This window comes from Neoarius graeffei, chromosome 9 (genome assembly GCF_027579695.1).
Source record: "Neoarius graeffei isolate fNeoGra1 chromosome 9, fNeoGra1.pri, whole genome shotgun sequence".
Taxonomy (NCBI): Eukaryota; Metazoa; Chordata; class Actinopteri; order Siluriformes; family Ariidae; genus Neoarius; species Neoarius graeffei.
Window position 1 is genome coordinate 61,531,511 of NC_083577.1, and position 114,212 is coordinate 61,645,722.

At 40.4% G+C, this 114,212-nt stretch overlaps 1 protein-coding gene across 1 annotated transcript; it reads right to left on the bottom strand.

The window, feature by feature from the left end:
• Positions 1-8,667: 8,667 nt before the first annotated feature.
• On the bottom strand, positions 8,668-100,012 carry chn1 (chimerin 1). Its single transcript, XM_060930036.1, has 13 exons — positions 99,582-100,012; positions 73,693-73,731; positions 72,613-72,668; positions 64,697-64,728; positions 64,390-64,503; positions 53,156-53,444; positions 18,369-18,446; positions 16,627-16,711; positions 12,719-12,892; positions 12,179-12,256; positions 11,187-11,324; positions 10,138-10,243; positions 8,668-10,023 (listed from the first exon to the last, which is right to left on the bottom strand). Exons 1-13 carry the CDS (start codon positions 99,598-99,600, stop codon positions 9,852-9,854), a joined length of 1,380 nt encoding a protein of 459 aa, XP_060786019.1. The 5' UTR covers positions 99,601-100,012; the 3' UTR covers positions 8,668-9,851.
• Between the last annotated feature and the right edge of the window lie 14,200 nt (positions 100,013-114,212).

Below are 114,212 nucleotides of genomic sequence, written 5' to 3' on the forward strand. Positions count from 1 at the left end.
TTTTTTTACAACCCCGATTCCAAAAAAGTTGGGACAAAGTACAAATTGTAAATAAAAACGGAATGCAATGATGTGGAAGTTTCAAAATTCCATATTTTATTCAGAATAGAACATAGATGACATATCAAATGTTTAAACTGAGAAAATGTATCATTTAAAGAGAAAAATTAGGTGATTTTAAATTTCATGACAACAACACATCTCAAAAAAGTTGGGACAAGGCCATGTTTCCCACAGTGAGACATCCCCTTTTCTCTTTACAACAGTCTGTAAACGTCTGGGGACTGAGGAGACAAGTTGCTCAAGTTTAGGGAGAGGAATGTTAACCCATTCTTGTCTAATGTAGGATTCTAGTTGCTCAACTGTCTTAGGTCTTTTTTGTCGTATCTTCCGTTTTATGATGCGCCAAATGTTTTCTATGGGTGAAAGATCTGGACTGCAGGCTGGCCAGTTCAGTACCCGGACCCTTCTTCTACACAGCCATGATGCTGTAATTGATGCAGTATGTGGTTTGGCATTGTCATGTTGGAAAATGCAAGGTCTTCCCTGAAAGAGACGTTGTCTGGATGGGAGCATATGTTGCTCTAGAACCTGGATATACCTTTCAGCATCGATGGTGTCTTTCCAGATGTGTAAGCTGCCCATGCCACACGCACTAATGCAACCCCATACCATCAGAGATGCAGGCTTCTGAACTGAGCGCTGATAACAACTTGGGTTGTGATTCTCCTCTTTAGTCCGAATGACACGGCGTCCCTGATTTCCATAAAGAACTTCAAATTTTGATTCGTCTGACCACAGAACAGTTTTCCACTTTGCCACAGTCCATTTTAAATGAGCCTTGGCCCAGAGAAGACGTCTGCGCTTCTGGATCATGTTTAGATACGGCTTCTTCTTTGAACTATAGAGTTTTAGCTGGCAACGGTGGATGGCACGGTGAATTGTGTTCACAGATAATGTTCTCTGGAAATATTCCTGAGCCCATTTTGTGATTTCCAATACAGAAGCATGCCTGTATGTGATGCAGTGCCGTCTAAGGGCCCGAAGATCACGGGCACCCAGTATGGTTTTCCGGCCTTGACCCTTACGCACAGAGATTCTTCCAGATTCTCTGAATCTTTTGATGATATTATGCACTGTAGATGATGATATGTTCAAACTCTTTGCAATTTTACACTGTCGAACTCCTTTCTGATATTGCTCCACTATTTGTCGGCGCAGAATTAGGGGGATTGGTGATCCTCTTCCCATCTTTACTTCTGAGAGCCGCTGCCACTCCAAGATGCTCTTTTTATACCCAGTCATGTTAATGACCTATTGCCAGTTGACCTAATGAGTTGCAATTTGGTCCTCCAGCTGTTCCTTTTTTGTACCTTTAACTTTTCCAGCCTCTTATTGACCCTGTCCCAACTTTTTTGAGATGTGTTGCTGTCATGAAATTTCAAATGAGCCAATATTTGGCATGAAATTTCAAGATGTCTCACTTTTGACATTTGATATGTTGTCTATGTTCTATTGTGAATACAATATCAGTTTTTGAGATTTGTAAATTATTGCAGTCCGTTTTTTATTTACAATTTGTACTTTGTCCCAACTTTTTTGGAATCGGGGTTGTAAAACATATGCTCATTTTCGGGGTGGCACGGTGGTGTAGTGGTTAGCGCTGTCGCGTCACAGCAAGAAGGTCTGGGTTCAAGCCCCGTGGCCAGCGAGGGCCTTTCTGTGCGGAGTTTGCATGTTCTCCCCGTGTCCGCGTGGGTTTCCTCCGGGTGTTCCAGTTTCCCCCACAGTCCAAAGACATGCAGGTTAGGTTAACTGGTGACTCTAAATTGACCGTAGGTGTGAATGGTTGTCTGTGTCTATGTGTCAGCCCTGTGATGACCTGGCAACTTGTCCAGGGTGTACCCTGCCTTTCGCCCGTAGTCAGCTGGGATAGGCTCCAGCTTGCCTGCGACCCTGTAGAACAGGATAAAGCGGCTAGAGATAATGAGATGAGATGAGATGCTCATTTTCAATTTGATGTCAGCAACATGTTTCAAAAAAGTTGAGATGGGGCAACAAAAGACTGAAAAACTTGTGTAATGCTAAAAAAAAATAATAATAATTTGGTTAATTGGCAACAGGTCAGTAGCATGATTGGGTATAAAAAGAGCATCCCAGAGAGGTGGAGTCTCTCAGAAGTAAAGATGGAGAGGGGTTCACTGCTCTGTGAAAGACTGCATGGGCAAACAGTGCAACAATTTCAGATTAACGTTCCTCAGTGTAAAACTGCAAAGAATGTGGGGATCACATCATCTATGGTACATAATATCATTAAAAGATTCAGAGAATCTGGAGAAATCTCTGTATGCAAGAGACAAGGCTGAAAACTGACATTAGATGCCTGTGATCTTCAGGCCCTCAGGAGACACTGCATTAAAAGCAGACACGTGTCTAGAGTGGAAATCACTGTATGGGTTCAGGAACACTTCAGAAAACCATCGTCTGTGAAAACAGTTCATTACTGCATCCACAAATGCGAGTTAAACCAGATATAAACAACATTCAGAAACAACGCCATCTTCTCTGGGTCCGAGATCTTTTACGATGGACTGAGGTGAAGTGGAAAATTGTCCCAAAGTCTGACGAATCAAAAACAGAAATTCTTTTTAGAACTCATGGACACCACGTCTTCCAGGCTAAAGAGGAGAGGGACCATCCGGCTTGTTATTAGTGCATACTTCAAAAGCCAGTGCATTAGTGCACATGACATGGGTAGCTTGTACATCTGGGAAGGCATCATTAATGCTGAATGATATATACATGTTTCAGAGCAATATGCTGCCGTCCAGACAAATTCTTTTTCAGGGAAGGCCTTCCTTCTTTCAGCAAGACAATGCCAACACTGCAAAAAATAAAAATCTTTGGAAGTTTATTTGTCTATTTTCAAGTCAAAACATCTAGCCACCCTTATTATAAGACATAATTGCCCAACAAGCAAAACCTCATTTAGCTAGAAAGGCTAGTTTTTAGACAGTCCATCTTGAAAATCTTGTATAGACAAAATGTCTTGAAAAAGTCTTATTTGGAGCACCTTTGAAAATAAAACAAGTTTTTTTCAAAACAAGTAAGTACATTTTGGACATTTGTCAAATGCGGTTCATCTTGTTTCAAGAAAAAAAACCCACAAAGTATGCTTGTTTTGAGAATAAATGAACTTTACTGAAATCTTTGAATCTTTCATTACAATTCAACTCCACCTTACATATCCTAAGTTTACTGCGACTGTTTTCTCAGTCATTCAGAGTGAGGTCCTTCTAGATGCTGTACATACTCTAGACCAGACAAGTGCCTTCAAAAAGGCTATGAGTGAGTGGAGGGCGTTTTAGTGAGGTCTTTTTGGAATGTTGTGAGTTAAGTTCAGTGGGGTTTTTTTTGTTTGTTTGGTTGGTTTTTTTTGTGCCTGATCTTGTAAACCCCTCGTACACATGAATAGTCAGTGCCCCCAAAATGCACTGTCGCTTTGGCGTTGTGTAAGCACTGTAAGTAAAAATGCGTAGACTTTTTTTTTTTTGTGCCTGATCTTGTAAACCCCTCATACACTGCACTGTTGCTTTGGCGTTGTGTAAGCACTGTAAGTCAAAACGCGTAGACTTTATTATTATTATTATTATTATTATTATTATTTTTTTTTTTTTTTTTTTTTTGGTGCCTGAGGTCCTGGGGAAGTGGAATCTTAAGAGATGTTTTAATGTTTGAATGTTGAAATGGGAAAAAAATAAACTTGTTGCAATGCTACACGTGTCGTCAACTTGATTCAAGATAGCCTCTGGTCTCATATCTAGAGTATTTTACGAATTACAGGTCACAAAAGGAGAATCTTTTAAGCTAGCAATGCTTAGTTGTAGAATTTAACAATCCTAATATTAGTATATTTACCTTAAATTCAGTTTTTACTGCTAAGACTTTGTCATGAATTTAAGTGAAATACCCTTAAAATGAAATAAATAAAAATGACTTGAATGGCTAAATGTAAGAAGTACAATCTTGTTATAAGAACTATTTTGATTATTTTGAGTTAATCAGATCTCGCATAATAAGTTCCCCAATCTAATTTTGGAATTATTTCATGGAAAAACAGGTTAGATTTTTCATCTTACTTTAAGAAATCTTACCAAGTCAAATTTGACTAGTTCCATTGGCAGATTTTTTTCACCTGATTCAAGCAAATCTGCTTTGTTTTAATCTTTTATTTCTTATTTTTGAAAGGCCATTTTTTGCAGTGAAACTGCTTTCTGCATATATTAAAACTGTATGACTCTGTAATAAAAGAGTCTGGGTGCTAAACCGGCCTGCCCTGCAGTCCAGACCTGTCTCACGTTTAAAAAATTTGGGACATTATGAAGCGCAACATACGACAAAGGAGACCCCGAACTGTTGAGCAACTGAAATCGTATATCAGGCAAAAATGGGACAACATTTCTCTTTCAAAACTACAGCAATCGGTCTCCTCAGTTCCCAAACGTTTACAGAGTGTTGTTAAAAGTAGAGGTGATGCAACACAGTGGTGAACATGCCCCTGTCCCAACTTTTTTTGAAATGTGTTGCTGACATCAAATTCAAAACGAGTATGTTTTTCCAAAAAAAAAACCAACAATAAAATTTCTGAGTTTCAACAATTGATATGTTGTCTTTGTATTATTTTCAGTGAAATACAGGGTTTCCATGATTTGCAAATGATCGCATTCTGTTTTTATTTACAGTTTACACAGCATCCCAACTTTTTTGGAATTGGGGTTGTAAATAGAGAAGAAGAAAAAAACAGACTTAAAGCACTCAAGCTATGATTTAGGCTTCCTTTGGGAAAATAATTTGAAATAATTTAGATTTTTTTTAGCTTAAGTTTATGAAAAGATACAATGTTTAAAGTTGGGATAAGGGTAAGGCTCAGTGTTTGTACCATTTCTCACAACTTAATTCAGATTTTATCGAAAGTAATTCAACCACGGGCAGCACAGTGGTGTAGTGGTTAGCGCTGTCGCCTCACAGCAAGAAAGTCCGGGTTCAAGCCCTGTGGCCAGTGAGGGCCTTTCTGTGTGGAGTTTGCATGTTCTCCCCGTGTCCGCGTGGGTTTCCTCCGGGTGCTCCGGTTTCCCCCACAGTCCAAAGGCATGCAGGTTAGGTTAACTGGTGGCTCTAAATTGACCGTAGGTGTGAATGTGAATGGTTGTCTGTGTCTATGTGTCAGCCCTGTGATGACCTGGCGACTTGTCCAGGGTGTACCCCGCCTTTCGCCCGTAGTCAGCTGGGATAGGCTCCAGCTTGCCTGCGACCCTGTAGAACAGGATAAAGCGGCTAGAGATAATGAGATGAGAAGAAAAAAATTGATCAGGTGCGGTTGAAAATGTTATTTCTCTTCCAGGTCACGGTTTTGCATGACTGTATTAGCAGGATGCTTTGAGTTGTATGAATACAACTTAAAAGTGAGAATTTTGTAAATAACATTTTTAGATTCACACTAGAGCCAAAAGTCCTAGTCAGCATGAGGTTATTATATTAGATCATGACCTACTCCATCATTTTCACAAGCCGGTGCTGAGAGGCCACAGCTTTGGATTTGACTTTTCCAGATGGCTGAGCCTGACATCGCTGTGCCTTTTCTCGGTTTCACACCTGCCTCATCCACAAATTCAATGCCCATCCCTCCTAGCAGTTCTGATGTCTCCTGAAGGATCCAACACATTTTATTTATTCAGTTTGTAGACGATTTTCAAGCAGAGACACATTTTGTGTCTGGATGGAATTGCTAGCCTTTTCTGAATAGTCCCTGCCCTTGGTGATCCACAGCCTTCCCTGCTGATCCTGACACAACCTTCCATTCTACAGACAGGAATAATTTCCCCACACAGAGACCCCCTCCATGCTCCAGCAGACCCCATTTTCCCCTCCCTCCCTTCACTCCTTTACTCACAGCCCTGCATCATTCATCTTATTTAGAGACAGAATGGCAGATTTGGCAACTGCAGAATTAAGAGAGATCAGTATCCCACACACCCACTGCCCAAACCACACACACACACACACTGCCACCTGAATCTCAGTCCCACATGTGTCTCTCCTGGCAGGATTAAACCCGTTCGCCCTTGACAGAGAGAGCAGAGGTAAAGGAGAGCTCCATTCTGAAAGCCCAGCCATGCTGAGTGTGTGCAGCCGGCACAACTAAACACCCGTCCAGACACTCGGAGCCCATCCGGTGCTGCCCAAGTCTAAATCAGTTTATCAGCTTGATACAGGATAATCCCTGTAGAGCTCGGTCCAAACACTGACATTCTATCCTAATTTTTGCTCATGTCTCTGAACCTTTAACACACCCCATCCTGATGCTCTTTTCTTCCTCTCTGCTACGTAAAGCACCAGCATGGACTTCCTGCATCTCTCAGCCTATAGAAAACATCATTCACATATGGCAAAATTAATTATTACTCCCAAAAAAACCAGCAGTCATCTCAGAGATACAGAGACCAGTCACAGTGGGTCCAGGATACTGAAACCATATATTTTATTAAATTGCCTCAAATCCCTTATAGCTATGTAAAACCAATTATAGTTATATAGAATTACATCGTAGTGCTTCCAGTGCTGAGAAATGAAGGAAACCCCATTTCTTCAAAACTCAATTCCAAATGCTTTCATGGATTCTTCAGTCAAACGTTTTTGTTAATTTAGTGTTAAATCTGTATAATTTGGTCTTTCAGACTGGAATCCCATCCAGGGTGTATTCCTGCCTCTTGCCCAGTGTTTCCAGGATAGACTCTGGATCCACCATGACACCAAAGCACTTATTGATGATAATGACATTGGAAAGTTGGATACAACTACATAAGAACAGCTTCCGTAAGATTTTCTTTCATGTTTTACCCAAAATCTTTATTATTAATGTTTTATGTTCGTTTTAAAGTTGCATTTTAAAACATTTATCGACAGATTCCAACAAAGGTCCTTAGACATCGATTACAAGCGAGTTTTATAAAGTAAATAGGTTTTCGGTTCCTTTCTCAGGGCATTAAAAATATGAATGATTAAATGGGCAGAGATTAGGGAAAAAAAGGCCAGGCTATTCCATTAATAAATAATGGAAGAACGTGATGCATTTGAGGTCAAGAATGCATTATGCGAGGGTTTTTTAGCTCTTCAGCTCTTGAATCTTTCAGTCCTCATTAGTATGTCAGTGTCCTATAGGACAGCTCTCTGCACATAGATATTCCATATGTACTCGACGCAGAAAGGTCAGTTATATCAGCTGTCACACACAGCATTCCAATTTATTAGTGTGAAAAGGCACAGCAGACCTATAATTAATTTGGTATGTTATTAGGTGTGTGTGTGGATGAATGTTCAGTCACCGTGACATTAGCACAGCAGCAAGCTTCTTGAAATGGGCTTTTAGCTTTACCACCCTGTAGTATTAACACAGATGGATTACTGATGCACAATAACAATAAATCATTCTCTCAAAAATGAGACTGCTGTGACTTTTCCCCCATAAGCTTCAGCCTTCATTCAGGAGTCAATGGAGTGCAGCAGAAAGCTCCAGGGGGCATATTAACACAGAATGAGAAGGAAACTGGAAAATCAAAAATAATGTCAGTGGTTGTCAAGGTGCTGAGGATAGGGATTGTATTATGACTGATATTTAATTATTATCCTAACAATATTTGTCAAAAGCATCTTTTGAGTCCTTTCTATGGTGTTAATGAAGAAAATCTCAACTGATACACTTACCAAATCTGAATAACATCTGTATGAGGTCAGGTTTGGCGTTAGACAATCAATGAGTAAACCAGTTAATTCAGAAATGATCAGAAAGAAAATATATGTTCATATCGATCAGCCTCAGAGTGGCAGACAGAATAAATGGACATGAAGCCAGCAATAAGGGAACAGGTCAGAGCTCGTAACGCTTCATGGCTTTTAATAACCTAACCTAGATTGCTGCTTTTATTGGTAACTGGCAGAACAATATGGGGCAATTTAATGAGATTTTATAGAAAATTACCAGCTTCTAACATGGAAATGAATAAATGTTAGTCTTCTCCCTTAAACCAGAATCACAATCAGGTCAGACAGTCTGGAACCACTGATAAGGAATTTTTTTGGGAATGTCCCAACTCAGCAAAATATGCATTATAATAGCAGAGAAGCAAGATGTTTGAAAATAGACTAACACTGACTGCGTATGAGAAGTCATGACAGTATTTTGGATGCTGCAGGCAGGGCATCCCTTCAGCAGTAATTAAAAATGAAACATGTGAATCCTTCCTCATGAGGTTTGCATACAGTATGTATCCAGCAACTGCACTGATTTGGGGGATGGATGCTGCCTGAGGTGTTGCTTCTATGTTAATCAGCGGGATTGACGGCTGGCCGCAGGGCTTACTGGTTCAAGGCACAAAGATCGTCAGATATTCACTGTAAACATGCAAACATTATACATACAGTATCTACAAGACCTTTCATCAAGGTCACTGCTTGCAAAGGCTAATTATGGCCTTGGCATCGATTAAAAAAAAAAAGTACCCCAATACAACATTACTCTGTTTTCTATAGAAAGCTTGTAGAATTTACGCAGCATATTACATGCAACAAAAAAAAAAATCCAAGCTCCATATTTCTAAAAGTGACATTTAATAAATTAATCCATGAGCAAAACAAATACAAAAACATTACAACCAAAAACACACGCCACTTCTGTTCAGAGTGCAAGAGATTTCTGTAAAGGCCAGACTACTATGATAGACACCGAGTAGTAAACAGATTGGAATGTCCTTCATCAGTAGAGCTGAAGAGCCTCTGGAGAGTCATCTGAAGAGGTACTGCAGGAAAAAGGCAGATTACAGGCAGAGACAAATGATTAAAAAAAAAAAAAAAAAAAAAAAAAAAGGTCAGGTTTTTTAAGGGGAAAAAAAAACCCCCAACCCAACAGTGACACTTTACTTGAAGAGCTATTTGTAACGGCTGGTAAAATGACATTCATGAAATATTCAGTACAAATTTAAAACTGGAAAAAATTGAGCTAATAGTAAAACACTGGGCATACAAAAATGACATAAGCAACTCAGCAAGTACAAAATCTAATCTGTCAAAGAAAAACCTAAAGACAGAGATAAGCAGGATTTCATCACATTAATACAGACTGTTACTGGTACTATATCTGTTAGCTATAAAGCCCACTAGGAGTTTATGGAAGTTTCTTGCTTAAACGTCTTCCGAAGCAGCTTTTACTTTGAGCTTTTCAGGTAAAGTGTCACTTTAAAAAACAAACAAACAAACAAACAAACAAACAAACAAACAAACAAACAAAACACTGGAATATCTCACATTTACAGTTTTCACAAAACACAAAACCCGTTTGGCAAATAGGAACTAGTGTACATACATGGGACAAATAAAAGTACAGTCACGACGCATCAGATTTCACGAGCTTTATCTCATGCTGCAGGAGGAGGCCGAGGCTAGCTTTTATTCCTCAGTAACCCCTACACTGCCACAAAATAAACACTACTGGCTCTGCAGAGTCCCACCGCTCAGTTACCGTAAGCCCCGACAAAAATGGGGAGGAAGACATGCAAATTTAAGGTACGTAATCCACGCCCATTAAACAAGAAAAACAAACAAAAAAATTAACCAATTAGAACTTGTCCACCAGGTGTGGGAAGAACGGACCATTATACAATGGTCCTTCATATCCAGTTTCAAGTCTTTGCACAAAAAGAAAAACACAGCATAAGCTGCAGTCCATGATTTAAAAACAAACAAACAAACAAACAAAAAAAAACTTGTTCCTTCATATTAGAGGTGGAATGATGGGCAGGTTAGAAGAGGATGTCTTCGTTCTTTATCAGAGACTCTACCACCTGCCTCTGGTAGCGGATGTCGTTCAGTGCTGTCATGGCGTCGAGGTCCGGTGCACGCATCAGAGTAGGCCCAAACACGATCCCCAAATTCTCTGCGTTCATCAGGTTATCCTTCTCATTCTGGGTCACCCTATAAACACACACACAAACATATGATGTGTCAGAATTACTGGCTGGCGCAATATGATTTCACAATGGGAAAGATGATGGCAGGAAAAGAAACGTAACGGATTTTGTTCCTCACCTTTTTAAGTGACCCATCAGATACCTCAGAGTTTCACAGTGAGCAGGAGGCAGTTGCTTCAGGGCTTCGTGAAGCGCCTCGAGACGCTCATCTGGGTCTGTCAGCTCTGAGACCACAAACAAACACAGGCTCTATTACACATTTATATTATAAACAAGGAAATAAGTAAATTGATGCAGACAGACAGAAACAAAACCGAACAAGCTTTCCATGACACTGATGGTTATTAATGAACGTCTTGATTCAGAGGCTGACGGAGACGTGCTGCCTCTTTATACTACACTACCGTTCAAAAGTTTGGGGTCACTTTGAAATGTCCTTATTTTTGAAAGAAAAGCACTGTTCTTTTCAATGAAGATCACTTTAAACTAATCAGAAATCCACTCTATACATTGCTAATGTGGTAAATGACTATTCTAGCTGCAAATGTCTGGTTTTTGGTGCAATATCTCCATAGGTGTATAGAGGCCCATTTCCAGCAACTCTCACTCCAGTGTTCTAATGGTACAGTGTGTTTGCTCATTGCCTCAGAAGGCTAATGGATGATTAGAAAACCCTTGTACAATCATGTTAGCACAGCTGAAAACAGTTGAGCTCTTTAGAGAAGCTATAAAACTGACCTTCCTTTGAGCAGATTGAGTTTCTGGAGCATCACATTTGTGGGGTCGATTAAATGCTCAAAACGGCCAGAAAAATGTCTTGACTATATTTTCTATTCATTTTACAACTTATGGTGGTAAATAGAAGTGTGACTTTTCATGGAAAACACAAAATTGTCTGGGTGACCCCAAACTTTTGAACGGTAGTGTACATATAATGTTTTCAAGACTCCATTTTTCTGTATTCTGTCCAATAGATAAGATACAATCAAATATGAATTGCCAGCTGAATATAAAGTGCTGAGAAAATCGTGGCGATGCTCATTCAGTTATACAGAATTGCAACTCAGCATATCTGCTTTCATCCACAGCACACAAACACATCAATGAGCAAACACTGAGTTATCACTGCTATCTGTAAATGTGTATGTGTGTCTGAGAAAGACTTACTGGCAGCCTCGATGAAGCGTGGATATGCGTCGTAAGTGATAACAGGAATGGGCAATTCCCTGAAGTAGAGCTTAAGAGCACCCGTGATGATGTTAATATCTTCATACGTATTCACTGAGATGTCTGCCTTCTCCCCATCTACACACAAAACAGGAAAGAGACTGACTGGTGACGCATGCTTCATCAAGGGTTCACTGTAGAAAAAAAAAAAAGTGCTTTTCCACAAATATGGCTGGGGAGATAAGAGGATGCCAAACACCATGGAGGATGGAGGGATATTTGTCATGCATAGCTTTGTGTGAAGTCACATGACCCTGGCAGCGACTAGACAGCACTAGTGTGGGGTAGCTGGAATTCAAGGCTTTCTGTCCCTCTCATCACGATGTTAGAAGCCAAGCCGACACTGCTATGCGTTAGAACCTGCTTGCTTTCACATCTCACTAACCCAATTCTCTCTCTTACTGGTCTTCTTTTGTCTGTATCTCGGTCCATCCTTTCTCACTGCTTCTTCTTCTACCTCTGACAGTTAGATCACAACCCTACGCTCTTCCTCACTTGGAGATGATCATAAAAGCTGTATTTTTCTCCCTCTCATTCAAATCTCACCTCTCAGCTAAACATTCTCTGACATTGTCCGTTTGTCCTGGGTGTACTGGAGGTATCTATTGCCAGAACTGAGGCCTCCTGAGGACACGCCGCTTCTGTGCAGATGGAGCATAATCCTCACACAAATGTGCAGCTTTCACATTAAGGCAGCACCAAAACACACAGCATTCCCACTGTTAGACAAAGAGTGACCTAAAAAAGCTGCACTGGGAACACACGTGGGTGTTTAACACTTAGCAGGATTATTCACGGGGGGGCTGTGTACAGGCATGCCGCAGATTTCATATGTAATTACTGCATTTCACCAGAAGTAAGTGCAGCGAACTGAGGACACAAGAAAGAGACGTCGTTTCGAACATGTTCCATGTGCACAAAGGGAAGCATACCTCTGTCGAAGGACAACTTGACATCTTCAATTAAATCACTGAAGCCAGACACTCTGTAGAGACCTTCTGACTTCAGACCTAAAACAGAGTTGAGTTTCAATGTCAAGTCTTTATTCAGAAATTCATTCGTGATCTCAAATCACATCAGACAAAATTGTACATTACTTAACATATGCTGTGTCTAATGGAGCAGTTGTTTTGAAGTGTAAACCAAAGCCATTCAAACAATTAACCATTTGGTTAATGACATTCATTAATACAGCATGCTGCTAAACTGCCACTGGCAAGGAATAAACGGCATTATTGAATCTTGAAAGCAATACAAAATGAGAAACGGCCACTTTATCACAATTACAGACACGCAGACAAATAAATAAATATTCTGTTACATGGACATAGATGTTCTGAGTAATATTAGTGTGTCATGATTCTGATATATGAATAAGAATTAAACGGTTTTATTTCGAACTCTAGAATGTATTGAGCACTGATCCACTGTTAATCCGAAGCGTGGCTGACTTTAAAAGGTGGAGCGCTCACCTCGTGATTCGATCTCCCGTATACACATATCCACCACCATGGGTCGTTTGGAATTATGGGCTTTTACCAGAGTGGTTAGATCACAGCTGTACACTTTCTTCACATGTTTCAGGTCTGGCTTACAGTCATTAGGAACCATCTTGGAACACTGCTTATGAACATTCAAGCCACAGTCTGCAACAAACATAAGAAAGAAAGTGTCCCTGTAGTCCATGGAAGAACCAAAATAAACATTACTTCACAATAGTCTGGAAAATGAACACAGGTCTCGATGCTCATCATTTTCAGGAAGCCTGCAAAAACATAAGTATGCCTAATATATGCAAATGAAAATTTCAGCACCGCATGCTGAGTGAAAAGAACTGCACTGCCTGTGGAACACAGCAATTTGAGACTAATACCTTTATTGATTGCCCATATCCTTTACCTAGAGCAGACGGAGTTAATTTTTCAACCATGTGTGCTGAGGTTTCATTCCCCTAAATCAATATCTGTCCAAACTGTCAATAAGCCCCAATCTCTGTCATCATTTTCCGATTGGTTCCAAGGCATGCTGCTGTTGTCACCTTGGATGAACCTGATAGGGTTACAAACAGCATCTCAATAAAGGGGGCGGGAAGAAACAAAAAAGAAAAAAAAAAAACAAACAAACCCACCCCACAAGCTACTTCACCCATTTATGGGCTTTAACCCCTTCACACATGTGTACAATTGTACACGAAGTTCCACAGCATTTTCCCTTGTGTCCGAAGAGGATAATACCAGAAAATATGATTATGGGTTGTGGATAAGTGTGCAATAGTCAACAGAGAAGCACACCTGGATTAAAGCTCATTAGTTTCAAAAGAACATAGTGAAATAAAAACAAAATCAAAATTTAAGACCTTACCAGGACATCTTAAATATCAAACAATTCATCAACTGGGTCATTTTAAACTCATTGTCCACATATCCTCTTAAATAAGTGTTAAAAAAGGTCAATGCTGCAGACAAGAAGCTTCCTTACACCCTAAAATGCAGACAGTACCAGGACTTATGCAAATATAGGTAAATGACTTCATTAATATATAATGCATGGCTCCCAAAACAGGCCAGCTGCTTTAGAGCAGGTACCATGTGGGCAGAAGAAGGGAGGAGAGAAAAAAAAAAAAAGATAAAAGAAGAGCTGAGTGAAGTGAAAGCCAGAACAGTGGCGTGTTTGGTGCTGGGGGCAGACACATAACCGCTGCTGCTTTGTGTGAGCAAAGCTCTCTGGGAGAATTTGGGAATTAGAGCTATGTTGAAAACAATGTAGCTTGAAGGATTGGGAGGGAGAGAGAGAGAGAGAGAGAGAGAGAGAGCACGCTGCATACACCAATCGCCTCCAACCCTGCGCGCGCACACAATAATCAAGCAGGCAGATACGCTGCAGGCTACACTAGACCTCATTTCCAGCTCAAAATGAGGCAGAATCTCAAAGCGCTCTTCTGCACTCCATCTGTCTGACTCGCATTTTAAGGGCCAGCTTTTAGGTTCGCGCACAAACCCCCGCACATTTTCTTTAATCAACATTATTTATATGATGATACTGGCATGATAAATAGCAGCCACCACATGTTCCTTTCATTCTGGACTGAACAACAGAAAAACTGAAAGCCACATTAGTGTGAGGCTTCTGAAAACCTGCTCGCTCTAGCCACAGCACATTCATCTACTAGACACCAATAACACGATTACTCCGACCACTTTCATTTACTGACTGAACGCAACAATCATTAAATTCAATCTCCTGCTGGATGCCGTCTTCTTAAACTGACTCAAAACAATTTCTCCCATTACCTCCTGTAATTACATTTAGCATTATGGTACACCTTTATTCAAAATAAAAGTACCGAATATGGCAATAGTGATACCAATTCAACACTCAACATTAAAGATTGAAAATGGCCCCATGAGCATTGCAGCCTTCATTTAAATTCACTGATGGAGAAATGTAATTACTGTATGAAAGAGAGTGAAGGATCTCTTAAGAGAGGGAGACAGGCACAGTAATAGAGGGCACTGGTTAATAGATTCACTTTATCCTCTAAGGTCTGCTGATCCCGTGTTCAGAATACTAGTGCTAGATGACCCCCAAGCCCTCAGGTGTGGGGGGGCAACGACACAGATAGGCTCTTAACCTGCACGCGTGCACATACTTAAAAACTGAATTCAAGCATGTGTGTTTATTTATCAGTGAATGAGACCTGAGCTCCAAGCTCTGGGACACTGTGCGCACACACAGATACTCTCTTAATACACCATGAGAATTTATTTATGAAGGCAATTCTTTGTCTGAAATATTAGCTTTATCACCTGTCTACTGGGCTCATGATGGCAGGTGTCCTCTGCTGGATCAGTAATATCTGGCAAAATCCCTGCTCTACTTATTACTCGCACACAGTCAATACACTTGGAATTTCCCTTCTCGCAAAGAAGACTGGGAGCATATCACAGAGTTCCCCATATCGGGTTATGGGGAATGAATTTCAATGTGTGTCCCCGGACTCTCAGCCCCACGCTTCGTTATGAAGACATGCCAGCTTTGTTTTGAGCTCTGCCATGATGAAGTGGGTTTCAGAAGGAGGGAGGCTATACCCTGATGAAGCAATGTGGCACAACATGCACAGACACAGGGGTTGGCATACTGGCACCTGACCAAACACACACACGAGGCATTGGGGAATGCAAATTTCCACATCAAATGCGATTTTGCTGTCCTAGTTCTTAGTAGCATCACTTATAAAAAGAGAACAGGAATGATGTGTGTGTGTGTGGGGGGGGTTATACACACACACACACACACACACACACACACACACACACAGAGAGAGAGAGAGAGAGAGAGAGAGAGAGAGAGAGAGAGAGAGAGAAATCAAGAATGGGATCTCAAAATAATGGCTTTGAACTCGAGCTGCTTTCAAAACTGATTCATGTATTATTCATAACACCAGTCCCTGAAAACATGTATGTAGCTCACTTTGTTCTATAAATAAAACACACACCAGCCTATTTCCACTAACTGACAGACACCTGAAACACAGAAATCACTGTTTTAATCAGGAAAATGGAAAGCGACTATCTATACTGATTATACGTAGATTTATTATTTTTTTTAATTAAAAAAAAAAAAATTCATTGCAGCTTCATGAAGCAAATAAATGTGTAGCATGTTCCACATTAATATTTGGATAATTAAGTCAAAAGAGCTACTTTATTTGTTTAAATAACAGACAAATCTATAACATCAACTACTCCATATGAAAAGGAAAGAAAACCCACTCACTACAATTCATACACACACTCATCCCTGACACACAGGTCTACACACTGTGACCTACGAGTATGAATTACAACTACATCTACTGGTGAATGCACACTACATCCATGAAGTGAGAGGGAAATCTTCAATTACGTATTCTACATTAAAGCATTCATTAATATCACACATCAGCTGTGATGTACAGGTATATACAAATCCTAACTCACTGGCTAATTGCATTACATACTATTAAACTGCCATATTGGGCATAAAATTAGATTAATCTACAATAAAATACATCTTTAATGAAACTCAAATGATGATAAACACAGCGAGTATAGTGCTTTTAAGTGTGATTTCTGCATAATACAATATTTCTGAGATTCAGTGCAATTAGTACGAGTTTTAGTACCAATATTAACACAAAAGAAGTGTTGTAATGGCGCTGTTTAATCACATAACTGTTTAAAATTATGATTAAAAGACCAAATCATGTACCTGCAGTTGAAAATGCATAACATGAAAATGTCAATATAAATATGAAAACCAGATTAAACTTGTTTTTAAATGGCTTTAGAACTGGACTGTGTGTGCGCGCACGTGTGTGTGTGTGTGTGTGTGTGTTCACCTGCGCATTTGACCCCCTGAGCAATGAGCCCCCACATAAAGTTGGCACAGTATTCGCACCAGTGCGGCCCTCTGAATGTGTGTACCTACAGGATAGAGAGAGACAAAGCAGGGATGTTAACACACCATAAACAGTGCACACACCACACATGCACACAGCTCCCTTGCTCTTTCAGATGGCACACTCATCTACAACAGCAGAATTATCTGTGATCTGGATACGAGGGCTGCTACAGCCATGTCAAATCCGATGGCCTTTCCAATCCCCTCGGACAGTTAATCAGCAGATCAGAACACAGAGGGACAGAGGATGTGTACACGAGAAAGAGGAAAGAACAAAAGGGAAGCAGGCAGAATAAGAGAAAAAGGGGCCGTGAGCGAGAGTGTCATTGGACCATGGAGGAACGGCTCTCTGAGGCAGAAAGCAGAGCCATCACAGCTCTCGTCCCCCTCTGCACCAGGTAACAGCTCATCCAATCAGGAGGCCTCATGCTCGCTCTCTAGGGAGCATGAGTGGGGGACTGGCCGCTGGAAATGAAGCCTGGCCTCGATCAATGCTGAGCAGGGTCCTACAACCGAACTGCTTCTTTCATACACACACCAGCGGAGGTGAAGTGATTGATTAATAAAAAAAAAAAAAAGTTCAAGTGCGAACAGTGAAGTAAATATTTTATGTAGCTCCTGAACATATTTGACAAACACTCTTCATTACTAACAATTTGTTTCATTCATTTAACAATGACATGTTGGTCTGTATAATTTCAACCTAATGTGTTTGGCAAGCTTTTGCTGTTCTAGGACCAGTAGTGCAGCAGGAGTGTATGAATGATGTTCCGAGACTAAGGAGATAAGGACCAGACACACAGAGGGGAAAAAAAGAAAAAAAAAATCAGCAGTTTCACAGCCTGTGAGATATCACAGCCTCTAGAGTCACATTACACACACACTGGGAAAAAATAAAGAGGAATAAACAAGAGACAGAGAGGGGAAAGGAAGCACGAGCAATGGAAAGTGGGAGGGGGGGGAGGGAGAGATGGCGAAAGGGATGGAGAGAGAGAGAGAGAGAGAGAGAGAGAGAGAAAGGTAAAGGAGAGAATGCGAGAGATGGAGAGTGAGAAAGAGGGATAGTGGGAGAGAACTAGAGAAAGAGGGAAACAGGGACAGATAAAGAAAGAGAGACACTACAGACAAAGTACACACAAAGAGAGAAAGTAAGAAAGGACAGGAACTGGAAGAAAAGAAAGAAAATAAATAGAATCTATAGAAAATAGGAAATAAACAAGGTGGACGGGGAGGGAGGCCACTTGTGCTGACAGAAGCCAAATGGGAAAACACCGCTTTGCTCATGATGTCTATCAATCCTTAATCTTTCCATCTGTCACCCTGAAGCAATGGAGTCTCTCTCTCTCTCTCTCTCTCCCCCTCACACACACAAAAACATTTCAAACTGAAAAGCACTCAGTGAACATCTTAAACTGTCCTGCTCTTCTTTATTCCCTTTCTGTTCTACTGCATAAAACTGAACATCAGACCAAAACGCAAAATCACAAAAACGCACATCTTTCAGAAACCTTTGCACAACTGGTTCATGCTTTCTATACATTACAATACTAGTATCATTATTCGTATTACATTACTAGTCATGTTCTGGACCAAAACAAAAAATAACAATAAAGGAACGAACATCTTCAGCACATGCACTAGCAGTAGGTTAATATAGCAGAGAAACCAGAAGGGTCTTACCTTAAAGTTGTGGACTTTCTCATACTTGGGGACGCGGTCGTTGTCCTTCAGTGTGGCCCGGCGCACCAGCGAGCTGAGCTGTGAATAGGCAAACAGTTTGAGAGGCTGCCAGAGGGTAGCTGGAGGCTTCTGAGGACGCATCCTCATGGCCAGTGCTGCTGCGAGCAGTTCCTGCTCCTTCCCTTCCTGCTTGCTCTTATGCACTAGGGACTTCTCAGCCTTACTGAGAGTGTAGGACTCCCGAGATGGCATATTCGCACAAGCGCGCGCGGTAAACAGTTTTATACAGCGAGAATGACTGCCTCTCTAACACAGAGATATAAAAATAAAGCCCCTGACAAACTCAGAGGTTTCTAGCTACGCTGAGAAAGTCCTGCATTGCTGTACTGAGAGTTCTGAGAGCCGAACGTAAACAAAACAAGCCACTTCCCTAAGAGCTCAACTCCAATGGGGGGAAAGTGTTCTTAAAACAAGAGTATCAAGTCGTGAACAGGGGGAATGGAACAGACAGTGTGATGGTGTGTGTTTGTAGCCCTTCTGTCTGTCTGAGCATCTATATGCAGATGAGATGAGTGGTTGAGTTAATCCTCTCTTCTCTGCGAGCAGTAGATATCCTCTCTGGAACACTGCCTCAGAGAGAGGAGGTGGGAGTGGAGGAGAGAAGTGGGGGAGGGATTCAGCGACAGTGGCACTGATTACACAGCTCAAATCCACCAATCAGTGTCGAGCAGGCCAGGGTTTTATCATCGTGATCACTCTGCTCCCTCCCGCTTGCCCGTTCACCGGAGCTGTGCGTAAGCGAGTGTGTGGGAGGAGAGAGCAACAGTAGCAGGCACAGACGCGTGGAGGAAACGGAGAACAAGCGTGGGCCCGTAACGGCCTGTGAGTGAGTCATCCATCACCTCTGAGCTAAGCGTTAACACTTTGCTAATAGCAGCACATGGTCATTTCCAAACACATTAACAGTCAGTAAACCAATAGCTTATACACCAAAAAAAAAAAAAAAAAAAAACACCCCGAAGTGTCTCCCCCCCCAAAAAAAAGTAATACTTATGGCAAAGTTTATCAATCTAAAATGACAGCATTTTCAGCACATGATGCTGCGACAGCAGATCATCTTAAGCGAATCTTCTGAATCGAAACAGCCTGAAAAAAATCCTCACAGATCGTACAGAGATGCTCCAGTTTGATGTGCTTATTGCGGTGTAATTAAATCTGCTTCAACACAATGCAGCACCTGTCATACAGCTTCCTGGCTTCCAACACTAAACCCAATTAAAGGGTTCAGTTAATGAGAGGCGGCGCTCTGCTCTCCAACACAGACCATTCAGACGCTGCACAACAGACTCACTGCCAATGATGATTACTGTAAACTTGAGCCAAAAAAAAAATCCAATTTGAAAATCATTAATAAACTCCAAGTAATACATCGTTACATTAACTAACAGAACTAACTAAATAAATAAAATAAAAAGGATGTGTATCAAGCCACATTAAAAAAAAAAAAAAAACAACTACATTTTGATCTGAAAACTGGTTAAATTATTGTGTGTACAAAGATCTTCAGCTTGTGATGCACCATCATATTCATCCATTTAGTGCTCCAAAGATCCCCATCTGTCTCTGAATTTAAACCTAAAGTGGAAGGGTGGTGGGTTATTTTCCCCCTCTCAAATAAACCCTACCACTATGCCCCCAGGAACAGTGGAATATTCCCAGAGGTAGAAATGTCAGCTCTGTCAGCAAGATCTCTGGGTTCTGGCTCCAACAGTTCCTCAACCTCAGCTAAGTGGAAGTGGAAGGGTGGTACACTGGAAGTTTTTTTTTTTTATTTTTAAATCCATTATTTTTGTTGCCACCTGCCAATGATACTTTCCCAAACAAATTTATTTGGTTGCATTTCTCAAAACGTAAACAAACAAAGTAGCCTAATTTAAACCACCGTAACCCTGACCAGGCAGTTACTAAGAATGAATTAATACAGGTTATAAATGCACCGCAAGGATCATTACCTTGTCGTAGGTCGGGGAGCTCGCGTGTCTCAATAACCCTGAGAGCTATGCCAGTGGGAGACCCAAACCAGATTGGTCTAAGGATAGAGGCCAGACTAAAAATGATCCAAACCCAATGACCAGACTAAGGCTACATCCACACGACAACGGCAACGAGATGTTATTAAAAAAAATATCACGTCCACATGGGCAACGGATCAGTAAAATATCAGGTACATATGGCAACGCGACGCTTGCTGAAAACGATGCAATACACATGCCACACCTCTAGGGGCGCTGTAAGACGGTCCCTTCGGAGACACCAGAACAATAGAAGTAAGGACGCATGCGCATAAACTATTATGCGCGAGACTTCATATTAGCCACAGTCAGAAAAATCTGTTCGTAAAATTACATTATAATGACCAAATACAATGAAAAGTATTTTTCCAGTCTCAGCTGTGAAAGGTAATCCCATGTGATCTCGTTTGGACGGCAAACCTGTTGGTACAGTTAAACGCAGCACATGAATGAGGCATCTTTATTCTCCGCTTTGACCTATCCAATATGGCGGCGAGGATGACGTATGATTCTACGTGGAAGGCGGCGTCTTTAATGATCCGGAATAAATTGAATGCTACATGTTGATGGATTAATTTGTTCTTCTACGCCCTTTTTGAGGAATGTATTGTAGGACTTAAACCAACATCTGAAGAGGTGAGATCGCTCCTTTTTTTCCCTATTTTTGCTGGCGGGATTGACTCTCTCTCTCCCTCACTTTGCACCATTACACAACAAATATTCACAGTGAAAATATTTTGTAAGCGCGTTTCATGAACCAAGTTATAGGATTTGTTGACAACTCGCATCGAGTTCGTTACACTTCTACCCAGCGTGAAGCACATGTGGTTGTGACGTCATCGTAAACAAATCCGTTCTACTCATCCAGATGACTTCGCAACTGCGCCATTGCCAGATCTTTCCACTCTGGAACCCGTTCTCGAAAGATCTCGTTTTGGGGCACCCAAAACGCCGGTGCCGTGTGGACGCCAGGCCGAAACGATAAACAATTTTATCGGATTCACCTGAATCCGTTGCCGTGTGGACAGGGCCTAAGACAACCATCCTACTCCTGGTCCCACACCCTCTGAGCATCAGGCTTAGAGATGCTCATCTGGAGGTGTGACACCATACGAAACTACTAATGCACCACTGCATGTTCGTGGCCTTTGTTTGTCCCACAAGCTTCATATATGACTGAAAGAAAATAAAAAAAAAACTTTCGTGAATTATGTGTTGTCATGCAGGACCCAATCCTCAAAACACACCTCTAGTACTGGCCTGTGAACTTTTCGCCAAGTGTTCAAACCATCTGAATTTTATTCAAGTTCTCTACATTTTAACCCAACTTTTGCTTGAAAGTTTGTGAACAAAAAGCACTGGCAATATCTTGAAATGGAGATCTCTTTATGAAGGCCTGGTTTCTTGCTGAGACTTTGAACACAGTGAGTGAAGATCAACACCTCACCTTGATTCTGGTGCACAAGCACAAGTTCCACCTTCTCTGTCATTTCCCATCTTTCTTTCATTGTCAAATTTTCTCTTATCCTTGTAGGATTATGGATTTTCTCCAACTTGACCTCCTCCTTGGTCTGAAGTTGAAGGCAGTGTGAGTTCTTGTGTGTTCTGCCTACACACACACACACACGTGCTCACACACTCCTCAGTGTGGTTCCCACTAATCAATACCAGAAGAGTTCACTAAAGCTAGCCTTTTCCAGTTCAGAGCCCAAATTGTGGCGGGGATAAGAGAGAACTTCCTGCCTGCTGCTTTCCAGATCAATGAGCCGAACACAGGCCGACTGGCTGTAACTGCTGGAGCCGAGATGAAAGGCTGCGAGTGCAGGACTCCAATGGAGGCGCTGCTGCTGTATGCCCAGGGACATGCTCACCCAGTGACAGAAACCTGCGCCGTGTGGCTCGGCATAGCAGCCTTGTGCGTTTCATATTCACCTCCCCTCACGCTGCTGCTGCTGTGGTAGTGTAATAGTGCGGCCCACTGTGTGTTCAGACTCTTTGGAGTTTAATAGCGCTACCTGCTGTTCAGTGCAGTGCTGGCATCTGGCTCTCAGGATGGGGCCGCTTATAGCCACTCCACTAATTGACACTGATTGATCAGCTCGTTTCTCAAAACAGCACCCAGACCCAAACTGCTCTCGTAAAATGGATGGAGGCAAAGTGCTGTTAACTCCACACCGTTTTCAGCCTTTACTAAAAGCGAGAGAACACACAAGTCCATCTGGCCGTGTAATTACTCATTTGTCTGTTGACTTTAAACACCTGATGGTTTAACAGGCGTCTGATGCTTTTAGAGGCACATAACCTGGATGCCTATTAGCTGCACCAGAAGGGTACAGATCTGCCATAATGACCATCATGATGAGGGGTGAAATGTGTTCAAATAAAAGCAATATCACTCATATGAAGTTCTGCAAACACATTTGAACTGACAATTCAAGCGATGAACAAAAGTTTTGCTTCCAAATTCTGAACTTAAAATTTGATCAAAAGAGAAACGTGGGGAGAGACAGAGAGAGAGACAACCTTCTGAGTAGGCAAGAGTGCTGTTATGTAAGATGCACTGCTGATCTGTAGAGTCTTTAAAGTACCATCACAGTGGCCTGATTCCTCTCCTCCGCTCATGATTTCATACTTACAGAAGCACAGAGAAGAAAAGCCAAATGGCTCAGAAGTAAGGATGTTATTTTGCTCAGTTTTCTTAATAAACATGTCGATGAATACGTTCTACCAGGACTATCAATGCAGAGACATTTACTATCCTTTCATAAAACAATACCGATTGGGCCAAATAACTTGGGTTACAAGTTATGTAACGTTATATAATCTGCATTCACATTTTGTAGTCATAGTACATGATCTGTCGTTATTGAAAAGGTTCTTAATGTTCTCTGAAAGCTCCATACACTCACTCTACATGCCCCTTTACTTTCATGAGCAGGTACAGCACCCAACTAAGGTACAGGCTGGACCCACATGTACATAGCTTCATCATTATCCTCCTCCTCAAATTCACAGCTGAGTCCTGAGAAGACGAGCTGAGAACAGTACAGAGGAACACAGTGTATTGGAGAAACTGTTACTATAGCAGCGCTCTATATACCAAACACAGCCTGAAGGCCTGCGATTATGTAAGACACTCACAAAGAAGTAAAGAGAACAGGAAGACCGAAAGCTATAAAAATGCCATGGGATGATGTGTTTAGATGAGAGAACAGATCGAGAGAATCTCAATTTACATGAACTCAAGCAAACTTTTAATGAATAGACTTTTATATATTGAATGAATATCAGTTGATATCTGATGAATGACATTGGATCAGATTTTATTAACTCGTTCATTTATTCATTCAGTCTAATTTTGCTTACAGACATCATCTGATCTAGTCAGTGCAACAGAGGAGCAAATGTACAATGTAAAAGAAAATCTATTTTGTTCTTAAATTAGCTATAAACTTGTAACTAGAGAACTTCAATATCAAATAAATTTCAAATAGTCAAGAGCATCATTTTAGCCAAATGTTCTTTAGGCTTACAGATCACCAAAAAAAAAAAAAAAAAAAACATTCGAAGTCCTTCCCACACCATTCAATGGCACATTTGGTGGCGCCGATCTCCTTTTCATAGCCCTCGGCCTCTCGCCTAAAAGCGGAGCTCCCATCTGTTTCTGGGTTGTAGAATTTTCTTATATCATAGCCGGTCTCTTTTGTTTTATTTCTTTACTGGCTAGCACTGGCCACTAGGCGGTGTGTATGACTGGTAATTACTAACACTGGCCACTAAGCGGTGTGTCTCATCTCATCATCTCTAGCCGCTTTATCCTGTTCTACAGGGTCGCAGGCAAGCTGGAGCCTATCCCAGCTGACTACGGGCGAAAGGCGGGGTACACCCTGGACAAGTCGCCAGGTCATCACAGGGCTGACACACAGACACAGACAACCATTCACACTCGCATTCACACCTACGGTCAATTTAGAGCCACCAGTTAACCTAACCTGCATGTCTTTGGACTGTGGGGGAAACCGGAGCACCCGGAGGAAACCCACGCGGACACGGGGAGAACATGCAAACTCCGCACAGAAAGGCCCTCGCCGGCCACGGGGCTCGAACCCGGACCTTCTTGCTGTGAGGCGACAGCGCTAACCACTACACCACCGTGCCTAGGCGGTGTGTATGACTGGTAATTACTAACAGACCACTAGGCGGTGTGTATGACTGGTAATTACTAACACTGGCCACTAGGTGGTGTGTATGACTGGTGGTACACGTACAAACCATAAAAAAAAAAAAAATCGACTAGATGGGTTTACCATTTTTTCTTAGGTATGGTGCTCCGCTGGGAGCTCCGCTATTACATAGCTAGGGTTACAGTGGGGGGCTAGTCCTCTGGTAAACATGAGAGTTTGACACCCCACTTGCATCTGTATTGCAGCGTGCCTTGCCAGATGGCAGTACATACCATTTTTATGATGTCTTTAGTATGACCCGACCGTGAGTAGAACTTGCGATCTTCTGATTGAGAGGCGGACACACTAACCACTAGGCCAAAAAAACATTACTGGCCAAAATATAAAAGATGATGTGCAAGAAAGCAATTTAAAACCACCACCACAGTATAATTATCCGTATCAGTATTATGTAGTGATGTCTTCTTTATCAATTTTTTTTTTTTAAACACTGGCTCTACAAATGCATTATCTGGGAAATGCATTTTACAGCAAAACATCTACCTGTTTTATCTTTTCCCCCCCATTTTTACTTACTTAGCAAGAAGGTAAGGGGAAAAATACCTGTGTTTTTTGGCCAGATAAATAGATTATCAAGCTCTGTCTGGGGCTTGGACAATGATAAATGAGGTGTGACTATCACATATTGAGTGCATGTGTATACACACATACACACCAAGGTCACACACATTGTACATGATACATGAGCTAATACGCACAAATAATTACTTCATATCATTGAATACACTAGAAATCCATTAGTGTGTGAGCGTGTGCGCGCGCCATCTCAACAGGTTTAGGTAAAGAATGGTTCAAGCTCTGTATACATGAATATTTCATCCTTTGAGCATGACGTATTTTCCAGCTTTTTCTGTGTTCACCACCAGGATGGAGACATTTATACCGTATATTTTGATCTATTAATATATATTTTAAACAGCATTCATTTGTAGAAAAGACAACATTACAGAAATGGCATTATTCTCTATCCACCCAACAAGCATAAGTGTCGTATATATCTTTACCTTAATCCAGACCAATCAAGGGGCGGTACGGTGGTGTAGTGGTTAGCACTGTCGCCTTACAGCAAGAAGGTTCTGGGTTCAAGCCCAGTGGCCGAAGGGGGCCTTTCTGTGTGGAGTTTGCATGCTCTCCCAGTGTCTGTGCCGGCCCCCCGCAGTCCAAAGGCATGCAGATTAGGCTAATTGTTGGCTCTAAATTGTCCATAGGTGTGAGTGTGAATGGCTGAGACGAGAAAACCTCTATAAAGCTGTGTTCACATATATACCGGTACGATAGTGGTATAACTGTATCGATACAAAGTATACCGGTACAGTTTAGTGCATCTGTCCACACTAGCAAGAAATGTTTGGTTTTCTTTCACGGTAGTTGAAATGCGCGTGCACGAAATGTTTCTGTGGTTACCGAGTAACTTCCTTCCGAGAATATGGCGCATGAAACAACGCATGTGTGCACTTTTTGTTGTCAATGTACAGTCTGTATTTTCTGTCATTTATTCAGTCGAATCGTATAAAACGCGCGAGGCAGTTGAGAAAGAAACAAAGAAAACGAATCTCTGTTCTTCACTATTTTATTCAGTGAAGACATCGATTGAGGTGTGTGACTTTGCGCATGCGCATTATATTTGTATCGATACAGAGCCGCTTCATCTGTCCACACTACAGCGAAGCGCTACAGTACCGATACTGTACCGGTACGAAACCCATACATTTGTGGGTTTCGTACCGATACAGTTATACCACTACAGTACCGGTATAGTTGCTAGTGTGGACAGGTGTTGCGGTACGAAAGTAGTATCGTATCGGTACAAAATCCCTAGTGTGGACAGGGTATAATAATCCAGTAGAAGGCAACAGGAAACCACTACTGTAATGTTCCCTAGAAACTTTGATGGCTGAAGCAGTCAGAGCAGCCACGTCACTGTAGTGATGTACCAAAATGGATGGATAGAGACCAATCAAATCAAGATAAAAGAATAATCCAGCAACTTATAGCTTTCAGGGATGAGAGTGGGTCCTGATGAAAAAAGCAGAAAATCTGTAAAATGTCCTGAGGGGGTCGAAGGCGCCCGAAGTAATAAGGGGGATCGGGGGGACACCCCCGGGGAAATTTTTTTTCAAAATGAGACCTTACACACCCTATTGAGGTATTTCATCCACGTGACCAAGTCACGTGACGCAGCCATTTTGGACGGCACGCTTAAGTCCTTCAGTGCAAGGCGGTATGAGATGGTGGAGACCTTTGCACATTTTAACAAGAAAGTAAGCTGTGATTCGTGTTAAACTGGATCTGTCTTTTATCACAAACACTGTACCCAGCCTTGGTATGGAGCCCTGTTTATTTATTTCTGTGTCCCGTTTCTTTCTAGCCTCTGTTATTGCATTTTATGTCTGATGTCTGCTACATGCAACCCTAGACAAATTAACACTGCCTTGTTTCACTGCTCAGATGGGTTAACAAACACTGACCCATTTACTTTTTGCATTAACTGATAAACTAACCTGAAATGAAATGATCACTGCAAAGTCTGGAGTACTCTGTTGGCTCCCAATCCTGTCTCTTCACAGCTGCAATCCATTTGGCCCTCTTGTCTGGGTCAGTAGGAAACCGGTAGTGATGTGTCGGTGATGTGATGTGTCGTTCACTCTTTGAAGTGAACGACGGGAGCCGGATCTTCGGTGGGAGCCGAGTTGGGGAGCCGAATTAGTTTTTTGTCCTTAGGTGCCTCAGGTGGGGTTTACATTAGACCGTATCAGCAGATCATCAGATTAACGTTTTTAAAACGATTAGTGTGCACACAGCAACGCCAATACACGATTCGCGTGCACATAGCGACGCCAAGACACGATTCGCGTGCACATAGCAACGCCAATACACGGATATGCTCGGCTCTGCAGGCATCCTGCGCTCCAAATCACTCCGCCCTGAACAGCGAGTGCCCTCTGGAGGGTGCGCACTCCGGCCCTGCGCAGCTCACAGAGCGCGCGAGTATAGCGCACAAGCAGTGATTCGGGACTGAGCCGCTGTGTGTGTGATCCCAGTGCATATCACTTACCACTTGCAAGTGGAAGGATGGCAAGCCTAAAGACAATCATAACTACACAATGGGCAGTATTTGCATCAGTATTTGCAGTATTTTCATACTTTTATACTCTTTAATGAAAGGTGATACAAGGCGGAAGTCCGCGCCGTTTTTCAGCAGTCGCGTCACATGACCAACGCCAGCGAATCAGGAAGGTGGATGTCACAGTGACGTTGTCCAATGACGACGCCAGCTAGAGCTCAGCACAGCGTATCCGCGTATTCTCAATGTTTACACAGCACCGGACCAGACACGATCTGGATTGAATACATGGACCCTGGCGAATTCCCGTTTCCTGGCGTTTTAATGTAAATGGACAGTGCATCCGCGAAAAAAACGAGACAGATACGGTCTAATGTAAACTTGGCCTCAGAGAGAGAGACTTTGACAAAAAAAAATTGCTGTCCGATTGCGTCTTTGTGTTGTCTATTACCATTCAAAGGAAAAAAAGTAGCATGGTGTACGCCTACTTTTTTTGGTTGGGGGAGTTGATGTCATTCACAGCTGCGAAAATAGGAAAATTGGTGTAATGCTTAAAGCTGTGGAGCGCAGGGGAGAGGAGTCTGTGAGGCACCTGAGGAGGGGAAAATCAGCTGTGTATTTTATATTGGTAATATAACACAGTTTTGCATTATGTTTGTGAGAAAATAATTTATTAATTGGTAAGTAAGTTTTATTTCTATAGCTAGAACATTGTTACACTGCTATACTTTACAAAGCTTTACAATGGCTACAAAAACTAAAAAATAAAATGGAAAACATCCTATTGATAAAATATAAATAATAATGTAATTAATTAACTAGTTAATTGCAGCAATTAAATCAAAAATAAAATCTCAGGAGCCGTTTGGGAGCCGAAAGAGCCGGCTCCTTATAGTAAGTAGAGCCGAAAGAGCCGGCTCCCGAAAAAGAGCCGAAATTCCCATCACTAGAAACCGGTAAAAGGAGCGTCCTGCACGCTGTCCCTGTCTGTTGTGGCAGCCCACAGCGCAACAAGCAAACACCATGGTTATTTATAGAGTGCTTACTGACAAATTAATCTATTCTAGGTGTCTGTAACACGTTTTTTTTTTCAAGCTGGTTCTCCCTCTCTGTCTGCAGCGTTAGTATGTAGCTTGACGTTCAAAATGGCGGACACCGGGGCGTCACGTGACCCTGTGACGTCAGGTGAAATACCTCAATTTCCTGCAATCTGAGCTGTAGTTAATGAAAACACCTGATGCCTATTTTCATACTTATTGAAATAAAAACACTTGTATAGAACAATATGTATCAAAATCAATATGTGTATTGCATTAATTCAAAATAATATCTACATTTTATGGGGACTGGTTATTATTCATTGTCAACATCACTTGTTTTTCTAAAAAAAAGTCCATTAAAATTCATAGTTATTTACAGTTCCATTAATAATTCAAATTTTCATATATTCAATATATTGAATTAAATAAAAACATTCATATCTTATGGAGACTGATGGTTTCCTAATGTCCACATTACTTGTATATGATTTCTTCACAATGTCTGTTTAAAACTTTAACGTTATACAGTTAAACACTGTCAGCTATAATTCAAATTATCATATATTTCAATGTATTGAATCAAATGCATACTTTATGGGGACTGTCTTTATCTTATTGTCCACATCACTTGTATGTTTTCTTCAAAAGGAAAATGTCTATTCACACTTTTTACAGTTAAGTTGTTTACAGTTCCCAGTTATTTTTGAAACAAATTTATCATTTAGAACTCTTCTTCAGCTTCTTGGCCAAAGCCAAAAGCTCATCAGTCCTCTCTTTTTTCCTTTTTCTTTCATTAGCCAGCTCCTTCTGTGTTTTTACATGCTCTAACCTAGCTCTCTTCTGCTCTCTCTCTCTTTCACACTCGTCTCTTGCTTTCCTTTTGCTTTGCTAAACTTGTTTTTTTATACCAGCATCAATTTCATGTACCTTCGCTTCATCTCGCTTGTCACTAGTATTCGGCATCTTGAGAAAAACGCCAATTAGAGGAGCGTATTTTTGATATGCAGCTCACGAACATGTGTAAGTTTTGATAAAAGAAAAACGGATGTGGGTATCTTTGTAAAAACTGTTTTGATTGGCTATTATGGTCTCGACATCAATGTTTTGACCAATAATAACGCAGATAACACGAATTTGACATCACATTCAACGAGATTAAACAATCCAGCCACTGGGGGTGCATAAGCGTACTCTTGGTGCTGGTCCCAAGCCCGGATAAATTGGAGAGGGTTGTGTCAGGAAGAGCATCCGGCGTAAAATTGTGCCAAATCTAATATGCGGAATGAAAAGAGAATACATGTGCATCAGTGAGAATGGGGATGAGAGTGTAGTGAAGATACAAGGAGTAGACGTAAAGAAAGTTGGTGAATTCAAGTACCTGGGGTCAACTGTGCAGGAAAATGGGGGCTGCGATAGTGAGGTGAGAAAGCGAGTGCAGGCAGGGTAGAGCAGTTGGAGAAGGATTTCGGGAGTCATTTGTGATAGGAAAGTCCCAGCAAAAGTGAAAGGTAAGATGTATAAGGCAGTAGTGAGACCAGCTGTGATGTCTGGATTGGAGACCGTACCCTTAACGAAGAGGCAGGAGGCAAAGTCAGAGGTGGCGGAGTTGAGGATGTTAAGGTTTGCGATGGGAGGTTGGACAGGCTAAGGAACGAGCACATCAGAGGGACAGCACATGTGGAGAGCTTGGGAATTAAGCTAAGAGAGATGAGATTGAGATGGTATGGGCACATCCTGAGAAGAGATGCAGAGCATGTGGGAAGGAGAATGTTGAGGATGGATCTGCCAGGCAAACAAAAACGAGGAAGGCCAAAGAGGAGATACATGGATGTGGTGAGAGAGGACATGAAAGTGGCAGGTGTGGTAGAGAAGGATGCGGAAGACAGGGAACAATGGAGATGAAAGATCCGCTGTGGTGACCCCAAATCAGGAGCAGCCAAAAGAAGATGATGATGATGAGACGAGATTAAACGAGACTAAAGACGGCGACTTACAAATAATGTGTAAACATCGTTGGAGTTAAGTTTGAACAGCATGAAGGAACATAACCCAACCCCCTCTTAATTAATAATTAAAAAAAAAAATTCTCAACGGATTTGGCATAATATAAAAAGGTTGTTTTTTAACTCAGAAAAAGCAGAAATCCACCGAAAAGCAGAAAACTCTCATCCCTGCTTAATCTGCATCACACAATTATCACAGCGAAGAATGTGTCTACAGGTTCCACACTTTTAACTGAAACATTTATGGATATTATACAGCCTCAGGAAAAAGTGTAAGTAACTGGAAGTCTTTTGTACTGTATCGCCCCGTGTGACAAATCACCATAAAAACTGCTCTCTCAGGACTTTCTCTCATGTGTGTCTGATCCTCATATCTTGTTAATGTGTTGAATTCATGTAATATAGTCATGTTTAAAATATTCCTTTATGTACAGTAACTCTGCATCTACCCAACAGTTTCCATTACAAATGAGTTTGAGTAAACTAGTTTGCTCTTTTTGAGTAAACTCACTCATTCTTTCCTCAGTACAGAAATATATGAAAACTCATGTCTGCGATTAAATAAACAAAAATGCTGTAGTAGTCCTTTTTCTTCATTTTCAGTTCAAAGAAATGCGGTTAGGTTAACATGGGGCGGCCTTGGGCTGAAGTGCTCTTGAGCAAGACACCTAACCGCCCAACTGCTCCCCGGGCGTTGTACCATAGCTGCCCACTGCTCTGGGTATGCGTGTGTGCGCGCCCATGTGTATGTTCACTGCTTCAGATGGGTTAAATGCAGAGGACGAATTTCACTGTGCTTGAATGTGCATGTGACAAATAAAGGCTGCTTCTTCTGTCAGTCATTTCCTTATTTGTGCAGTAATAATACATTACTGTTAGCTTTATTTATATAGCACCTAGGGATGGATAGGATATAATATTGACATCGCAATAAATGATCATCTCAAAATGCTTTGAGATGTACAGTATTTCTTTTAATAATTAAAAAAAAAAAAATACATACGGCCCAGAAGCAGCCAGTATGATTGTTTACATAATCTTTAAAATTAAGTTTTTATTGTTAAATGTTTTAATGTATTATTTCTAAATAAAACAGCCATTTTTTGAAATTTAAAAAACATATTACAAATTTATTATTATTATTATTATTATTATTATTATTAATAATTACAGCTGTTTTAAATGCAACATTACTATATTCCTGGCAGTTTGTGAGCAAACGTATTACTTCTATTGTAGAATCCTATATACATATTGTGCATTATAGAAATGCCTTCAAGAACTGACATATTTCTGTTACACTGCCCACCCTGAATAGCACCAATCTTGTACCAGTTGCCTTAGTTGAGGAAAAACATGCTTCCTTCAGATGTAATTAAAATAAAGAACTTTATGAGGCAGCTGTGCGGCCCTCTGGATGGAGCCATTTTATTTTTACGCTCAAGATTCTGCCTCTCAGCTTGAATGCAGGGATAAATGACCATATATCAAAGGCTGCATGATTATTATTATTGATTACAGGCACAATCATGTGTGCCTGAGTGTAATCGCTATAATATACGCAGTAGCCACTAGACTCTGTGGTAGGAAAATACTTTGAACAGCTGATTCATGTAGTATTTATTCTGGAAAGCTTAATGCAGCACAGTATAGAACAAACATCCTTTCCTTTTGCTCATTGCAGATTCAAGAGTCAACCATCAGCCCTGAGTTTCATGCTGTATCTCTGATCGGTGTTATGTAAACCAGCTGCATTCTTCTCTTTACCGCATGATGAGAGAAGAACAACCACAAACACCTAACGGTAAACTTTCTCACTTTCAGCTGGAACTGCAGCACTGCAGTGAAACTCCAAGCTGCACCCAGTACACAAACTTAAAATAACTGAACTGAAAAAAAAAAAAATCAACATCATTAGCTCGAAGGAGATGAAAGCTTAAGTCATTACACAGGCTATATGGGCTAATTAAGAGGCTTCTATTTAAGTAGCAGGCAAAATTAGGACACTGTACTTAATTGAGACTCACGCAGTGTCGTATTTTGGCCAGGACGGTGAATGTTTCATAACTACTGCACAGGCACAGATGGAAAAAAATCACTAGATGGTCAAAAAAGGTGCATTAGAAGAGTGGCCACTTGCATAGGCTTGACTAAAATCATTTCATTCATTTTACAACCCCGATTCCAAAAAAGTTGGGACAAAGTACAAATTGTAAATAAAAACAGAATGCAATAATTTACAAATCTCAAACTGATATTGTATTCACAATAGAACATAGACAACATATCAAATGTCAAAAGTGAGACATTTTGAAATTTCATGCCAAATATTGGCTCATTTGAAATTTCATGACAGCAACACATCTCAAAAAAGTTGGGACGGGGCAATGAGAGGCTGGAAAAGTTAAAGGTACAAAAAAGGAACAGCTGGAGGACCAAATTGTAACTCATTAGGTCAATTGGCAATAGGTCATTAACATGACTGGGTATAAAAAGAGCATCTTGGAGTGGCAACGGCTCTCAGAAGTAAAGATGGGAAGAGGATCACCAATCCCCCTAATTCTGCGCCGACAAATAGTGGAGCAATATCAGAAAGGAGTTCGACAGTGTAAAATTGCAAAGAGTTTGAACATATCATCATCTACAGTGCATAATATCATCAAAAGATTCAGAGAATCTGGAAGAATCTCTGTGTGCAAGGGTCAAGGCCGGAAAACCATACTGGGTGCCCGTGATCTTCGGGCCCTTAGATGGCACTGCATCACATACAGGCATGCTTCTGTATTGGAAATCACAAAATGGGCTCAGGAATATTTCCAGAGAACATTATCTGTGAACACAATTCACCGTGCCATCCGCCGTTGCCAGCTAAAACTCTATAGTTCAAAGAAGAAGCCGTATCTAAACATGATCCAGAAGCGCAGACGTCTTCTCTGGGCCAAGGCTCATTTAAAATGGACTGTGGCAAAGTGGAAAACTGTTCTGTGGTCAGACGAATCAAAATTTGAAGTTCTTTATGGAAATCAGGGACGCTGTGTCATTCGGACTAAAGAGGAGAAGGAAGACCCAAGTTGTTATCAGCGCTCAGTTCAGAAGCCTGCATCTCTGATGGTATGGGGTTGCATTAGTGCGTGTGGCATGGGCAGCTTACACATCTGGAAAGACACCATCAATGCTGAAAGGTATATCCAGGTTCTAGAGCAACATATGCTCCCATCCAGACGACGTCTCTTTCAGGGAAGACCTTGCATTTTCCAACATGACAATGCCAAACCACATACTGCATCAATTACAGCATCATGGCTGTGTAGAAGAAGGGTCCGGGTACTGAACTGGCCAGCCTGCAGTCCAGATCTTTCACCCATAGAAAACATTTGGCACATCATAAAACGGAAGATACGACAAAAAAGACCTACCGTAAGACAGTTGAGCAACTAGAATCCTACATTAGACAAGAATGGGTTAACATTCCTATCCCTAAACTTGAGCAACTTGTCTCCTCAGTCCCCAGACGTTTACAGACTGTTGTAAAGAGAAAAGGGGATGCCTCACAGTGGTAAACACGGCCTTGTCCCAACTTTTTTGAGATGTGGTGTTGTCATGAAATTTAAAATCACCTAATTTTTCTCTTTAAATGATACATTTTCTCAGTTTAAACATTTGATATGTCATCTATGTTCTATTCTGAATAAAATATGGAATTTTGAAACTTCCACATCATTGCATTCCGTTTTTATTTACAATTTGTACTTTGTCCCAACTTTTTTGGAATCGGGGTTGTAGATCAGATATTTTAAAATAGAGCATCTCATTCTCTCATCTCATTATCTCTAGCCGCTTTATCCTTCTACAGGGTCGCAGGCAAGCTGGAGCCTATCCCAGCTGACTACGGGCGAAAGGCGGGGTACACCCTGGACAAGTCGCCAGGTCATCACAGGGCTGACACATAGACACAGACAACCATTCACACTCACATTCACACCTACTGTCAATTTAGAGCCACCAGTTAACCTAACCTGCATGTCTTTGGACTGTGGGGGAAACCGGAGCACCCGGAGGAAACCCACGCGGACACGGGGAGAACATGCAAACTCCGCACAGAAAGGCCCTCGCCGGGCACGGGGCTCGAACCTGGACCTTCTTGCTGTGAGGCGACAGCGCTAACCACTACACCACCGTGCCGCCCAATAGAACATGTATATGGAGAGAAAAAAAAAAAAAAAAAGAGGTAAATGGAAGATTATTTGTGCATTAGGTTATTTAAGAATGAGGAAAAAAAAAAAAAGGGGAGACGACTAATGATCCAGGTCACTTTACACTGCCAATTTCCCTCTTTGGAAGAACGGAAAACATTTCAGTAAAGTGAGCAGCACCTTGTTTATTCAGCCTGCTCGGAACGTTCGCTTACTGTTGATTACTTCAGCTGGAGGTGGATACGGACCATGGAAGTCCATTCTCATCAAAACACTCTAAAATATCTAAACGCTTTAGAGTGAGTCATAGCTGATGGTTCCATATGACGATAAAAAGCATCAAAATTGTGTGCGCACTGAATGTGCGTGGGTCTAACAGTGTTTGCCTGGAAGGAACTCTGTTTCCATAGAAACGGCTCGTGTGCGCTTCCGGTGTGTAGGATCAGTGATTATCCTGTTTGCTGAAACAGGGCTCTGTGAATTCTTTAAAAGGCAACATTCTTGCACACTTAAAAAGCACCTCCAGCTTCCTCAATTATTCATCCTTCTTACACCCACATGGATTTAACACACACCCAAAAAATAAATAAATAAATAAATAAATAAATAAATAAATAAATAACACCCACTCCTACACCCCAGAATATCCTCCTACATCAGTAATATGTTTATAGTAATACATGATACAAAAACTATTGCTTAAGTTTAATTTAAAACAGAGGAGAACTACCTCAAGCATCTGTGTGTCATATATATGCAGCGTTTCATCTGTTTGATTTGAACCCTGGTGCGTTTCGCCCCTCGGTACAGTTGTTTCAGCTGGAACTGAATCCAACATGTGTATTGCAGGGGTTCTCAACCTTTTCTACTTTGAGGCCCACCTATTCATACTTGTAACGAGTTGGGGCCCATTAAAAAAGATCCCCAATTATTCTGGCTCATCTATTCTATTAGAATCTAATAATCTATTGTAAAGTGTATTAATGGAATGCAACATCACTCCCTGTCACAGATGGGAGCAATAAAACCAAACTGTTTTTATTTCTAGGTACTGTATTTAAAACTGTATGGATGTGCCAGAAGCCAACATAAAACCATGCATGCATGGCATTCTCAGTCAAAAGGGATTAAAGATCCAAAAGTGGCGTCTGGACCATTAACACAAGAACTTACTGCCGTGTTTGTGTACAGCAAACAAGCAAGTTATTAAAACCAAAAAGTACACTCAAAAGAAGTGGATATAGAAACCACTTAAATGGGATTAGATCCTTACACATTAGTAAAGAAGCATTTTTCCTAAGAGTTGGAAAATTATCCATCCATTGAGTTCCCCAACACCTCAAACTACCTGCTGCTGCAGACATCGTTCTACACGGACAAACAGACGAAAACTTGAAAGAGCATGGAGGCGTACAACTTTTTATATGTGGCTGGGTTAAAGATCTGGGGATCAGGACACTACAAGATAGATGGAGGTAGACGGATTTAAGCGCAAGAAGAGTGCTTCTTAGCAGGTGTGATATTTACAAAAACAAAACACAGACAAATGCAAAGCAGAATCATAAAGCAGGAGTATTTAAAGTGCTGATGACACAAACATGACTCTATGCAATTTCTTAAATAAACTATACAATAGGGCTGGGCGATATGAGAAAAAATTATATCACGATATATTTTTTCAAAATTTTCGATAACGATATATATCATGATATAAATCAAATCACCATTTTTGTATTTTCTTTAATTTTCTGCTCAAAATATGAACATTACAAATTAGTAGTTCCTTCCTAATTAACAAAAATAGCTTAACAAGCCTTCAAGTTTCACAGAACCAAAACAAACTGGATGCACATTCTTTTGTTCTTTTTGTTCAAATGAATAAACTGAAAAATAAAAACTATATACCATTGTTAATCATTTGTGCAAATTCTAGCAGCTTTCAAATAAACATAAAAGACATATTGACGTGTAAACCTTATGCTGCAAGGAGAAAAAAAGTGCAATCCTGTACGTCAGTGTGTTTAAGGTTTTGTGTAACACTTTGTTGTATGTCCGATTTTAAATATCCAAAATACCTCCACACAACCGAAGATCTCTGGCCCTTCTTTTCAACGATGTCCTCCAGGGCAGTGCTCTGACTTTCCTGTTCAGAACTCCGGTCAGTCGGCTTCTCGCTCATTTTTATAATCGCTTTGTAGGAGAAATGCCGCGCTCCTGCAAACTTCACCACAGCCATGCTGTGCGTTGCTGCTACACGTGTGTGTGTTTGTGTGTGCACGCAACCTAACTTGACGTGGCTCTCTTCCAACTGATTGGTTACATGCGGTACTGTTTAGTTATGATTGGCTATTCGCGTGTCTGTCAAAACTTCGGATGAAGTAATTTTATTGAAGGCGTAGGCTTATCGTAGGCATATCGTACGTGTCTAATTTCTAATCGTAGAGATTTTATATCGTGAATAACATCGTAATCGTAAAATCGCCCAGCCCTACTATACAACATGGCAAACATGTTAGATTTCTGTTATAATTACGTGAAAAGAAGCTGTTGTTACGCGAATATCCAACTTTTAATTGCACAGCGCAAGAAAACTGGGTCCGTGGCTCGCGGCCATGCTGTGACGTCAGCGGAAGAACACGCTGCGGTTCACTGGCTGTTCTACTCAGTGGAAATGGAGCATGAAAACGCCGGTGAACTTTCTAGTGCTAGCTGTTCAACAACCACATACTGGTACTTTAAGCAGAGATCATGATGGCATGATTTTATCTGATTTTAAATAAATGAGATTGATAATAATGTGAATGTTCACAACTAGTACATACAAACTCTGCAGCTTCTGATTCAGCAGCTGCGTCATACTCCGCAAAAACATCAGCAACAACCTACAATATAAATGGAAATGCAATACACTAAGCTCAAATGACTTTTGGAAAGTATAATTTCTAAATTTTTTCTACATATTCTTGAAGTCGGTCATCGGGGTACTTGCTACCGTTCCCTAACAACGCATGGCAAAGGGTAAAGTGTAGTGTTGCTACGAGTACTTGCTAAAGCCTCCGGTGGAAGATCCTCGATGTGCTGATAAGACATACAGTTCTATATAACACACAAGTGTCACGATAATCACAAAACAGATGCAAATTGTTAAAATACCTAATTTTTAAGCAATCATGTATTGATCTCTTCCGAATAGAATCTATGATAGCCTACCCTCTTTACCCTTTGCCTCTCGTTGCTAGGCGGCAGTTACATGAAAGCCGCAAGCTTTCACAAGCAAATACATGACTGATATCACGCCGACTTTATCATTACATTTATGATCATCGTGAATGTGTACTCTATGATGTGTACTCTATGAGCGCTCTGGAGCGAGTCACTTCCAAGATGGCCGCGCAGACCGCATGGTTACTATTTTTGGCATCATGTCAGAGCACTCTATAGCTCTACGTACCTTTATCTTATGTCGTTTCTCAACACATGTTCTGACAGGAGGACTGTCTTTGGAGGAGTCGCCTTGTCCCAGGCGACTGCTGGATCCGGCATAGCTACTAGTAGACCCCCTCCGGAATACTGTAGGCACTGCTGATGGCAGCAACACACGTTTGTGCTGAACTGAACACCCAAGAGATTCCTTTAAGCTGGGAAGGGTGTCAAAACAATCCAAATCGAAGTGTTCACAGCACAGGATGGATGTTGGTGAGGGCTCCCACTTGTCACGAGTGCACCTGACTTGCTTCACCCACTTCGCATGCAGCTCGGGATCTCTGGGAAACTTGAATAAACTTACCCCATCCTTGTGGGTTTTGCAGCAAAAGCCGGCAACACAACGCGAAGGCATAATAACTAATATATATATATATATATATATATATATATATATATATATATATATATATATAAATAAAATGTCTAATAAAAATACTAATAATGATAAACTGAACACCTGCCGCATCAACAACAAACTGGTAAGTTAGGAGGAAGGTTCTTTCGCTGACGTCATATAGTCTTCCTCCTCTTTCGTCTCCTGGGTGCTGCAGCCCCGTCAAATTTGCCCAAATAGCCGCGTTTATCATAACTTGTAAAATAGGCGCCTTCGTGAATTAATATATGGATAATCGGGAATTACTTTTTATGTTATAAAACATCACCAAAGATGTCAAAAACGTGTCATCAGCACTTTAAACAAAATGTTATAAACATAGCTCGAAACAAACGTGACTGTGGTAATACTTTGCAGTGCCTCTGTGAAAACAGCGTCCGTATCTGCAGATTGTGCTCAAATCAGTATCAGGCGTTTCCCAGAATGACTGGGTCCCAAGAATGTGCACCATGCGCTCTGTGAGCAAGTATGACTGCTCGAGCTGTGCCAGACTCAAGCATGCAAAGGCTTGACAGTCAAGTGTTTGCCTGCTGTGTGAACAAAACTTTTAGCCCTCATGTATATCGCCATCAAAATACCTCATTTTCATCGATAACCCATCACAAAGCATCGTGAGCTGTAGTGTGACCGTAGCTTAATGCGGGGGATGTGACGTCAGATTCAACCCAGCAATGGTACCCTACAAGAAGTAAAAAGTTGGCTTCAACTTGGGGGGGGATTCACGGCCCACTAGATGGCACTTCGCAGCCCACTAATGGGCTGTGGCCCAATGGTTGAGAAACACTGGTATATTGGGTTACAGGTAGCATTTTTATTTTTTTTGGTAGATGTGAGCTGCTAAACTGACCCTCAAAGTGCAAATTGAACCAAAGGACAGCTGTAGTGCTGAAGAAATGTGATATGCTTTGGATATTTGCACACACACACAAATACTGGATGCAATATCCTCCTGAGAACCAACCCATAGACTTGTGTCCTCTGTAGTTGACATTTGTTTTACGTGCACACCCTCTTACTCTTTCAAGCTATTCACTAGAATCCTGGCATCTTGTAAAGAGTACATCCTGGGCTTTCCAATGATATATCACATGACTAGGAGGGTTGCTGGAAAATTCCGAGTAAGGAAATCACAACAAAAGAGAAATTGAAAAAGACATTTTTTTTCTTGGTTCCCAGGAGGTTACACCAAAGGTTTTAAACTACTTATTTATATAAGGAGTCATTTATTTTCCCCTGGCTCAGCGTACTTTATACACAAAGGTTAATTATACATTCTTTGTTGTTACCGTATTTCTAAACAGTGCATGACAGGGCTTTATGAGTACATGTTTTCACTTTGCAAGCTACTGAACCAAATGGACACAAATAGTCCAAAAGTATTTATTTTGGCCTGATTTGGAGAAAAGGCCAACATAGTGATGTGTGAAAGCACCATTAAACTCCATTCTATAATTTAACACGTCCTTAAAAACACAGTCAAGGTGTAAAATAAGTTACTCAACTATGTACAGTGGTGCTTGAAAAAGTTTGTGAACCCTTTAGAATTTTCTGTATTTCGGCATAAATGAGACCTAAAACAACATATTTTCACACAGGTCCTAAAAGTAGATAAAGAGAGCCCAGTTAAACAAATGAGACAAAAATGTTATACTTGGTCATTTACTGAGGAAAATGAACCAATATTCCATATCTGTGAGTGGCAAAAGTATGTGAACCTCTAGGATTAGCAGATAATTTGAAGGTGAAATTAGAGTCAGGTGTTTTCAATCAATGGGATGACAATCAGGTGTGAGTGGGCACCCTGTTTTATTTAAAGAACAGGGATCTGTCAAAGTCTGATCTTCACAACACACGTTTGTGGAAGTGTATCATGGCACGAACAAAGGAGATTTCTGAGGACCTCAGAAAAAGCGTTGTTGATGCTCATCAGGCTGGAAAAGGTTACAAAACCATCTCTAAAGAGTTTGGACTCCACCAATCCACAGTCAGGCAGATTGTGTACAAATGGAGGAAATTCAAGACCATTGTTACCCTCCCCAGGAGTGGTCGACCAACAAAGATCACACCAAGAGCAAGGCATGTAATAGTCGACGAGGTCACAAAGGACTCCAGGGTAACTTCTAAGCAACTGAAGGCCTCTCTCACATTGGCTAATGTTAATGTTCACTGAACAACAATGGTGTGCATGGTAGGGTTGCAAGTAGAAAACCACTGCTCTCCAAAAGAACATTGATGCTCATCTGCAGTTTGCTAAAGATCACGTGGACAAGCCAGAAGGCTATTGAAAAAATTATCTGTGGACAGAGGAGACCAAAATAAATAGAACTTTTTGGTTTAAATGAGAAGCGTTATGTTTGGAGAAAGGAAAACACTGCATCCCAGCATAAGAACCTTATCCCATCTGTGAAACATGGTGGTGGTAGTATCATGGTTTGGGCCTGTTTTGCTGCATCTGGGCCAGGACGGCTTGCCATCATTGATGGAACAATGAATTCTGAATTATACCAGTGAATTCGAAAGGAAAATGTCAGGACATCTGTCCATGAACTGAATCTCAAGAGAAGGTGGGTCATGCAGCAAGACAACGACCCTAAGCACACAAGTCGTTCTACCAAACAACAGTTAAAGAAGAATAAAAGTTAATGTTTTGGAATGGCCAAGTCAAAGTCCTGACCTTAATCCAATCAAAATGTTGTGGAAGGACCTGAAGTGAGCAGTTCATGTGAGGAAACCCACCAACATCCCAGAGTTGAAGCTGTTCTGTATGGAGGAATGGGCTAAAATTCCTCCAAGCCGGTGTGCAGGACTGATCAACAGTTACCGGAAACGTTTAGCTGCAGTTATTGCTGCACAAGGGAGTCACACCAGATACTGAAAGCAAAAGTTCACATATTTTTGCCACTCACATATGTAATATTGGATCATTTTCCTCAATAAATAAATGACCAAGTATAATATTTTTGTCTCATTTGTTTAACTGGGTTCTATTTATCTACTTTTAGGACTTGTGTGAAAATCTGATGAAGTTTTAGGTCATATTTATGCAGAAATATAGAAAATTCTAAAGGGTTCACAAAAACTTTCAAGCACCACTGTAAAAGAGCACATGCGGCTGTTCCCCCCCCTTCCAGTTTTCAGACAAAAACTGTCACTGCATAGCCGCAATCGTTGTTGGTTGTTTGATGTGATCGCAGTATATTACTCCTCAATAATAACTGCTTTGTGACTCGACACTTAACTAAAAATTATTACAACATTCAAAAGTTCTTAAAGCTGCAATATCTATCTGGTGATTTTTAGATATTGCACTACATCATGCAAACCTCCATCTACATGCCACTAGTGTTAATACCCCCTGAAAGTAAATTCCACAATTATAATGATCAAATATTCCACAAGGCAAAGCAAAGCCACAAGCTCAGAGGCTCAAACACATGAATAATGTTTAGCTAGAACAATCGACCGTGAAACTCTGGAAGCAATAGTCCTATTCGTGTTTAAACAGACTATTCAGGAAGCTCTTCCACTAAAAAAAGCATTCACACTGCATCGTCAGAGTCATCGGACCCAATTTTAACTGATAAACATCTTCACTTTCTTCCCTGGAACTACTGAGCATCTGGGTACATGTAGTTTTTTTTATAACCGAGTAAGTAGACAAAAACACACGACTAAACACTGGACTCTGTCTTCTAATGAGTCTTGCGTCTATAAGCTGAAGGGAAAAAAAAAAAATTCCCAGAGATACAAAGCAATTCCAGTTGCACTGACATCAAGGTCACTTGACTATAAATAGATGAAGAAAATGGCATTTATGACACAGTGGGGGTTATTGTACAAAAGGAAAAGAAGGGGGGAAAAACAAACAAACAAACAAACAAACAAACAAACAAACAAACAAACAAACAAACAAACAAACAAACAAACAAACAAACAAACAAACAAACAAACAAACAAACAAACAAACAAACAAACAAACAAACAAACAAACAAACAAACAAACAAACAAACAAACAAACAAACAAACAAACAAACAAACAAACCCAACTTACTTTTCAAGTAAAAGCACTGATTCCACAAACTTTATTTCAGAATGCAGTTATTTCTCAATCATGCACTTTGAACCTCTTGTCTCAAGTCTTATTTGGGTTCACTTATATCCAGATTCGCACATCTATACCGATGTGTTGTAAAAGGAAACACCTTAGTGTTATTTAACCATGTTTTTAAATAAACCTTGTATTGGGGTAACCTTGGAGTAAATTTAGATGGGGTAAGTTTAGAGAACTGCTACCCCTCCTGTCATGCCGGAGCCCTGCTTTCTGTACTTGTGGTCGTATCTACAGCTCCTGTGTCAGAAGGGAAATGCTACTGGCCTCTGAGAAGAGAGGATATGAAGCGCCTGGAGAGGAACGAGAGAGCTATGCTCAAGTGGATGTGTAATGTGAAACCCAAGGCTGAGGTTAGCACCAGTAGTCTTCGCCAGAGACTAGGCCTAGGGGAGCTTGATGCTGACCTCAGGTACAAGCGCCTGCAGTGGTTCGGTCATGTCCACCGAAGCACATCGAGCATTGGGAAGGTGGTGTCCTTGCAGGTGGAGGGAGCGAGGAAAAAGGGCCACCCATACAAGACATGGAAGGAGGTGGTCACCCAGGACTTGAAGGAGTGGTGCCTCACACCCAGGGACGCACTGGACAGGGTCTACTGGAAAAGAAGCCTACGAACGCACCATGCAGCGTCCAACCCACCGGTGGTGGATGACTGATGTTAAACCGGATAGTCAGTCAGTCAGTCAGTCAGTCATTGCCTTGTATCAAGAAGGTTCTGGGTTCAAACCTCGCGGTCAACGGGGGCCTTTCTGTGTAGAGTTTGCATATTCTCCCCGTGTCTGTGTGGGTTTCGTCCAGGTGCTCTGGTTTCCCCCCCACAGTCCAAAGACATGCAGTTAGGCTAACTGGCTACTCTAAATCATCAAAGACCAAAAGCAGTGCAGCAGAGGAGTGGCTAGCTGGCTGTACTTAGCCAAGAAACCCTGCGAAAGGGACCCAACCCAGAACACACTGGACAGGCAAAGGCGGCGGCAGCCTTCTATTATTTACATTTTAAATCAACCTTAAATCTCTATAACTGTAATACTCATGACAAATTCATTATTTAACCCAAAGAGAAAGCTCTGATATGTTTGCCCAGTGTTGTGTCGCAAATGCAATTTAACCCCAAACTATGACAAGTTAATTAACTGTATTAATAATACATTCATTCATTCTCTATAGCGCTTATCCATTGTGGATTACAGGTGATCTGGAGCCAGTTCCAGCTGACATTACATTACAGGCATTTAGCAGATGCTCTTATCCAGAGCAACGTACAACATACCCAGAGCAGCCTGGGGAGCCTTGCTCAAGGGCACTTCAACATTCCTACTGGTCTGGGGAATCGAACCAGTGACCTTTTGGTCCCAAAGCTGCTTCTCTAACCATTAGGCCATGGTTTCATTGGGTAAGAGGTGGGGAACATCGCGGGGCTAACACTGAAACAGACTGCCATTCACTCTCACATTCACACCTATGGACAATTTAGAGTTGCCATTTGACCTAATCCACATTGGACTGTGGGAGGAAACCAGAGCACCCAGAGGAAACCCATGCAGGCACGAGGAGAACATGTAGAACCCAGAACCTGCTTGCTGTGAGGTGACAGTATTAACCACTACACCACCCTGTATTAATACAGAGGAATGAAAATGAGCGAGTACTCAAATTTCTCTGTGCATCCAAAATCCTCTCCTGATCATGTCTCTGATGTAGCATATCATGTTTTTACAGTCAATAAATCTTTGACTAACATTCTGCCTGAGTTATGGTGTTTTCATATTTTATATAAAACATGCTATTCGAGTCTGGCTGTATCTTTATTTTAATTTGACATGCTGTTAGTGAAGGTGAGCTTCCATTTCCATTTATTCATTTGGCAGGACATTTTTATCTAAATGTGAGGTACGATAGAGCTTAGCACTGAAAGCTTGCGTTACGGGCCTTACTCAAGGACTTAACAGTGACAGCTTCGTGCTATCGGGATTCAAACTCACAAGCTTCAAATCAGTACTCCAGAGCCCTGCTGAGCCACCACTCTATTGCCGCTTTTCCACTACAAACGCGGCTGAGTTGGGCTGAGCCGTGCCGTGCTGAGTTGGGCTGAGTCGAGCTGAGCGGGGCTGTTGGACTTGCATTTCGACTACAACCGCGCTGAACCGTGCTGGCTGGAAGTGGGTGGACACATTGGGTGGAGTTAGCGAAAGTGGGTGGACGTCACGTGACGTCGTTAAGCAGCGCAAACAGTGACATCAGTGAGCTTTTAAGCGGTAGTCTCATGACCCGGATAGTAAACAATAAACATGGAGTCGTTAGTGTTGCTGGTCTTGGTGCTGTGGCTTGTTGTCACCGACAACGCCAACAGATACTGGCAAGAGCGTATAGATGAGGCGAGGCGCATAAGGCTTCAGAAATTCTCGTAATTCGTAATTATTCTTCTTCCGGGTTTACGGTGTTTACAGATCCCAGCGTGCTCGCGGGGCGTGTGTGGGCATGTGAGGACACTCCTCCTCACCAATCCGTGCACAGGGGAGTGTCTGCTCACGCCCCCAGCCTCACTCGGCTCACTTCAGCCCTACTCCAAAACGGTGCGAGTTTTAGGGGCTAAGCAGGGCTGAAGCGAGCAGAGTCGTGCTGTTCTTTGGTAGTCGAAACGCGAGCCGTGTCGGGCTGAAGTGAGCTGAAAAAGGGTAGTGGAAAAGGGCCATATGTGGCGTGACAGTTTTGAGCTCCACTCTTCTGTATTTTGCTCAGATTAGGCACTGTTACTCATTCATAAACGCAACAAATTAAGTGTAGTTCCTACTGATGGCTGAAATCCTTGCCTGATGTGTGTAGATTAGTTCACGCTAGTAGAGTTCATGTCTTGCAAAAGTATTCATCCCCCTTGGTGTTTGTCCTGTTTTGTTGCATTACAAATTGAAATTAAAATGGATTTTTGGGGGGTTAGCACCATTTGATTTACACAACATGCCGACAACTTTAAAAGGTACAAATTGTTTTATTGTGACACAAACAATAATTAAGATGAAAAAAACAGAAATCTGGAGCGTGCACAAGTATTCACCCCCTTTCGTATGAAACCCCTAAATAAGAGCTGGTCTAACCAATTCACTTCATAAATCACATAATTAGTTGATTAAGCTCCACCTGTGTGCAATCAAAGTGTCACATGATGTCCATATAAATCAACATGTTCTGGAAGGACCCTGACTCTGCTACACTACTAAGCAAGTAACATGAAAACCAAGGTGCACTCCAAACAGGTCAGAGACAAAGTTGTGCAGAAGTATGGATCAGGGTTGGGTTATAAAAAATATCCCAAACTTTGAATATCCCAGGGAGCACCATTAAACCCATTATAGCAAAATGGAAAGAACATGGCACCACTACAAACCTGGCGAGAAGGCCGCCCACCAAAACTCACAGGCCGGGCAAGGAGGGCATTAATCAGAGATGCAACAAAGACACCAAAGATAACACTGAAGGAGCTGCAACGATCCACAGCGGAGATGGGCAGATCTGTCCATAGGACCACTTTAAGCCATACACTCCACAGAGTGAGCTTTATGGAAGAGTGGCCAGGAAAAAAAAGTCATTGTTTAAGAAAGCACGTTTGAAGTTTGACTGACGGCATGTGGCAGACTCCCCAAACACATGGAAGATTCTCTGGTCAAAGGAGACTAAAATTGAACTTTTTGGCCATCATGGGAAATGCCATGTGTGGCACAAACCCAACACCGTGAGAACACCATTTCTACAATGAAGCATGGTGGTAGCAGCATCATGCTGTGGGGATATTTTTCATCTGCAGGGACAGGAAAGCTGATCAGGACTGAAGGAAAGATGGATGGCAATAAATACAGGGTAGTTCTGTAAGAAAACCTGTTTGAGTTGGCCAGAGGTTTGAGACTGGGACGAAGGTTCACGTTCCAGCAGGACAGTGACCCTAAACATACTGCTAAAGCTACACTGGAGTGGTTGAAAGGGAAACATTTAAAATGTCTTGGAATGGCCTCAAAGCCCAGACCTCAATCCAATTGAGAATCTGTGGCATAACTTGAAGATTGCTGGACACCAACGCAACCCATCTAACTTGAAGGAGTTGGAGCAGTTTTGCTTTGAGGAATGGGCAAAAATCCCAGTGGCTAGATGTGCTAAGCTAATAGAGACATACCCCAAGAGACTTGTAGCTGTAATTGTAGCAAAGGGTGCCTCTCCAAAGTATTGACTTGGGGGTGGTGGGGAATACCTATGCACACTCCAGATTTCTGTTTTTTTTCATCTTAATTATTGTTTGTGTCACAACAATTTTCACCTTTAAAAGTTGTAGGCATGTTGTGCAAATCAAATAGTGCTAACCCCCCCAACAATCCATTTTAATTCCAGCTTGTAATGCAACAAAACAGGACAAACACCAAGAGGGATGAATACTTTTGCAAGACACTGTAGGTTTAAACATACAGATCAGGTTTAAAAAAAAAAAAATTCTTTGCAAAAGTAGACAACCACCCCCCGAGAATTGTGTTTGCCAATATCTTGCCCAATATCAGCAGTAAGTATCACACAGCTGATATTACCAAGACAAGGCTGAGACTTTCTGACTTCCTGTTCAGTGGATAACACCTCTATATTAAAACCAAACCCAAAGAGAGACAAAGCAATTTACACCACAGTAGAGGACACAGTGCACACTCAGCGCATCCTGTCATACATTTTTATTAACTTTTCTTTACACCAGACATACAAAGACATTTCTATCTGGTGCGTCGCTCCCTGTGCCTGAGTTTTTGCTGCTTCTAAGAGACAGATCTTTATATGACTTACAAATCATTAGCATCACAAAAGAAAGGTCTGCAGGAAGTGCGTTTGGCAAAATGAACAAAACAGCTCAAATTATAATGTTCCAAAAGGCAAAACAGCAATTAAACCATTGTAGCTCGAGAAAATTCCCTTCACACGATTAGAATCACATCCTCCCTCATAATTCAGGCTAAGAGTTCAAATGATGATTGTGTGTAATTAGTACATGTTGCTCTTTAGTGCGCTGCTTAATTGTGCGGTTGAGCCAATTGTGTTGTGTGCAGTGTAATGCAGCTGCGGTGTCCCTTCTCACAGCATTTCTCAGATCTTGATGTGCTCAAATCAATCAGCACCAAGTCGGGGCTGAGGTTTAATTACTTTTTTTTTGCACATTACAGTAACTCCATGTTCAAAAGAGTGTGATGATGGAACACAAGATTTCAAAAGAGCAAAATTAACCAGAGAAGATATTAGTTTCCGAGTCTCATCAATTAGTCCGTGTGACACTTACAGTAACCCTGCTGATCGCCTTCCATGTTAAAAGACTTATTGTTGTTTCTAAATATAAAGGGAAAGAATGGACACAGTCTTGAGTCATGTGGATTTTTTTTTCCCCTTTCATTAGAGGAAATATTCCAGAGTCAACAGCTGAGTCACAGACAAGTCGGGAAACGTCACCATCATCATCCGACACAAAAGACGAACTGAGGAAATAGCTTGTGGGGAAAACCACTCATGAGACAGATGTAAACACACCGTGTCATTTCTCCAAGCAGTGATAGCTCACAGTGTCCGTCATAATGAAAACACTGATACAGAAACCCAGACTAAAAACATGTAAACCACTCCAAACTCCTCTGGCTCATAAGTTACAAGCTAAACGAGTCAGCAATGCACGACTTAGAATTATTATTCTGTAAAAACACCTGAAACCGTGAAGCAAATCCACATCGATGTCTTGTAGATAAATTACATTTCCAGGCATGATCAACAAATATTTCATGTGATTTGGAGAGAAGTCTAGTGCACAAGACCATTAGCATAATGGCACAGTAATCACATCTGCACACTAAACACAAATACTGTACAACGGCTTAACTCAAGCCTTTTACTGAAGATAAAAAGGACGAAGATGGATCTGTAACGTAATACTAGCTCATGGAAAAGCTATCCCTTTCTGAACAAAAATGTTCTCTTTTTGTAGTTCATCTCAATTTTATAACAAATGGTCACCAACACGCACACCATTTGGATTTTTTTTTTTTTGCATTGTGTGAATGTTGTGATTCATCAAAACACCCACACAAGTGCTCATTAGCAACAGCTGAGACTGGACAAAATGTTCACAGTACACAACCAAACACTAGTTATTTGTTTGAGATTTGAGTTCTGCATTAACAGTATTGCAAAGGCCAATATCACGATGGACAATTACATCTACTGTGCAACCTAATCTGAATGTCAAAATCACTTCAACATTGTTTTTCCCCCCTCCCCGACAGAATGACACATCAGTTGTATTACTTTTAATACTCAGATCAGACATTTCAGATCAGACACTGGCTGATAATGAAGGTTACAAGGAAGATCTTTGCTACAGATTCATAAATCAACGAGTTGCTCTTGCGTATATCTGTTCTATTAATAAAAAGATAAACAATGGGGAACATAAAGGATGGACAAATCCAATTCTGTGTACCATCTATTAGTTGTTTTTTTTTTAATGGGTAATTGCCTGGTGGAGAAAGTAGTTTCAACAAACAGAAAAAGTAAATAAACTATACTTCTTTAAAAAAAAAAAGACTTTCATGTGATACAGTAGTGCTTGAAAGTTTGTGAACCCTTTAGAATTTTCTATATTTCTGCATAAATATGACCTAAAACAACAACATATTTTCACACAAGTCCTAAAAGTAGATAAAGAGAACCCAGTTAAACAAATGAGACAAAAATAATATACTTGGTCATTTATTTATTGGGGAAAATGATCCAATATTACATATCTGTGAGTGGCAAAAGTATGTGAACCTCTAGGATTAGCAGAAGGTGAAATTAGAGTCAGGTGTTTTCAATCAATGGGATGACAATCAGGTGTGAGTGGGCACCGTTTTATTTAAAGAACAGGGATCTATCAAAGTCTGATCTTCACAACATGTTTGTGGAAGTGTATCATGGCACGAACAAAGGAGATTTCTGAGGACCTCAGAAAAAGCGCTATTGATGCTCATCAGGCTGGAAAAGGTTACAAAGCCATCTCTAAAGAGTTTGGAATCCACCAATCCACAGTCAGACAGATTGTGTACAAATGGAGGAAATTCAAGACCATTGTTACCCTCCCCAGGAGTGGTCGACCAACAAAGATCACTCCAAGAGCAAGGCGTGTAATAGTCGGCGAGGTCACAAAGGACCCCAGGGTAACTTCTAAGCAACCGGAGGCCTCTCTCACATTGGCTAATGTTAATGTTCATGAGTCCACCATCAGGAGAACACTGAACAACAATGGTGTGCATGGCAGGGTTGCAAGGAGAAAGCCACTGCTCTCCAAAAAGAACACTGATGCTCATCTGCAGTTTGCTAAATATCACATGGACAAGCCAGAAGGCTATTGGAAAAATATTTTGTAGATGGATGAGACCAAAATAGAACTTTTTGGTTTAAATGAGAAGCATTATGTTTGGAGAAAGGAAAACACTGCATTCCAGCATAAGAACCTTATCCCATCTGTGAAACATGGTGGTGGTAGTATCATGGTTTGGGCCTGTTTTGCTGCATCTGGGCCAGGATGGCTTGCCATCATTGATGGAACAATGAATTCTGAATTATACCAGTGAATTCTAAAGGAAAAGGTCAGGACATCTGTCCATAAACTGAATCTCAAGAGAAGGTGGGTCATGTAGCAAGACAACGACCCTAAGCACACAAGTCGTTCTACCAAAGAACGGTTAAAGAAGAATAAAGTTAGGCCCTGTTTACATTATTTCGAATCAGCGGATCATCAGATTAACGTTTTTAAAACGATTCGCATACACACACAAAATTTCTGTGCCCGCAACAAAACCATTCCCCGTGCACACAGCAACGCCAATACACAGATACGCTAATCACATGACTAATTAGACGGCACGTCACATGATCCTAGTGCATATCGGGCATGCGCAAGTCACTCACCACTTGCAAGCACATAAAGTGTGTGAGAGATTGAGTGAGCGAGTGAGAGAGAGAGAGAGAGAGAGAGAGAGAGAGAGAGAGCGAGCAAGAGAGTGTGAGAGAGAGGAGAGAGAAAGAGAGAGCAAGCGAGTGAGAGAGTGTGAGAGAGCATAAGAATCAAAATTTGTAGTTCTTTATGGAAATCAGGGACGCCGTGTCATTAGGACTAAAGAGGAGAAGGTTTTTCAGCAGTTGCGTCACATGACCAACGTGGCATGACCAACGCCAGCGAATCAGGAAGGTGGATGTCACAGTGACGTTGTCCAATGATGACGTCAGCTAGAGCTCAGCACTGCGTATCCTCGGTCCTCAATGTTTACACAGCACCGGATCAGATACGTACTGGGTTGAATACGTGGGCCCTGGCGGATTCAAACTGTTCCGCCTGTGGAGTCGTTTCCCGGCGTTTTAATGTGCATGGACAGTGCATCCGCAACGACAACGATACGGATACGGTCTAATGTAAACACCACCTTAATGTTTTGGAATGGCCAAGTCAAAGTCCTGACCTTAATCCAATTGAATTGTCGTGGAAGGACCCAAAGCGAGCAGTTCATGTGAGGAAACCCACCAACATCCCAGAGTTGAAGCTGTTCTGTACGGAGGAACGGGCTAAAATTCCTCCAAGCTGGTGTGCAGGACTGATCAACAGTTACCGGAAATGTTTAGTTGCAGTTATTGCTGCACAAGGGGGTCACACCAGATACTGAAAGCAAAGGTTCACATACTTTTGCCACTCACAGATATGCAATATTGGATCATTTTCCTCAATAAATAAATGACCAAGTATAATATTTTTGTCTCATTTGTTTAACTGGGTTCTCTTGATCTACTTTTAGGACTTGTGTGAAAATCTGATGTTTTCGGTCATATTTATGCAGAAATATAGAAAATTCTAAAGGATTCACAAACTTTCAAGCACCACTGTATGTGTACTCACTAGCCAATTTACTAGGAACACATGTACACCTGCTCATTCACGCAGTTATTATGGCATGGTTGTTGGCCGCGTCCAATATTTTTGAAAGTGCAGATCTAGGACTTTTATGCACAACAGAGTTTCTAGAGTTTACAATGAATGGACTGAAAAACAAACGTACCCTGCTGATGAGAGAGTTCAGAGAACAGCCAAACTAGTCTGAGCTGACGAGAAAATATCGTAACTCAAATAACTCTGTACAACCGTGGCGCGCAGGAAAGCATCTCAGAATGAACAATACATCAAACCCTGAGGCAGATGATCTACAACAGCAGAAGACCACATTAGTTTCCACTCCTGTCAGCTAAGAACAGGAATCTGAGGCTAAAGTGAGCACATGTTCACTGAAACTGGAGAGTTTTGAAGATGATTGGACCAGGCAACGTTTTTCCAATCTTCAACTACCAAGCTGCTCTGAATAAAGTGGCTGGTGCATGCATGTTTAAATGTAACGTGCTCCACAATCTTGTAACTCATCTCAATGCAACACCTCCTGCTGCACTACACGCATCAGCCGAAGCACAATTTGACTGATGATGGAAGTATTATTTCTAGGTCGATTAAACTGGTGTGTACAGGTAACAGAATCAGACTAAATCCAGCAAAATAAAGAGTAATGCAAATCTGAAACTCCCTCGCAAGAACTCTGTGCACTATATGTCACCTTGAAGCTGAACATATGACTATATTACAAATTTATATATTAAGCGGGTTTAAGTCGAGTTTGTGTCTGTGATGCATGAAAAGAACAGCAGAGCCGACAGCTGAAATGTTCTCCAACAATCTTTTTGTCAAGGGTGCTCCAGCAAAACATTTATCAGGAGAGGATAAGGACTATGCATACACAGTCACTGCTTTCATATATTCGTACATTTCCCCTCACTCTGTATTAAATGCGCTTAACTAGCTGACTAAGGCATAACATTATGTTACATTAGCTATCGCTCTATTAGTTCAGTCAGTTAGGTTTCTGGGTGGCCAAAAAGTTGGCTAGGAAATGGATTTTAGATTTGTCCACCCCCATATTTCATTGATACCAATTTAAAAGCAAACAGGAACAGGTGCTCTACAGCACGCAAGCTCCTATCTTCTAATGTGTGTTCACGCAAAGAAATCACAAGTTTATTAATTTCCATGTTCCTTCAAAACAAAACAGTTCAATCTTTTACTAAAACCCAGAAAATACAGATGAGAGATAACGACAGACTTACCCTCTCTTCCAGGCCGCTTTCCTCCCCGGGTGGCTCCTTCCAGTCAGGTGCGTCTGTGCTGACGGGTGCAGGTTTCTTCAGTGCTGGCTCGCGGTTCAGCGTGGTGTATCCCACGTGCTCATAAATGGGGTTAATGGTCATCTTAGAGATGTACTCAGCTGCTTTGGTCTCGATGTAGAGTGTGATCAGGCCGTCTGTGACCAAGTCGTGGATTGACTCAAACCGTTTCTCTCCCACAAAGTGCTTTCCATCGTAATAGAGGCGGAAATTGCGGGTCTGGTTCCCGAAGCTGATTGGGGGGGAATGGAGAAAGAAGGGGGAAAAAAATAAGTGCTGGTGGAAAAACCAATAAGAGAGGAAGAAAGCTAAATGATGTACGTGTGTGTGTGTGTGTGTGTGTGTGTGTGTGTGAGAAAGAAAATGAATAATGGCAAGGGGGAAAATGCTCTCTAGCTAAACAGTCACTGACCACTAGAAATATGACCGTCTAGTGAACCTGAGCACTTTACCCCACTGCTGTGAGAAGATCTGATGGGAAAACAAGAATCCTTAGCACGCACGCACGCACACACACACACACACACACACACACACACACACACACACACACACACACACACGCCTGATCATCTTTCAGAACTAAAGCACTTAGTGGCCATGACGGAGCCAGTTCTTAGATCAATAAGTAGATTAGGAGCAGTCAGCCTTTCAACAACACACAACACAAAAACTAAGTAAGTAAGTAAGTAAGTAAGTAAATAAATAAACAAACAAACAAACAAACAAACAAACAAACAAACAAACAAACCTGGGTTATAACGTAGAGATAAAAGACAGAGAAACTTCACACATGCTTGCAAATCTTTTCCTTTTCCATTCACTCAGCAGTGATTGATATTACCTTCTTCAACTAAAGATATTTTCTATCACAGCAGTGATATTAGCAGAAGGGGAGAGGCATAACTTCCTAAAGATAAATTATACATTAGCCTCAACTTACATTCAACATGCAGTCAGTGTCATTAAGTGAAACTGATCAGGTAATTAAATATTAATGAGGCAAAGACAAGAGTATACTCATTTTGATCAACAGATTAAATTAGAACGTTAGAACAAAGTTAGTTATTATGTTATACATAGTGTGTTTCACTTTATATATTGTTAATTAAACTATAACTACAATATTACAACCACAAATACAAACTGGAAGGGCACTCTGTACAGTGTACACCTCCGTCAAACCACAAATTCAGATTTGCATCAAAACTATTCAATTGCTTCTTGGCCCATGGCCCACTTTTCCGCAAAATTATCAAAATCCATTCACTACTCTGAGTTACGTTGGGAACAAATGGAGGTGAACACACAACCTCCTCCAACAAAGTTGGCAGAGGAAAAGTAAATGCCTCATGCTACAGAAAAATAATGATGCCATCCAACTAGAAGAAAAAAAAAAAGGAATTACACTATAATATAGAAACACAATATTATAACAATTTACCAGCAAACAAATAGTGGAAGCATATTATGAAAAACTAAGTTCAGGTATTGTTACATTACTGATACCAACAATATCACAATACTGCTGTGATGCTGTATCCAGTACAACAGTTAATCTGAGCTTTGCATGTATATGTACAGTACTGTGTAAATGCCTCAGCCGCCCTTTATTTCACACAAACTTTAACATTATCAAGTCAGTACAAAATGTTAGATTTCCAAACATTAGTTTTCTAGAACAAAATTCAAATGTTACAGAAAAATGCCTGTAAAGAAAGCAGCATATTACAAAGAAGAGACGACTTCACAGACAAAAAAAAAAAAAATTTTTATATATATATATATATATATATATATATATATATATATATATATATATATATATATATATATATATAAATATATATATAAATAAATATAAAATGAAGGCTACTGGGTTTTGCTGCAAAATTAAGACGCAAGTGTGACAGTCAAAGTGTCCAGAAGAACTGTGGCAGGTTCTGTAAGATGCTCAGTAAAACCTACAGCTCATTTCCTTATAAAAAAAAACTGTACACACTGTACCAGAGACAACCATTCTTAACATTTTTTTTTTATTTTAAGTAAAGGGTCGTCTCACACCAAATACTGACTTTCATTTATTACCGTTATTGCTGTTTATAGTATTTTTTTAAACCTAGAAACATTTAATTTCATAATCTTTGAGGGCATCTTTGCTCTACGGCATTTCTTTGCATGTACCCAAGACTTCTGTACAGCACTGTATATGTTATTAGATGCTAAATTTATGTTAAACAAAGCACTACTCAATACAGTATTCAGTGTTCTAATAGACATATCAAGTGAAAATTAAAATTCAATCCAAATTGCTTGAAACTGCTCTCTGTGAATTCGGAATTGAATACAGAACATCATACTTTTTACATAATTAAAATATGTTTATCTGTTCTTGAGATATTACAAATCAAAGATTGAAAAATGGCTTAATTTTTTAGAAAACTGCCGTAATATTCTGTATATGAGGATAACATGGTCCAAAATGGGCCTCATTAAAGAATGAGATCAAATGTTTTTTCTTAATAACTTTATTTTTCCAAGATATTTACATGGAAATTGGCAGGCACATAGATGGTTGTATACTGAACACAAAGTTGGAAAAATTAGCAAAAATTTCTGCAAATTAGTATTTAATTAGTATTAATTATGCTAATTAGGTTAAAATGTTAAATTGGTACACTCGATAAAGTAATAAAAGATTATTTCTAATCCCCCTCTGTACTCTGTAGACCTTTGTTTCTCTCAAAAGGAGGGCCTACTAGTGTTTATATTAAAGAATATAAATGATAATATTCACAGCTTTCAAGGCGAACCTTGAAAAAACTGTGCAAGTCACATCCAATAAACAATGACATTTAATTGAACTGAAATTGACACACACATTTCTGATTTCTGGTTTTTTAAAATATTCCGACCACTAAGATCTCAATATTTTCATCCAAAACAAAACAAAAACAGTTATATTCTAAAATAGCTATTTATTTACATGAAATCAGTTTTATTTGAAAAAATAAGTAGGTAAAGCTATGAAAACTCACTTTAAAGTCTCCTGTGAAGTGTAACATCATAGCAGACGAAAAATTTGAGTACATCAGAAACAGTGAGAGCGAGAGAACGTCCCTATAAAAGTTCTTTGATTGATATTCATGAGAAATCCAGCTGGAAACCGATCAGGAGAGAGAGAGAGAGAGAGAGAGAGAGAGAGAGAGAGAGAGAGAGAGAGAGCGCCTGACCACTTTCCCGTGACTCAAAAAGCACCAGCAGTTTCCCCGACATCACACGAGCAGAGTTTTTACTCTGTTGCATCAACTTCAACCTGCCGTTACTCCTAAAGTACCGAACAGATCTTAAGATAAATTTCTTTGGAAAGCAGAGATAAGCTTTTTAATGATGGTATTCATGATGGAAAATATTCAAGAGTTAAGCAATGACAGATTTGGAAACTTAGATGAGCGTCTGCATGCACAATTTTCACAGCACGGCCAGTGAGCGTCCGATATGCCGAGTTCTAATATAATATGCCGAGTTCTAATATAATCTGGCTGCTTCTGGCTTCCAGCTGTCTTTCCTGTGTGAGGTCAGTTATAGTCCCAGTGAGAGGGATATTTGACGCACAAAGGAATAAAGGACTGCAGGGAGGTTTTTTTTTTTTTATCTCCAAACAAAATTTTGCACTAGATCTTGTTTCCGGCTTCCTATCTGGAGAAAAGCAATACTCTATTGATCTCCACAGACACACTGGCGCTAATGTAATTAACTGATGAGGATCTAATGCCATAACATGTTAATAAAAACTATTCAAGGTGTAGTACATGTTTAGATATCAATTTTCAGGGGTATTCTAGTATGGTTTGCCTTTTTAGCTTAAGTTTAGAGAACTCTTCAATTATTTTTGCTTATCATCAGCAAAAATTGAAAGGTTTTTCCATCGCTGGTTTCTACTACGAATCAATTTTTGCAAGCAATAACTCACTGCCATGGACGTTTACAACAGCAATATCACTTCTAACTGATTTGGCTGTATTGAATGGTCCTTGGTTATGAAGACAAAACATACAGTGGGGCTTGAAAGTTTGTGAACCCTTTAGCATTTTCTATATTCCTGCATAAATGTCTGAAAATCTGATGTTTTAAGTCCTAAAAGTAGATAAAGAGAACCCAATTAAACAAATATATTATACTCAATCATTTGTTTATAGAGGAAATGACCCAAAATGACATCAGTGAATGACAAAAGTATGTCAACCTTTAAGATTAGCACTTAATTTGAAGGTGAAATTAGAGTTGGGTGTTTTTCATCAGTGAGACCACAAATCAGGTGCGAGTGAGGGCCCTGGTTTATTTAAAGAACAGGGATCCATCAATGTCTGAGCTTCACAACACATCCTTGTAGAAGTGCATCACTGCACAAACAAAGGAGATTTCTGAGATTGGAGTTGATGTTCATTAGTCTGGAAAAGGTCACAAAACAATGTCTAAAGAGTTTGGACTCCATCAATCCACAGTGAGACCTGAAAGAAATTCAAGATCACTGCTACTTTCCCCAGGAGAGGACAACCAACAAAGATCACTCCAACAGCAAGGCGTGCAATAGTCTGCGATGTCACAAAGGAACCCAGGGCAACTTCTAAGCAATTAAAAGCATCTCTTACACTGGCTAATGCTAGATGTTCAGAGTCCACCATCAGGAGAACACTGAACAACAAAATGATATGCATGGCAGGGCTGCAAGGAGAAAACCACTGCTCTCCAAAAAGAACACAGCTGTCCAACTACAGTTTGCTAAAGATCACGTGGACAAGCCAAAAGACTACTGGAAAAATTTGTGGATGTACAAGACCAAAACAGAACTTTTTGGTTTAAATGAGAAGTGTTATGTTTGGAGAAAGAAAATACTGCATTCCAGAACAAAAACCTAATCCCATTTGTGAAACATGGTGGTGGTAGTATCATGGCTTGGGCCCGTTTTGCTGCACCCGTTTCAGAACAGCTTGATGGAACAATGAATTATTTCAGTGAATTCTAAAGGAAAATGTCAGGACATCTGTCCATGAACTGAATCTCAAGAGAAGGTGGGTCATGCAGCAAGACAACAACCCTCAGCACACAAGTCGTTCTACCAAAGAATGGTTAAAGAAGAATAAAATAAAATGTTTTGGAATGGCCAAGTCAAAGTCCTAACCTTAATCCAATAGAAATGCTGTGTGAGCAGTTCATAGCGGAGCTCCATACTTAAGGGAATATAGTAACGCATTGACCTGATTTTTGATGCCTTTCATATCTGTACAAATGATGTAGGTGAATCACCACAGGGAACCCGATTGTAAGTGCAAGACAATGTCTCTCAAACACTTGACCACCGGACAACTAATTTTTTTTCTTTATTTACAAAAGATAGATGGGTTTTTATCTAGCGTTTATTTATTTTTTTAAACATGGGATTATTTTCAAAAACGCATTTTATAGAAAATATTCACCAGTTTCATATAAAATTAGTAATTAAAAGAGAGTTATTAGTCCACTAGCTTGTTGGACAGTTGACAGTTTCTGTCATATAAGGGCGATAGATGGATGTAATCACATGAGTTTTATTCACGTGATTCATGTGGGTGGCACGGTGGTGTAGTGGTTAGCACAGTTGCCTCACAGCAAGAAGGTTCCGGGTTCAAACCCAGCGGCCGGCGAGGGCCTTTCTGTGCGGAGTTTGCATGTTCTCCCCATGTCTGCGTAGGTTTCCTCCGCGTGCTCCGGTTTCCCCCACAGTCCAAAGGCTAATGTGGGGCGGCCTTGGGCTGAAGTGCCCTTGAGCAAGGTACCTGACCCCTGACTGCTCCCCAGGCACTCCGGTGTGGCTGCCCACTGCTGTGTGTGTGTGTTCACTGCTTCAGATGGGTTAAATGCAGAGGATGAATTTCACTGTGCTTGAAGTGTGCCTGTGACAAAGGTTTCTTCTTCTTCCATTGAAAGTACGCTAGCAAACAGATCCAAAACGGAGACAAAGGCAGAGTCAGATAACAGGCAGTGGTTGAGTGAGGCACAGACAGGATATCAGATGTAATACAATACTCGGAGTCCAAAAACACAAACAGGATCAAAACCAGAAAAGTGATACAAAATACAAGGCTTGGTAACATCAGATGCAAGGTACAGAGCGTATACTTCGCAAAGTCTGTGTGTTACTGAGAATCCTTATGATGTGCCATGATCATATAATATGTGTCATGATTGTGCACTAATCAGGAACAGGTGTACGGTAATTAATCCTAATGGTGCTACCAACCTACCAACATCCCAGAGGTGAAGTTGTTTTGTACAAAGGAATGGGCTAAAATTCCTCCAAGCCAATGTGCAGGACTGATCAACAGTTACTGGAAACATTAAGTTACAGTTATTGCTGCACAAGAGGGTCACACACCAGATACTGAAAGCAAAAGGTTCACAAACCATCACTCACAGATATTTAATATTGGATCACTTTTCTTAATAAATAAATGACCAAGTATTTTTTGTCTCATTTGTTTAATTGGGATCTCTTTATCTACTTTTAGGACTTATGTGAAAAATCTGATGATTTTTAGGTCATATTTATGCAGAAATCTAGAAAATTCTAAAGGGTTCATGAACTTTCAAGCACTATTGTATATAAACACACATCATATACCACACACCATTTGTAGAGAGAGCACATTAAGGGGCGAAAGCTTTTGCTCAGCAGACCCTTTGCCTAATCCTGTTAATGTTAAACCGGCCAACTATAACCCTTTTATTATAAAGGCATCATCTGTAACCAGAGTCCGCAAAATCTGGGAATTTACACAAAGCAGATGACATCCCAGCCCAAATTAAAAAAAGATAATCCTCTTTATTTTGCATTCCATTAACTCCCAAAAAAAAAAAAAAAGCTCCTATCTTACACACACACACACACACACACAAAAAGAAACCTCAGAGAGAAAACCAGTGTTAGAAATATTAGCTGAGATATATGATAAACTAGGATAACTGATTTACTAATACCAAATCAAACAAATCTGTACATAAATCAGTGACCATCCCCACATTGCATCCTTTAGTGTGGCCCACTGCACAACACAATAAAGCTGAAAGCCCCTGGCAACATGATTTCTAATGCTTTTAAAACACACACACACACACACACACACACACACACACACACACACACACACACACACACACACACCACTTTATGGTACAAAGATGCCATTAAATAAGCATTTACCAGTGGTAGATTGAAGAAATATGAGGGCGAGTTAAATTTAAAAACCAGAAGCACAGCAAAGTCTCACCTGCTCAGAAGCAAGCAAACAATTTCACATTGCATTAGAACAAAAGCTCAAAGTTTACATTAAAAAAAAAAAACAAACCTGGGGGAGGCCTCTTTAGGGTGGATGTTAAAATGCTATGGGCACAGGATCACCTTTACTTTTGGAGATATTTGAAAATAAAAGTTTTTTGTCAAATTTATCATCATAGGTCAAAAATGTAAAATTCACCCCTGGGGGAGAAGCCCTCCACATGGCGAATATGCATATGCAGTATAGGCACAGGATCACCTTTACTTCTGGAGATATTTGAAAACGTCAAAGTTTTTAGACAGACAGACATCCGGAAAAGTGACCGCTATGTCTCGCAAAACTGCTACGCAGGCGAGACAAATTTTTTGTTTGTTTTGCATTGTTTATTGCAAATAGGCACCACTAAGCTAGCTGTAAAAGAAGAAGAAACCTTTGTCACATGCACACTTCAAGCACAGTGAAATTCATCCTCTGCATTTAACCCATCTGAAGCAGTGAACGAACACACACACACACACACACACACACACACAGAGAGCAGTGGGCAGCCACACAAAGCGCCCAGGGAGCAGTCAGGGGTCGGGTACCTTGCTCAAGGGCACTTCAGCCCAAGGCCGCCCCACGTTAACCTAACTGCATGTCTTTGGACTGTGGGGGAAACCGGAGCACCCGAAGGAAACCCACGCAGACATGGGGAGAACATGCAAACCCCACGCAGAAAGGCCCTCGCCGGCTGCTGGGTTTGAACCCGGAACCTTCTTGCTGTGAGGTGACCGTGCTAACCACTACACCACCGTGCTGTAGGGGTTATGGAGAACAATAGACCAGTGGTACATTATTTACTTTTCCAGCTATAAATTTAATGCACTGTTTCTCTAATTTATGTCACACTTTTAAAAGGTTGTCATTACACATTCCCTATTATACTATTATACCATCCCTAAATATTATTTAATTAGAACTAACAGCTACAAAAAACGTCCTCATTTCTGCTTGCTGGCAATATTAGAGCTTGTGCACACTTCACTGCTACTTTCTCCTTTCCAGCAACATTAAAAACCTATACTGATCAACAGGGCATGCACATGGCAACTTCAACCTACATCATGCACATGGCAACTGGCTTAATAAAATTACTGAAAATAAGTTATAATGACAACTCATTTAACTGCCTACTGTGACCGCCACACACCAGAGAGAGAGGATAATTAACCATTTATGGGCTTTTTTGCCATTAATGCTTGGAAAGAGCAGGTTAACTCCGCTATAACAGAATTTATGGTATTTGCTTGCCATGCTGAAGCCATAGGTAGATCATGATTATTTCTAGTACAATCAGTCTGCAAATTCTCATTTCTTTCACCGTTAAGAAAAGACTTAGGTAGAACTAAACATTGTTGCACAAAATACTATGCTTAAATAGTATATTGAAATGCTTAAAAATAATAATTTAGTTGCAGCTTTGCTGATGCTCAGGCCCAAAAGAGGCTGAGTGAGCACTTTAGTTTCAGTGTTTGGGATAAGAGGGGGGCTGATGAAAGCACATGGCTGATTCCGACTGATACTGTGGTAGGCTTGACGTCACATTTACCAAATATCCACAGAAGAAAATGGCAGAAAGAAATTAATTCAGAAATTTCCAAACTTAAAAAAAAAAAAGGTTGTTTCTTTTGCATTTTGTCATAAATTCTCCAGATATGCTACAGGGGCCTTTTACTGATGTCACAGATTTTTGTTCATCATGCAGCATCCGCCATATTGCCGGGCAAAGAAAGAAACATTGCCATGACGGTTAACAATGAAAATCAAGACGACTGCAGTCAGTACAATCTCTCTAAAATGATTAAAAATTTATTTTATACCAGCATATCATGTTACAGCCAAAAGCTGAAATATGCAGGCATGACAGAGCTATATCATTTACCCACAAATTTATTTATTCCTCTGTTTCAGAGGAGTCGAATGCAGAGGAGGATCTATTCGCGAATGTCAACCACAAATTACATACCTGCGACTCAAAATTCTCTAAGGTCGATGCAGAATCACAATGTTTTCCTTGCGTCACCATCTTGGTGCGACGCAGTTCCATAGTTATGCTAATTAGTTCAAGCTCCTTGCGTTTGGCCATTTCCGTAGGGCCATACTGTTTACCTCAAGAGGTAGGCTATTCGGTTCCAAAACGGAGAAAAGCGGCCCTCGGCACATGAAAATGATCACCTCATCTGCATAATATTGTTCTTGCGAGACACAGGAAAATGTCATGCACACTAAATTTATTTTTTTTTTATTTCAGATGACTTTACAGTCAGCACCTTTAAACCAGGGTTATGTGCACGTCTTATTATATCCAAAAGCGTTACAGGTCTCTGGAATTGTTTTTTTAGATGTAACTTCTACAAGTTTATCAGTAGATGTTTACTAAACCGGGTTTACAATCACTCACATACAAATTTTGTGCCGCTTGTCGTCAAACACAAAGCTTGCCCGGCAATAAGGCCATGTTAACAAATCCATTTACGATGATATCATGTTAAAGGCCCCCTATAGATAACGGTAAGAAGCTAATAATGAAAATAACTTGGCAGGGCTTTAGGACTGCATACATTAATACTTTTGTCTCTATACTATGGCTCAGAATGTGGACTGTACAACCTAAGGCAGACCTGGGCATTTTACGGCCTGCGGGCCGCATCCGGCCCTTTGGTTCATTCTGACCGGCCCGCGTAAGGTTAATTAGAAATTACAAAAACGTATTTTCTAATTTTACCCCATGCATGGACTGAATGTGCATTGCTTTTATTTTGAAGTTGTGTTCAACAAAAACGCAATGCGCGCAACATGAAATCTCACGAAACCTAATCCCACGATAACTACTTCCGTAATTTGTCCAGACCAACCACAAACTTGTACGTCATCCTTCAAACGGTCCAGCCAATCACATAGTGTGACGTCACCAGCAGGCGCCAGAGCCCAAGCCGATCTGTAGATCTGATACCTACACCGAATCGACGTTGTTGCGAGCAGGTGACAAGAAGACTTTAGCTCCCAAAATGTCCGCAAAAAGAAGAAAGGTAGATGCCGAATGCAGGGCTTTCAACAAAATATGGACTGCTAAGTATTTATTTACTGAAGTCAGAGATGAAGCCGTGTGTTTAGTTTGCGCAGAGCAGATCCGAAAAACACCAAATGAAGTGATTAGACTGCAAATGTGGGCATCATGATTATAATATGATGTATCTTGCTTGATATTTGGAGTAGAAAGACAATATTGTGATGTGTCTATTGTGTTTTGGGGTGAATGTGACTGAAAAAAAAAAGGGTACAAACGTTCACATTTTGTTAACCATTGTTTTGGGAAATTTGATTGAATAAATGACATTTTTTGTTTTTTTTCTTTACCAGTCTTAGCAGCTTGTAAAAACAATGTTATTTACTGCTTTATATAAAGAAATACAATTAATATTATGCAGAATTTAGTTCAGCCTTTTGGTCCGGCCCTCCACAAAATTTTCTGTTTCTCATGTGGCCCCACGGAAAAAAATAATTGCCCGCCCCTGACCTAAGGCATACTAATATCCCGAGATCTGATGTGTGCTAATGATTAAAGAAAAGTCATCCACACGGGTCATTACATCAGCCAAATTTAACACAGTACACGGGACGGAATTAGATGGCTGGGACCGCAGTAACACTTTCCCCCTCAAGACTGCAGCCAGGAAGCTTTAAATAGGCTTAGATAATTCAGGTTCAAGGTAAAGCCATGAAGAGAGAAAAGGTTATAAAAGAAAAAAAAATGAAGCTCAGTAAAGAATACAGGTATAAAATAAAGAACAATTATACTGAAGGTGGAAGATCACAGACCGTAAAGCTAAGGTGTAAGTGCCCGGTTGTCTCTGGCTCTCTCTTATGAGGTAACTTCCTTCTGCCACACTCAGCAGCTGATCCGCCTCCTCTCTGGAGATCATGCCATGGTACCTGAGTGAAAAAGATGTATGCATTTACAAACCCGCCTAGACTAGCTATTTAGCTATATGCGGGTGCGTAATTTATTGTACTTGTATAGCTAAAATTTGAATCAACTTGAACTTGAAGATGCATGCATAACCTTATTTCTAGTCACTTAATGACATACAGATATCAAAACTAGAAAAATGGTCCTGAAACTCACTCTCGACCGTAGTATTTTGGCCTATTTTCATCCTGCAAGACAAGAAAGAAAGAAGTCAACATGTAATCTAAGTTTTTTTTTAAAAATGAGGACAGTCTTCCTGGTGTATTTGGATGTACTCACACCCAATTCATCTGCAACAATATATTTTGTATATTGGGCTGTTTGCAAGGATTTTGCAAGCGTAACAAATTATTGGCGCAGGAGGGGTTCCCTGATTCTGTCAAACTTTAGAAACAGGGCTGTTTAGAAGAAACAAGTGATTTCAGAGCACATATAAGCTGCAGCTGGAAAGCACCAGGACATCAGTAGAATGATTTATAATGTATGATGGGTATCCACAGAGCAGAGATCTGTTGGGGAAAAAAAGGTTATTACAATCAGATATTAGCATAATAAACCCACAAACAGCACGCCCAACTGTCTAACCTTGAACTAACTAAGATGGCAATCACCACAAAAAAGACATGACAATAGAGCTCATGCAGACTACAATGATATTGGCTTGTTTTAGACACCTCAACTTCCACTTCTGTCTTCACATCACACTTGGCCTTCGCTCCCATAACAACGCACACATTTATAGTTTGTTCTATGCAGCTTGGAATAACAATGGTGTGAAGAAAAAAAATTGAGGGAACAAAGTAAAAGGAGTGGTGATATTTCATATGGCAGCTTCATCATGCTCCAGGGAAATACGGCTAAACAAGAGTTTCAAAAACAGTAGCTATAGTATCAAACCTTCCAGAACCAACAATGCCATCTACAAACTGTATATAATCTATATATGTTCAGCAGCATAAACTGTTCAGTTTCACATCATGAAATCCACAGAGCTGTGAAGAATAACGCTGTGTGGAATATACTGACGAGACAACAGGACACTGAATAAACAAGATCTACTGCTCACTTACGTGTACCCGCACTCTCACTTATATCAGAATGCAAGCAATAGGACACGTATTATGAATCAAGCAGTTGTAATTTGTAGTTGCTGAGAAGCGTTACGAAAATTTTGTAAATCCATGCTACATGTTTCATAAATACATTCAGTTGGTAAACAGGAAGTCGATGTGCGACAGACCTGAAAATGGTATCCACAGTATAGAACCCCAAGCTGAAGTTTGGTACCAAGTGGCTATGATTTGTGATTGCTGAGAAAAAGGGTGTTTCGGACAGACGGAGATAAACCAGTATACCCCCCCTTCGGAGCAGGGGTATAATGAGCCTGGGATTACCCAATTCTGTCCTTTATTATAGTGAGAATAAGAAAGAGGAGAGGAGCTAATGAGAGAATCACAAATGCTTAAGCAGCTGTCAAGTGGAAATAGGATGAAACTGTGTGGGCAGGCATGTGGATGGTATATCTTGAATATTTGTTGTTTGCACCATCTTTGCACCTTGTTCTGTAAGAAAACAACATTTTGTTCTTCTGTATACCATGTACATAGAGGAATGACAAAGCTGAGTTGAGTATATGGTGGCAGAAGGGTATATATGTGAGCTAGCTTTCTGGACTTCTGCAAATTGTGTCATGATTTTAGATTTTAAAAGAAACAGATTTAGATTCTGGAAGAAAAAAAAAATCACAAGTCAATATCGCAAACTTGTAAACATGGAGACAGGTTTCACTACATAACACTGTCTTTCTAGCTTCTGAAACGTAAAATAAACTGAAGATTAAACCAAAAATGTTCAGAATATGCCATTGAAATATGGAAGCAATTTTGTGCCAAAATGTTCATACAATACTTTTGAAATATCAAACGAAAACGACAAATCAAAATACAAAAAAAGAACAAAGTCAATTTTTTTTAGACTGGCAAACATATTATTCGTGTAATCGTGCAAAATATCAGTCTATTCCTCTTCAGAACCCTTTTATTTTTGTTCCGCGTCTTTCTCAGTTTTGCTTGACGTAATTTATTTTGGTTGCGATTCCAGCTTTCTCGTTTGCGCTCCCTGACTTTTTGCTTGCAGTTTTGGCACAAACTTGACGTGTGGGTGGGCTGTCCAGGAGTGCGTTCCCATTGGCTAACTTGTGTTTGACTGACAGCTACGCTCAGCCATTCCCTACTCGGATTCTGGCGGACTGTTTGACGAGTGACCGATCCATTGATGGTAAACAAGGATCGAGTGGACTTCAGTGGCGACTATGAATTAATTCAGTATCATAGTCGCCACTGAAGTCCACTCGATCCTTGTTTACCGTCAATGGATCGGTCACTCGTCAAACAGTCCGCCAGAATCCGAGTAGGGAATGGCTGAGTGTAGCTGTCAGTCAAACACAAGTTAGCCAATGGGAACGCACTCCTGGACAGCCCACCCACACGTCAAGTTTGTGCCAAAACTGCAAGCAAAAAGTCAGGGAGCGCAAACGAGAAAGCTGGAATCGCAACCAAAATAAATTACGTCAAGCAAAACTGAGAAAGACGCGGAACAAAAATAAAAGGGTTCTGAAGAGGAATAGACTGATATTTTGCACGATTACACGAATAATATGTTTGCCAGTCTAAAAAAAATTGACTTTGTTCTTTTTTTGTATTTTGATTTGTCGTTTTCGTTTGATATTTCAAAAGTATTGTATGAACATTTTGGCACAAAATTGCTTCCATACTGAAATGTTATAAAGACAAAGGGTACAAAAAAAACACGGAAAAACCAATGGAGAAAAGATCAGCTATTGCTCCAGGAACAGACTGTGTGTGAATGAAAACCGGCTCTATACACAGAGGAATGGAGGAGAACTCAGGCCTGAAGGTTTCACTAAAATGGGTCGAACAGTGATGACTCACTCAGGGGGAGAGCTAAACTTGCCCTTGCTATTACATAAAAGCAAGAAAGATGTTATGAATAAACAAATCATCTTGCATCCACCCTAACAAATTGTAATCGGATTTAATGTCTGTGTGTTGGTGGTACAAAGGCAGTGTAGCAATAACCTGAATGCTTAGTGGACCATATGATGAGCTCAGTCCAGCCACAGCCTTTAGCTCTGATTAAAAATGAACGAACCCACTGGATTACGTCACAGGGACAGACCGTCCCAGAACACTAGAGCCCGATGTGCTGCAATGCTGCTGTTCTCGCCTTTCAAAAACTAATCTCAGCTGCACAGCACAGAGAGCCTTACAAACTGCCTCTACTATCCACATCATAATCAATCAGTCATATATAGACAAATGCAGACTGATATGTAGCTTATAATGGCAGGGAAAACACAAAATGTAGCTCGTGCTAATGTCAGCGCGTTTAAACTGGAGCTCTGCTTCCTGTATTGTGCGGATAAACAGCTACAGGCTCCGTGTCAGCAGTAGTAAATTAGGAGATCTTAGATTATAGAAGGTCACTGGATAGTGCTGAGAAAATCCTTAACAATAAGACAGTAGCAAATGAAGGGCACAGCTCTCTCTCTCTCTCTCTCTCTCTCTCACACACACACTTAATTCAACACATTAGCATATTAACAAACACTTCATGGTGCTAATCAGGTTTATAGGAGCAGAGTACACACTAAGGCTACATCCACATGACAACGAGATTTTTTTTTTAAAAATATCGTGTCCACATGGGCAACGGATCAGTTACATTTCAGGTCCATATGGCAACGCAACGCTTGCTGAAAACGATGCAATACACATGCCACACCTCTAGGTGCGCTGTAAGACGGTCCCATGGGAGACACCAGAACAATAGAAGTAGTAGTAGACGCATGCGCATAAACCCCTTCTTCTGTAGCATTAGCCACAAAGTTTTGATTATTAATCAGTAGCGTAAAACGAAAGACGTGGAAAGAGGAATGAATGGGGGTAGATGGAAGCCGGTACGCCAACATTCTGATATCCTCCAGAATTCTTTAATGGTCCGGAATAAATTGAATGCTACACGTTGATGGATTACTTTCTTCTACGCCCTTTTTGAGGAATGTATTGTCGGACTTAAACCAACATCTGAAGAGGTGAGATCGCTCCTTTTTTTTTTCCTATTTTTGCTGGCGGGATTGGTTTTGTTTTTGGAAAGTGCACGGGCGGTGCGCGGTTTTGGTTACTGCTTCCGCAGTGTTTGGACTAGTTATAGGATTTGTTGACAACTCGCATCGAGTTCGTTACACTTCTACCCGGCGTGAAGCACTGACAGTCATGTGGTTGTGACGTCATCGTAAACAAATCCGTTCTACTCATCCAGACGACTTCGCAACGGTGCCGTTGCCAGATTTTTCCACTCTGGGACCCGTTCTCAAAAGATTTCGTTTTGGGGCACCCAAAACGCCGGTGCCGTGTGGACGCCAGGCCGAAACGATAAACAATTTTATCAGATTCACCTGAATCCGTTGCCGTGTGGACAGGGCCTAAAGAGCAATGCTGTAAACATCCAGAACTGCTCAATACTCTTCTAAAATTAGGAAACAATGAAAACACCACAACTCTTAATGTTACCATACGCTTTATCTTTGTTATCCTTCAATTAAACACTTATCCAATATCAAAGTATGCTTGTCTGCCTATTTATCATACATTATTCTATCCACATTCAATAGATATGAGCAATCGCACACTCTGATTGGCTGCTCTACTACTAGGCTATCAGCTCATATACCGTGAGTGGAAAAAACCAAAATGGCGGCGTTTTGCTGAAATCAACCAAGGATGAAAAACTCTACTCGAAAACAAAACCCCAAAAAACACAAAATGGAATAAAAGGTATTTCATGGTAAGAACGTATCTTTTTTTTATTTTTCAAGGATTATTATAGCATTTTACACAAATTGCTACTGTCATTTCACCAGTTTATTTACATTCTAAGCGGAAATTATTTTGTCACTAGTTTTGTATGAAGTTTTCATTTATCGAGTTGGCAAAAATAAATAAATAAATTAAAAAGCTCTGCTTCTCAAAATCCAGTGAACGTGGATAGAATAAAGCGGTTATTCCACTCGCTCAATCTCGTCGTACATGGCTTATAGCCGACTCGGCATTATGCACCTCGTCGGTTATCAGCTCATGTACGACTTGATTTTGTGGAATAACTTAATTATCCTATTATTGATATCCCATGACTGCATTTATGTGGTTCTACATTGTAATGGCAAAGGAAGCCTGCATGTAACCCCACACTAATAGGAAGAAAACAATCCAATCAGGAGAAACTAAGCCTGTCGCCTCTCACCCTGCCTGCAGCTTTACAGTGTGAGACTACAAAGAAGCCCAGAAATCACAGACATCTGCACTAATTAGAGCTCATAATCAAATCAACTCAAGTACTTATGGATTTGGACAAATGATGATCCCAAGGGCTAGTTACTGAGAAATACCGAGAAGAGTCGCCATGCTAATATACACGCAGCCCTTCAGGGGCCATGGTGGCCGACATCAAGACGAATTTGTGCATAAATGTGGTTTAGCTGGTTTTACACAGGATGTTTGACTCACTGATATTTTCCATTCACTCATCATTGGACTGTCCCATAATCCGCGCTGGGGGTTCTCAAACTTTTTGCAACCGGGGACCCCCTTTAACTTTAAAATTAATTTCAGGGACCAAAAGATTTATTTTAAAATCAGCTATTTAAATGTGTTCAAACTGAACAGTAATATTTTTGCTTTTTACTGAAACTGTAGAGATTTTTATTACTGAACTTTCCACCAGAAGAATACAGATTCAAACGGACATTATTAGTCGGCTGACTTTTTTTTCTTTTCTTTTTCAATTATTCAGACTTGGATTAAAATCATTCAAGTGGCCAGAAAAACTGACTAATAACCACAAGAACACTATAATAAACTTGAGAATGATGCAATTTCCACTGCTATAAGAAAAAAAAAGGCCCCTCTCAGAGAGCCATTGATTTTTCTTTATATTCTACGAAGGCACAGCAATGTTGTTGGGAGAACACACATTTTTTTGCTCCACAGCAATTTAGACTATTGCTATACAGGTAAAACATGGTGTTTGTGTACAACAACTGAATAGCTGTAATGAAACATTTTAAAATAGAATAAAATAGAAATGGAACAAAAAAAACATTTCATTCCATTCCATTCCAGTGAGCACCATCAGCATGGTGCCATTCTGCTCGCTTACCTAACCACCCAATGCGCCCCCCCCAATCAAATGAGTACCAGGACCTGTTTAGTGATTCTTTTAGGCCGATACTGTTAAATATATGCAGAACCACAAGGCAGATCATGCATGACAAATGGGGCTCAGTCACTGGATACAGTAATGAAAATAAATACAACAGTAATAGAAGCCAATTCCTCTCAAATTGACAGCAAATATTGCTTTAGTAGCGTTAAAGACTGCCTTTGAAAATGTTTGCATAATAACCCATTTGAGAAATGCAGGAGAGGCAGGGGATGATGTGTAATGCTTCGAAAACATTGTGTGAGGGTGCTGTGCTCCTGTTGAGGTTTGCTTGGGGAAACTGGAGACATATTAGCATATTCTGAATGAGATGTAAATCAGGTTTTTTTGGACTCCGTTTGTGAGGATTGCACAGGGTTAAATCTCTTGCCACATACACACAATGCCTCTGCCCAGGGGAAAATGTGCTTTTCAATAGCTGGCTTTGATGTACGAGCCTACAGAAAGAAAGAAAAAAAAAAGCCGCAAAATGAAAACTTAATGACCTCTGGAAGAAGACACATGCAAACATTTGAAGACGCGGTTCATGTCAACTTGCCTGTATGTTAATCCATGGATAATTGTGCATCCATACAACTGAGATGGAGCTCTGGGAGCTGTGTGTATGTCTGTATGTGCCAGAGAGACACTAGGTGAATTAGAATAACAACAGGCAAGCCCATCACTCAGCAGCTCAGTCTCGCCTCAAACGATCGCACCCCTTTTGTTTTGGACCGTCTTTTGTTTTGTGATAATCACACAGCCCAACACTGTGGCTTGCTTATTTATCACAGTATCTGTTTACTTCACATTTTCAATGATGAAGAGCTTAGATAGATAGATAGATAGATAGATAGATAGATAGATAGATAGATAGATAGATAGATAGATAGATAGATAGATAGATAGATAGATAGATAGATAGATAGATAGTCATTAAATTATGCACATCAGTGTAGCAGTACAAGAATTAAGTGATTTAGTGAGAGGAGCAACAATTTCGACTGAACAAAACGGCGTTCTCGGATTTCTGCTTGGATGTTCACTCTTTAATAAGCAAAGTACCTCATGTTGAAGATTTTGTACTATGTTTACACTTCTAAATAAATAAAAATCATGACATGCCATCAATGCGCTAATATTCTGGTTTGAATCATATCTCGTAATGACCCTTCGCTCGTGCAATTTCTGAATGAAGCCTCTTGGCCTGGTTGAATTTCTGCTCGTCTCTAAACCCATTACCAACTGCGGCTCTTCCAGCTATCTACTCCAGCCTACAGACTCTCAGACACTATAATGATAATACAGATGAATAATTCAAAAGCATTATCCTCTCTTCCTCTAATTAACACTCCTATCCGCACGACTAACCTGGTTCTGCTGGATGGATGGGAACGCGGCGCAAGTCTGCATTCTGTGTTAAACACTGTGGATGACTGATATTTTCAGTAACACACTGTTTATATTATAGCTAGACTCAGGAGGGGAAAAAAAAAAAAACAGTCTAGACTTTCATGCAATTAAAATAAGAATGTGTAATCCGATAGCAACCACTGACCTACTTATGAATAATCACATGGATTTTAAACGGTTTAATCAAAAGACACGAAATTAAAAAGAGAACTACTCGTGAGGGGAAATAAAGTGTCTCTGGGCATGGGTGGGAAAATGTGAGAATGTGTGTCAGGGCAAGGAGAGAAATCAATGTTTTGTTTTTTTTGTTAATAAATGGGTTACATATTAGTGAAAAGGTCAGATGACTGTACAAAAACCTGTGCTGGTTTATCTCTCACCTCACAAATGCATGTGACTCGCCGAGGGTGTGGCGCCTCCTGCTGGAGCTGATACACTAAAACAACAACAACAAAGCAAATCACAAATATCCTGGACAGACAGCAGCTCTTCTAGCATGCTGACAAAATATACTAATGAAATAACATTGTCTACAAATTATATTTTATGGAAAATACTAAAACACATCAGAGCTCATATATGATCTAACAATATGCTAGCAAGAGGATGTAGTAAAAGTAATTTAATACAGCTCCGCATTTCAATGTGTGTGGAAATAGGACACAACTGGAAAAAAATAAATACATTCATTATTATTCCCTGTGGTGTTCAGTTTTAATAATAAATATGTGCATCTTTTCATATACAATCCTGTGCAAAAGTCTTAGGCACGTGTAAAGAAATGCTATAAAGCAAAGATGCCTTCAAAAATAATGAAATTAAACATTTTCTACTTAAAAATATCCCATAAAGAGCAGTAAGTAGGAATAAACATGGCAATATTTGACTTTTTTTTTTTTTTAAAAAAGCACCGGTAATCTCGGATACACCTTGTGCACTTTTATTTAAAGAAAGAGAATCTGGAAACTTTGACCATCATATTTGCAGTTTATGGCATTTTCTTTACTGACAAACAATTTTTCTGAAACATTTAATTTTTTGTTGGAAAATTAATGCGTGGAATTTTTTTAACTGACTCAATGAAGAAGCCATAAAACAAACATATAAGGAATAAAATTGTATTGTAAAAATTAGGATACCCAAGACTGCTGCACAATACTGCATATGGCATTTTGCTTTGCTTTCAAAATGTTTTTTTTTTCTGTCTCCTATGCGCTATTCAAAAAGCAGATGTGTTTAGGTATGAGATTGATTTCAATGCTTATGAACAGTTAATACTAAGTAATGAAGATTCAGTGTGTGTGTTATTGTTGCTGCATATCTGTCATCAACAATCACAAATTCCGCGCTCATAAAACAGCCTTTGCTTTATTAGCAATATCAACCCAAGTTACAACATTTTGCTTAAACCAGCAAAACTACAGTGAGGTGAATGCGGTTATATAAAAAGCTTTACTCACAGTAAGACTTCCATACTGGTGGTCTATATTCATCATTATCTGTCAGAGAGAAATTCAAGCCAGCGTTAGAGGATGGTGATTATGTGTGTTTCATCTTTGAAAGCAGAATTAAGGCTGAAATAAAAACTGACTTTATCCTGAATAAGTGCAGATATACTTGAGCCATAAAACAATTCCTGAAACTCTCACCATGTTAGAGGACATTGTTTAAGAAAGTGTGCCCTCTAGTGGAGGAGATATTGTACACAGGCTCATTGTTTCCCGTACAAGTCTCTCTCTCTAAATTATGATCAGAGTACCAGTGAGGCCAAAACTCAGTGAAATTTTTGCTCTACTACAGCGTACAGACTAAACAAACACCTCAGGTATTCAACATCATCTGCTTTAAAGTGCTGATGACACGTTTTTGACATCTTTGGCGATGTTTTATAACATAAAAAGTAATTCCCGATGATCCATATATTAATTTACGAAGGCACCTATTTTACAAGTTATGATGATAAACGTGGCTATTTGGGCAAATTTGACGGGGCTGCAGCACCCAGGAGACGAAAGAGGAGGAGGAGCTATATGACGTGAGCGAAAGAACCTTCCTCCTAACTTACCAGTTTGTTGTTGATGCGACAGGTGTTCAGTTTATCATTATTAGTATTTTTATTAGACATTTTATATATATATATATATATATATATATATATATATATATATTAGTTATTATGCCTTCGCGTTGTGTTGCCGGCTTTTGCTCCAAAACCCACAAGGATGGGGTAAGTTTATTCAAGTTTCCCAGAGATCCCGAGCTGCATGCGAAGTGGGTGAAGCAAGTCAGGTGCACTCGTGACAAGTGGGAGCCCTCACCAACATCCGTCCTGTGCTCTGAACACTTCGATTTGGATTGTTTTGACACCCTTCCCAGCTTAAAAGAATCTTTTGGGTGTTCAGTTCAGCACAAACGTGTGTTACCACCATCAGCAGTGCCTACACAGTGTTGCCAGATTGGGAGGTTTCCCGCCACGTTGGGCGGTTTCAAGTGCATTTTGGTGGGTTTTGAACATATTTTGGGCTGGAAAACGTCAGCAGTATCTGTTGCCAGATACTGCTGACGTTTTCCAGCCCAAAATATGTTCAAAACCCACCAAAATGCACTTGAAACCGCCCAACTGGGCGGGAAACCTCCCAATCTGGCAACACTGCCAGTATTCCGGAGGGGGTCTACTAGTAGCTATGCCGGATCCAAAGAAAGTCCTCCTGTCAGAACATGTGTTGTGAAAGGACATAAGATAAAGGTACGTAGAGCTATAGATTCTACATGATAATCATAAATGTAATCATAAAGTCAGTGTGATATCAGTCATGTATTTGCTTGTGAAAGCTGGCGGCTTTCATGTAACTGCCACCTAGCAACGAGAGGCAAAGGGTAAAGAGGGTAGGCTATCATAGATTCTATTCGGAAGAGATCAACACAATTCTAGACTCCCAGAAGAGGAAGAGCTAGCACTAGAGAGTTCACTGGCGTTTTCATGCGCCATTTCCATTGAGTAGAACCAGAGTAGAACAGCCAGTGAACCGCAGCGTGTTCTTCCGCTGACGTCACAACATGGCCACGAGCCACGGACCCAGTTTTCTTGCGCTGTGCAATTAAAAGTTGGATATTCGCGTAACAGCTTCTTTTCACGTAATTATAACAGAAATCTAACATGTTTGCCATGTTGTATAGTTTATTTAAGAAATTGCATAGAGTCATGTTCGTGTCATCAGCACTTTAAACTCAATAGACATTGCTAAGAAAGTGAAAGGAAAAAATGAACTACATAAATTACAATGTAGAGCAAGAAGGAATAATAAACAACATATTGGTATTATGCTCATTTCCTCATATTCTTCTTATCTATTTTTTCAAAGTAGAAAAGAGTCAGCAAATTATTTCTATATTACATTAAAAACTACATCGTGTGCCTAGCAGGAGGAGTCTGAGTAGAAATTTCACCCATCTTAAATTAAGCCTAAATTATATTTACTTTTAATGCTTAGAAGTACATCGAGTCATTTCAATTAAAACCATCACCTAATATACAGTATCTAGGAAATATACAATCCCAAAAAAAGTTGGGACACTGTGTACTATTTTCAATGAAATATAGGGTTTCCATGACTTGCAAATCACCACATTCTGTTTTTATTTACATTTTATAAAGACAACATATCAAATGTTGAAACTGAGACATTTTTATTGTTTTTTTGAAAAATATATGCTCATTTTGAATTTGATGTTGGCAACAAGTTTCAAACAGGTTGGGACAGGGGCATGTTTACCACTGTTTTGCATCACCTCTACTTTTAACAACACTCTAAACTTTTGGGAACTGAGGAGACCATTTGCTGTAATTTTGAAAGAGAAATGTTGTCCCATTCTTGCCCGATATACAATTTCAGCTGCTCGACAGTTCGAGGTCTCCTTAGTCATATTTTGCGCTTCATAATGCGCCAAAGGTTTTCAATAGGAGACAGGTCTGGACTGCAGGCAGGCCAGTTTAGCACCTGGGCTCTTTTACTACAGTACCATGCAGTTGTAATAATGTGCAAGATGTGGTTTGTCTCGCTGAAAAAAAAAAAAAGCAAGGCCTTCCCTGAAAAAGAGCTCATCTGGATGGCAGCATGTTGCTCCAAAACCTGTATTTATCATTCAGCATTAATGGGGCCTTTCCAGATGTGCAAACTACCCATGCCATGCACAGTTTTCCACTTTGCCTCAGTCCATCGTAAAAGAGCTCAGGCCCAGAGAAGGTGGCGATGTTTCTGGATATTGTTTATATGGGTTTTTAAACTCGTATTTGTGGATGCAGCAATGAACTGTTTTCACAGATGATGGTTTTTGGAAGGTGTTCCTGAGCCCATGCAGCGATTTCCACTACAGAATTGCAGGGCTCGACATTAACGGTTGTCCGCTTGTCCGGGACAAGTGATCCTTTATGTCGGACAAGTTCATCGTCTCAGTTACTTGTCCGATCGGACAAATGCCAAAATACGCCGATATTCGGGTCACATATCAAATTTATCAGTTTATTCACATGACTTCCGAAGCATCTCACTCGACATGTTTTGATGAATCACCGGATGTTTCTCTTCAGAAAGAGCAACGTACGCATGCACAATATTCCGCTTGCGAAACCGGCCAATACCGCTTCGTGTATTTGAGCTGAAAAGTAAACGGTCGTTTACCAGACCCTCCAAGATTTCGCGGTGTTGCGATTTGCAACATCAATGCAAATTCAACCAATCCCCGCAAATTCAGGGCGGTGTTGCAATTATATCCAAATCACCACAACTTTCCCGCAAATTTGACCAATCGTTGGCGTCGTCTTGAGGTGACATCGACAAACTACCTTCCGCCTTACTTCCGTGTATACGTTCAAGAGAAGCAGCATGTGCGAGTCAGTGTTTATATAGGCTTAAAAGGATAGTTCGGGATTTTTGACATGAATCTGTATGGCATCCCCATCAATAGTGTCGTGCAAACACACTGACTTACCCCGACAGCATCCTGTGAGTCCAGTTCTTGTCCAGTTTTGGTCCAGACGAAAGTAATCCGGCAAGTTTGTTGGGGTCACGAAAGTAAAACGTTTTTCGTCTCAAAACAGTACGTGTTCAAAAGAGATTGATATATTTGCATCACAAAACTGTTGCCAGGGCGGCACGGTGGTGTAGTGGTTAGCGCTGTCGCCTCACAGCAAGAAGGTCAAGGGTTCGAGCCCCGGGGCCGGCGAGGGCCTTTCTGTGTGGAGTTTGCATGTTCTCCCCGTGTCCACGTGGGTTTCCTCCGGGTGCTCCGGTTTCCCCCACAGTCCAAAGACATGCAGGTTAGGTTAACTGGTGACTCTAAATTGACCGTAGGTGTGAATGTGAGTGTGAATGGTTGTCTGTGTCTATGTGTCAGCCCTGTGATGACCTGGCGACTTGTCCAGGGTGTACCCCGCCTTTCGCCCGTAGTCAGCTGGGATAGGCTCCAGCTTGCCTGCGACCCTGTAGAAGGATAAAGCGGCTAGAGATAATGAGATGAGAATGAGAAAACTGTTGCCAAATAAAAAGTCAGACCTCGAAATCGCTTGGCACTATTTTCTCTCCCTTCTTATCACTGCGCGCTGCCGCCAGGTGACAGCCACGGCTGTTTCATTCATTGTTTTAGTGATGGGAATTTCGGCTCTTTTGGCTCTTCTTACTATAAGGAGCCGGCTCTTTCGGCTCCCAAACGGCTCCTGAGATTTTATTTTTGATTTAATTGCTGCAATTAACTAGTTAATTAATTACATTATTATTTATATTTTATCAATAGGATGTTTTCCATTTTATTTGTGTTTTTGTAGCCATTGTAAAGCTTTGTAAAGTATAGCAGTGTAACAATGTTCTAGCTATAGAAATAAAACTTACCAATTAATAAATTATTTTCTCATAAACAATGCAAAACTGTGTTATATTACCAATATAAAATACACAGAAGACATCAACTGTTTATCCTTTATGGCTTTATTTCACACTCGACCTTGAACAAAATGCCACAAAATAAATTATGAAGTATAAATCAGGAATAAGAAACTATGAAGCAAAGTTGGAAATTATTTTAACAAACAGAACAATGTGCAACAAAATATGTGGCACCTTGAGCGCATGGAAAAAGAGAAAAAAGTGCCGCACTCCGCTCCACCAGTAATGAGAAGCTGTTGGAACAGCTAATATGCTCCTGTTGTAATGACTGCTGTCTCGTTGTATACCGCAGATTAATCTGGCCATGCCAAGGCGGTTGCCGACCGAACCTGTCAATTTATGAGCGACAATTTATATCATGAGCTTTAGGAATTCACGGCAACAAAACAATGATCATGGTTGTCAAATAGACAATCATCCTTCAGCTGAGCTGAACTCTCTCTCTCTCTCTCTCTCTCTCTCTGAGGCACCTAAGGACAAAAAACTGCTTCGGCTCCCCAACTCTGCTCCCACCGAAGAGCCGGCTCCCGTCGTTCACTTCAAAGAGCCGGCTCTTTGAACCGGATCGTTCGCGACCGACACATCACTACATTGTTTACTGCTAGCAAAGTTAGCGACAACATGTCTGACTACGACGGTGAAATGTGTGCGGAGATTCGGCCACATCTTTGTTGCTACAGCCTGGATAGTCGCAAGTGCGCACCATTTTCACAAATATATTATTGTATAGGTTATAGAAGGTGATAAATTTGTCGCTGTTCTTGCTCTCAAATTAGCTTGTTAGTGCCGCTGATCTGAACTCCTAATCACTGCCAAACAATGGGAAAGGTGTTGATTCCTGCACAGATGTCAACATGACAGCGCGCAGTGATACCAAGGGAGAGAAAATAGTGCCAAGCGATTTCGAGGTCTGACTTTTTATTTGGCAACGGTTTTGTGATGCAAATATATATATCACTCTTTTGAACACATACTGTTTTGAGACGAAAAACGTTTTACTTTCGTGACCCCAACAAACTTGCCGGACTACTTTCGTCTGGACCAAAACTGGACAAGAACTGGACTCACAGGATGCTGTCAGGGGTAAGTCAGTGTGTTTGCACGACACTATTGATGGGGATGCCATACAGATTCATGTCAAAAATCCCGAACTATCCTTTTAAATTCTGTTACTGAAAGTGTGTTATGTTTACAGTGAAGGACTGTGAGCACTTTACATTATTTTTTACTTAATACAAGAAATTAATGGCTGCCAACATTTTTGCCAAAATGGTATTTTATTTTCCATTGTTTAGGCAGCTTCAGCATCATACTGTGAGATTCTGTTCAAATTGTTTTTATTTCTTCTATGAAGCCTGAGCCATTTATTTTATTAGTTTATAATTATTGTTTAATTTAGTCTTCAGGAGAGACTGCCTGCACACAGTACTAGTATTAATAGGTTTTTTTCTTACATGAAAGCTGAGGCATTTATATTATATTTTAAGGTAACTTCATGTTGTGCTGTGAGGTTCTCTGCACTTTAACTTTTGCACCAACAGGTGTATTTGGATAAGTAAAGCCTATTTTTCTGCATTTTTGTAGTCCTGGTAATCTTTTATATTGGTAAAGTTGTTTATAGGACCATTTCTCAGTGTCTGTTTTTTTTAATCAATAGTTTTTCAGTAATAACTTAATATTTAACATATCACTCAATTTTAATCACAAAAAGAGAAAATCGCAACAATTTCTCGCAACTTTCACTTCCGCCCGCAATGTAATCGCAACAAAAACCTAAAAAACACCGCAACTTTCATCGCAACCATTAAATACCATACAGGAGCCACAATGAATAATTAGACAACAATTAATCAGTGGAGGATGTATATTCAAAGTTAATAATTTAAAAATGAAAATATATTGTATAATTTTAATTTTCTGGTTTTCAATTTCTCATAAATAAATTAATGACTGATGGAGTCCAATTTTTTTCTGCAGTGAATAGATTGTGTTAAAGTAATTCTGGTGAAATTAGTTTATTACAAATAGTTTTTGTGGGTTTTTTTTCCTCAAATTTTTCTTCGGACAAGTCAACTTCACATTCGGACAAGTAAATTTCCTTTCAACTTGCCCGACAGGACAAGTGGTTTCAAAAGTTAATGTAGAGCCCTGAATTGTATCGGTTTTTAATGCAGCGTTGCCTGAGGGCCTAAAATCACCAAAGAAGGAAATCCAGTATTGGTTTTCAACCATATCTCTTGCATACAGAGATTTCTCCAGACTCCCTGAATCTTTTAATGACATTATGTACCATAGATGATGTGATCCCCAAATTCTTTGCAATTTTACATTGAGGAACGTTATTCTTAAATCGTTGCACTCTCTGCCCACACAGTCTTTCACAGAGCGGTGAACCCCTCTCCATCTTTACTTTGAGAGACTCCGCCTCTCTAGGATGCTCTTTTTATACACAATCATGTTACTATTAACCTGTTGCCAATTAACCAAACTAGTTTTTTTTTTTAAAAACATTACACAACTTTTCCAGTCCAGGGATGCAAACACAACCATGGTCAAAAAAAAGAGTGAGGTAGCGCGGCGACGCGGACCCCTCCCCACACACAAAATATCAGTCAGACAACAGTTTCAACAAAACAGAACATTTATTAATTACTATTACTTATTAATTCAGTTCCCAATCCATCTTCAGTTCCCCATCCCAAAGTCAGTCCATCTTTACTCCTTTTTCTTCCTTTTCTTTGCCACTTCCTGAAGAGCAATGTTTTTGCTTAATTTAGACAGCTTAAGTGACTGTAATGTTGTGGCTACCACGGATGGATGTATGCACCACGAACTCATATAACACACACATGGGTTACACATTACCATTTGATCACTCGATGTTCTAAAATGGCAGCTAGTCGGGTGCTAACGGTTAGCATTTTAAGTAAGCCAGACAGCCACAAGCTTTAATAAGACCAATTCTTGCACGTATAGAACGGTATTACGGCACTTAAATATTATCTAGGAACAAAAAACAAGTCATTAACCCATGTAGACACTACGTTGAGAACATATACAGTCATCATGCAACTCCTCAAATAACATTACGTTTTTTACCCCAAGGATAGGTCATGGCTAATATGGTTAGATGAAAGAGGCTAGGTTACGAGAGACAAATATATATATATATATATATATATATATATATATATATATATATATATATATATATATATATATATATATATATATATATATATAAATAAAAAAGTGATTCCACGCTTATGGGTACTGAAATGGGGACATGAACTTATTCACCTAAAACCATTTCTTTTTTTTACCATCAGGTCACAAAACATGTAATCTTTAATGAATGATATGTTAAAAGATAACTTTCATTTTCTGAGATGTAATAAAAACATATTTATATGCCAAAGTCAAGCCTATGAGTTCCAAAATGATGTCTGTTACATTACTTCTGTTACGATTGTCCATCTCACGTCTGTTACAAATTAATTACAATCTAGCTCTATACCATGTTAATCTTATTGAAAGAATGTGTATGTTTATTCTACTACACATGTTTATTAATTATATTTGCTAAAACATCACCTTCCTATGTTTCAAAAAGTAATTCTACATTGTTAAAATTGAGAATATATATGTCCACAACACTTCTGTTACGTTCTGACTTTGGCATATAAATGTTTTTATTACATCTCAGAAAATTAAAGTTATCTTTTAACATATAATTCATTAAAGATTACGTTTTGTGACCTGATGGTAAAAAAAGAAATGGTTTTAGGTGAATTTTTAAAAATAAGTTCATGTCCCCATTTCAGTACCCATAAGCATGGAATCACTCATATATATATATATATATATATATGCACAATTATTTTAACACTTACGCTTTGATTGTAGACAAGTAAATGACTTCCACTTCAACGCTGATCATTTACTCCCAGTCACCGAGGCTCCAAAGAAATACACACTAGTACCGTAGATGAAATTCAGCAAGTTGATAAATGAACACACCTATCTGAGGAAAAGCCCGGGAGTCATGTTCCTTAGCAACCAGATTGCCCAGCCATCGGTTCCATCCACTGACAGTGTAGCAGCTAGCAGTTTGTAACGGAACGCTGTTGAATATTATAATAGCAGCCAGCAGCTACACTGTCAATCTTACTATCTCTGCTGTCAGTGGTTCCATATATCCACCAGGGGGAACCAAACGTTGTATGGCAGTGGTCGCCAACCTTTTTATGCCCGAGATCCCTAACCTCTGCCTAGATGGCAAGCAAGATCTACCCCTTGAAGCATTGACAGAAAAAGAAATCCAGACTAGACTGTTTCAAGTTGAGGCTTTTTATTTAGCCTAATTTTAACTGAATAAGATTTAAGACCCTGGTCCAATTTTTTTATTTCTTGTGAGAGCTGACTAAATGACTTAATTTCAGTACAACATACAATGGAAATTAACTATACACAAAAAATATATAGGCCTACATCTGTAGTGAGCAGAATGAATGAACCACCAATGACTCAGATTGTTATTAATATCAATTAATATTGTAATGAGAAAGCTGAACTGTTAATATCAGTTGCACTGTCTTGTTTGTATTGTAACACTAAATTAATTAATTTCACAGCAACATAAAATGGAAATTGTCAACTGAAATTACAACACAACAGTGATGATATATCACAAATTGTAACTTAAGTGACAAAATGACAACTTCAATTCAACATGAACTGATTTTCTTTAACCATACCTACACAATAAAGACAAATATGAACTTGCAGTGATACTACTACCAATGACTGCTGTCATGCTACAGAGGTTACAGTTCATCACGTAGGGCTGAACGATTTTAAGAAAAAATTGAATTTTCTGGCAGATATTGCGATTTTGATTTCAACCACGATTTTTTTTCTTTAAATCAAGTTTCAGTGCAAATTAATTAATACAATGAATTCCATAAAGCTAATGCAAGAATGAAAACTGAGGTCAACAGATTTCAAATGTAGGCCTGTTTATTAACATTGAGTGCCTGAGGAACAAGTTATAATAACTTAAAAATAAAAAGAGAGCCATCTTTCTTAAGTAAACTTTTGCTTCTTTTACTTTTCCCATCTACAACATATCAGACATAAAAAAAAGGTTGATCAATGGTTCAGCAGCATCAAAATATTGCACTTTTGTAAAAGAATGTACATAAGCATTTTAAATTATAACTAGAGCCAACAATTCCCCTGTGGGAAATAAGAGTGATGCAGTGGCTGTAGCAGTCACTATTGCAGGGCCCCTCCCTCCTGTGTGTGTGAGAGAGAGAGCGAGCAGCCCCTCCTCCACCCGCGCGCTCAGACACAGAAAGCGCAGTTTCTCCTCACAGTGCTCCCTCCAAACAACGGGGATTTACACGAAAACAGAAGGAGATATTCACAAAATTCTTTCACACTGAGTGCCACAAGGCTTTCCTGAACGTAATTTTTTTGTCTGTAGTGTAAAAAATGAGGACAATTTATTGATGAAACAAAACATGGGTCAGTTTAGGAGCACTGAGAAAAACCGCGGCTTTGACGATCCCAAAATCGTGTTGTCTGAGATCGCGATTTTCGGTCAAAAACGATAGATCGTTCAGCCCCATCATCACGCAACTCAAGTCAATGTGATGGCTGTGACTGAACACGGTCAGTGAGTGCCTTATAGTTAGGTTCATATCACGTATCATATTACAGCAGGAACAAGCAGCAGTAACATCCATGACCTTACGCTTAAAGCTCGACAAAGGAAAAACTTGACAGCAAGCTAATTAGCATTTGTTACTGGCTACAGTCGGTACTCGGCACGTTAAAAGTGGGTCAATGTTGTAACGACATAACGTTACTGTACAAGCAATGCTTATTTAACGGTAACAAACTTAAGCCCTATATGTTGAAATTCCTCTCTTATTCGTTCGTTAATTTATCACACAGTTTTACCTCAGTCAACTTCTTCCCTCCTTCTGTGAAAATTCAGCGTCTCAGACATGGACACGAGTGGGCGGGGATGCGTTTGATTAAGTCTCCTGATTGGCTGGTGATAGATTGGTGGGCGGGGGATGCATTTGATTAAGTCTCCCGATTGGCTGGTGATAGATTGGTGTCATTATAGCACGTCGGAGTGGTTCATGCCAGGCTCGAGTCCGATCCACCACTCCGCGGAAACACTTCAAGAGCTACAGTAACACATACAATGTATGGTCTGCACAGTACTCGGGTCTATCATTACTACCAGAGTGGATTACCGGAGAGCAACCCCCCCCCAAAAAACCTCTTCGGATCTGCACGAATTACACAAGTTGCCCAAAATGCCGGGGAAAAAACGGAATGCGCCGAAAAGCGCGCCGTTTGCACGCTTGCCAGTCTTTTGTTGCCCCTGTCCCAACTTTGAAACATGTTGCTAGCAGCAAATTCAAAATGAGCATACATTTTTGAAAAAGCAATAAAATTTTTCACTTTCAACACTGAATACATGTTGCCTTTGTACTACTTTTAATGAAATATAGGGTTTCCATGATTTGCAAATCTTCACAATCATTCTGTTTTTATTTACATTTTACACAGCATCCTGACTTTTTCAGAAACCGGGTTGTAATTTAAAATTACACAAATGCTAGGTCTCACATTTTACTTGATAAAAACTGCTTCTCTGCTTTCAACATCCACTTTTATAAAACATTTATCATCATTATGTCAAGTGACATGGTAAATATTTAAGACCTTGGCGCATGTCCTTATCTTGCCACCAAGAGATCACTTGGTACCAGTGTTCCTAGATAACAAGTCTGTTCTTAACCTCTTCTCCAAACAATTGAGAACGGAACACATACTAAGGAATCAGAAGATGTTTTAAGCCAAGAGGAAGGGGTGGATCCGTTGTTTTTCAATTTAATTAATGAATTTCAACAGTGATCAACGAAAAGGCTTTGACATTTAAAGAAAAGAAAACAAAATACTTAAATGCTTACTACCAGTAAAAGAAATGTTCGGCTAAATGTCTGTAGAGAATAATTAGAGGACAGCATTGATTTTACAATTTATTGAAACAATTTTCTTAACTATCAGTCTGTACCTTAGAACAGTGTTTCTCAACCACTGGGCCGCGGGCCAAAGCACCATCTAGTGGGCCGCAAATTTTTTTGAAGCTTGAAGCCAAATACTAAATAGTTCAGGAGGTCCTAGGGTCCCAAATCTGGTAGTTGGTTTGACGTACATCTTTCAAGGGGAATAAATACATTTGTGGGTAAATTAAGAAGAATAAATCTTTACTACTGTCATGTTCCTCCTTTGCATTTAACCCCCACGCATGCCTGTGCGTGCATATCTATCTATCTATACAGAAGACAGAATGATATGGATCTGTGATGCCTGCTGGAAGAGCAGGGAGGATTGAGAATCGCGTGGCTGTGGTTTGTTTACAGCCAATACTAAAACTTCTAGCGTCCTAGCAACCCTCACAAAGACACGCACAAAGCCCAGAAATTCCTCCTTACCAGGACAAAAACGATACAGGATTTATCTTGTAGTGTCCTGATCCCCAGATCTTTAACCCAGCCACATATGAAAAGTTGTACGCCTCCATGCTCTTTCAGGTTTTCATCTGTGTGTCCGTGTAGAACAATGTCTGCAGCACCAGGTAGTTTGAGATGTCGGGGAAATCAACAGATGGATAATTTTCCAACTCATAATGAATGAATGAATGAATGAATGAATGAATAATTTTATTTAAACACGCCAAGTTGATCAGCAGAGCTGGTGGGGTCAGGCATGTACAGATACAAATAATTACAAAAGACTAAAAATATATACAATCTTAAAAAAAAACACCTTAAGATCTGTTGATTATCTGTTAATTATCTTCACATTAAGTTAATTAATAGTACGCATAACTATTGTCTTTGTATTTAGTTCCGGCTACAGTAGGATCAAAATTTATTGTACAAAATGTCAAATTTAGCTAGTAAATTTTTCTTTCACAGGAAAAATCCTTCTTTGTTAGCGTGTAAAGATCTATCCTATTGAGTGGTTTCTATATCCACTTCTTCTGAGTGTACTTCTTGGCTTTAATAACTTGCTTGTTTGCTGTACACAAACATGGCAATAAGTTCTTGTGTTAATGGTCCAGACTCCACTTTTGGATCTTTAATCCCTTTTGACTGAGAATACCCTGCATGCATGGTTTTATGTTGGCTTCTGGCACATCCATACAGTTTTAAATACAATACCTACAATTAAAAATAGTCAGTTTTTATTGTATTTATTTAATTCCTGGGCTCCCATCTGTAACAGGGAGTGATGTTGCATCCCATTAATACACTTCACAATAGATTATTAGATTCTAATAGAATAGATGAGCCAAAATAATTGGTGATCTTTTTTTAAATGAGCCTTGACTCGTTACAAGTATGAATAGGTGGGCCTCGAAGCAGAAAAGGTTGAGAACAGCCCTAACTTTGCAGTTAATGAACATCCTAAAGAAAAAAAGTCTGCAGAAAGGGCATTTACTGTTTTATTTATAATACGATTTACAGTGGACTTGGATAATCGCAGTTAAACTGCAATATACAATCAGGGTTCTCCAGAAAATCTGAAATAGCTGGCTTTAAAAAAAAAAAAAAGTAGTAGGTGGTTCTGGAATGTGTGACGGCAAAGTCATTGCAGTGCGCTAATGCTAGCGGGGTCTGGGGGCATGCCCCCCCAAGAAAATTTTGAAATTTACATGCTTTCTGGTGCATTCTCAGCTAATGAATTACTCACCATTTCCCTGTAAAATACTTGCAAAAGGTGTCTGAAATTTCCCTCCAGATGTCTGTGTGCTTGGCTTTCTCAGTTACCCTCTGTAGTATGCTGCCTGGCACTGTAACACAACTATATGGTGTAACATAACTACATACACTACAGCGTGGTCACCGTCCGACTCAGCCAATCAGAGCACGAGAATTAATCAACAAATATGACGTCGCTTCCGGTCATGCTAGGCCCGAAATGAAGAATTTCGTGGTGAAATAATTAGATTTGCACCAAATAATGGGCAGCGGAGACAATATACATCACTTGAATGTTGAAAGACAAGGGTTTTTTTTCTTTTTTTCTGGGATCGAGTAGCCGGCGCAGCCCGTCTGTATAAGCGGAGAAAACCACTGGTCGCCAGCGCTTGTGGACATCTCTGCACAATCCTTTTTGGAAGCTTAATTGAAATGTGGACTGCCAGGAGCAGACTTATGACTATAATAGATGTACTTTCAGAATGATACCATACATCTAGTCACTTACCATTAGGCAAACCTTTACTGCACTTTAATTCAGTTTTCAATTCACGTTTCTTTTAACGCTACACACAGTCACAAAACAGTTTTACAGAAATCCAGATGTGGATTTAGATCATTAAGCAAGACTGGCAAAGAAAAACTCCCCGAGATGACAAGAAGAAGAAACCTTGAAAGGAACCAGACTCAAAAGGGAACCCATCCTCTTCTGCAAAAGACACCAGATAGTGGGATTATAAATCCTTACCCTTCGACAACTCTACACTGTAAAGACAAAAGCTACTAAGAATGTTAAAAGTATGTATTTGAATATAAGGAATAAATCTGGGATAAACACAGTACAGTCTTTATGATTACTGCAGCAGTTCTGAAGTACAAATAGCAAGTACTTTATATCTGTAACTAAGAACTGCTACAATAAACAAAGACTCTTCAGGTAAAATTATCCAGAAACTGTTTTTGGAAGTGTAAATAATTTTACAGCTTGTTCCTCAAAAAGAATACCTGAACAATGGATGAAGCTGTACAACAAGAGGGCCCTTAAACAGGAGCTAGTTCAATATTCACTGAACCTTTTGTGGTGGAAAAGAGAGAGAATAAGGATAAAAAGAGCGTTTCATGTGCTCAATAAATGTGCCTCACAGGCTTAATGAAGGGCCTCAGGCGAGAAACTCTGCAAAAACCTCTCAGCGTAAGCACTAGCAGAACAATGCACCTCTGAAGGAAAGAGCTTTAGACAATATGTCACAAGGACTCTCGAAAGCCTGGTTCTTCTTCAGTACACTACATGTCTCGCACACGCGCGCGCGCGCTCGCTCTCTCTCTCTCTCTCTCTCTCTCTCTCTCGCCTCTTATGAGCAGAAAGGGAATTTCCTGAGAGGCGACAGTTTCCTTTGTCTTTTATTTACAACATATCCAAAATGCAAATTGGCCCATTCTTAGCCACTTCCACTAATCCCACAAATTCGTCACGATGCAGTACCTATTCTGACTCCTTTCAATAATCTAAGACAAAGTATTTATTTCCCCAGTCTGCTTTATTTAAAAAAAAAAGGACAAGTGCGTGTTCCAGGAAAACAACTCAAACATTACAATGAACTAGTAGAATCAAGCTCTCCATCATATTTAAATAATATTGGCTGGCTTTTTTTTTTTGTGTGTGTGTGTGTGGGGGGGGGGGGGGTATATCAGGTTGAAGATGAGTTCAATATCATGGTAGCTGAATGGAATATATCTGATATACCACAGAGCCTAATCTAGGAATTTGAAAATAGGGGACAGATCCCTCACTAGTTGTAGAAACAGGGGACAGAAAATATTAACATGGGTAAAAATATCCCTCATTTGTTCCAGTTAGTGGGGACAGAAAAATAAGTAATACATTGGTAGATATTTTCAAGAGTACATCTATAAACAGAACAGTTTTATTAATCTTTACTTTTAGAATATCATTAACATAATACTAAATTGAACTTAACAAGAAAAATTAAACAAATTACTAAAAAAAAAAAAAACTAGCAATCATGTAGAATGTGTAAGATTACCAGGACTACAAAAATGCAGAAAAATAGGCTTTACTTATCCAAATGCTCCTGTTGGTTCAAAAGTTAAAGTGCAGAGAACCTCACAGCACAACATGAAGTTACCTTAAAATATAATATAAATGCCTCAGCTTTCATGTAAGAAAAAACTATTAATATTAGTACTGTGTGCAGGCAGTCTCTCCTGAAGACTAAATTAAACAATAATTATAAACTAATAAAATAAATGGCTCAGGCTTCATAGAAGAAAAAAAAACAATTTGAACAGAATCTCACAGTATGATGCTGAAGCTGCCTAAACAATGGAAAATAAAATACCATTTTGGCAAAAATGTTAGCATCCATTAATTTTTAAGTAAAAAAAAAAAAGTGCACACAGTGCTTCACTGTAAACATAACACACTTTCAGTAACAGAATTTAAGCCTATTCATGCAATGTTGCCAGATACTGCTGACGTTTTCCAGCCTAAATATGTTCAAAACCCGCCAAAACGCACTTAAAACTGCCCAATCTGGCAACACTGCGCACATGCTGCTTCTCTTGAACGTATACACGGAAGTAAGGCGGAAGGTAGTTTGTCGACGTCACCGCAAGACGACGCCAACGATTGGTCAAATTTGTGGGAAAGTTGCAGTGATTGGATAGAATTGCAACACCACCCTGAACTCACGGGGATTGGTTGAATTTGCGTTGATGTTGCAAATCGCGAAATCCTGGAGGCTCTGAATGTTATGTTTGGATGAGACAGAATGATATGCCATGTGCTTTTGGGTATTTTTAAAACACTTCACACGATTGGTTGAGATACACTGTCTTCCGGTTCAGTGACCAATGATATAATAGTTCACAAAACTGTTTTACCCGCTAAATAAACCATTTGGAATACTTCGGTCCTTTCCGATATTTTCCGATTGGTGTGTAAACAACGCTGTATTTACCGCAGTGCTTACTAGCGGGTGCTGACAAATTGATATGCACAAGATTCAGTAAAACGCGACTACATGCTCTCTACTTATAAATGCGCGACAAAATGAATAGATACGCGATATCACTCTCGCGCCCAAAAAGTGGATGTGCGACAGACAGATAAAAAAAAACCGCGCATTATTGTGTATTACGCGCCCTAGATTAGGCTCTGATACCATGAAAGCGCCATTATTATTATTATAATTATTCCTTTTGGGTGCTCAACACGTCTTTCTCTTTCAAAATCTTCCGTATTTAACGAAGCAAACCTGGCGGCCATGTTTGTTTACAAATTGTCACAGATGCTCGCTAATGCAGAAGTTTTAAGTCTCCGACGTGTGACGTCATGTTGTCTTGACAACCATGCAATATCAAACCATATTCAGTGCTCGTTCTCCATTGGCTAGAATGATGTAATACACATAGGATAAGCGATATGCCAACAATACTGCATGCCATCAAAACAAATGAATGAAACCCGCTAGAAGGAAATAGAACACCATGGGTTTCCCCAAAGCGTTTTAGCGTATCGGGCCCGATACGCTTGCTCTGCCTGCTGATACGCTTAGTCGCTTTAGTTAAAATCCGATACGCTTAGATTTATACTGATACATTAAATTTCCTACCCACAAGTAACTAGATACATAGGAGAGCAAATAACAGATCCATTTATATATTGATTGATATTTGTGTTAAACAAACGGTCTTTTTTTCCAATGTTTGTGTTGATTCTGTCAAAGTAATATGTCCGCGTGGTATAATGTAAAACTGCAATGTCAAGATCATGTGTTCAAACCGTCCAATAAAGATATCAAAAGAAAACGTCAGACATCCCGGAAGTTTCCGATTTATTATAAGCGATCTCATTGGCTGCCGACGTTGTCCCCCACCAGGTGGACAAAGCCGACTGACTTTAATCACAAAAGTTTGACCTAGTCTATTATCATTCATGAATGTGTTTATAAGTAAATAATCTTTCTGCAAACTTAATTCATACATTTAAGTTTTCTTTTCCTTTAAATATGTTTTAATCTTAATCTAGTCCATTTAATTAAGTGCCAAAATTTAAACTTTATAATATGCAGTTGCCTTACTTTTCTTTTCAGTGTATCTTAATTACACATATATTATGGTAATTGCATCAGAAACATTCTAAATCATTACAGTTATAGTAATACAGCAACTTATTTTAAGGTGGCAGTTCTTAGGTTCAGATCCCTTTGTGATCAACAGGAGGTCATGATGATCAATTCTCTTCATTGGATTGCATAAAGATGGAGCAAACCACAGTTCGTATTTTCATGCACATTTTTGTTACAACACTACTTGATCATAGATAATTAAGTGCAAGGTATCCCCATAGATCAGGGGTATTCAATTAAAAGTCACTGAGGTCCAGTTATTAAATTTTGTCCAAGTAGAAGGTCCGAACCGAAGTCCAGCTTGTGTCTTATAGCCTTCCCCTATGTCCACATTTTCATATGGTTTCAACAATATTTATTGTTAATTTCCAATGCAGGAAATGAACTGAGTGCACAACTATCTCTTTTACCATAAATAAAACAGGGATGTGATTTGGGGCTGGTGAAATTATCTGAAAATTTGAGCCGGGGGTCCGGGGGCGCGAGGCCCCCAGCTGGTCCAGGCCAGTGCCCTGGTGGGGGGACAAGGGAGGGCGAAGCCCCCCGAAGCTCCTGGGGTTTTCTGACTTAAAAATTGTACTAAAATGGCAAGCAAACACACAAGAAAAAAACTTGTCATGATTAACAAATTCAAGCCAATTTAATGGTCAACATGCAACTCTGAGCCCCTATAGTAAATTCAATGATTCTTAACTGACAAAAAGCCAAAACATGAAACCTAAAAATGTCATTCTAAATTAAATCATCTGCATTAGAATAAATAGAAAATTGTATAAGGAAAAACAAAATTTATACTTTCAATTACTGTAGAAGTTGAACATACCTAAATGTGCCTTTTCAAACAAACATGATGCAACATAAGAATTCATCTACCATTATTTATTAAACTCTATTGCTCCTGGTAGTCTCCCGGTTTGCTTCTTATGTATGGAAACTTCTAATATTTGATTAAGTTACTGCACACCCCGTTTAGACAGGGTAACAGGATTGACACAAAAAAATTAGTCATGCATAGACTACTTACCAAAACTGAAATTTTTAAGTAAATATTCTCAGATTCAGTTCATTCTGCCATCCATATAAAAGGTGAGAATATGTAGATCCTTGGCAACAAATAATTTCAATAATAGCTTTTGGGAGCATTTATTTTTGTTATGTGATTAATCACGGTAACAGAACTGACACAAACCTCTGGGACAGGTACAAAAATTAACAAAAAATCGAAAAATATCTTTTCTTAATGGCATTTTCAATTTGTGACATTATATGTCCATTGTGGTTTCCACAGTCTTGTCGTTGAACATGAAAAAGTTTCAATTCCACCTTTGTCTAACATTAAGAATCATGTCTGAAAAAAAAAAGTCTCTTTACAGTGGAACAGCCATTTTTGCTAATTTTCGACCCTAAAATTTGCTACAAAATGCACATTTATGAACCAAAGTAGTCAAATTTTGAAATGTAAGGTAGAACTGATAATGTTTTATCATATGAGACCATAAAAAGATTTTAGAAATCTCAAAATGTAAACAAAACACGTCCGGACAAAAAAAATACGTTTTCTGTGAAATTGACTCATATACAGAACTGTACAGTGTTCACTCACTTGAGGATTTTCATATGCAAGAATAAAAATCACTTTTTCACTAAACAACATTCACAAAAAATGTGTTTGCAATTAATTGGGATCCACTGTTTTTATCATTTCAACCGCGCATCAGACCCTCGGCCAGTTGAAAATGTCTTTCATGCACTTTTCTCCCTCATGAGAATTTTGAAAAGTTGGCAAGTATGTATTATTTGCACTAACATTTTAATATTGAATAAACAAATCAAAATTGTGTATAATTACCTTACATCCACGCTGTGGGAAAAGTTTTGAGCGAAAATTAAAACTAACTTTGAGTGAAAAAGGTGAAATAATCTGTGATGAAGTTGGCAGAGACTCTGAGGTAAAGTGAGAGGAGGCGGGAGGGGTCAAGCATCACTGCCGCCTCACAGACTCACTTTCCCGGGTTAAACTCCCACCACTCCCCCTCTCTCTAGCTTTTGTTTTGTTTTCACCGAGTAACCATTTTGATTTGTAAACTAGAGCCGTGATTTAAACTGCTGTTTCTTCGGACGTAACTAAAACAAACTGAAATAAAAACCGCCCCTTCTTTTCTCCTCAGAAGGTTTAGCCTCCGATGCTAACCTTTTCGCCACAGCTTTCATAGCGTGCGCATGCGCATCCAGGAAGCAACAGATGGCGCGAGGCCCCGTTGCCACGGCAACCTTCGTCACTCCGTCGCACGTGCAGTGACACCATCACCACTCACAAGCTTATTATGGGGAAAGAAATGAGCTGGGTTGTTTTTTCTTCTTCCCCATGTTTATTTACTTTAAAAACACACACCAAACTGATGATCAGGTGCATCTTTACGCTCGATCACGGAGGCTGCCATCTTTCAACTCTTTGTTTGAAGCGAGCTTACGTACAGCTATCTAACAAGCGCGTTCATTGGTTGTTACAGAGCGATGGGCCAATCACGTACCTCGTTTCATCTCAATGACGGAATTACTGAAAGTCGGAACGAATAGGATATGAATGCGGATTTTTGAGCGAAAAATCGGAAATTTTTTTTTTTATTTTGAGGTGAAAAAAGCGGAATTCCGCGAATTCGCGGAAAAATCACATGCCTGATAAAAGTAGTCCCAGAAAAATAAATTCAAGGCCTTTATTTCAGATTAAAGAAAACAGAAACCTCAGAATAAACTAAATAAAGTGCAAACAGAGTGGAACAACTCCTTTTTCTCTTAAATTAAAGAGGTCCCAACCTGAAGAATTGAAGGCCTACACTTCAAGTAAAAAAAGTCAACTCAGAAAACATTAACTAAAAAGTGCAAACAGAGCATTGACTTCACATTTTCTCTTCTTTGTTCTTAAAATAAGGAGGTCCCAGCCTAAAAAAATGAGGGCCTACTTTTCAAGAAAAAAAAAAAGTCCACATTTTCAGAAAACAAGTGGCTTTTTGGGGAGGAAATGCAAACAGAACATTTTTCTTTGAACTTTTCTCTTTTAATTCTTCTTCTTTTACTTTTCTTAATGAGAAAAATGGGCGTGTGGCTGACCTGCCAGTAATTTAAATCTTGGTTGGAATGGAGTTAGTGCCATTCTCATGCAGATATGTAGGTGTTCATTGTTGAGCCTAGAACGGTACTTGGTTTTGACAATGTTCATAGTGGAAAAAGCTGGCTCACAGCTGTAAGTCGATCCAAACATAGTCAAGGTGTGCAGTGCTCCTTTGGTTAGACCAGGGAACACACTCTCAGGTCCACTTTACACGGGGACGGTCTGAAACAAAAACGCAAAAGTCCGTTTTCGTTCTCACTTTTTTCCGCGTCTACACGACCGTTTTCAAGGAGGAAATCTGCGTCTATACGGTGACGCATAAATGTGTGGAATTCAATTGGATGTGCATGCCAGGCGGCTAGGTGGTGCTGTGAAAGACCTCCGCTATGTCTGCACGCATGCGCAACGTCTTCCGTCTTGTCTGATCTGCACATCTGCGCCGCAAAAACTTTGACTACTCTGGCTATGGTAAGTAAGAAAGTAAGTAAAAAAGTAAGAGCATGCTATACCCGCCTCTGTTCATTAACGGTATATGTGCAGATTCGGTATAGATGTTCGAAGGACTCCTGGACGTTTATTAAAGCTGCCAGAGCAGCTTGAAGGTCCGTTGGATCGATGTAATCAGACATGCTCTTACTTTTTTACTTACTTTCTTACTTCCCGGGCTGGCATGTACAGTATATGATATATGTATGACGTAAACGCGTACCCGACGTGAGCAGATCCGAGCAGAGTTTCGCGTATTGGGTAGTTTAGACGGATATGCAACGGGGGCTGTTTTTAACTTATCCACTCTGGAAGGCGTTTTCAATTTTTTCCGTTTTTCAGCCTCGGAAACGCCGTCCCCGTGTAGATGAAAGGCACTTCCGATAAAATATTTAGTCGTTTTTACCCGACAGCATCCTCGTGTAAACGGGCCCTCAAAAACAGACTGTAACCAGAAAGTAGCAGGGTCAGTTGTCTCAAAATGCTCTCTTAATGCAGCATTTCCTTGCAGATCAATGAGCAGATCAATGTCTCAGCAACGGTGTTTAAGCACTCCTTCACAACTGTCCCATCACTAAATGTTTTTTTATGTTGCCCCAAAATCCATGCTACTTTTAAGGAACATTCGTTTGCACGTTGCTGGGCTGTAAATGTACGTGTGATGAGTCGGGTAGACCTGTCATACTATGCTTGCAGTTGGGTTATTTTGCGTGCCCTCAGCTCGGACTTCAGGGGATAACTTTGCTCAAAAGAGCCGTGCTTCGTTTCGTAGTGGCGCTTCACGTTGCCGCTTTTAATTAATGCCACGTTTTCGGAGCATATGAGGCACACTGATTTTGAACTGCTCGCCGGAAGAATGAACATATATTTCTCCGTCCATTCATCTTCAAAACAACGATTTTCCTTGTCTACTTTCCGCCGCCTTTTGGAGCAAGCCATGTTGTCTCAGTCAGTTGTCTCTTAAATTAACTCTCTTCCTCTCTGCTTGTTGCTCTGCTGTGGTGCGCTGGGTAATCTAACGATTTTATTGGCTCAACTGAGTGAAGCTGTTGTCGTATTAACTGGAGTAGCAGCGCCTGCTGTCAACAGCCACGACCATCCAAAATAATGCTCCATGAAAATTACTTAATCTCGTGAATTTACCATTGGTCACGGGTCCGGACAGAACCATCACTGGGTCCGGATCCGGACCGAGGGCCGCCATTTGGTAATGCCTGCCATAGATGTTCAATCTATCATATACCTCAGTAATTTAACTTGCATGTTGAACTTTAAAGTGCATATTCTGGACCAATTTCGGTTTTTTTTTTATATGAAAGTATGTCCCTTTACACACTCATCCAGAAGGGTAATTTTGCACAAGGCCATCTGTCTACAGCAGAAAAAAATAAAATAAAGCGCGTCTGGAAAAATCCCAAGGGAGTCTGGAGCCAGATTCGTGACGTTACCTGCGGAAGCGCCAGCAGGCTGCGCGAGCTTTGCACGGTTTCAGTGCACAGCCTGTGTAGACCAAGCGCTCCCATTTCTCTCTCATTGGCCGGTCTTTTGGAAACCGATGAGTACTAATCCCATCTAGATTGGCGTTGCTACACCCTCCTATGATACAGCTGTTAACCATTTTAATAATTATTTGATAACGTTGAAGAAATTTGCAGAAAACCACCAGGTCGTTTTCTCATAAACAAACCAGCGCTGACGTAGGATTCAGAAGGAGGCGTCCCGCACGTGACGTCACAAAAATCAATGTTTCCCGGGAAATCCAAATGCCAAGTTTTTTCAGAGGCGGACCAATTCACCTCAAATGGCTTGATTTCAGCTGAATTTTTCTGGTATTGTGCAAGGTAAAAAAATTGCAGAGAATGCAGAATGTTACAGATATTTGACCAAAGTTTAATATAAAATAGGAGAATTACAGGGCGGCACGGTGGTGTAGTGGTTAGCGCTGTTGCCTCACAGCTAAAAGGTCCGGGTTCGAGCCCCATGGCCGGCGAGGGCCTTTCTGTGTGGAGTTTGCATGTTCTCCCCGTGTCCGCGTGGGTTTCCTCCGGGTGCTCCAGTTTCCCCCACAGTCCAAAGACATGCAGGTTAGGTTAACTGGTGACTCTAAATTGACCGTAGGTGTGAATGTGAGTGTGAATGGTTGTCTGTGTCTATGTGTCAGCCCTGTGATGACCTGGCGACTTGTCCAGGGTGTACCCCGCCTTTCGCCCGTAGTCAGCTGGGATAGGCTCCAGCTTGCCTGCGACCCTGTAGAACAGGATAAAGCGGCTAGAGATAATGAGATGAGATGAGGAGAATTACATTGATCTTGCTCCTGAATTTACCCGTGATATGCACTTTAAGGTGAAATTTCATACATTAAAGGAACAGTCCACCATACTTCCATAATGAAATATGCTCTTATCTGAATTGAGACGAGCTGCTCCGTACCTTTCCGAGCTTTGCGCGACCTCCCAGTCAGTCAGACGCAGTCAGACGCGCTGTCACTCCTGTTAGCAATGTAGCTAGGCTCAGTATGGCCAACGGTATTTTTTGGGGCTGTAGTTAGATGCGACCAAACTCTTCCACGTTTCTCCTGTTTACATAGGTTTATATGACCAGTGATATGAAACAAGTTCAGTTACACAAATTGAAACGTAGCGATTTTCTATGCTATGGAAAGTCCGCACTATAATGACAGGCGTACTAACACCTTCTGCGCGCTTCGGCAGTGCATTGATATCTGAGCTCCATATCAATGCGCTGCCGAAGCGCGCAGAAGGTGTTAGTACGCCTGTCATTATAGTGCAGACTTTCCATAGCATAGAAAATCGCTACGTTTCAATTTGTGTAACTGAACTTGTTTCATATCACTGGTCATATAAACCTATGTAAACAGGAAAAACGTGGAAGAGTTTGGTCGCATCTAACTACAGCCCCAAAAAATACCATTGGCCATACTGAGCCTAGCTACATTGCTAACAGGAGTGACAGCGCGTCTGACTGCGTCTGACTGACTGGGAGGTCGCGCAAAGCTCGGAAAGGTACGGAGCAGCTCGTCTCAATTCAGATAAGAGCATATTTCATTATGGAAGTACGGTGGACTGTTCCTTTAACACTATTTAGGTCAGAAATCATTGAAACACTGGTAAAATCTATCCTATAATCATGTATCTAAAACCTCTCAGAGACCCTGAAAATGCACCTGAGAGCATCTATTTTCAAAAAATTTTCCAAGGGGGCATGCCCCCAGACCCCCTTATTTTCGCTTCGCGCCATTGGCGCTCAATTGTCTGTATTATCATGTCAGAATTTAGGGCTTTAATTTTTTTCTGGGGAAAATACTGGAATGTGTGTGTTATTTACCAACTGGGAGGTCCGTATCGTGAAATACCGTGACCGAGGTCTTGAAAGTACTGACCAAGGCCCTCTGGGCCGCCGAGGTAAGTATTCAAAGCCGAGGTCACGGTATTTCACCATACGGATCGACCTTAAGCTGGTAAATAACATTTATTTTTTTCTTTACCAAATTCTAACAGAAAACAAGAGCGCCCGGAAGGGAAAACCAAGCCTAGCTGCCATTTTGAATCCTCATTCACAGCTGTAATGCAAATGGCTTCCTCCTCGGTATACAAGTGCACTTCCATGGCAGGAAAAAAAAATTACATTTTTGCCACCTATGTAGTCCCCTATTTATACAAATAGGAGTCATTCAGGATTCAGCCATGTTTTTGCTCGGCGTTAGCAAGTTACAGGTTTTTAGCTTTCTCCTGAAATGTTTTATTTTATTTCTTCTTCCTCAGGGTAGTAAAACTCGCTTTCGCTGTGAACACTGTCGTTATCGCTATCCATGCTGTAAAATTCATGCTGACAAAAATGTATAAGATTTTTGATATTATAAATAAATCTTGTTAAAAAAAAGATAAGTGTTGACAAAAAATGCTACGTTTGTTGTTGTTGTGAACGAGCGAGTGCCAGGGGTCCGTACCGCAGGATATGGACCCGCTCGCCAGCCAATCAGAGCGCAAGATTTGGACTACAAAAAAAAAAGCTTTTATTCCATAGAAAAAAAGTGTCCTGTATGTATAATAGTCAGGCATATTACATGGTACATGTTTGAACACAGTACAAAAGCAAGAGATGGTCCTGTATTTAGAAACCATAAAGCCTGGAGGACGGAAGACACTGTGGCTCCAGTCGCTGTCGAGTACAGAGACGCACAGTAATTTCATGCCAAATTAGGAGGTGTCCTTCCATCATTGTGCTCCTCCTATGATTCAGCATTTAATATTGATAGAAAATGGCTGCTCCGTTATCCAAAGATAAGAGCTGCAGGGAAGAGCACTTCCTCTCCATGACTAGTCATTATGCCAACAAGTGTCTGAGGTGCTCAGTTTTCACCTTATTGTGTCCTTCAGTCATTACTGTTTGTCCTTTCATGCTCACTTAAGTACTTTAAAGGAATACTTTATAAAGAAATGAGATGTATTCAGCCCTTGAAGGATGCAAAGATTACTTGTTCCCTTAGTATAGTGCTCTTGAAGGCTGAACAAAAACACTTGAATTGGACACGAAGTCCTTTGGGGAAGAAAGTGAAGGTGTGTTTTTAAACATATCCGACATTTCAGGCAAGTCATTTTTACCTCAGGGAGTGATGGAATGTTCTAGAAACACCTGCAGGAAACAATAACTAGAAGCAGGATACAAATAGAGAGCATACTAGAACCTGTTGGTTGTGATTTGGAGCATGTTAGCTTCACATGGCCAGTCTATTGTTGACTAGCAACGCTGCCGAAACCCTACAGGGCTTCACTGCAATACGTTTTCTCAGTAATAATGCTCATAATACTTAGGTTTTTTCCACAATATTTAAGTATAAGAGCTGTAACTTACCGAAAACCAGGATAGCCATGTTATTACTGCTGTTAATTCCAATGGACAAAGCTGTGCACACTGCAGCGGCAAGTTCCCCCGTCCTCTCTCTCTCTCTCTCTCTCTCATTCAGAGATATTCCATGAAGGAAATGCTTCTCACCGAACAAGCTGTATGAAAAAATAAAATAAAATTTGTCTCACTACACCGGGTCTGTCAGCGTTTTCCCTGTTCTCCTCCACAGGCTAAACTTTGAATTGAATCCCACTGAATCTTCTCTCCCTCCCATCAATTTAACGCCCCTCTCTACTAGTTTAAACACTCTGGTGCTTATTTCCTCAAAGCAGTATCGCTAATCAGCACTATTAATCCAAGCCAGGTCATTTTTATTATTTAATTTTTTTTAAAAACCCGGTTCGCTTGCGATGCGCGGCGCGGCATTCAGCTCCGACTCACTCTGAATCCCTGTACTGAAGCCGCCATGTTGTGAGACCACGTGACCCAAAGCTCAGCCTGTCCTCTGGGACTGCAGCAGCCTCTTCATGGCGCGTTACCATAGAGACGCCCTGCCTCAGCATGATGAAGTCACGGTCATGATGCTGCATTTGGTGCCTGGAAGATAAATAATAATAATAACTAGAATGCATTTCAGGAGGAAACGCGAAAGTGTGCTTGCTCAGGTGCGCTGCCATGGCGACCCGGCAAGAGAGGCGACCGCACGCCCACACGACAAGTTTTGTGTCAACACGCGAAAGTTTGGCCAAGACACAAGGCGGATTCTCATACGGAGATGACAGGCTGGCTAGGTTCTTTAGAGGGACATCGCAGAGCATCAATAACATGAAAATTTATATGTAATTCTAAAACCGTAAAGAGATATGACCCAAAACACGTTTTTGCTCATTGTGGCGCCCCCTAGTGGCCAAATGACACCAAATTTGATGAGGTTACATGAACTGGTGCCGAAAGTCATGTCAATAAATATGGTCCTGATACGTCAAAGCGTAGGGCGGCACGGTGGTGTAGTGGTTTGCGCTGTCGCCTCACAGCAAGAAGGTCCGGGTTCGAGCCCCGTGGCCGGCAAGGGCCTTTCTGTGTGGAGTTTGCATGTTCTCCCCGTGTCTGCGTGGGTTTCCTCTGGGTGCTCCGGTTTCCCCCACAGTCCAAAGACATGCAGGTTAGGTTAACTGGTGACTCTAAATTGACCGCAGATGTGAGTGTGAATGGTTGTCTGTGTCTATGTGTCACCCCTGTGATGACCTGGCGACTTGTCCAGGGTGTATCCTGCCTTTCGCCCGTATTCAGCTGGGATAGGCTCCAGCTTGCCTGCAACCCTGTAGAACAGGATAAAGTGGCTAGAGATAATGAGATGAGATGAGACGTCAAAGCGTTTCTGAGATATGAGCCAAAATACGTGTTTGCTAATTGTGACGCCCCCTAGTGGCCAAACGACACCACATTTGATGAGGGTACTTCGGATGGTGTCCAAAGTCATTCCACTAAATATGGTCTTGATATGTCAGAGCGTTTCCGAGATATGAGCTCATTTCCTATCTGGTGGCTCCGCCATCGAATTTGATTGGCTGCCACAGGCGAACGCTGCAACGTATGAGAGCAAAACGAATAACATTTATCAGGCATGGACTGGAGATCATGTGTGCCAAGTTTCGTGATGATCGGACAAAACATGCAGCCAGGGTCACCTCACTCTCACTTTGGACAATATTCAAAATGGCGGAAAATCTAATTAGGTGGAAATGACATCATGGGATGCGTTGGAATGGTCTAGCTCCAAGGATTCCAACGGTACCAGACTTATGAAAATCGGACATAGGGATCAAAAGTTACGTGCATGAACGCATGTAAGACTCTCCATCCAGCATCCAATCACTAAAAGAGGTCATTGTTGAAGAATGGAAAAAGATTGATATTGCAAAATGTCGCCAACTTGTTCATTCCATGCCTAGAAGACTTGGTGCGGTCATTAAAAATCATGGAGGCCATACAAAGTACTAGATGTAGTAGTTTTTGTTGTGGGCTGTACTCATTTTTGCACGACCCTAATTTGAGTAAAACTGAAAAAAAATGTGTAATCTAAGTTTATATTATTAACCTTACTTTCACATTATAAGTTAAACAGATGTTATATTAAACTTTGTCTTGTCAACATTTTGGAAATTGTTTGTGTTCATTGAGATATTGATTAAAATGTTACTTTTCAAAGGGGGTGTACTCATTTACGGTGAGCACTGTATATGGTTGGTTGGTTTCCTTGGCTGTTTGAGTATTGGTAACATATTACACTAGGTATTGCTGTAACTTGTTCAGTTGGCACTAGAACTTGTCAAGAAGTTCAGCACTTCATGTACCTGACCTTTGCACTCGTTGTACATCACTCTGGATAAGAGTGTCTGCTAAATGTCATGTAATGTGATCTAATGACCTTCCGATTGGAAGTCTGATGTCTCATGCCAGGATTAGACGACATGATATTTTTCACAATGGTCACCATGTCAGATTAGCTAATCATAGTGCTATAAATTCTTGACGTGCCTTGGTTGGTAGTGGCAACACTGCACATTTGACCTCAACCAATCATCATTCACATCCTTGCATGTCTTTGAGGAGGAGGGTCAAGGAATTGTCAATCGTGGTTATCAAGGAACACGTTATCAGAATCGTCAAACTCGCCGAGAAAATACAACAAATTCTAGCACGTGAGATTTTTCATCAGTGTGTCATGGGGCGTCCAGATACCACATCACTGTTCTTCAATTAAGTCTCACTACAAGGATGTTCATCATTCCAGGCATTGATATTCAGGCCAGAAACTTGAAACTGTGCCAAAATCAGGCTGAATCCGTGTAGTCTGAACCACTAAACTACCACCACCCATGTTCACAGTATAAGGTGCTGTTGGGTTAGTTGATTTTAAACAAAATGAGCTTCTGTATCAGCAGCATAACCAGGAATTACTTTCAGGATGGATGAGGAAATATATTAAATAAATCCCAGCATAATGTGTATAAACAAATTGTTAAGTGTGACATGCTCTTACATTTTGAGTGAATTCTGGACAGCAGTAGAAGCAGTCGTGACACGAAAAGTATATCAGTTCCACTGAAAATGATGAAAAAGAAAACTATGTTAAAACACTAGCTAGAAAAAATGTTAGCCATGCACAGTAAATACTCTCTGTATGTGTTATGTGAACCATCCATGAATCAGCATTTGGAACTGTTATAAAATATTTCAAATACATCCCATGCTTCTGGTACAAACTCTATTGAAATTTTGATGTCTCTTTTTAGAGATGTGAAAAGGCAGGAGGTGGGAAGGGTGGCATATTCTCTCTCCACTTAGTAATCACAATGGCACTAGCCAATCGTGGGCATCTGGGAGCTCATGTATATGGAAGAGGGGCGTACTTAGAGCCATTACACTGTAATATTGTGACTGATGTTTCTGTCACAACACAACCACAAGCTCTATATTACATGGTAAAGTATTTGTTACTGTTTGAGATATTTTACACAATCAGGATCCAGGAGAGGCCTAGTCTTTGAGGAGCAAATATGGGATGAAGATCACCAGTTTGTCAAGAAATGTGTGAGAAAATTATTGAAATGTTTAAAAACAATATTCCTCAAAGACAGATAGGAAGAGATTTGGATATTTCTCCCTCTGTGGTGCATAATATCATTAAACAATTCAAGGAATCTGGAGGAATTTTGGTGCATAAAGGGCAAGGACGCAAGCCTAAGCTGAACATTTGTGATGTCCAACCCCTCAGATGGCACTGCATCAAGAACTGTCATTCATCTATAGCTGATATAACAACATGGGCTCAGGATTACTTTGGCAAACACTAAAATATGGAGTTACATCCACGAATGGCAGGTAAAACTTTACTGTGCAAAAAGGAAACCTTATGTTAACTGTGTCCAGAAGTGCCATTAACTTCTCTGGGCTCGGAGGCATTTTGGATGGACCATCACACAGTGGAAATGTGTATTGTGGTCAGATGAATGAGGATTCCAGGTCTTTGGTGCCGTGTGCTCCAGACCAAAGATGAAAAGGACCATCCAGACTGTTACCAGCAACCAGGCTCTGTCATAGTATGGGGTTGTGTCAGTACCTTTGGCAAACGTAATTTACACTTATGTGATGGCAGCATTAATTCAGAAAAGTACACTGAGATTTTGGAGCAACATATGCTGCCTTCAAAAAGACATATTTTGCAGGGATATTTCAACAAGACAATACAAAACCACATTCTGCACACATTACAAAGGCATGGGTGTGGAAGAGGAGGGTGTGGGTGCTGGACTGGCCTGTCTGCATTCCTGACCTGTCCCTAATAGAGAATGTGGGGTGAATTTTGAAACGAAAAATATGACAATGATAACCCATACATGTCAACCTATACGGATTGTCCGGAAATTATACGGATTTTAGCTCATTTCAAGGGCATAAGGGCGTATAAACAAAGTCTTATGGATTTTCAGTATTTTCTGACCTAAATTTATTTTGTGTATCTTACTTGAACATCGTCAGCTGATCGTCGCAAAAACATACAAAAGCTCAATTTATAGACAAAGAACAGCGTGTATGCAGGGGCAGATAACCCAGACTATGTGAAACCGGATGTTTATTCCTCAAGCCTCGTGCAGTATCGCGACTGCGAGACTTCGCTCGTTCTGGTCATGTGCACGATCTGCATTTAAACGCGCCAAACGGTCATTGTTCGAACGATTTTCTCATTGTGCAGAGCGACATTGTTTACATCTGAGAGATTTTGAATAGCGTCTGCTGAGTGAAAGAATGGGAACACCGAGAAAGAAAATGAGATATGGCGGGCGGGATCTTCCTGAATGGAAGGAGACATTTAATGGTGTCATTGTTCAGGCGAAAAATGAGGAGTACGCGCACTGCACAGTTTGTGTGCGAGATATAAAAGTTGCGGCGTCTGGAGTTTACGACGTGAGGGAACACATGAGGTCCAAACTACATCAGCGAAATTTGCACCAGAAACAGAATCAGCCGCAAATGATGATGTTTGCAAAGCCTAAGACCGATGATCAACCAACAAGTGTAATAAGAGCAGAAGTTACAATCTGTAATTTTATTGCTCAGCACAATTTGTCGCTAGCCGTTGCGGACCACCTGACAGAACTGTTGCCGCAAATTTGCACAGACAGTACGATTGCGAAATCTATCAGCTGTAGGCGCACCAAAACAACGCAAATAATCAAAAAGAGGTTGGCCCCCGAAACTACACTACCGATCATCCAGCACTGCTGGACGTCACCATTTTCCTTGATGATCGACGAATCCAATGACAAAAAGACAGACAAGCGACTGGCCGTTTTGGTGCAGATCTTCGACATAAACAGAGGGGCGAAGTCAAGAATCATAGACATGCCCGTGTGCAATATTGGCACGGGCGAGGCGATTTTCGACATGCTGGACGAAGTTCTCAGGCAAGTTATATTTACTTATTTATTTATTAAGTTTGGTGCGATTCGAAGGCTATAAGGATTTTATGTCGATTTTATGGATTTCTTCCTCTGATACTACAGGTGGACGCCCAAAAGGGTTGATATGTATGATAACCCTGTACTGTTGCACACCTTAAAACTTGTTTGCAGGAAGAATGGGACAAAAGAACACCTGAAACACTTCATCACTTGGTGTCTTGTGAGAAGGAATGGTAACATTATGAAGTGGTAAATGCTTTACCATTCAAATTTTATTTGAAATGTGTTCCAAGGATCAAAATGGATATGTTTATTTAAAAAAAAAAGCAATAAAATTCACGAGGTAAAATATCAAATAACGTGCGGTTGTATTGTTTTGAGTGTAATACAGGTCAGAGATGATTTACGAATCATCGTTTTCAGTTTTAATTTCAATTTCAACGTATTGTTCCAACATTTTTCTGATCTGGGGTGGTAACAATAGTGGACATAAATAAAAAGAAATATCCACGAAAAGTAATATAAATTGACCTTGACTCACTTTGCATAGCAAGCTGTCTAAACTAGATTGACTCTGTGTGTGTGTAACCAGAGTATTTGTTACATTGGCTACCTGCATCAGCTCCGTCTACTTCCCTGGCCATGCATTCATGTTTTCTGGCACTGAACTGCCTCTAAATCACAGGTCACAGGAAGGAACCATAGTGCCTTTGAGTCTGCTGTACAATCTCAAGTACAGCTTCAGTCAAGTGTACAGCTCCAAACCTTCCTCTTTTCTCAGTACTCTGATTTTCATTGTTAGTCCTCTTGAATGCTTTTATTGTCATGATTTAGCTGTTTTCCTTGTGTATGTAGAATGTTTGGAACCTTGGGTGTTACATGATTTAACTACAAATTAAATCCATGTGTTTAAAATGGATACACGTCTTCTTCTTCCTTGTCATATTATTATTATTATTATTATTATGCTCCCAAATCCAAACATTTCTCTCCAGTAACCTCTGTGTTTGCTTTATCCCTACATGGACATCCTGCACTGACAGAAACATAAGCGAGTGTGCACGCTAACAGGAAGTTTAGACAATAGCAGCCCGACAGCCTGCGTGCATTTAGACTACTACAACGGGAATCTCACTTGAATATAATTTTGGTGACTGCTCATTTCCCCTTTCTAACAATACAGCATAGGAAGCCAGAGTGGCAGTGAAAGCCTTCCATAAAATTCACATGATGTAATTTCTTGGATACATTCCTCGAAGCATTTTATTGTATAATATATTGTTAAGGATCCATAGAGAAATGTGTATTTCTACATGCATTCCATTTATGTGGATAATTCTATAGCTATGGAAAAAATTAAGAGACCACTTTTAATGATGGTTCTGCTTACTGCAGAGACCTCAGCAGAAAAATCCTTCTTCAGCCATGTATAAGAGGAGGAATCCCTTTATTGTTTGCCAGGATCAAGGACAAAAATCTAAATTAGACTTCATGAAGGAAATGCCTTGTGCACAAGCTGATCTAGACAGCAACATTGCAACTTATCTGTGAAGATACTCAGTCATCCAGGTACATAGTAATCTGTGGTTGGTAGAAGAGAGCAACTGGACTTGCTTGAAGATTCTTGAAGATGTTTCGCCTCTCATCTGAAAGGCTTCCTCAGTTCTGAGTATGTTCACAGATATGTTTCTACGCACTTTGGGATGAGATCCCTTCGACTGGTGCGGGAGTATGAGAGGACTTCCAGAAAACTGGCAGACATCTTAGCCAGAGGGGATCATTCATTTTTGTCAACCTGGAACGACCATCACTGAACAGAGGTGGGTGTCTAAGACATCTTTTATCAGCCACCTACAATGCAGCCATCAGCATTCTGATTCGGATTCTATGATGATCCATGAGAGGATAAATACTTGATACTCCCTATTAGTCAGATAGAACTGAGGAAGCCTTTCAGATGAGAGTCTTCAAGAATCTTCAAGCAAGTCCAGTTGCTCTCTTCTACCAACCACAGATTAACATTGCAACTTGCTTGCTTGTTTATACAATGTCTTGCAAAAGTATTCATCCCCCTTGGTGTTTGTCCTGTTTTGTCGCATTACAAGTTGGAATTAAAATGGATTTTGAGGGGGTTAAGACCATTTGATTTACACAACATGCCTACCACTTTAAAGGTGCACATTACTGTTTTATTGTGACACAAACAATAAGATGGAACCCCCCCCAGAAATCTGGAGTGTACATAGGTATTCACCCCCTTTTGTATGAAACCCCTCAATAAGAGCTGGTCCAACCAATTCATTTCATAAGTCACATAATTAGTTGATTAAGATCCACCTGTGTGCAATCACAGTGTCACATGATCTGTCACATGGTGTCTGTATAAAATCAACCTGTTCTGGAAGGACCCTGACTCTGCAACACGACTAAACAAGCAATGTGAAAACCAAGGAGCCTCCAAACAGGTCAGAGACAAAGTTGTGGAGAAGTACAGATCAGGGGTGGGTTATAAAAAATATCCCAAACTTTGAATATCCCAGGGAGCGCCATTAAATCCATTATAGCAAAATGGAAAGAATATGTCACCACTACAAACCTGACAAGAGAAGGCCGCCCACCAAAACGCACAGACCGGGCAAGGAGGGCATTAATCAGAGATGCAACAAAGATACCAAAGATAACACTGAAGGAGCTGCAAAGATCCACAGCGGAGATGGGAGTATCTGTCCATAGGACCACTTTAAGCTGTACACTCCACAGAGTGGGGCTTGATGGAAGAGTGGCCAGAAAAAAAAGCCATTGCTTAAGAAAAAAATAAGAAAACATGTTTGGAGGTTGCCCAACAGCATGTGGCAGACTCCCCAAACACATGGAAGAAGATTCTCTGGTCAAATGAGACTAAAATTGAACTTTTTGGCCATCATGGGAAATGCCATGTGTGGCGCAAACCCAACACCCTGAGAACACCATTCCTACAGTGAAGCATGGTGGTGGCAGCATCATGCTGTGGGGATGTTTTTCATCTGCAGGGACAGGAAAGCTGGTCAGGACTGAAGGAAAGATGGATGGCACTAAATACAGGGCAATTCTGGAGGAAAACCTGTTTGAGTCGGCCAGAGGTTTGAGACTGGGATGAAGGTTCACGTTCCAGCAGGACAGTGACCCTAACTTACTGCTAAAGCTACACTGGAGTGGTTGAAAGGGAAACATTTAAATGTCTTGGAATGGCCTAATCAAAGCCCAGACCTCAATGCCAATCTGTGGCATAACTTGAAGATTGCTGTATATCAATGCAATCCATCTAACTTGAAGGAGTTGGAGCAGTTTTGCCTTGAGGAATGGGCAACAATCCCAGTGGCTAGATGTGCTAAGCTAATAGAGACATAACCCAGGAGACTTGCAGCTGTAATTGCAGCAAAAGGTGACTCTCCAAAGTATTGACTTTGGGGGTGAATACCTATGCACATTTCAGATTTCTGTTTTTTTCATCTTAATTATTGTTTGTGTCACAATAAAACCTTTAAAGTGGTCGGCGTATTGTGTAAATCAAATGGTCCTAACCCCCTAAAAATCCATTTTAACTCCAGCTTGTAATGCAACAAAACAGGACAAACACCAAGGGGATGAATACTTTTGTAAGACACTGTAGGTTTCAGGTTTCAAGCCAGCTGTACTATGAGTCAAAGACAGCCAAAAGCACCTAACACACTAAAAAAAAAAAGGAAGAAAAACTACATCATCTTTCGGCTGTTCCTGTTAGGGGTCACCATAGCAGATGTTTCTCCATCTCCTCCTGTCCTCCGTATCTTCTTCTGTCACATCAACCGTCCTCATGTCCTCCTTCACCATATCCATAAATCTCATCTTTGGTCTTCCTCTTTGCCTTCTACCTGGCAACTCCATCTCCAGTATTCTTTTCCCAATATACCCTGGACCTCTCCCCTCTCAATTTGTCTCCGAGCTGTCCTACACGTCCTGTCCCTCTAATATACTAATTTCTAATCCTGACCAACTTTGTAACTCCCAGTAAAAATATCAACATCTTCAACTCTGCTACCTCCAGTTCAGCCTCCTGTCTTTTTGTCAGTAAGAAAAACTACATCCCAGTGGCAAAACTTAACTCAAAACCAGCAACTCAAAAATATCTGAATGTTTGGCTGATAGGAGTCAGTTGAATGAAGCCAATGATAAAAGAAACATTTAAAGGACTACGGAGAATACAGATGAGAAAAAATTCAAGCAACACTATATAAAGCTTCCCTTATGGCATTTTAATTCCTCTGTTGTTCCTCTTGATTACACAGTCAAGGCCATGGGAAGTCTCATGGTGCCATCTTTAAACCTTTGCAGACTCTCTCAGATCAGTGCTTTTGCATTCAGAGAGCTGTACACACTCGAGGCCCTGGAATTGAATTGAAATGATTTTTTTTTAAGAATTCAGAAATTAAAATTAAAATTTAAAGAAATTAGCATTTCAGTCTCAACTCAACCTCTGAGAATTCATGTCAGTGATAATACCGTTTCAGCCTGTCCCAGCTGAAGATGTTGCGGCTGAACAACAACAACAACAACAACAGGCGCTTTTACTTCAATCCACAGGTGTTTGGATCCAACACTCGGTTCCACTCATTGGACTTGAGAGGCGATGTGTGGAAATGTGGCTGTAGATTACTGAGCCTGGAAAGGTGGCTGGAGTCAGAGAGAGTTTCCTATCACAGTGAGATGCTCTCACCCAGAAACTCTGAAAGGTCAGTACCTCCACGCTATCAGCAGTCCAGTGATCCATGGTGCTGACAAGCAGTGCAGCAGAGCGCGGAGCCATGTTCAATCAAAACCAACCCACTCATGCAATGGCTCATGGGCCACCACACAAACCTCCCATCATGGTGACAGATACCACACTCAGAGAAGGGTGAGCAGGAACGCTCTGCAGCTTATGATCAAACCTACAGAGAAAGGAAACGCTCCAGAGGTGACGCAATACTAGAACCAGCCACCAGGGGTAGTCTCGTCTCCATAGAAATGAAACCCCAGCTGCACTAGTTGCTAGATGTTCTAACCTAATCCAACAAACTGCCAAGAATGAAGGAAAGATCAATGATGCATGTTCTTACAGCCAGATGGTCATTCTCTGCTGTGACAGTCACTTCCAGCTCTGTGCACTTACACTGGAGTCTGGCAGAAAGTGACATACAGAATCTTGTACTTCAGAGTCATGTATGGTATAACGATTTCCACACACTCTGTGTAATCTGAGTGACCTTGCGGGCCTCTACAAAATATTTTTGTCTATGTTGAGAGTATGTTAGGTGAGAAAATGTGCTGGTTGGCCTCATGTGATCATCTTATTTGGGTAAGGTAAGATAAAGTATACTTTATTGTCCCCAAGGGGGAAATTCATCTTGGGCTCCAATCACTGTATCACAAACCTACAGTAGCTTGCACACTACATAAAAACATGTATCATGACAAAACAAGAAGAGATGGCCAGCTCTGAGCTCTGGGTATTATCTTACCAAGAGTGCTCTTGCTTTATGGCTAGTCTGGCCCTATTTGCTCATATTGGTGATGGTGTGGGGTAGAATTGCCCTGTCTGATCAGAAATCAAAAATGAATACAACAAGCTTCTATAGCAACATGCAGTGAAAACACAATTAAAACCGCGAGCCAAGGGTCACATTGTTCTATTTTACGTATTGACTGCATGCAAGATACTCAACAATAAAACAGTGTAAATATTCAAGGAAAGACAGAGGTGTGGCCTGATCCATGAAAATCACATTCCTCACCTTGGGTATTCAGGTTACTTAACAACTTATCCATCATAGATCCACAAACTCTAACCTGCCAGTGGTATAAGAATATCATCCATCCATAACCGCTTATCCTGTGCAGCGTCGCGGACAAGCTGGAGCCTATCCCAGCTGACTATGGGCGAGAGGTGGGGTACACCCTGGACGAGTCGCCAGGTCATCACAGGGCTGACACATAGAGACAAACAACCAAATCACACTCACATTCACACCTACGGTCAATTTAGAGGTACCAATTAGCCTAACCTGCATGTCTTTGGACTGTGGGGGAAACTGGAGCACCCGGAGGAAACCCACGCGGACACAGGGAGAACATGCAAACTCCACACAGAAAGACCACCATTGGCCACTGGGCTCAAACCCAGAACCTTCTTGCTGTGAGGCGACAGTGCTAACCACTACGCCACCCTATATCAGATTTTCAAATTACACTATGTTCATAAGAAAATGAATCATGAAATGTAGCTTTTTTTTCTTAAAATTTTATAATTGTTAATTATTTCTCAGATGAAAACACAAGTCCTTTGAACCAAAGCCTACATGTGGAATGTTTACTCAATTACATTACATTAATAGCATTTAACAGATGCTCTTATCCAGAGTGACATACATCATACCCAGAGCAGCCTGGGGTTAGGTGCCTTGCTCAAGAACACGTCAGGCATTCCTGCTGGTCCAGGGAATCAAACCAGCAACCTTTTAGTCCCAAAGCTGCTTCTCTAACCATTAGGCTTCCTACAACTACTACTACTACTTATTATTATTATTATTATTATTATTATAGCACTTTTCATAAAGGACTAATTTATTAATCATTAACCAACTGACATAGGAAGCCTTGGTAAGAGATATGGCCTAATGGATAGAGAAGCAGCTTTGGGACCAAAAGGTTACTGCTTTGATTCCCTGGACCAACAGGAATTGCTAAAGTGTCATCGAGCAAGGCACCTAACCCCCAACTGCTCTGGGTATGTTGTATGTTGCTCTGGATAAGAGCGTCTGCTAAATGCCATTAATGTAATTTAACTATAAATCTATAATAATATTCTAGTATGTGAGGAGTATCTAGTACACTACCGTTCAAAAGTTTGGGGTCACCCAGACAATTTTGTGTTTTCCATGAAAAGTCACACTTTTATTTACTACCATAAGTTGTAAAATGAATAGAAAATATAGTCGAGACATTTTTCTGGTCATTTTGAGCATTTAATCGACCCCACAAATGTGATGCTCCAGAAACTCAATCTGCTCAAAGGAAGGTCAGTTTTATAGCTTCTCTAAAGAGCTCAACTGTTTTCAGCTGTGCTAACATGATTGTACAAGGGTTTTCTAATCATCCATTAGCCTTCTGAGGCAATGAGCAAACACATTGTACCATTAGAACACTGGAGTGAGAGTTGCTGGAAATGGGCCTCTATACACCTATGGAGATATTGTACCAAAAACCAGACATTTAGTAGAATTTAGCTAGAATAGTCATTTACCACATTAGCAATGTATAGAGTGGATTTCTGATTAGTTTAAAGTGATCTTCATTGAAAAGAACAGTGCTTTTCTTTCAAAAATAAGGACATTTCAAAGTGACCCCAAACTTTTGAACGGTAGTATACGGTATATACTACAAATCATGAAAAATTACATTTAATAAAGGAATAACAACAGACACTGTCTGCCTTCCTTTCTTTGAATCACTTTTCCAGAGTTTAGGGTGATGTAAGAAAAATCTCTTCCATTGGGTGAGCTGTGAGCGATCTTTCTGTCTCGCAGTGTGTGGGATGGGCTATGCACCAAAATGGGCCTTTACTGTCTTCTTAGTGTCTCCCCAAGTGAGCAAGAAAGCAAGTAAGCTGTGCACTGGAGTTTGTCAGAAATCACATCCCTTGACAATTTCCTCAATAACTGTAGAGTTCAATTTTAAAGCAGTTTTGACAAGATCCAGTGCACAACTTACCTGCTGACTGAGTCCATGAAATGTCAGCGAACTTTAAAAGCTAACTGGTTGCTTGATGATTAAAATGTTGTTAAACACTACTTTACACGAGAATTTTTTTAGGGACCATCAACCTGTCTAGGGACAAAAGATGGAAATTAGCCTTTTGGCTACAATCTTGTATATTTTGCATTTTTTAAATGTTATTAATATATGCTGTCCCTTTGTTAAATAAATAAACTTTCAACTTTCAACATTTCTGCAGCTTATCACATCCTGCTCACCACACAACAAGATATTTTAATCTTAGGAAGTCCACATTGCTGCCTCATGAACAAACACACAACATAACACATTTCTGTCTCTGGACAGAAATGAAATTTTGTTTTCCTTCCATTAACCAATTACACTACCGTTCAAAAGTTTGGGGTCACTTTGAAATGTCCTTATTTTTGAAAGAAAAGCACTGTTCTTTTCAATGAAGATCACTTTAAACTAATCAGAAATCCACTCTATACATTGCTAATGTGGTAAATGACTATTCTAGCTGCAAATGTCTGGTTTTTGGTGCAATATCTCCATAGGTGTATAGAGGCCCATTTCCAGCAACTCTCACTCCAGTGTTCTAATGGTACAATGTGTTTGCTCATTGCCTCAGAAGGCTAATGGATGATTAGAAAACCCTTGTACAATCATGTTAGCACAGCTGAAAACAGTTGAGCTCTTTAGAGAAGCTATAAAACTGACCTTCCTTTGAGCAGATTGAGTTTCTGGAGCATCACATTTGTGGGGTCGATTAAATGCTCAAAACGGCCAGAAAAATGTCTTGACTATATTTTCTATTCATTTTACAACTTACGGTGGTAAATAAAAGTGTGACTTTTCATGGAAAACAGAAAATTGTCTGGGTGACCCCAAACTTTTGAACAGTAGTGTATATTAATACTGGGTGGCACTGTGGTGCAGTCGGTTCGCACTGTTGCCTCACAGCAAGAAGGTTCTGGGTTCAAGCCCAGGGGCCTTTCTGTGTGGAGTTTGTATGGGTTTCTTCCGGGTGCTCCAGTTTCCCCCACAGTCCAAAGATATATGGTTAGGTTAAGTGGTTACGCTAAACTGGCCATTGGTGTGTGTGAGTGAATGAAAGGAGAAAACCTCTATAATAATCCAGTAGAAGGCAATGGGAAACCACTACTGTAATTCTTCCCTAGAGACTTTGATGGCTGAAGCCATCAGAGCGGTCATGTCACTGTAGTGATATGCCAGATACTGGATGTTATAAGTATTGGGTACTGTACGTTAAATCAAGGGTGGCACGGTGGTGTAGTGGTTAGCGCTGTCGCCTCACAGCAAGAAGGTTCTGGGTTTGAGCCCAGCGGCCAGCAAAGGCCTTTCTGTGCGGAGTTTGCATGTTCTCCCCGTGTCCGCATGG

Bases quoted from the DNA above. Each gene is read 5' to 3' on its own strand.
- chn1 (XM_060930036.1), bottom strand. The intron at 53,445-64,389 runs GTCTGTGATCTT...CCCCCCAATCAG, and splicing joins ACTTACACCTTAGCTTTACG to CTTCGGGAACCAGACCCGCA. The intron at 11,325-12,178 runs GTATGCTTCCCT...TTTTGTGTGTAG, and splicing joins CAAGTTGTCCTTCGACAGAG to ATGGGGAGAAGGCAGACATC.